At 41.4% G+C, this 144,179-nt stretch overlaps 2 pseudogenes; both read left to right on the plus strand.

The window, feature by feature from the left end:
- The first annotated feature begins 5,934 nt into the window (after positions 1–5,934).
- Positions 5,935–87,026, plus strand: LOC149200508 (transmembrane 9 superfamily member 7 pseudogene; annotated as a pseudogene).
- A 7,621-nt stretch (positions 87,027–94,647) lies between these two features.
- LOC149200509 (transmembrane 9 superfamily member 7 pseudogene) lies at positions 94,648–101,154 on the plus strand (annotated as a pseudogene).
- Positions 101,155–144,179: the final 43,025 nt, after the last annotated feature.

Here is a 144,179-nt window from a genome sequence, read left to right on the forward strand (position 1 = left end):
TGAAACTAAAATTACATCCATGGGTATAAAAGGAAAATAATCCATTGGTAGCACTAGTATATCAAATTGTCACACTAGTACTCCAAATGAAGAAACAAGGATTGAATTATTTAATGTGTGGGTTGTTGATTTTTGGTAGCAACGGATGTGCTCTAGCCATGAAATTTGGTGGATAATTTAAGGCGCATGAGATCTCCAAGACCCAGAAATCATTTGGAGAAATTCCACCCAGATGAAGAGATATTAAAATAATTAATATTTTTAATGGGTTCCTAAGTCTAAACTCAGGAAAATAAAAATATTAATGTGTATTAATATAATATGGGTGAGAAAGTTCTAAGTGACAAGGATCAAGCTAGTTCTAATCTTAGTCGTTGATTAGGGACTTAATCTCGGCCATTGATTCGTCAACAGGAAAAGTATAAGAGGAGGCTTGAGGGTCAGTTGAAGATACACCAAGAGAGATCAGTCAGTTCGAATTTCTGGGGCGAGGTATGTTGAGGAAATCGAGCAAGTGATCAGTTGCAGTGAGGGGAAGTTTGGTAGGAGGCCGAAGAATACATAATAGAGAGGTGGCGCAGTTCCAGGAGAGACAATGCAAGACCTAGAAGGGCTAATGCAGGGGCCGTAGGAGCTGACACAGAGGACACAGAGGGTCGTAGAGGCTGGCGTAGAAGTCGTAGAGGGATTTAGAGGCAATGCTGGGGAGATTCTGTGGGGCAGACTGAGAGTAGATCAGCAGATTCTGAGTTGGGATAGGGTAACACAGCTCCTGGAGGAGTGACGCAGTCCCTGAGCAGTGCTTGGAATAGCTTTCGCTGTCCAGCATAGGGAACAACAGAAGTCGCTGTGGGGTTTGATCATCTAGTTGCTGATTTGCCAGAATATTTGTCGCTGGATAGAGGTACTATTACTGAGGATATTCTCTGTTGGGTGAGCCATTTCTGGCACCCTAGATGTATTCATAAAATCTTCTTAATAATAGAAACCCTCTATATGCTGCTTCGATTTTCTTGAATTAGGTTTTTCCAGGGACGATTATCCAAAAATAACAGTGTCCCTTGTGTTTTTGTCTTAGTTTATTTCAGTGCATGATCTGTATATTTGTGAAAGATGCATTAGTGTTTACTTTGATGTTTATGCAATTAAATAACTTGTTAATTGAAAGAACAAGTAGGAGATTTTAAACTAGTAATTGCAGTAGGGGTTTCTGATGTGTTAGATTCAGGAATTTTCACAAAGGGTAATCTCAAAACATACAAACATCGACACACTTTTTGATAGTGGGTCTCAAGCTAATATGATATCTGATGACTTAGTCAAGAAACTTAATCTTGAAACCATTTTACATCCCAAGCCATATCCATTGAGTTGGATATGCAAGGACACAAATTTACAAGTTGCAAGAAAAGGTATTCTTTGGTTTGCAATCACAACAAACTTCACTGATGAAGTTGAATTAGATGTTGTATCACTTGATATATCAGGGATTGTTTTGGGTAGTCCTTACCTTTATGATAGAAAAACAATATTCTATCGTCATGAAAACAAGTACCACTTGTTCAAGAATGGTGTGGAGTATATTGTGAGAGCTCATCACAAGAAACTAAATCTTTCATTAGTTAATGTAGGGCAAATGAAAATACTAGTGAATTCAAGAAAAAATTTAGTGCTTCTTATGGTCAAACCCAATGTTGATATTGATTATGAAGCGTTTGATGGTTGTAAATCAAAATTGAAAACTGATTTGGTTGATGTAGTTAACCATGATGATGAGGTGTTTCAGAAAGTAAAAGGATTTCCTTCCAAGAGGAGAATCCAACATGATATACCATTGCTACAAAAGTGTCTTCTTCATAACATTGACATGCACAAGATGTTAAGAAGGGAAAGTGCAGAAATAACAAAGCAAACCCAAGGATTGTCGAACAAAAGGATCATCCGACCATCTCCTTTACCATGTGGCACATCTCTTGTTATAAGCGTAGGCGGGGTTGTGGGTTAAATTAACCGTTTTACAAATTTTCCCTCCGCGCAGTGAAATTCTTGCCCAGTTAGCGCTTTTTGGGGTGAAATTGTAGGATCATGTCGGATTTGGTGCAATTTGCGGAGCGAGTAGTGGGAAAACTAGGAGAGGTCGTAACTTCTTCAGTTTTCGACGAAATTGGATGCAGAAAGAGGCTAGGGTACCATTTTTGAACATTCTAGACTAATGGGAGCAGGTTTTAGAAGCATTTGAGCATTGTAAACACATCTTTTTAAACTTTTGAGCATATTAGAGAGGCCCGAGCCATTGGAAGCTGGACCAAGAAGACGTAGCCCAGGAGGGGTAAACTCCTTTATCATGTTCCGATTGTAATGTGTTTTTGATGATGTTCTATACATGTTTATGTTGCTATTCAGTATCTTATTTATGTTAAATTTCTCATAAAAATAACATAAAAACTCATCATTTCACTTGCAAATATTCATGGATCCTTAAGCACAATGAAAGCATTTTGTTTCTAATCTGAGGAGGATCTCAGCACAACAATATAATATTCTAAATCAGATCACCCAACTACAACAATCCTCCTCAAATGGCCCGCCTAATGATCTCCCAGCCTCCCAACAACAAACTCCCTCGGATGGTGTTGCCCCAAAGAGTCTCACTCCAATGACGACACAGTCAAGGAGGAGATGCCGCAGTCCCACGTGTAATGAAATGAGCGCTACATGTATGATGACCCTCTTGTCTATAGCTACCCTCTATACTCCTAAAAATGATGAAGGATGCTCCTGTCTCCCCAACTTCCCTGAGTACCTCACGCTGTGACTACACAATCCTTGCACTGTTGTTGCTCCCCTGCTGCTGGTACTCTACTTACAACTGTTGTAACTCATCTCCCTACTGTTGCTACGAACTGAGATGAATAAGAACTCCCTTCTAGGGCTAGCACTCGAAGTCCACCGAAGCAAGGGTTGAGATCTCCACTCGGAGACACTCGTTTGCCAAACAACACAATAATCCGGCTAAGCAGCTCGAGCAACTAAGATTGAGTTCAATATATCAAAATATGAGATGCTGAAATGAGGAGAGTTTCCTTCCTTATATAGATTTCGTGGAGCACTTTTCCCTCCATCGTGGGTCCCTCACTTAACCATTGATTTCCCCTCCATGCAAATCGAACTAGGGAATGCGCATTCTCCTAGTGTGGGTGGCCCCCGCATACAAATTAACCACATTGTAATAACTTCTACTGAGTCTAGCCTCCTAATAAAATCGAATGAGCCCCATGATATCCAAAATCAGCCCTAAAATGTAGAAATGAATCCTGTTCCAAAATAATTTAGGAAGGGACATTACAGGAATACCAACTTCAATATTTTATTGATGTTGACTTAGTCATTACATTTTTGTTAACTTGGCCATTGAATTTAGTTAGATGAGAATCTTAGTATTTTTGTTTTCCTAGAATATATCGACAAAATCTTGCTTCTTCTAGTAATCAAGCCATTGATAATCTTGTTATCCCTCGAAATGATATCTACATTTGAGCTACTTGTTTGGAAATTCATATCCTTGGAGGTTTTCTTGAGTGCACAGAGAAACATTGAGAAGGAGTAAGAAATACTTTAACATTATGCCAGATGACAAATTAAGTCACCTCTACAGACATATGTGGTTATACATGGTCATAATGCTCCATGAGCCAATGTTGAACCTGGGCTTGGAATGTTGCCTTTTGATTAAGTGTTGATTTTGGGTAGCATCAGATGTGCTCTAGCTCTGAAATTTTGTGGAGGGGCTAGAATACATAAGATCTCCAAGACCCAGAAATCGTTTGGAGAAATTCCACCTGGATTGTGAGTTATTAAAATAATTAATATTTTTAATGGGGTTCCTAAGTCTAAACTTAGGAAAATAAAAATATTAATGGGTATTAATAAAAATATGGGTGAGAAGCTTCTAAGAGACGAGGATCAAGTCTGTTTTAATTTTAGCCATTGATTAGGGACTTGTTGTCACACAGAATGTCTAGGCACCACGACAACGGCTCAGATCGGGGGTTGTCACCCTGATCCCCAATCTCTTTGTTTAAGATGTCTCCCTACAGTAGGCTAAGGGGGGTAGACCCTATAGAAAAATGGAATGAAGAAGAACCAGTTGGGAACCAACCATTTCGGGAGAAACAGTGAAGTGATCAAGTACTTGATTAAGATTTAGCAAGACTTATAGGATTTGATTAGATTTTAGACGATTGATACCAGTGCCTTATGGAGTCAACGATCTTGCTAGGGAAATTAAGACCAAGTAATTGATTAGCAACTGCTGCTTAGATGAATGACTATCTTATATGAAATGCAGATCCTAAAACTAATGTGAGATGCAAGAATCTTGGTTAATTTTAGTTAAATGCCTACTTAAATGTGAATCCTTCGATCCTTTCTGTGTTGACACTGATTTCGTAGTAATTGGCAGAGAGAAGATAAGATGAAGCACACTAAGGTGTGATTAACAATACTTCTCCTGAAAATCTAACATACCCGGTGCCTCCAGCGTTGCAGAGAGTTGTGGCTCTAATGACTGCAAGGTCACTGTTTTAAGTACTATTAAAAGTAGGGTTCTCAAGCAAAGACGGATGTATATCTATTCTCTATCGACCAAGCTTATTCTTGGAAGTAAATTTTATTTATGGAAAACTAACTTATATGCGAATGCACTAGATGACGGGATGAAGTTAGACTAGAGGATCAGAAAACACTCATGTCGCAAAGCCCTCAAGCACCAAAATGTTTGCTTTATTGGATGAAGACTTAAAAGTAAACTCCCAAAAATATTACAATTAAACTGCAAGCTTATTTCAAATCTTTTTGATACATTATAGCTCAAAGAGAACAAAAACTTCTTTGCAATTTAATATCAATGTCAACAGATGTTCACAAATACTCAGCTTAGGAAACAAAGATATGCAATCTATTATAATTCCACGACAGAGCACTTTAACAATTACTTGAAAATATTTGCAATATATCTAACATGTAACACACATCAAATAATTCAAGCAATGATGATCAATTTCAATAGATGCAAGATATTCTAGCAGTTAAATTTCTAGAGATCCAAATACTTTAAACAACCATGAAATTTAAATGCTAATCAATTCCAATCCTAGAATTAAAATGATTTATGCTTAGTGACCCAAATCTAGGAAAATTTATCACTTTCCTATAGTTAATCTTTAGATACAAAAAATTTAAGCACATTTAACTATAGAGAAATGAAAAATATTAATACCACAAAGCTTTCTTTGGATTTTACCCTTAACACACAAAAAGAACACCAAGAAGGAACTAAAGATTGACAAATTTAATTAGTCCTTAGGAAAAACTTTCGATGTGCTAAGTTTTGTGAAGCAAGACTAATGCAGTAAATGATCTATTAAGATCCTTCAAGTAAAACAAATCAAAATGATTTAAAAAAAACAAAAAAAATTAATGGGGAAAATCACTTTTGATTTAAATTTTTTTAGTCACATAAAATGAACCATTTTCAGGTTTTTTGAAATGTTTACAAATTTTTATATTTTAATTTTTTTAGATTTTTTTATATTTTAAATCAAAATCATAAAAACAAAAACAAAAATGTGAAACTAAATGAAATTAAATCAAAAAATAAAAATAAAAAGGAATGCCAAAACAAAAAATTGAAAGATAAAAAATTGAATCTAAGGTTTTATTTAACAAAATCACATTTCTTTTTAAATAAAAAATGATGGAGTTAAAACCTAATGTAAAGACTAAAAAAAAATATAAACTAACAAAACCTAAGATTAAAAAAGGAATGTATTTTGCGTTTGATATTTCTGCAGGTTCGATGGGAGAGAAAAGATTGACAGCGGCGGGAAGGAGTGAGGTAGACAGAGCAAGACAATACGTTGCAGGTATCGGATGATGGCAGGGATGGAGCAATTCGATGGCATGAGAATGAGATCTGGGAGAGAGCACATAGACGGATGGAGGAGAGACGACTACGAGGGTAGTGGACAGGAATGGAATGCGATGGCAGAGGGACGTGAGGCTGCGGGCTTGCGGGTTGATGAACGTTTGGAGGAGGGTTGTGAGAAGAGGTTGTGTGCACGAAAAATGAGATGGGAATGAGGGACAGGTTAAGCAACAACGATAAGGGCGAGGAGATGCAGGTTGGAACTGCGATGAAGATAGCGGGCAGCAAGGGATCAAACCTGAAGCGCAACAAGGAGAAAAAAAATCGAAGGGTTTTTCAAAACACAGGCAAACATAGGAAATAAGAGACTTTCCCAAAAAAATCGAAATTTCTGCAACAAAACTACAAAACAAAAACCCGAGACAACAAACAAAATGGAAAATGGTGGCCAAATAAAACCCATAAATTTCTGATTAAGATGGTATGTTCTGCTTCAAATTTATGAAACCCCTGTAAAATAGTCTCCATATTTAAAAATAAAAAATAAAACCCTTGGACTGCAAAATAATGACCCTGCAAAAGCTGGTTTTGAGGCCAGATCTTACCCTCCAGGGCCTAGATCTGGCTTCAAATCAAACTTCACCTTCAGATCTACAACCTATACCTGAAAACAAAAAACACCCAGAACCCAGATATACAAAAAATAAATAAAACCCCAGAAACTCAAGTCAGAAAAACCAAAAAATTTACAAATCTATGCACAGGAATAGCAGATCTACCAAATCTGGCGAATGCGAGTCCAACTCCGCTCCCAGATCTGATAATCTAAGGCTCTTAACAACATTATTTATCAATTTAGCACAAAAAAAAACAATTTTTTTTTAAATTTAAAAGGAGGTGCTTAGCCCAAAACCCTTCATGGATCACCAATAAAAATCTTATGATAAGCCCGGGATCAAATCAAGCTGGGCTCTTTAGAAAATACAGATTGTGAGTTGGCTGGTCCAACCGAAAACTTCCCCTAACACCCGAGGATCTGAAAGTCAAGACTTTCTTGCAAATCACAATTCAGCCATCAAAATAGAGCGAGAAAACTATAATAAAATTCAGATAAATAGAGATACTTGCTATTATTTCAAAACTTAAATTATCATTTAAACCCGTACTCAAATCACTCTTCAGAAGCTATTATCAATGGCTAAAAAGAAATTTATGCATGAAAATGACACATCTTACAGTATTTCCATGAAAAGTAACACCGACGAAAAATTAACCCCAAAGTCTTCCTTTATTATCAAAAAAGATTACATGAGAGCTTTTAGCTTAGCACACAACTCAGAGATCGGATGGATCAACTGAAAAATGACCTCCTATTTAAAGATAAATCTTCCAACGGCTAGTTTGAGTGATCCTTGTCAAAGAAATCTCGACCATTGATGAGGATTAAAATTTCTTTTAATCTCATCCGTCGAAATATTAAATTCTTGAGGAAATTCGAATTTTTCAATTAAATGCATTTTAATTAACTCAAAAATAAAAATTTTGAGTTAATTTCTTAAAAAATTTGACTTTGACTTAAACCCCAAGGACCAAAGGTTTAAAATTTAGCAAAATAATTAATTTACCTTAGTCTTAGGACCTTTTAAAATTTGAATTTTAAGGACCGACGAATTTTGCCTTTGGAAAATTTAAATTTACTTAGGACCTAGAATTAATTAAATTTCTGGCTTAGGATTTTAATTAATTTTTGGCCAGAAAATTTAATTAATTAACCTATGAGGGGATAAATTATTTTTCCAACCCTCAAGACACTTTACATCATAATTTTCATATTTTTTACATCATAAGGGGGAAAACCCATCTGTAATAAACCCTCCTAGACTACCCATTTCTGTGATACAAATATAATCCAGCAGACCAAGCAATTTGTAATAAAATAACCTAACCAAATAGTAAGGATTATTCCCAAATCACTTTTACATAGACTCGATCTATAACACTAGGATTCACCTAAGATCCCAGTGACAAAATACATTCCGTCTTTGGGGTGAGATTGAAGGAAAACTCTACGACCATCCGAGAATGAATCGGCAAGAGAAACACTCTCGATGCTGAAGCTCTCTTTGTCGCTAACAAGTTCTCCCTCTGTTGACCTCTGCGCTGCTGCAACAACTCCCTACATATCGCACCGCTGTAAACCTCTCTGTGCCATCCTGCACGTGTGCAACAGTCCCATGCCTCTTGCACTGTTGCAACCTACTAGCCTCGTGCTGTTCGGGGACTCCTGCATTGTAGCACTGTCTGCCGCTCCATCTGCATTTGTCTCTAACCACATCTCCCAATCCTTGCTACTCTCTCCTTGGGGCTCCCGTAGCAAGGTATAATCCAAGAGGTTGGGTACCTCAAGGATCCTGCCCGTCATCACTTGTACTCCTCCTGATTACAGCTTGATGTCTCCCCACTTCTTCTCAAGTGGCACATGAGCACTCATGGCACAATCGTCATCCTCTTCGACTTCTTTCTCCGCCTTCGCAGGTGCTGCCTCCAAGTCAGAAGCTTCTCCCTTACTCTTCTTCCTCGGACACTGGTTCGCAAAATGACCCAATTCCCTATAATGGAAGCACTTGACCTTGGAGAGGTCCTTCTTCTTCCTCTTCTCTGGCTTTCCCGCAGATGCTAGAGCCGCATCCTCTTCCTCCTCCTTTTTGATCCTGACCCATTTGTTGCTACTCCTTGCCTTAGTCAGCCGTCTGATCTCTTCTTGTCGAAGTGTTGCCCACAGTTCTTCCCAATTTGGAAGAATCATCCTGCCCAGTATGCTCTGGACAAATACCTCCCAATCCTCGGAGACTCCGTTAAGTGCAGTCCTCACCATCAATTCCTCATCCAGCGTGGCCCCTATGGAATTTAGTTGGTCACGGATCTCCTTCAATCGACTAAGGAAGACATCTATCTGCTCTCCCTTCTGCATCTGGCATGCCCTTAGCTGATTCTTCAGGAGCATCTTCCTCTGCATAGAAGTATGCTGGTACAATGTCTTCAAACTTCAAAGTGTCCCACATCTCCTTTGTTGTTTCCTTCTCGACAATATGTGGTACCACATGATCCTTGACCCCATCAAGGATGATGCACTTTGCCTTTTCTATTGCCTCCTCGTACTTATCATTTGCTATCGGGTCAACTGAGATAGCCATCAATCTCAAGGCGAAGCCCTTGATGCGTTGTCTGTCTAGAAGTGACAAGATCCTGGCCTTCCAAACCACAAAGTTGGAAGCTCAGTCCAACCTATCCTGATCCCTCAACCCATTCATGGCCATCTCTCTGCTCTTCTTTCGACTCCTTCGAGTCTCTGTACTTCCCTCTTGGAAGTCCTCTGTTAGACTCCTGCTGAGTCTCCCTACTTCCTGTCTGGAAGTTCTCTTCTGGACTCCCTCTGAGTCTTGATTTCCCTCCTGGAAATCCTTCTGCCAACGTCAAGTTTCCCACTCCGAGTGTCTATGCAAGTGCAACACTAATCTGGATTCCTTGACTAGAAATCCGCCTCGGCGGCAACTCCCTCCACCTTGGTCTTGCCCTATTAGGTACTATTTTGACCACAGTACCCCAACATCTTTGCTCTGCAAACTACCCACAACCTCCTATGCCCCAGCAACAGAAGGATTAAGCCTCTTGGGTTTGCACAATCCCGGCACTGGCAAAACAACTCCCTCAGCCAACTGTGTGAGCCCACCTGGCCTCTGCGTGAGCCTGTTTCTGTCCTCCTCAGCCTCTGCGTTGGCTCTCTCTGGCCCATACTGATGACACAGTCCCTCTGCGTCACTCCTTCCTCTGTCGCTTTCTGCAAGGATCAACTCTCTCACTGGGGACAGCTGAATCTGTGACAAATTCTCTACTAAGATGATGCCTTCAGTTTTCCTGTGATCTGCAACCACGTTCTGATACAATGTTGAATTTTCTAAGTCTATCTGTTAGAAAATTAATTTGTATTATGCTGGGTTATTTCTTCTAATTGTTTAATTTGAACAAGTTATTTAATACATTTAAATATCGAAATAAACATAGTACAGTCACAACATCTACAGATCATCAAATGAAAGAAAATAAGCACACACGTGACACCGTTATTTTTGGACCAATGTCCCCGGAAAAACCCAATGCGGGAAAACCGGTGCAACTATTCAGAGGGTTATATTATTATGCAGTTTATCTGAGTACATCTGGGTACCTAACCGGCTCACCAACAGAGAAAAATACATGGCAGCAATACCTCTATCTCCGGAAATAGGTATTCAGAAAACCTGTTCCACGAAACCCTCTCTGGCACAAATGAAGCTTAGCACTGGCCTTTTTGGCCTTTGCATCAGCCTCTTGCTGACCCGCATCAACCCCAAGACCCTCTGCGTCAGCCCTTTGAGGCACTGCGCAGCCTCTAGGAGCCTCTACATCACTCCCTCTACCCTCTGCATGGATGACACAGTCTCTCTGGGCTCTACGCTACCTTTGCTGGGCTCTGTGTAGCCTGGACTGGCTGCTGCTCTCGCTCTCTCTGGCAACCCCGCTCTAGCAAAATGAATGACCGATCACTCTGGTGTGTTCTCCAACTGACCCTCAAGCCTCTTCTTATAATTTCTCATTGGTCCTTCAACGGCTGACATTAAATCTCTAATCAACGACTAAGATTAGATTTGGCTTGATCCATGACTTTTGACACCTTCTAACTCAGTTTTATATTAATACCCTTTAATATTTTACTTTTCCTAAGTTTAGACTTACGAACTCCATTAAAAATATTAATTATTTTAATATCTCCCAAACCGGGTACAATCTGTCCAAATCATTTCTGGGTCTTGGAGATCTCATGTGCTTTAGCCTCTCCACCAATTTTCATGGCTAGAGCACATCCAATGCTAACCCAAATCAACATGATTTTGAGTAGCATCGGATGTGCTCTAGCTCCAAAATTTTGTGGAGGGGCTAGAATACATAAGATCTCCAAGACCCAAAAATCGTTTGGAGAAATTCCACCGGGATTGTGAGTTATTAAAATAATTAATATTTTTAATGTGGTTCCTAAGTCTAAACTTATGAAAATAAAAATATTATTGGGTATTAATAAAAATATGGGTGAGAAACTTCTAAGAGACGAGGATCAAGTCTGTTTTAATCTTAACCATTGATTAGGAACTTTATCTCAGTAGTTGATTCATCAACAGGAAAAATATAAGAGGAGGCTTGAGGGTCAGTTGGAGACACACCAAGTGATCAGTCAGTTCGATTTTTTTGGAGCGAGATTTGCTGAGAAAATCGAACAAGTGATATGAGTTGCAGTGAGAGGGGTAGAAGCAGAGATTTGGATCGAAAAGGAGTTCCGTGCCAAAGAATACGTGGCAGAGAGGCAACAGTGGCATCAGAGAAGCAGCGCAAAGGCCTACGCAACCCAGGAAGGGGCTCATGCAGTGCTAACTCATGCCAGGAGGGTCTCTTGCAGTGGAAGTGCAGAGTATTCATCAAAAGTCCGAGATTTTGCCAGAGAAGCGAGGTTCTGAGCTGGGAGGGCTGAACAACAGTCTTCCTCCAGCAAAAGGGGTGACACAGTCTCCTAGAGGCAAGATGCTAGCCCAAGCAATGATTGCGCTAGGATTTCGCAATGTTTGCCGGAGTTAGGCCACTCAGTGGATTAGTTGTGACTTGGAGAACAAGATAAACCCTCATATGTATTTCTTGTTTCCTTGATTTCTTTGAAAGGTTAGCCGGTGTGAGAGGCAATTTGTTGTACTCAGATTCTACTTGCTTAATAATACAAACCCTCCATCTGCTGCATCGGTTTTCCCGCGTTGGGTTTTTCCGGGGATGTGTTGTCCAAAAATAACAGTGTCCCTTGTGTGTTTGTCTCATATATTGTCTCAGTTTATGATCTGTATGCCAGTGTAGTTTGCAGTAGTGTTTTTCATCACTGTTTATAAATTAAATAACTTGTTAAATAAAATAACAAGTAGGAGATGCTAAACTAGTAAATGCAGTAGGATTTCTGTGTCTAGATTCAGAAATTTTCACATTAAGGACGCCTTCAGAACAGCATAACTTGTCTAATATACATATGGCAGCAGTCTTGGCTATATTGAGAATGCAAGAGGCAAGGCTTGGCTCCATTTCAGTTGGATATGTGAACATGTATTGCACTCACTGTGGGGACATGGTTAAATGAGTGGCAAGCAGTATCAAGAGAAAGTGGGGCTGAGAAATAAAGGGGGTCATTCTTACAGATATAAAAGGTGCAAACATCTTGACAACAAAAGATGGCTTGTGTCAGACCTGATCAGCAGGGGTGCTGTCTTCTGGTCCAACTCCTCAGAATTTAGTACTAAGAAGAAACGCCTTTGCTGAAAATTAATGTTTGATACTCTTGCCACATTTAGCATGAAGTAGGGACGAATGTGAAGGTGAATGCCCTTAGAATTCTCTAACTTGTTATTGATTCAAGATCTAATTAAACACTAATTGAAGAGTTTGAAGGAATAAAATCAGATTTTCAATCGATACAGATGTACTATTACAGCATTTGCAGGTCATCAAAATGCTGGTAAGATATGATAATGATCACATTTGTTGCTTGTCATGAACATGGTGATGTTTAACCCATGTTACACAATCTTAAGGTGTTGTACAACCAGGTTTTCCAAAGTATATGATTGCAGGAGCACGTTGGCATATTCATCTAGCAGTGTAAAGAGGATCCGCTCCAAGGATTTGGACTGTGAAGATAGTAAATGAAAGACCTGTGTATTGATATATAAGTTGTGGAAACCAGCTTCCAGCCTTGCAAATCCAAATAGGTGTAAATTTGAGTATTTCTCATTGAAGCAGCCTGTGAAAAAAAAAAGTTTGGAGACCTATAGCAGCAACTTTGTGAAACAACACTGGACACCGATTTGAAAACCATAAAATAAAACGTATAATATCTCATTTAGAAATTGCTCCATTTAGAGGATGCATCAAATAAGGAATGATGAAAGACTTGGTCAAAGGGAAGAGTGGTTATAACCACCGTTTTCCTTGTTTACAAACTTAAATCCACATTTGTGGAGAGTTGCTGTTATTATTGGAAGAGCGTTTCCTCTTTAGAAGTATTAAAAGGGCTTAAGACATCGTCAAAGGAGGCCCCACTTGTAGAGCGCTCTAGCTATTTTTTGCATCTATTCGGGAAGAGCATCCAGCATAAAAGGAGGATGGTTAGAGCCAAGAACATGTTCCAAGACCAACAACCACATTTGTAGGAGTGTTCCATGGTTTAGAGGAGAAGGTTACTTCTTGTTATAATTAAAGACAAAATCATGTTGGAAGAGGAAACCATCCCATCATTACCCCTCACACCTTATTCCATTAGATCCACTTTTCATGGAAGTTTGCTCAGCTTAGATTGAGGAGTTAGTTGATTATATTGAAGGATGAGCCAAAGATAAGGGCATCCAACATTGATGGCACATTGATATGGGCAAAGGGTGTTTCACCATGTTTGCCACATTAGATAAGGAGGTCATTCCATTATTTCATGGGATGGTTGAGTATTGTTATGGTTTTGCACATGGTTTGGTGTTGTCGCTATCACCTTGGAAGGTAAGCCTATTGCATTGGAAGAGGGGTTCATCCCATTACTTCATGGGATTGGTTGAGCATTTATGGTTTTGCACATAGTTTGTTGTTCTTGTTGGCACATTGAAGGGTAAGTGCACTTGTCCACCTTGGAAGACACTTGGAAGTTGGATATGCATATTTTGTGGAGCAAAAACACCCTTGGACAACCTTTGGAGGTTGAACATGGCATCTTAGAGCCTTTACTTGCTATCAGTTGTGGACACGTCCTTCTTTTGGGGTTGATTTATTGTATATGTGGCTTGAACAACCCATTATTTATGTATTTTGGATTAATTAGTGGTAGAGAAGTATGTCTTATTTCTCCATAGACTAGATCAGAGGATTCCATTTGACGCATTAATATTTTATTGTAAAAGAGTTGAACATATCTATATATATAGTTATGCACTTTCTCATTATCACTCATGGTTGGATTTGGGAAGAAATCCCTTACCAAATTCTGAAATTTCAATTGGAAACTTTTATGTTTTTCTTGTGCTATGGATGGCAAGCTAGAGCACTCTCATGAAGGTGTTATTTGTGGATGCTTATCAATAAATAGACTTTCAAAGAACGAACGGCTTTGTGCGTGATGTGACAATGAGAAGTCCCTTTATTTCCTTGTGGTATTTATTCTTGAATGGCTGTAAATGTGATGTACTTCTTTAGTTGATAGATCCCTTCTCAAAGAGATTGGAAGAATTCTAGTGGAGATTGTTCTCATTGACCTTATTGAAGTTTTTGAAACAAATAGGGTTTGGGTATGTAGTGGACTTCTCTAATCTTCATTTTGGTTCCATATGTGATTTCCAACTGACAAGCCTTAGTTGAGACTATATGCCCAATGAAAAGGAACTAGTTTCTAGTCCTTCCATCTATTGAAGAATGTAACTAGTGTTTGTCTTCATAATTGTATTTTTCAAAAGAAAGAAAAAAAAATATTGTTAAAAGAAATTGACTTACTAAAGCATGGGTTTCATGCTTGGGTCAATAGTCAATAGGTCAATCCTCCATTGTAGGCTTCTAGTATTATGTCTTGAGTCATTGTCATCATTATTTTATTCTAGATCCTTCTTGGGATTTTTGTGTCAAGAAAGAAAAATAACTTTTTATGCATATTCTCCTCCTCCACCAAGTTGGCTTCCTAATCCTTCAAGTTGACCTCAAAAGCAGTTGACAAGTTGGCCTAAATATGGAAATTCAAGCTACTATATATAAGAATGTATTCGACCTATTGAAGCACAGAGACAAGGCATTCGATCTGTAGTGGACAAGAAGTGCAAGATACTAGAAGGAGAAGTTTATCTTATGTGAAGAAAAAAGGAAGCCTAGAGAAAGTATAAATTGTGTTTCTCTATCACTCGTGTCAACTTATTGAAGTATTACAGGACCAAAAATGCAGAACTGAGTTAGGAGACCAAAATTGCAAAAGTAAGAAGAAAGGGATCGAAACCCTAATTGGAATGATATTGTTTGACTTGATACCTGGCAGTTTGAATTATTTATGGAAGTCCGACTTGGTGGAGTGATGTCATATTCCTACTTAGGAAATATAGTGATAAACAAAGAAAAAATGCACATGCAACACATAAAATCCAACATGCAGTAAGTGACCCACAAATTTAGCCAAGAAATGTGCAGAACTAAGCCATTTTATTATATATGCAAGTGGAAAGTACAAATCTGAATGGAGTGTGTGCACATGGGCTTGCTAAAGCAAGTTTGACAACCCCAGGTGAGAAATTATGTTGCCCAACTGCTAAGAAGTAATTCCCCCTTTTATTTCTGTGCTGGTCCTAGAAATCTGCTATTGCTGGCTGGAAAAAAGATGTTGTTTGGCCCCTATAGAGTGCTCAGAAAATTATGAGAAATTAACCCTGGCCTCTCCTTAAGAAACTCACAAAAACCCAAAAACATTTGGGCCTGGTTCCAACCCCCAGGAAATTCACCCCAATTTCAGCTTACTCCTCAATCCACTGGGTAATTCGAACCCCCGGGAAATTTTGCTTCCTAAGTCCACCAAAAATGTTGAGCAACCTTCTCCCAAATTCTCCTTATGCCTCCAAGCCAATCCAACTCCAAAATTCTAGAGTTAAACCCCACAACAAGAAACCACACCAAAGGACTGTGCAGGCCCAATCCAGCCACTTTTGCGCTAGCCCATATGAAGAAAACTCGACCTGTAGTGTAGCCCCACAAACCATCAAGCAAGCCTCTACAAAATTGTTGCTAAACCACAAGGGAATTTTCTCCTAAATTTCCAAAACTGATACTACTCTCCCCAGGAATGCATAGTCCCTATCTGTGCCCAAAGTGCTCCAGAATGCCATGAAATACCTTGTCACAATATCTTTGAAACAACTCCACAATGCTCCAATGGCTCCCCTTGGGTGGTACTCGAAGTCCATCAAAGAAAGAGTTGAGACTTCCCCTTGGATATCTCGTGTGCTGAACAACACTTGCAGACTTGGTTCAACGACTCAAGCATGTTAGGTAAGTTCGATTGTCAAAGGTTCAAAATTCCCCAAATTATGCAAGCTTCTCCTATTTATCCTTGAGCTTCCTTTCTCCATGTGGGTCCCATGCATCGACCCCCTCTTTCCTTTCTCCCTCCAAGAGTGTGAATTGTCCAAGGGGTGCGTATTTCCATTTGGGGGTGGCCCCCACCATCCACTAAGAAATCTATTTGCCCCTTTTTCCCTATGTTTGAGCCTGCCTTAGCCAAAAATTGCAAGTGGGGCACTACAACCCACTTTTCCTAAGTTGAAAACCAAAAATGTAAAAAATGGAGCAAAATTGTATTTTCACTTAGCAATATTTGCTATGTAGTAATGTCATAGTCCTCCCCGCCAAAATGTTGCTTTCCCTCAAGAAACTTTAGTGATGGGTGTTGAAGCATCTGCTCACCCACCTCCCCAACCTCAAAATGTCTCTCAACCCGATGTTTGTCTACATACATCTTCTACTAGTTTAGGGTTGTCTGCAAATGATCTTTGAGAGCCTTAAAGATGTTTTGGCTCTCATGTATCGAATCTTTGGCCATTGGAACCCGATTGTCTCCAAAAACAAGGTCATCAAAAGATAAAGTGTTGATTTGGGGTAGCATCGGATGTGTTCTAGCCACGAAAATTGGTGGAGAGGCTAAGGTGCATGAGATCTCCAATTCCCAGAAAGGGTTTGGGAAGATTCTAAACAGTTTGGAAGATATTAAAATAATTAATATTTTTAATGGAGTCCCTAAGTCTAAACTTAGGGAAAATTAAAATATTAATATGAATTAATATAAAACTATGTTAGAATGGTCCAAAAGTCATGGATCAAGCCAGATCTAACCTTATCCATTGATTAGGGACTTAATCTCGGCCGTTGATATGTCAATAGGAAAAGTATAAGAGGAGGCTTGAGGGTCACTTGGAGAACACACCAGATGATTAGTAATTCTATTCTCTAGAGCGGTGTTTGTTAACAGAGATAGAATCAGTGATCGGGAGAGCAGCTGAGGGGCATTGAGTACAAAGAAATAGAGAAGGCATAGATTGTGCCAGGACAGCAGTGCAGTAGCCAAGGAGGGTGATGCAGAGCCTGCAAGGGCTCACGCAGGGCCACGCAGAGGCAGCCAATTGTTGCGCAGAGAACCAGAGGGGCCAGCGTAGCTGACGCAGAGGCTCCTGGGGCTAAAGTAGGGCCTCCTGGGGCTGAAGCAGGGCCAACATGAGATAGAGAGGGGCTAATGCAGTCCAGATTGGGCAGACGTTGGTGTTGCAGGAGCAGTTTTGTGTTGAGCTGCCGGAAGGGTTTTCCAGGGTTTTAGCCAGGAGATTTCTCTCAAAATGTGAGGTATAGCTGCTAAGGAAATTTTTTGTTGGGTAGGCCAATTACGACACCCATATTGTACTCTAATATTGCTTAATAAGAAAACCCTCAGATAACTGCACCGATTTTCCCGCATTGGGATTTTTCGAGGACAATGGTCCAAAAATAATGGTGCCATGTGGTGTGTTTGTTCTTGTTTCTGTTAGTTGCCGATCTGTAATATGTTGAGTATGCACTGGTGTTTATTTTCAGTATTTACTTTGTAAATAACTTGTTAAAGAAAAATTAACAAGTAGGTAGGAATAAATCAGGAAAAGTGCATGAAGGGTTCCAAATTAAGTAAACTTAGAAACTTCAACATAAATCATCCTATCCATATAAGGCTCAGAAAGGTGACATACCAATAGACATGTGATATGCAGTATTGTAGCAATACTCCCCCAAGTGTAGCCATCTCGCCCAAGCTTGCTACTGCCCTGTGACATAGTTCTGAAAATACCCCTCCAACCACTTGTTAACTATCTCGGTCTGCTCATTTGTCTGGGGGTGGTAGTTGGTACTAGGGGTAAGCTCTACGCCCACTAGCCTAAAGAGCTTCTGCCAAAAAGCCCCCATGAATTGGTTGTCCCTGTCATTGACTATGGTCTAGGGAAGACCATGTAACAAGAAAATCTCCCTAAAGAATAGCTCCACAACTTTCGAAGTAGTGTACCTGGCGGGAATAGCGAAGAAGTGGGCATGCTTCGTGAACTAATCCACCACCACATATATACAGTCATGACCTTGCACCATAGGGAGTCATGTGACGAAGTCCATCGAGATGCTCTCCCACTTCCCCTCCGGAATGGGAAACGACTGCAGTAACCCAGCGAGATGAGTCAACTCCCCCTTGTTCCTCTGGCAAACCTCACACTCTTGCATATGCCTCAACACCTGCCCCTTGAGGCCCCTCCAAGTGAAACACGCCCTAACTGTCCTGTAAGTCTTTAGGAACCCCTGGTGTCCTGACAATGGCGAATCATGGGTTTCATGGAGAACCTTCTCCCTCAACTGTGAACCAGGTACAAGATATATGTGCCCCTAGTAGTAAATGACATCGGCCATCCCAGTGGCACTCATCCCCATGAGTACCATCCAAGATCTCACACGCCTATCAATCCTTGGAGTACTCCACAATTTGTGCCTTCCAATCATGGCAAATGTTCATGAGTGAAAGTGTCGAGGGCCTCCTGGATAAGGCATCTACCACTATGTTATGCTTGCCTTTGACATACTCTATGTCAAAGTCGTAGGCCTGAATCATGTTGACCCCCTTTTGCTACCTCTCATTGAGGCCCTTATGCTCCAAAAAGTGGCGAAGGTTGTTATGATCAATCTTCACTCTAAATTTGTTGCCCACCAAGTACTGTCAGAATTTGCCCAATGCATGCATGATGGCCAACATCTCATTTTCATAGATTGTAATATTCCTAACCCAGAATATTCCTCAAACCCCAGCAAAAACTCCAACCAAATATGTGCAAATGATATAGTAACCCAGAAGTGATAAAATAACAGTGGAACAACACATAATTATATAAACCGGAAATATAAGCAAATACACAAGAAATGCAGCAGGAAATGCTAAGCCATTTTATTAAACTGAGCAATAAAATGAGTACAAGAGGTGAATAGACATATGGCACCTTGACTTGCATGAGGCAAGTGAAGAAATACTCTCAGAATGACAAGAATGGCTTCTCTGCATGAATGTTGTTGCTGCTGCTAGAAAACAAGTGATGATTTGGGGCTGCTCCCCTCCTCGGGAAAAGCTGAAACTCTAGATTCGGGCTCTATTCAAGAAACCCAGAAAACCCAGAAAGCTTTCCTGGAATGGCCGACCCCCGAAAACACCCTCTTGGGGTTCTGCGCAGTTCCTCAATGCCCTGCGCTACCATTGAAGAAAACCCCTCTAAACTCTGCCTAAAACACTGCCTGAAACCCTGCCAAAAATCCTCCAATGAGACAAGAGCTGGACCCCTGCTCAATCTCCCAGCATAACTCCACCTGCAAAACCCCAATCCAGCACTACAACCAAAAAGAACTGCGTCCCTCTCCAAGTGCTGCGCAGTCCTCCAAAATGCTGATGAAACTACTGCTGAAATGTTGATAAAACTATTGCTGAAATACCGATGGAAATACCTTGCCCGAGCAGGCACTTGAAGTCCCCCAGGGCTAAGGGTGAGATCTCCGAATGGAGACACTCAATGCACTAAACAGTGATGTGGACCAGATAAACAGCCAGTGTGCTCAGAAGTCGAAACGACTAGCTCAAAATGCACATAACTCAATGATCCCAAAATGAGGGGGCTCCTCTCTATTTTATAGTCTTTGCCTCTCACAATCCCTAGGCTCACCTCCTCCTGCATGATTCCCCTCTTGCCATGTGTTCTTCCCTCCTGCGCAGTCTCTCCATGTGTCTACATGGGCTCCATTTCTGCATCCCCCTTTGGGCCCTTGGCTCCCCTTTAAGTCACAACGTTGTGCTACCTAGGAAGTGACTTTTTATTCTAAAGTGAGTTATGTCCCCCTTCCTCACTTTTTATTCACAAATTACTATAGAAGGCAAAAATTGAACAAAATCAAATATTCCAATTAGCCATAGCTAATTAGGAATATTACAGTCTCCCCTGGCAAAATGTTGCTTGTCCTCAAGCAACTGAAGTGATGGATGTTGTAAGATCTTCTCACTCTCCCAAGTGGCATCCTCATCCGGCAAATTCTTCCACCTCACTAAGAATTCCCGGACCGTCCTACTCCGCAGCTGCCTCTCCCTGGTATCAATGATAGCCTCCAACTACAATACCAAATGCCCCTCGTCATCCATGGGTGGTAGCTCACCTGTCACTGTCACCTGCTACCCCAATGCCTTTTCTAGGCATGATACATGGAAAACGTTATGAATCTTGCTGCCTTGGGGCAGCTCCAACTCATATGCAACCTGTCCAACCATGCGCATCACCCTGTACGGCCCATAAAAGTAGGGCTTAAGCTTCTCAGCCCCCTTCTGTTTTAGTGATGACTGTTGGTATGGCTGTAACCGTAGGTAGACCATGTCCCCTACCTCGAATTGTCTCTCCACCCGACCCTTGTCGGCATATAGCTTATGCTGGTTCTGTGCTATAGCCATGTTATCCTTGAGAGCTCGGAGAATATCTTGACTCTCTTGGATCCATATCTTGGCTCTGGGAGCCTTGCTATCACCAAACATCATGTCAGCAAAAGATAAAGGATGATACCCATATAAAGCATAGAATGGTGACATACCAATGGACATGTGATGTGAAGTATTGTAGCAGTACTCCCCTAGATGTAGCCACCTCAACCATGCTCACTGTTGCCCACTGACATAGTTACGCAAGTAGCCCTCTAGCCACTTGTTAACTATCTCTGTCTGCCCATTCGTCTGTGGGTGATAACTGGTACTCGGTGTCAACTCCGTCCCCACCAACCGGAAAAGCTCCTGCCAAAACCCACCCATGAAACGACTGTCCCTATCACTGACGATGGTATTAGGAAAACCATGTAGCCTGAAGATCTCTCTAAAGAACAGCTCAGCCACCTGTGCTGTTGTATAGTGTGTGGATATGGCAAAAAAGTGTGTGTACTTTGTTAGTCAGTCAACGACGACAAAGATGCAATCCTTGCCCTGTACCATGGGCAACCCTGTGATGAAGTCCATCGAAATACTCTCCCATTTCCCCTCCGGAATGGGAAGAGGCTGCAATAATCCCACGGGATGGCTCATCTCTCCCTTGTTCCTCTGGCAAACATCACACTCCCGGATGTGACGGAGTACATCCTCCTTGAGGCCCTTCCATGAGAACCTCTCCCTAATGGCCCTGTAGGTTTTGGTAAACCCCTGATGTCCTGCCAACGGTGAATCATGTGATGCTTGGAGTATCTTCTTCTTGAGCTCAGACCCCTCAGTCAAGAAGATCCTGTCCCTGTAATAGATGATCTCATCGACCACCCTGTACCTGTCATCTGCCACCTACCCATCTAGAACCTCACATGCAAACCTGTCCTTGGAGTACTCTACTAAGAGTCGATCCCTCCAGTCTGTATCCAAGATCATAAGAGACAACGTGGCTGGGCTACGTGAAAGGGCATCTGCTACCACGTTGTTCTTACCCTTGACATACTCAAAGTCAAAGTCATATGCTTGGATCTTGCTGATCCACTTCTGCTGCCTCTCCTGTAGCTGCTTCTATTCCAAAAAGAACTTGAGGCTATTGTGATCAGTCCTCACCCTGAATCTGTTACCCACCAGATACTGTCGGTACTTAGCCAATGCATGCATGATGGCCAGCATCTCCTTGTCGTATATAGAATACAACCTCTCGTGCGGAAGGAGTTTCCAGCTCTTGAAGGCTATAGGGTGACCTCCCTGCATCAATATTGCGCCAATCCCCTCTCCCGATGCATCACACTCCAAAACAAAAGGATGCGTAAAATCTGGCAACGCAAGCACTGGGCAGCTGCTCAGAACCTCCTTGAGCTTGTCAAAGGCTTGCTGTGCTGTATTTGACCAACTGAATGCCCCCTTCCTCGTCAAATCTATCAAGGGTGCAGCAAGCTGCGAGAAACCTTTGACGAACTTCCAGTAGTAAGTACAAATGCCAATGAATCCTCGGAGTTCCGTCACATTTCTCGGCTCCGGCCATTCTCTGATGGCCTTGATCTTCTCCTCATGGACCCTCACTCCATCCACCCCTATGATGTGTCCCAGATACAACATCTTTGTCAACCCAAACTCACACTTGGAGAGTTTGGCATAGAACTGCTGCTCTTGTAAGATACGTAATACTGTCTCAATGTGCTGGAGATGCTCCTCCCAAGTCTTGCTGTAAATGAGAATGTCATCAAAGAATACCAACACAAACTTCCTCAAGTGACTACGGAAGATGTGATTCATGCAAGACTGAAAAGTAGTTGGGGCGTTGGTCAGCCCAAATGGCATCACCAAGAACTCAAAGTGCCCATAGTGACACTTGAAGGCGGTTTTGGGAATGTCTTGCTCCCTCACATGAATCTGATGGTACCCAGATCTCAAATCAATCTTTGAGAAGAAATGTGCCCCTCTCAACTCGTCCATCAACTCAGCAATCCTGAGTATGGGGTACCTGTTCTTCAGGGTCTTCTTGTTCAGGGCCCTGTAGTCAATGCACATCCTTAATGTACCGTCCTTCTTCTTCACCAACACCACAGAAGAAGCAAAAGGACTCGTGCTCGGTCGAATGTGCCCAAGAGCCAGCAACTCCTGGATAGCCCACTCAATCTCATCCCGATAGGCCTTGGGGTGCCTATAGGGGTGGTGATCACTGCTTGGATGCCCTACTCAAGCTTGATAGTGTGCTCAAACCCCCAATCCCGTGGCTGTCTTGGTGGAATCTCTCCAAACACTATGGCATAACAATCAAGGATGGACTGGATCTCTGGATGTACCTTGCCCTGTAGTCCCTGCCTCTGATGCATGCAGCTCCACTGCCCACTCTATGTCTCCCTTCCGGAAGACTGCCTCCATCCGATGAGCTGACACAGTCTGAGGCGGATATGTGTGTTGTCCCCGTATCTTCTCATGCCTCCCTATCTTCTCATCATCCCACTCCATCTCTAGGGTATTCCAATTCGTCGTGACCTTCCCTAGAGTAATAAGCCACTGAACACCCAGTATCATGTTGGTGTCCGGAATATCGACCACGAAAAAGTGGTCAGTCAATGTGTAGGTTCCCATCGTCACTGAAAGCTCTGGGACATAACGAACACATGTCATGGTCTAATCTCCTAGGACCAATACTGAAAACCCATCGAAGCTCTTTGTCTGAATACCTCTTCGCTCAACCATCTGTGCATCGATGAAGTTGTGGGTTGCCCCGCTGTCAACCAAATTTGATACGCACTGGCCACGTACTGTCCCTCGTACGCGTAGCGTCAGATACTTAGGAACTCCTCGCAATGCTGCAAGGGCCCCTCTAGTGGGTGCAAAAGATGCACCACCTGCTGTTGGTGGTGGAGGTGGCAAAGGTCCTTGTCCATCATGGCTATCTCCTGCCTCCACACCATCCTCATCATCCTCTTCTCCACTGCTCTCAGAGAAAACCTCAATGAAATGTGCCTTGCTAGTAGCACATCTATGTCCTAGTGCCCATGGCTCTTGACATGTGAAGCACAACCGCTTCTTCTTCAGCTCCCTCTTGACATCATCATCAATCTACACTCGTCCTGGATTCCACTTTGGAGGTGGAATCCTCACATCCTTCCCCTTAGATTGGAAAGTCTGTCTCTGGGCGTAAGGTGTCCGGGTCCTGGGTAAGACATCCTGTAGGTCCCGGATCCTGTTGATAGCATTCTGAAGGGTGGTCGGTCTAGCGGATCTGACTAGACCCCAAAGTGGCTCTGCTAACCCCTCAACATACATATAGATCCTCCGTGTCGTGGATAGGTCTGGCACCATCACAGAGACCCTCAAGAAATTTGCAATGTAGGTCTTTGGGCTCCCTGTCTGTTTGAGCCTCGTCAGCTCAACGAAATGTTGCTCTGGATCTCTCCAATCAAATCGCTCCATTAGTCTCGTGGTAAACTTAGCATATGTCGTCACTGTGTAGTGCCCCAGTGTAACCATCCCATGAAACCACCAATCCTGGGCCTCGCCATAAATGCAATGTTGCCACCTTAATGGGCTCTGCCTCTGACATCTGGTTAAGCTGGAAATAAATGTCCAGCTTCTCCGCCCAAGACTTTTCTGAACTGTTTGATGAGCCATCAAATGTAGGAAATTGGAATCTACTCACTGCACGGTGGGTGTCGCCATCATGGTAATGCCAGTACCCTCTGTGATGGTCGCGGGGTCTGCTATCCCGCTGGAGCTGAACAAAATCTCTGAATGAGAGGGCTTCCCTGAACTCCTGCCCATAGGCCTGGTACTCTGCAAAATAATCGCCCATATGTCCGGGATCTGCCTCCTGCTAGGCTACGACCCCCGTGTCTGCTCTTAAGAAAGTGGGCATGGTAGAGTGTGTAGGGGCATGTGAGGCCACCTGCTGTGCAGTATCACATTGCTCTGGAAAGTGATGGGATGCACCTGATCCCTCACCAATCTGAAAACTCGTGGGATCTCACGCTGTCTGGCCTCTACTGCCGTGAATCTCTGCCCCATCACCTCAATCTGCCTCGACAGATCCTGCACTGATTTGAGGAGCATATTCGCAAATCTCTTCCCATCCTCGTCGGCCATGTGTTCTGCGTCCACTACTGGCTCTCTCTGTTCTGCGTCTACCACAGGCTCCACCTATTCTGCGTCCACCACAAGAACACAGTCTCCCTCCCCATAGGTATTCTCCAACCTACGTCCAGTGTCCCTGTACCTCCTACCTCTGTAACAAATGTAGGGTTTTTCCCCTGGTGTCATAGATTGCTAGCTCCACAGGCTGAGCCAGATCTACGCTCTGATACCACTGTAATATTCCTAACCCAAAGTATTCTTCAAACACCAACAAAAACTCCAACCAAATATGTGCAAATGATATAATAACCCAGAAGTGATAAAATAAAAGTGGAACAACACATAATTATATAAATTGGAAATATAAGCAAATACACAAGAAATGCAGCGGGAAATGCTAAGCCATTTTATTATACAGAGCAATAAAATGAGTACAAGAGGTGAATAGACAGATGGAACCTCGACTTGCACAAGGCAAGTGAAGAAATACTCTCAGAATGACAAGAATGGCCTCTCTGCGTGAATGCTGTTGTTATGCTGCTGCTGCTGCTAGAAAACAAGTGATGATTGGGGCTGCTCCCCTCCTCGGAAAAAGCTGAAACTATGGATTCGGGCTCTATTCAAGAAACCCAGAAAAACCCAGAAAGCTTTCCTGGAATGGCCGACCCCCGAAAAACACCCTCTTGGGGTTTTGTGCAGTTCCTCAATGCCCTGCGCTGCCACTGAAGAAAACCCCTCTAAACTCTGCCTGAAACACTGCCTAAAACCCTGCCAAAAATCCTCCAATGAGACAAGAGTTGGACCCCTGCTCAATCTCCCAGCATAACTCCACCTGCAAAACCCCAATCCAGCACTACAACAAAAAAGAACTGCGTCCCTCTCCAAGTGCTGCGCAGTCCTCCAAAATGCTGATGAAACTGCTGCTGAAATGCTGATAAAACTACTGCTGAAATACCGATGGAAATACCTTGCCCGAGCAGGCACTCAAAGTCCCCCGGGGCTAAGGGTGAGATCTCCGAACGGAGACACTCAATGCACTAAACAGTGCTGCAGACCAGCTAAACAGCCAGCGTGCTCAGAAGTTGAAACGACTAGCTCAAAATGCACATAACTCAATGATCCCAAAATGAGGGGGCTCCTCTCTATTTTATAGTCTCTGCCTCTCACAATCCCTAGGCTCACCTCCTCCTGCGTGATTCCCCTCTTGCCATGTGTTCTTCCCTCCTGCACAGTCTCTCCATGTGTCTGCGTGGGCTCCATTTCTACATCCTCCTTTGGCCCCCTTGGCTTCCCTTTAAGTCACAACGTTGTGCTACCTAGGAAGTGACTTTTTATTCTAAAGTGAGTTATGTCTCCCTTCCTCACTTTTTATTCACAAATAACTATAGAAGGCAAAATTGAACAAAATCAAATATTCCAATTAGCCATAGCTAATTAGGAATATTACATAGATGGAATACAACCTCTCATGACTAAGGAGTATCCGACTCTCAAAAGCTATCAGGTGGCCTCACTGTGACAACACTGCACCAATGCCCTCGCCTACTGCATCACACTCCAAGGGGAATGGTTTTGTAAAATTGGGCAAAGCCAACACCGGACAACTATTCATCACCCCTTTGAGCTGCTCAAATGCTGCCTGCGCTCTATATTTCCATGCAAATGACCCATCTTAGTCATATCTGTGAGGGTTGTCGCTAGCTGTGAGAAGCCCTTTACGAACTTCCTGTAGTATGTGCAAATTCCCACAAACCCCCTCAACTTAGTCACATTTCGGGGAACTGGCCAGTCCAGGATGGCTCTAATCTTCTCCTCATGCACCCACACTCCATCCTCTCCAATAATGTGCCCCAAATAGAGCATCTTAGTCAACATGTTGTAGCGGCTGCAACACCCTCCAAAATTTTGGCTTGCATCCAAATTTCAAAGTCTTCCTTGGTTTTTCCTTTGATGGCTGCAAATACTCGAGCTCACCCCATGAGCTCTTGTGAAGTCTTTTCACCCTTTTGCTTGTTTGACTGGCAGTCGTCTTTTGGCATATTGATTGGTTTGTCATGCATGCAATCTTGTTCTAGTGAATTTGAAGGTTTGTCTTTGTGTGCTTGGGTTGTCTTCGCTACTAAACATCCATCGTACTCACACACGAAGTTGTAAGCACTATCACGCAAGTGTTGTCACGATCGTCCAAAGGTCTATCTCAAGTGTCACGCTTGTCACTCTCAGCTCTAAGACAGTCTCACTGAGGGCATGTTTTGTCTTGTTGTCCTGGTGGTCTATGTTGTCTCGTCGTCAAAGTATGCTAAGTGTGTGATCACAATGTCAAGTCTGCACAAGTTCACTTGCTTTCAACACTTAGCCATTTTCTTGAAAATATGTTCGACTAGACAACCCTCTTCCACTAGACCCCGACTGAGCTGCACTATGCAGTATCAGCCCTTAGTGACCCTGCTCTGCTGCCCAGAACTGCGCAGTGCTTGAGGTTGTCCTCCAGGTCAGTTGCACTGTGCAATCCCGAAGTTGAGCAACCTGTCTACCTCCTAGAACTGTAGATAAACTGCCTCCATGTCCAAACCGAACTGCGCATTTCTCAAGCATAGTCATCAAGCCTCCTTCTGGTCTGTCGAAACACTGCACTGCACTGATCTCCAAAACTGCGTAGACATGCCCAGCTAGTCCTCTACTTCCTTGCTCTGCACTTCTTCAAAAACTGCGTAGACATGTCTAGCAGGCCCCCTGCTGCCCTTCACTATTCTCTAAAACTGCGCAGTCATGCTCAACAGGTCCCTTGCAGCCTTGTCATGCCTTGCTCTTGAAAAATATGCAGGACTGTCCAACAAATCTCTTGCAACCCTATCCTATACTGTTCTACAAAACTGCGTCGTCATGCTCAGTAGGTTCCCTTGAGCCCTATATTGCCTTCCCTCCAAGAACTGCGCAGAAATGCCCCTCATGGTCCCACATTGAAGCTTCCACTAGTGTCCTTCACTGCACAATTTTGTCTCCCAGTGGTCACTGCGCAGTTTTTCCCGACAGTGCAGGTTTCCTCCCAGAGTTCCTCATTCCAGCCTGAGCTGCGCTTTGCGCTGTCTCAGTGAGTTGTCCTCTCTCCCTGTCACCCAGAACACGAGAATAATGCATCATTTTAGACTAGGAGGTTTTGGATTTGATGTCGTCCCATCATGAGTGAATTGCAGGAACAGGTACACTGATAGATCGTGGCGAGATAACGAACGGGATCAAGAAGAAGCACACATGCTAGAAGATTGGCTTGCAGTTGGACGGACGTAGCAAGCACATCAAGCAACAAGAAAAAGGAACATATGCAATGACCCATCATGGAAGACCAAGACCATCGAAGACCCCGTAGCACTAAGCCATGCAGAGGAGAAGACAAATCACAACAAGAGTACATCCATCACTCAACAGCACAACATCTTGACATAGACACCACAGTGAGATAGTACATGTCAGCAATGTCATGTCGAGTTGTGTCATGAGTTGTCTTGGCCAGATCACCACTATGGGCCATATCCATTGTAACTGAATTTAATGTAAAGTGAAGTCCAATGGACGCACACAAGAAGTTGAAGAGTCATGTCAGTTGAAAAGTCATGAGAAGTTGAACAGTCACAAGGGTAGTCCAAGTGTCACAAGGGTCAAGCATCACCCTTGGCTATATATTCCTCTCCCATTGTATGAGCAATGACTTTTCACCTTGGCTCCTCGCACATAGCCTTGAGAGTCTGTAGTTTGTTCTTTGAGGAGCGAGGGATGGCTCCAATGTCCCACTACTAGGACTAGTGATGTATGGTGTACAGATCTGTCTTGGGACTTTTGCTTAGTTCATAAGCCTGTTAAGGCCAGCATGTTTTCACGAATGTTTTGAAGGTGCTTGCAAGACTACTCTTTAAACCTTTGTAATGCATGTTTGCTTAACCTGTACTAAGATAGTTGAACTACTTTGGTTGTTTTAGTATTTACATTGTTCAAGATGTGTTGTATTGTTTGTCACTGATGTCTCGTCCTTGTGGACAACTCCGCAGGACATTAGACATACATGTCTTGTTTACTGGTTATAACGACCATCACATCCATGTGGAATACTCTACTAGATGGTGTACGTGTTTTCCCTTGTACTTCAATTTTAATGACTGTCGCATCCACTGTGGACTATTCTGTTGGATGTTGGACAAACCCTTCCTGGTTCACATGTGTCTCTTCCTGGGTGGTACTACTACCTCTCATTTAGAGGTTCACCTTACTCTCCCCCTTTGCAGTAACAGAACCTTGACACAGTTACACTACGCACTCACTAGGAACACGTACCTTGTTGTTTGAAGATACCAGCATAACACTTTCATGTGCTGACAGCTAGAGCAGAGGAAGAGCTCTAAGTATATGGAAATCGAGCCTTCGTACCAGATGGGACTCCTACACCAAACGGTGTGAGTTCTAGTTGGGATTTCATACCAGGGAGATCCCCTTGGTTGACGGATTTCCAGCACCGTCAACAAAATGGCACTAGAAGGAGGGCTATATGAGAAGCTGAGCCCATTGCATCTGGTTTGAATCTCTTATCTAAAATGGCTCATACACAAATCGTGCTCCCGGGGTGTTTCTCCAATTTTTCCCTTTATCAATTTTCACTCCCCGATGAGCTTCTTGATCACTTGTCCCAGTTAAAGTTTGATGGTGAGGATGGAACATCCATAACCAAGCACATTTCTGATTTTCTTCAATTTTGCGAACCTTATGAAATCGATAATGAAGAGTCTGCTTGTGTGCTTTTCTTCCTCACCCTTGAAGGTCGTGCTAATCGGTGGTGTCATACCTTGCCACCTGCTTCCATCCATTCCCTTTATCCTTTCCTCAGGGAGCTCCATCAAGCCTTCGGTAAGTATAACTACCGAGATGTTTGTGGAAGGATCAACCTATTAAGAATGAATCCTAACGAATCAGTTGAGAAATTTTCTGATCTAGTCCTTCACCTTTGCTGTGAAATTTCGGAAAAAGATTTGAACTGGGATTTCCTAAAACAAGAGTTTGAGTGCTTGGTTCGTGTCTCCTCATACAATGAACCTGAACCACCCGATCTTTCTGTTCCCCCAACTCTTGTGGATCATGAGACACCTCAAATTGTAGAGGAGGAGCCCAACACCCCGTTTGTTCCTTGTCCTACTCGTTTCCTTGTCTCGATGTGTGTGCTCCCTTGAGGTGATTACGAAGCTGAGAAATCTATGCAGCATGTCCCCAACCCATCTTCTCATTTGTCTCCTGCTTCTATGGAGGAAGTTCCAGAATGGCTTAGGAAGCTTATAGCGAAGACTCACTCCTCCATTCCGCAAGAGAATGTCACTGTTCATAACTCAAGTCTTAAATCTGTTCTACATCTCTGCCATCCTCCATCATCTACAAGCCATGACTCCTTGTACCATGACTCGCTTGATCAATTCATTCCACCAGCCAGTTGTTCGCATTCTCTTGATTCTCAAGCTATTGCCTCAAATTGCGATCAAGCGCAAGGCAGTCACATTACATAGGCAAAGGAGAAGAAAGGCAAGGACACTATCAATATTCCCTCTTTGTTTCAAAATTGTGCGCATCAAAACAATGAGCTTCCATTCTTGAATGATTCTCAATCTGCTCATCTTGGTGGAACATCTTGTACAATTAATGCTTTCAATCAACCCCCATGCTTCCATATGTTGTGACGAACGCCCAAGCACATCATATGATCTTTCATTTTCTCATGAAGACTCTAACTCAGATCTAGAATGTGCTTCGGTCAAAGAAGATGTTCATATCAAAAATTCCTCTTCACCTTACTTGCCCGTGTGTCCTACCACTCACAACGCATTTGTTGATTTGGGGTAGCATCGAATGTGCTCTAGTCACGAAATTTGGTGGAGAGGTTGGGGCACATGAGATCTCCAATACTCAGAAAGGGTTTGGGCAGATTCTAAACTGTTCATGAGATATTAAAATAATTAATATTTTTAATGGAGTCCTTAAGTCTAAACTTAGGGAAAATAAAATATTAATGTGTATTAATATGAAACTATGTTAGAACTTAGAATGGTCCAAAAGACATGGATCAAGCTAGATCTAATATTAGCCGTTGATTAGGGACTTAATCTCGGTCGTTGATATGTCAACAGGAAAAATATAAGAAGAGGCTTGAGGTTCACTTGGAGAACACACCAGAGTGATCAATCATTCTATTCTCTAGAGCGGGGTTTGCTAAGAGAGATAGAATTAGTGATTGAGAGTTGCAGATGAGGGGCATTGAGTACAAAGAGATAGAGAGGCAGAGATAGTGCTGGGAGAGCAACACAGTAGCCAGGGAGAGTGACGCAGTAGCAGCCAAAGCTCACGCAGGGCCTAGTAGAGGTAGCCGGGAGCTGCGTAGAGCCTCAGAGAGGCCAGCGTTGCTGATGCAGAGGTATTACTGCCAAGGAAATTCTTTGTTGGGTAGGCCAGTTTCGGCACCGAGATTGTACTTTGATATTTCTTAATAAGAATACCCTCAGATAGCTGCATCGGTTTTCCCACATTGGGTTTTTCCGGGGACATTGGTCCAAAAATAATGGTGTCATATGGTGTGATTGTTTCTGTTTCCTTCAGTTGTTGATGTGTAATATGTTGAGCATGCACTAGTTTATTTTCAGTATTTTACATTGTAAATAACTTGTTAAGTAATGTAACAAGTAGGTAGGAATAAATCAGATAAAGTGCATGCAGGGTTTCTAACTAAGTAAACTTAGAAACTTCAACAACATCCTGGATCCACATGCATCGAAGATACTCCACGTTCTCTTGTTTCTTCATCCGACGAGTTATCTCCTCAATTGACACAAGGAAGTGAGTTTTTCCATGATGAAGTTGAAAACAGTTTAATCACAAAGTGTTCTTCCCTTTCCTTGCCATCTCTTCTTTTGCATGAAGACAACTCTTCAAATTAGTTTGCTGAAGCTGAAAAATCTAGTGAAACCTATGACAAAGATGGCTGCCATCAAGAGAGAAGTTTTGAAATTAGCAACAACAACCACCCTCAAGCCATGCATGATCTAGTTCAAGTTTCAAAATGTGATTCTGCAATTCTGGAAAGTTTTGGAATGTACCAAGGAGTCAAAGCACTTCAACGTCCGTCGATGGTTATGTCAGGACTTCGCAACTCTGGTAACCCCCGGAACCAAATCAATTTTGTTTTCTCATGCACAATCTGTCTATCTGCATAGTTTCATTTGGTTTGTGTTCCAGCGTAAAAAATGCTTGGTATTCCGGGTGTGATCTCTCAAATTTTCAAAATTTCACTTATGACCGAATTCACGAATCTGTTACAGCGCAACCATCTTCATACACATCTCTTACATCAAAATCAGGTTGGGAGTGTCTGTCCCTCATGAAATCATGGAATTCTAAAGTTGATCATCTCAAAGACTATATTTGCCCGTGTTGACCACTACCGGTCAACTACCCATGCAGTACACCCCCTTTTCTTTGCAAAAATGGGTAGCACTTGATCGACATGTCCGTGCCATTCTGCAGTCATCAGCAGCTTGATCATTTTAATTGTAAACCCAGTATGCATGTATGAATTGTAAATAATCTTAGCAGATATGAGTCGTGTATGTAAATTGCCTAGGTGGACCTAACTTTCTAATGGTAATCTACGTCCCGGAAGGTTTTTCGTCTCACCGATCCATGGTCGGCAGAGTTTTCCTTCAGCCTGACCCCAAAGCCGGGATGGATTTTGTCATTAGAATTTTAGGAGAATCCTAGTGTGTTAATCTGCTAGATTATAGTTGTGTCGCAGAATTGGGTGGTTTATGAGGGTCTATGATAAAGGGGTTTTCCCCCTTAAGATGTAAATTGTAAAAGTCATGATGTAAAGTGTCTTGAGGGTTGGAAAATGTTTTAAATCTCCTCATGAGTCCAAAGTCCTAGGTCCTAGGAGATTTTTTCAAAGGCTAAGTTCGAGGATCCATTTAAAAATGAATTAAAAAAAAAAAATTATAAATAAATAAATAACTAAAAAATAAAATATAAAATTAAAAAATATAAAAATTAAAAAATAAAGCAAAAACCCTAAAATAATAAAATAATAATATTTTGAGTGAATGCATGTAAAATATCATTTTTTAATAAATCGACAGATGAGATTAAGAGATGTCTTGATTCTCATTAACGGTCGAGATCATTTCGACATGGATCACTCGAACTAGCCATTGGGATCTTTTCCTTTAAATAGGGTGCTAGGGGTCAGTTGAGATGAAGATAGGATCTGTGAGTCTTGTGCTGAAGAAGCTCTCTTGTAGTTCATTTTTTGTGCAATAAAGAAGACTTTGGGGTTAAAAATCTTGCTGGTGTTACTCTTCTGAAAACGCTGTAAGATTGTTCTATTTGTTCTGCATAATTTTATTTTCAGCCATTAATGATAGCTTAATGAAGATTGATCTAGGCACAGGTATCTTGTCTGATCTTTGAGGTTTGAATGATAGTTTAGATCCTGAAATATAGTGGCAAGTATCTCCATTTGATCGGGGTTTCACTATTGTTTTCTCCTCCTATGTTGATGGTTGATTTTAAGCTGTGCAGGAAATCCTTTTTCAGATTACCGGGCATTAGGGGAAGTTCTCGGCTGAACCAGCCAACTCCCGGGTTGTGTTTTCTGAAAGAGCCCAGCCAGTTCTTGATCCCGGGCTTATCATTCGAAATATTTTTTATGAATGTATGCAGGGTTTTCTGAAGCGTTTTACATTCAAATTAAATTTTAGATAATATTTCTGTTCTTATTGCTAAATCTGGCTGTTAAGGGGCCAAAATCTGTAAAATATTCAACTGATCTGGGGTTCCAAATTTTGCTTTATACAGTTTTCATTAGGGTTTTGTTTCTTTGCAATTTTAGGAACAGGGTTTCTCCAGGGGTTTCTGAACGAGAAAGACAGAAAAGTTTTGTGACCCGGCCACATAAAATCTCTTTATCCTGCAACGTATTGCCTGGCTCCTCATAGAGGCTTCCTTTTCTTTTTTTTTTTATTTTGTTGCATGAGCCATTCTGCTCGATCCCTTCAAGCAGTGATTCTCTACGTTCTGAAAAACATCATGCAGTCCTGTCTGGGGTGTAATGCATACAGTGAATAATCCTTGGCGATATTTTTGGCTGCAAAGAAAAAACCGACCTAAACACGCCGCCGTCGAGGGTATCCGCAGACAGGTAAAGAGAAGCGTAGGTGGAGAACCTTTCACGTGAGTTATTTCTCTCCATCAAGCGCCAACTTTCTGTGCTAAAGCCGTCAACAGAGGGAGGTTCTCTCTGCGTCCCGGTTTTCATTTCTGCTGGGGACGTGATTGTATATGAACGACAGCGTTTTGGTTTTCGAAGGAAAGGCACATTTTTGAAATGTTGGCTCCTGTTCCGCTCCAACCGCACCTGCACACAGCGAAATCCACCGTTATAAACCCGCTAACGTTCTATACGGGCCAGGGAAAACGCTATGGTGATACTACTGAGCTGTTTGTGAGTAAACCTCTTCTCCGTCTGCATAAATCGTTTTCTATCTCAGCGTGAATGCATTTTAAATTTTGGTCTCGTCACATTCTGGCTTCTTCCTTGTTTAGGTTTTAGTTTTTTTACGATTTGCATAGTTTAAATTTATTAATTTTTAGATTTAGGTTTATTTAATCTTTAGATTTAATTTAAAATTCATAAACTTTTCGTAGTTTTTTTTAGTTTTTCCTTTTAGTTAGAATTTAGCTTTTATTTTTTATTTTAATAGTTATGTTATAGTTTAGGAGTTAAATTTTTATTTTAGCTTAGTTTAATAATTTAAATTTTAGTTTATTTTGAATAGTTTCATTTTTTTTTTTTTTTGATTTTATTAATTTAAAAATAATAATAATAATAATAATAATAATAATAAAATAAAAATTTTGAAAAAGGTATAAACAATATTGTGGAAATTTTCTTTTTGCCAAATCTAGTTGTTCTCGGGAAATTATCATGTTGAGATTCAAAATTACTCATGTGGAATAAATGTTTATCATTTTAGACAAGTCTGCACATGAATGATCATCTTAAAGATTAGCTGCATATGGTATCTGGTTAATGATTCATGATTTTGCGTGGTTGTTTAAAAGCATTCATCTCTTCAAAATTTTCAATTACTAGATATCGTTATTGAGCTTTGGTCATTATAAGAACTTTGTGGTTTTAACAGATATCTTGCGCTGTTCTAAATTATTTGATGACAAATGATTGTTGTTCGCGATTTATATTTCTATATCATCTAACAAGTAATCATTTTAAAACCAAATCTCTTAAGGCACTGGTCTGCTAAATTAATTAAATCTTTTTAGTGCTCATCATATCGTGTCTCCCAACCAACTGGTCAACAGTTGGTCTTCGTCATTTCATAGGGTCTACCCCCCTTAGCCGCGGGAGACAGGCTTAAACGGAGAGATCGGGGATCAAAGTGACAGCCCCCGGTCTGAGCGTTGTCGTGTCAATTTGCGCGACAACATTTTTTGGCGCTGTTGCCGGGGACATTTTATTCTCGGCGTTTCAACGACAATCATCCTTCTCATTTCTTATCTTTTCATCTGGCTCGGCAACGCCAACATTTTTTGGCGCCGTTGCCGGGGACAGAGTTTTTCTGTTCTTGGCGTTTCATCGACATTCATCTTCTCATCTTTCTCATCTCTCATTTGAGCTGGAAGATTCAATCTTTTGGGTTATCATTTGGATCTTTCATCACCTTATCTTTCGTCATATCAGAAACATCTCTTCGGTTTGTTTCTTGTTTGGGTGGCGACTCCATTTTTTTCATTTTTCCCAGATAAGAAGCCTTCCTCATATCTGTTTGTGTTCTCTTTTTGGATCTTAGAATCAGACTCATTGTTCAAGTGGCGACTCCACTTCTTTCATCTATTATTTTTCTTGAGCAGAGATCTCGTTCTATCATCCATTTGATCCCTTATTAGTCATCATGGATTATTCATTTAAACCATGTCATTTTACTGACCGTCTCCATGATTTTTCGGAGGAGGCCATTTCTAAATTACCTGTGTTCTCCGGTGGTGATTCAATCGCTGTTAGAAGGCATCTAGGCTTGTTTACTCGCATAATGATCATATATTGTAGACCCCCTCAGTTTAATCATGAAGATATCAAGATGCGTCTTTTTGTCTTTTCTTTAGAGGGTGATGCTTTGAATTGGTTTAAAAATTTTCCTAAGGATTCTTTCACTTCTTTAGAAGACATTGTCAATGCTTTTAAAGATAGATATGGTAATCCAAACAGCTTGCCTTCTACCCCTAAAATTGTGCAACAGAACAAAAGTAATTTGATAAAAGGTCCAGCTGTCGGTGAAAGATTCCAAGACGATTCTTCATATCAGAATGTGTCGTCCACCTGTACTATTGCAGATCAAATTCATGACAATGGAAAAGCAGGGATAAGTGACAACGAAAAGGAAGATCAAAAGCAAATTATACAAGAACTAATGCGGCTGGTAAAAAATATGGAGATTAATCAAACTAATTACGTCAATGATGTGAGAACTTTATGCACCCACCTGGAAAAACGTAATAGGGAGATGGAGATTATGCAAAATCAGCATGCTAAAGAAATTGAGGCCATGAAGACTAATCATGACACAGAAATTAGATTTATGCAAAGCAAGTTATCAGGCTTAGAGGAAAATATGATGACCATGAAAGCTGATCATGATAGGAAAATTAATTCTATGCAAAACAAGTTATTAACTATGGATGAAGAAATGACTATCATGACGTTCGATCATAATAATCAGTTGGCCACCATGCAAGCAAATCATAAAGAAGAAATAAACTCCATGCAGCATTGCTTGATGAATATAAAGGAAAAGAACGATAAAGTAATAAAAGATATGGAAGAAGACCATGTCAGGCAAATCAGTGCTATAAAGGTTGAACACTCTAGTCAGATGGATGCCATTAAAATACAGGTTCAAAAGTTTCAACAATGGTCAGAGGATGAGAGAAACCAAGGGACATCAACAGATCAGGGGTCTTCTCATTTGTTGCAACAAGTTCCATCTTATTATGAGGAGGTCATTGGTTCGATTGAAAGATGGTTAATTGAAGGTGATCCAGATAGACTTAAAAATGATAAAGATCAGATGCAGGATAAAGAAAGACATGTCACGCATATCTTACATACTTCATCTGATAGCTTTGAAACAGAAAGTTCCATGTCATCAGTGATACAACCTGCCACAAAGAAAAAGTGCAAGAGAAAGAAAATGAGAAGAATATTTGATGCATCAGACGGCCGCGAGCAGCTTGATTTTCGGATAGGAAAAAGTCCTACCATATGTAGAATTGGACATGGCACATCCGACAAGCAGCCGACAGATTTGCCTGAAAGCAGGCAAATGCTCAGTATACACTATATTGAACACATCTGATGCCATGGGGCATCCTTTGTATTGTATTTCTAACCCTACTCCTTGTCATTTCAGTATTTTCATTTCTGTTTTAGGATTAAATTTGCTTTTCTAGATTAGTTAATAAATGAAGAGCTTCTATGTGCTTAAATTTTATATGATGATTTTTGAATGGATGCTACTTATTTCTGTTGTGTGTTGCGTGGATGCAGATTCTGGATTCTCACATTCCTACAGTGCAGCAACGTGTCCCCAAGTAGAGCCAGATGTTGACCACTACCGGTCAACTACCCATGCAGTACAACCCCTTTTCTTTGCAAAAAGGGGTAGCACTTGATCGACATGTCCGTGCATCCTGCAGTCATCAGCAGCTTGATCATTTTAATTGTAAACCCAGTCTGCATGTATGAACTGTAAATAATCTTAGCATATATGAGTCGTGTATGTAAATTGCCTAGGTAGACCTAACTTTCTAATGGTAATCTACGTCCCGGAAGGTTTTTCGTCTCACCGATCCATGGTCGGCAGAGTTTTCCTTCAGCCTGACCCCAAAGCCGGGATGGATTTTGTCATTAGAATTTTAGGAGAATCCTAGTGTGTTAATCTACTAGATTATAGTTGTGTCGCAGAACTGGGTGGTTTATGAGGGTCTATGATAAAGGGGTTTTCCCCCTTAAGATGTAAATTGTAAAAGTCATGATGTAAAGTGTCTTGAGGGTTGGAAAATGTTTTAAATCCCCTCATGAGTCCTAAGTCCTAGGTCCTAGGAGATTTTTTCAAAGGCTAAGTTCGAGGATCCATTTAAAAATGAATTAAAAAATAAAAATAAAAATAAAAATAAATAACTAAATAACTAAAAATTAAAATATAAAATTAAAAAATAAAGCAAAAACCCTAAAATAATAAAATAATAATATTTTGAGTGAATGCATGTAAAATATCATTTTTTAATAAATCGACGGATGAGATTAAGAGATGTCTTGATTCTCATCAACGGTCGAGATCATTTCGACATGGATCACTCGAACTAGCCATTGGCATCTTTTCCTTTAAATAGGGTGCTAGGGGTCAGTTGAGATGAAGATAGGATCTGTGATTCTTGTGCTGAAGAAGCTCTCTTGTAGTTCATTTTTTGTGCAATAAAGAAGACTTTGGGGTTAAAAATCTTGCTGGTGTTACTCTTCTGAAAACGCTGTAAGATTGTTCTATTTGTTCTGCATAATTTTATTTTCAGTCATTAATGATAGCTTAATGAAGATTGATCTAGGCACAGGTATCTTGTCTGATCTTTGAGGTTTGAATGATAGTTTAGATCCTGAAATATAGTGGCAGGTATCTCCATTTGATCGGGGTTTCACTATTGTTTTCTCCTTCTATGTTGATGGTTGATTTTAAGCTGTGCAGGAAATCCTTTTTCAGATTACCGGGCGTTAGGGGAAGTTCTCGGCTGAACCAGCCAACTCTCGGGTTGTGTTTTCTGAAAGAGCCTAGCCAGTTCTTGATCCCGGGCTTATCATTCGAAATATTTTTTTATGAATGCATGCAGGGTTTTCTGAAGCGTTTTACATTCAAATTAAATTTTAGATAATATTTCTGTTCTTATTGCTAAATCTGGTTGTTAAGGGGCCAAAATCTGTAAAATATTCAGCTGATCTGGGGTTCCAAATTTTGCTTTATACAATTTTCATTAGGGTTTTGTTTCTTTGCAATTGCAGGAACAAGGTTTCTCCAGGGGTTTCTGAACGAGAAAGACAGAAAAGTTTTGTGACCTGGCCACATAAAATCTCTTTATCCTGCAACGTATTACCTGGCTCCTCATAGAGGCTGCCTTTTCTTTTTTATTTTTATTTTGTTGCATGAGCCATTCTGCTCGATCCCTTCAAGCAGTGATTCTCTACGTTCTGAAAAACATCATGCAGTCCTGTCTGGGGTGTAACATATACAGTGAATAATCCTTGGCGATATTTTTGGCTGCAAAGAAAAAACCGACCTAAACACGCCGCCGTCGAGGGTATCCGCAGACAGGTAAAGAGAAGCGTAGGTGGAGAACCTTTCACGTGAGTTATTTCTCTCCATAAAGCGCCAGCTTTCTGTGCTAAAGCCGTCAACAGAGGGAGGTTCTCTCTGCGTCCCGGTTTTCATTTCTGCTGGGGACGTGATTGTATATGAACGACAGTGTTTTGGTTTTCGAAGGAAAGGCACATTTTTGAAACGCTGGCTCCTGTTCCGCTCCAATCGCACCTGCACACAGCAAAATCCACCGTTATAAACCCGCTAACGTTCTATACGGGCCAGGGAAAACGCTTTGGTGATACTACGGCTGAGCTGTTTGTGAGTAAACCTCTTCTCCGTCTGCGTGGGAATAAATCGTTTTCTATCTCAGCGTGAATGCATTTTAATTTTGGTCTCGTCACATTTTTTTTTTTTGTAAGCTGGGGTGGGACTCTCCGATTTACATGTCCATTATGTACCCCTCTACAGGGGAAGGGTAGCCCAAGATTTGAACCCAAGACTTCCGGTTCGGTGAGACTTCATTTCCACGGCCCTTGCCGCTTGAGCTACCCCATGTGGACGGTCTCGTCACATTTAGATCCTATACGTATTTCATTTTTTTTATTTGATTCTGGCTTCTTCCTTGTTTAGGTTTTAGTTTTTTTACGATTTGCATAGTTTAAATTTATTAATTTTTAGATTTAGGTTTATTTAATCTTTAGATTTAATTTAAAATTCATAAACTTTTTGTAGTTTTTTTTAGTTTTTCCTTTTAGTTAGATTTTAGCTTTTATTTTTTTATTTTAATAGTTATGTTATAGTTTAGGAGTTAAATTTTTATTTTAGCTTAGTTTAATAATTTAAATTTTAGTTTATTTTGAATAGTTTCATTTTTTTTTTAGATTTTATTAATTTAAAAAAAAAAATTAAAATTTTGAAAAAGGTATAAAAAATATTGTGGAAATTTTCTTTTTGCCAGATCCAGTTGTTCTCGGGAAATTATCATGTTGAGATTCAAAATTACTGATGTGGAATAAATGTTTATCATTTTAGACAAGTCTGCACATGAATGATCATCTTAAAGATTAGCTGCATATGGTATCTGGTTAATGATTCATGATTTTACGTGGTTGTTTAAAAGCATTCATCTCTTCAAAATTTTTAATTACTGGATATCGTTATTGAGCTTTGGTCATTATAAGAACTTTGTGGTTTTAACAGATATCTTGCGCTGTTCTAAATTATTTGATGACAAATGATTGTTGTTCGCGGTTTATATTTCTATATCATCTAACAAGTAATCATTTTAAAACCAAATCTCTTAAGGCACTGGTCTGCTAAATTAATTAAATCTTTTTAGTGCTCATCATATCGTGTCTCCCAACCAACTGGTCAACAGTTGGTCTTCGTCATTTCATAGGGTCTACCCCCCTTAGCCGCGGGAGACAGGCTTAAACGGAGAGATCGGGGATCAGAGTGACAGCCCCCGGTCTGAGCGTTGTCGTGTCAATCTGCACGACAACAGCCCGCAATCATACTTATTGAATTTTCCCTCTCATGATCAGCTCCTCGGTCTTCTTGCGAACCTTGTACTGCAAAACTACCTGCTCATCACACCAGAAACCTCCCTGGGTGATGATGAACGCACAAGCTATCATACGAATCAAGTTCTTATTCATTCACCATGCCCCAACTGGTGTCACACATTCACAATGCTAGCATCCTTTTTAAATTCTCGTGATGACCATGATGCCTGCACAATTTTTCACCAGTTGCAGGAAGGTGGTCTGTCATGTCTACCTTACGGTGAACTTGGTTCCATTGTTCAGAGTGTTCGAAAGATTGTTCAAATGAATTTTTCTTTGTTCATTTCAAACTAGGAATCTGACGTCTCAACCAGTTCATCTGATCATTCCTCTATCTTGGGTAGTTGTCACTCTGCTTATCATTTTCCCATCAGCACGCCTGATGACATTTGCTTCGCACACTCTAATCTTCATTATTTAGCATCTTTCTCCAGAGATTTCTGTCAAGTAAGTGAGTTTGCGCTAATGGCAGGTCCTCACTGTCTTGGCATCACTGTTCAGAATGATCAGATTTATTTTCCCTTACGAGATTCCCATCGTGATCTCGTTTGTCAAATAGAAATTCACCCTTTAACAAATCATGAGGCTATCCAAACAACCATTATGAATTTTATGATCTAATCATTGAATCACTGGAACAATCTTATTTGGCGAGCCATGTCGTAGGCAATAAGTTTCAATCCTTCCTTGCGCTTGCTAAGGTGCTCGGTGTAGAAAAGGATACATTCGCAAGAAGATTTTGAGATTTGTTGGAAAGTGGTATCCACCAAAGAGGTAAGCATGTGTATTGGGTGGTTGTGACATGTCTTTCTACCCACAGGAAATACCTTCCTTCCCATGTGCAAGTTTTTCAAGTTTTTGTATTTTCCATTGCACACTACTTTTTATCTGTTTTAATCGTTTGTATCTTTGTGGATGCAGGTCAGGAGCGACTACAGTGGCTTCACTGGAAATTTCATTTCACGTAAACTCAACCGTTTCACTGTTAAGATAGGAGTAGGATTAGCTGCATCTCAGTTTTCCCTTCCTTGCACTCATCTTGCACTCGTAGTCCATCGTGGTTTTCTTATTCTGGTTTTACATTACGTTTGCCTTAGTCATTTTGCTTTCTTGTCTTCTAATTTGGTTTCCTTGTTGTGTGCTTCTTTCCTCTCGTCTTGTTTTCTCTTTCGTGTTGATTTCTCTTTTGCTTTCACTACGCGAATAAATTTTGTGCCTGGACCTGTGTCCTGGCTTTCGAATGTGTATTTGGCCCATGTTCAAAGAGTCTTGTGACACTGCAGCCCTTGGCTAGTTTTGTGTCCATCTTCTTTGTGTTTGGTTGTAACTTTTGGCCAATGAAGTTTTGATTGAAAATACAATCCGTCTGTAAGGAATGTTTTGGTCGAACCATGAACTCGTGTCTAGTCTGGGAAACCTCATGCCTATACTCAAAATTCTACTCTGTGTGTTCAAGCTTATCCAACCAGTAGAAACGAAGAAAGGAAAAATCTAAACAAGCAAACCTAAATCAGAGGTATTTACATGCTTCTCTGAAGGAACAACCTCTTTTTCTCTCAATAAGTCGAGATCCCTCTTCCGCCCCAAAAATAAATAAGTGCCTATGCACAGTCCTCTTTCAAAAATAACAAAGGCAAAAGAAGAGAAAGGCTTCCTACACAAAGAGGTGAAGCAAGCAACTCCATCGGGGTACTGTCCAAGCTCGATGATAGTGGAGCAATGTTTGTGTTCCTGCGTGACTCTGGCAGCGGAGCAACACTAGAGATGAAAAACTATAATCTGAGGATCTTAAGCTCGCGAGCCAAATTACCCTTCTCGATTTGAAACACTGTGATTTGGCAAAATCTTGTGTTGTGTTCAACTGAGTTGGTACAACGTGAACCATGTCTGTCCATGGGGCAAGTGGGGAATCTGAAGTGATCTACACAATGAATCAATACTCCCTGAAAGGCCAAGGCCCTGAACTGAAAATGAACCAAAACAGAGAACCTGGTATTCAACCAATGTGTCGCCAAGTGTTGTAGCAGCTACAACACCCTCCAAAATTTTGGCTTGCATCCAAATTTCGGAGCCTTCCTTGGTTTTTCCTTTCACAGTTGCAAACACTCGAGCTCACCCCATGAGCTCTTGTGAAGTATTTTCAACCTTTTGCTTGTTTGACCAACAGTCGTCTTTTGGCATATTGATTGCTTTGTCATGCATGCGATCTCGTTCTGGTGAATTTGAAGGTTTGTCTTTGTGTGCTTGGTTGTCTTCGCTATGTAAACATCCATTGTACCCACACACAAAGTTGTAAGCACTATCACGCAAGGGTCGTCACGGTTGTCCGAAGGTCTATCTCAAGTGTCGTGCTTGTCAGTCTTAGCTCTAAGACAGTCTCATTGAGGGAATGTTTTGTCTTGTTGTCCTGGTGGTCTATGTTGTCTCGTCGTCGAAGTATGTTAAGTGTGTGATCACAATGTCAAGTCTGCACAAGTTCACCTGCTTTGAACACTTAGCCATTTTCCTGAAAATATGTCTGACCGGACAAACCTCTTCCACCAAACCCTGATTAAGTTGCACTGTGTAGTCTCAGCCCTCAATGACCCTGCTGTTGAATTTTCTAAGTCTATCTGTTAGAAAATTAATTTGTATTCTGTTGGTTTATTTCTTCTACTTGTAAATTTTGAACAAGTTATTTAAAACATTTAAATACCGAAATAAACACAATACACTCACAATATTTACAGATCAATAGCTGAAAGAAAACAAACACACAAGTGACACTGTTATTTTTGGAAAAATGTCACCGGAAAAACCCAATGCGGGAAAATTGGTGCAGCTATTCTGAGGGTATATTATTATGCAGTATTTCCTTGAGTACAACTGCGTGCCAAACTGTCTCACCCGATAAAGAAAACTAATTGGCAGTAATACCTCTCTATTCTAAAACAGGTATTCAAAAAACCTATCCCAAGAAACCCTCTCCAGCGACTCTGAAGCTCTGTGCTGGCCCTTCTGGCCTCTGCGTCAACCCTCTCAGGCATTGTGTAGCCTTTGGGACCCTTTGTGTCACTCCAATTGCTCTATGTGTGGATGACGCAGTCCCTCTGGCCTCTGAGCTGTCTCTGCTGGGCTCTGCATGGCCTGCTCTGCCTGCTGCTTCTCGCTCTCTGCCTCTGTGTTGCTCTCTCGACACTGTCTCCGCCTCTTTGTCCAACACTCACTGCCCCTCGTTGCTGATCACTGATTCGACTTTGCTTAGGAACCCCGCTCTAGCAAATCGAATGACTGATCACTTCGATGTATCTTCCAATTGACCCTCAAGCCTCCTCTTATACTTTTCCTGTTGGTCCTTCAACGACCGAGATTAAATCTCTAATCAACGACTAAGATTAGATTTGGCTTGATCCATGACTTTTGGAACCTTCTAACCCTGTTTTATATTAATACCCATTAATATTTTATTTTTCCTAAGTTTAGACTTAGGAACTCCATTAAAATATTAATTATTTTAATATCTCCCAAACTAGTTAGAATCTGCCCAAAACATTTTCGAGTCTTGGAGATCTCATGTGCATTAGCCTCTCCACCAATTTTCATGGCTAGAGCACATCCGACGCTAGCCCAAATCAACACTCCCTCTTTGCGAGGACTATGCTCTAGTAATACTCCTCACTGAGCATCACACTGATTATCCGACATTGGTACCTATGCTGATGCTAGGCCTCCCTGCCCAACATCCTCTAAATGGCTGCATTGTACTGTTTCTCATGGCTCTGCCACTACCACTACTACATCCGTACAACAGCTCCCTTTGCATCCGTGTTGCTGCTGGTCCATCCTCCCAACACTGCATCTGCACTGCATCCTCCTCTCATCATGCTGCTGCATACTGCTACTGCACTAGAACTTAGTTACTGAGAAGTAAGTAACTGACCCACCCAAATTCTGACATCCCTGTCAGGCTAGAAACTCTCCCGATGCTGAAGCTCCCTCTGCTACTAGCAAGTGCTCCCTCTACTAACCTCTGCACTGATGCAACAACTCCCTGCATCTCGCACCCGTGCACATCTCTCTGTGCCATCATGCATTGGTGCAACACTTTCTGTGCCTCTCTCACTGTTGCAGCTTGCTAGCCTCGCACTGCCTGGGGACTCCTGCACTGTAGCACTCTCTGTCGCTTCATCTGCATCCGTCTCTACTGACATCCGCCAGTCCTGCTACTCTCTCTTTGGGGCTCCCATAGCAAGGTATAATCCAAGAGGTTGGGTACCTCAAGGATCCTACCCCTCATCGCCTATAGTCCTACTAACTACAACTCGATGTATCCCCACTTCTTCTCTAGTGGCACATGAGCACTCATGGCACAATCATCATCCTCCTCGACTTCTTTCTCCGCCTTCAATGAAGCTACCTTAGAGTCAGACACCTCTCCCTTGTTCTTCTTCCTTGGACAATGGTTTGCATAATGACCCAGTTCCCCACAGTGGAATCATTTGACCTTGGAGAGGCCCTTCTTCCTCTTCTCCTGCTTTCCCGTAGATGCTAGAGCTGCATCCTCTTCCTTCTTGATCCAGACTCCTTTGCTGCTACTTCCCGTCTTGCTCAGCCATTTGATCTCTTCTTGGCAAAGAGCCACCTACAATTCTTCCCAAACTGGAAGATTCGCCTTGACCAATATGCTCTAGACAAATGTCTCCCACTCCTCGGAGACTGCATTTAGTGCGGTCCTCACCATCAACTCCTGATCCGCCGTGGTCCCTATGGAATTCAGTTGGTCCCGAATCTCCTTCAACCGACCAAGGAAGATATCTATCTGCTCTCCCTTCTGCATCTGGTATGACCGTAGTTGATTCTCAAGTAGCATCTTCCTCTGCACGGAAGTATGCTGGTACAACATCTTCAAGGTATCCCACATTTCTTTTGCCATCTTCTTCTCGGCAATATGTTGGACCACATGATCCTTGACCCCATCAAGGATGATGCATTTTGCCTTGGCCATTGCCTCCTCGTACCTCTCATTAACTGTCAAGTCAAATGGGATAGCCATTACTCTCAATGCGAAGCCCTTAATGCGATGTCTATCTAGAATGGACAAGATCCTGGCCTTCCATCCACAAAGTTTGACGCCCCGTCCAACCTGTCTTGATCTCTTAGTCCATTCACGACCATCTCTCTGCTCTTCTATCAACACCTCCGAGTCTCTCTACTTCCCTCTAGAAGTTCTCTCTTCGACTCCGGCTGAGTCTCTCTACTTCCCGCCTAGAAGTTCTCTGCTAGACTCCCTCTCAGTCCTGATTTCCCCTTTGGAAATCCTTCTACTAATCGTCAAGTTGCCCCTCTCCGATCGTCTGTGCAACTGCAACGCTGATCCAGATTCCTTGGCTAGAAATCCGCCTCGGCAGCAACTCCCTATACCTTGGTTTTGCCCTGTTAGGTAGTGTTCTAACCACAGTACCCCACCAGCTTCGCTCCCGCAAACTACCCACAGCTTCCTATATCCAGCAACTGAAGGACAGAGCCTCTAGGCTCTTCGCAATCCCGGCACTTGCAAAAAAAACTCCCTCAGCCACTACGTCAACCCTCCTGGTCTTTGCGTGGTTCTGAGTGAGCCTCTCTCTACCCTCCTCACCCTCTGCGCTGGCCTCTCTCTGGCCCGGACTGATGACGCAATCCCTTTGTGTGAACCCTTCCTCTGTCGCTTCTGCAAGGATCAACTTCTGCTACTCGGAACCACTGATTTTGTTGCAAATTCTCTGCTTAGTTGATGCCTTCAGCTCTCCTGTGATCTGCAACCATGCTCTGATACCATGTTGAATTGTCTAAGTTTATCCATTAGAAAATTAATCTGTATTCTACTGGTTTATTTCTTCTACTTGTAAATTTTGAACAAGTTGTTTAAAACATTTAAATACTGAAATAAACACAATACAGTCACAACATCTACAGATCAACAGTGGAAAGAAAACAAACACAGAAGTGACACCATTATTTTTGGACAAATGTCCCTGGAAAAACCCAATGCGGGAAAACTAGGTGCAACTATTTTGAGGGTATATTATTATGCAGTATTTCCTTGAGTACAACTGGGTGCCAAACTGTCTCACCCGACAGAGAGAACTAACTAGCAGCAATACCTCTCTATTCAGAAACAAGTATTCAAAAAACCTGTCCCAAGAAACCCTCTCCAGCGACTCTAAAGCTCTGCGCTGGCCCTTCTGGCCTCTGCATCAGCCCTCTGAGGCATTGTGCAGCCTCTGGGACCCTTTGTGTCACTCCAGTTGCTCGATGTGTGGATGACGCAGTCTCTCTGGCCTCTGCGCTGTCTCTGCTGGGCTCTGCATGGCCTGCTCTGGCTGCTGCTTCTCGCTCTCTGCCTCTGTGATGGTCTCTCGACACTGTCTCCGCCTCTTTGTCCAATACTCATTGCCCTTCATTGTTGATCACTGATTCGACTTTGCTTAGCAACCCCGCTCTAGCAAATCGAATGACTGATCACTCCGGTGTATCTTCTAATTGACCCTCAAGCCTCCTCTTATACTTTTCCCGTTGGTCCTTCAACGACCAAGATTAAATCTCTAATCAACGACTAAGATTAGATTTGGCTTGATCCATGAATTTTGGAACCTTATAACCCAGTTTTATATTAATACCCATTAATATTTTATTTTTCCTAAGTTTAGACTTAGGAACTCCATTAAAATATTAATTATTTTAATATCTCCCAAACCATTTCTGGATTTTGGATATCTCATGTGTTTTAGCCTCTCCACCAATTTTCATGCCTAGAGCACATCCGATGCTACCCCAAATCAACACCTGCTGCGCTGCCACGAACTTTGCAGTGCTTGAGGTTGTCCTCCAGGTTAGTTGTAGTACGCAATTTCGGAGGTGAGGAGTTTGTCTGCCTCCCAAAACTTGACAGAAACTGCCTCCATGTCCAAACCAAACTGTGCATTTCTGAAGCACAGTCATCAAGCCTCCTTCTTGTCTATCGGAACCCTGCACTCACCAAGACCTGGGTCCGCACTGATCTCCAAAACTACGCAGACATGCCCAAATGGTCCTCCGTTGCCTTGCTCTACATTCCTTCAGAAACTACGCAGACATGTCTAGAAGGCCCTTTGCTTCCTGTCCTGCACTGTTCTCTAAAATTGCGTAGTCATGCTTAGCAGGTCCCTTGCAACCTGTTGACCTCTACCGGTCAACTACCCATGCAGTACACCCCATTTTTCTTTGCAAGAAAGGGGCAGCACCTGATCAGCGTGTCCGTGCCATCCAGCAGTCATCAGCAGCTTGATCAATCTAATTGTAAACCCAGTCTGCATGTATTAATTGTAAATAATCTTAGCAGATATGAGTCATGTATGTGAATTGCCTAGGTGGACCTAACTTTCTAGTGGTAATCTATGTCCCGGAAGGTTTTTCGTCTCACCGATCCATGGATCGGCAGAGTTTTCCTTCAAACCTGACCCCAAAGCCGGGACGGATTTTGTCGTTGGAATTTTAGGAGAATCCTAGTGTGTTGATCTGCTAGATTATAGTTGTGTCGCAGAACTGGGTGATTTGTGAGGGTCTATGTTAAAGGGGTTTTCTCCCTTAAGATGTAAATTGTAAAAGTCATGATGTAATGTGTCCTGAGGGTCGAAAAATGTTTTAAATCCCCTCATGAGTCCTAAGTCCTAGGTCCTAGGTGATGTTTCCGAAGGCTTAGTTCGATGATCCATTTTAAAATGAATTAAGAAATTAAAAAAATGAATAAAAATAATAAAATAAATAAAAATTAAAAATTGAAATAAAAAAAAAATAATAACAAATTAAAAAATAAAACAAAAACCCTAACTAATAAAATAATAATATTTTAAGTGAATAAATCGACGGATGAGATCAAGAGATGTCTTGATCCTCATCAACGGTCGAGATCATTTCTACATGGATCACTCGAACTAGCCGTTAGGATCATTTCCTTTAAATAGGGTGCTAGGGGTCATTTTCAGATCATTCGATCGGTGAGTCAGTAACTGAAAAAGCTCTCTTGTAATCTGATTTCTGGTTAATAAAAGAAGACTTTGGGGTCCAAAATCTTGCTGGTGTTACTCTTTGGAATTGCTGTGAGATGTTTATTTTTCTGCATATTTCAGTTTTCAGCGATTAATAATAGCTTGTTTTCAGAGTATTGTGAGCACAGGTATCTTGTTCACTTGCTAGGGTTTGAGTGTTGTTAGGGTTTCTAAGATAATGGCAGGTATCTCCATTATTTCCTGAAATCTAGCAGCATTCTTGCTTTCTTTACTGATGGTTGCTTGAGATGTGCAGGAAATATTTAGGTGAAGGATATTGGTGGGTGTTTGGGGAAGTTCTAGGCTGAACCAGCCGACTCCCACAGGCTTTTCTTTGCAGAGCCCATCTGATTTCGCCCTGGGTTTATCATTTAAAATTTCTTTTCTGGTTTACATGAGAGATTTCTGAACCTTATCTGATATTCTAAAGTATTTCGGTTCTTATTTGCTGAATCTGGCTGAAGAAAGGCCAAGATTTGTAAATTAATTAGCTTTTTTTGGGGTTTTGCTTATATATAGGTTTAATTAGGGTTTTCAGTGATCTTGTCTTTTTCAGGCTGCCAATGACATGAACCTGTGAGAACCTGTGGACCCGCATGCCTTTCAAAACCACACAGTCACCTACGCATTATTATCATGAAGATCAGATTTGTTTTATGTTAATGGAATTGATCCATGAGGCTGTATCTATCACTGCATAATCTCTCCAACAAAAATATGATGAAAACGACACCCATTCAAAACGAAAATCAATTGAGCCTTTGAGATTGAGCGAGGATCAATTTTCCCGGCACTTTCAGTTTCCATTCGATAGGTGCAACGTCAGGAATATCCACGCGTTTTATTGATCACCGCTGGAGAAACGTGAATGCAAAGGCGTTTTTTGCTGCTATCTGGTGTTAGAAACCCCCTTCAATTCCTTCAGATCACCAAAATACTCTGCAGCGGCAGCAATAATACAGTTAATCTGCTGTTTGAGAATTAAAGCACTCAGCATATTCATAAATCTGGTATAGAGTTAAGATCCTTGGTCACCGTCAACTGTGCTTAAGCCTGGACATTCGCGTCCTCCAGAAATTCTCTGTTCCCCCATCGCCATTCATCAATCGTTCTGTGCGTGACTGTCTGGGCGGACTAGCCGGTCTTCGATCCCATTCAGCAACGGTTTCTCATCACAGCAATCTGCTTTCACATCGATGCCCAGTTCTACGATTCACGTTTCCGTTCCGGGCCAGGTTTGTCACATTTAAGGTAGATCGAGCTTCACGCATACGTACTGCGGTTTGGGTTTTAGGTATGATTTTAATTTCATTTTTATTTCTTAGATTTTAGTTTCGATTTTAGTTTTTTTTTAGATTTAAAATTTTATTAGTTTTGTTTTATATTTAATAGATTTTAATTAGTCTTAGATTTACGTTTTGCTAGATTTAATTTTTAGATAAATCGTTTTCCTTTTTTTTTTAGAATTTTTCTAATATAAAAATTTAATTAAAAAAAAAAAAAAAAACTCAAAAGAGTTATTTTGGCTTGGTCAAGTTCTAGATTAATTTTTAATTCTTAGGCTTTTGTTAGATTAGTTCTAATTTTAGATTTTAATATTTTAGATCTTAGTTAGAATTAGATCTTAAAATTATAGTTTTATCGTTTTAGCTAAGTCTCATTTTAGATTCATTTTCTTTTAAATTTATTTAAAAAAAAAGAAAAAAGAAAAAAATTGAAAAAAGTATAAATATCTTTTGGAAAATTGTTTTGCCAGTTTCAGTGGTTTTTTCATGTTGAGATCTGATTTTTTTTTTTTCGAGATGCGAAATAGATATCTGGTTAATGATTCTTAATTTCGCTGTTGTTTAAAGCATTGATCAAAGTTGCTGGATATCGTTATTTGATGAACTTTGCGGTTTACTGGATATTTAAAGCATTGTTCTGAATATTTGATGATAGATGATTGCCTTTATTGGTTCATGTTCTTATATCATCTAGCAAGTAATCATTTAAGCACCAATCTTTTAAGGCACTGGTCTGCTCAGTTAATCAAATCATTTTAGTCCTTATCTTAATCGTGTCTCGTGTCTCCCAACCAACTGGTCGACAGCTGGTCTCATCATCTCACAGGGTCTACCCCCCTTAGCCGCGGGAGACAGGCTTAAACGGAGGGATCGGGGATCAAAGTGACAGCCCCCGGTCTGAGGGTTGTCGTGTCAATCCACGCGACAACATTTTTTGGCGTCGTTGTCGGGGATAGAGTTTTTTTGTCCTTGGTTCTTACATTTCAAGCTTTTCTGTGTTTAACTTCTTGTTCAAGTGGCGACTCCACTTCCTATATTATCTGCAAGAGTGTACACTAGAAGACATCCAAGCAGTCTGTGCAACCCCACTCCTGATCCTGAAAAGGTTTACAGGGTGCGATCACACAAACTTGCTTCTCGTACACTCCTTGCAAATCTTGGACAAGAAGCCATTTCCGATATTCATTTGCTCTTTAAAGGTCAAGTTAGGCGCAGCACCATGAGTCTGTATGCCCCTTGTGATTTTTCTAACATTCCTGGATCACCCAATGCTATTCCATCTGTTGGGATAGACAAATTGCCTAATTTTCAAGGAGATAATGCCATTACTGTTAATTCCCATTTGCGAGATTTCAATATATGGATGGCTAAGTATGCTAGATCTACTGATTTTGATCATGAAGATGTCAGGATGACTCTTTTTATCTTGACTCTAGCAGGTGATGCTTATGACTGGTTTACAGAAAAACCTCCAAATTCATTTAACTCTTTACAATCAATCATTAATTCATTTAGAGGAAAATATGGAGATAAGAGAGAGGGAAGACATCTTGTAAGAGCTCTTACTCTGATGAAAAAGAGAGAGGATGAAATTGTTGAAGAATTTAATAGAAGGTTTAATGGTATTATTAGAGAATTACCTCAAGACTATAAACCTACAGATAAAACTCTCCAAGATTTTTACATTGATGCCTTTGGTCCTGAACCATCTTATGAGTTAAGGCGTGCTAAACTTACTGATTATTGAGATTGCCAAGCCTTAGCTGTAGAACTTGAAAAGGACAAGGCAGCTTCTGGGAAGTCTGAAATCCCAGGTTTTGATAGGGCTGCTACGAAACTAAAGGAACCTAAGGGAAAAGCAGTCCAAGAGCCAGAAAGTGAGCTTGTTCTTAAATTGCTTCAAAAAATTGAAACTATGGAAATTAATCATAATAAGGAGATAAACACTAGATTGATTCAAATGGAAAGAACGCAATCACAAAATTTTCAACCTCGAAATAATAATAACATAAATAATAATTGGCAAAGAAGGGGTCAATCTAGTGAGCAGAGACCCCCTAATCCGCTTACTAATCTGGTAGATAATGCTCCTCCTTATTGTCGTGCTTGCGATGCTTTTCACGAAGAGTCCTCTTGTCCCATTATCAAAAGACTCTTGGATAATGGAACGTTTGGGACAGGTGAGCAAATAAACGTAGTAGGGAGCAAGTTTCCTTTGCCCATGAATGATTGGATAGAGGTTAAGGAAAGGAGCTATGATGTTACGAATCCTTCATCTGCTTTTAGTATAAATAACCTTGAAAATGAAGATGACATTTTAGCTAGGTTATATGGTGAGAAACCCTCTCCTGAGAAAATTTTAGAAATTGCTAGAGGTAAGGGTTTGACATACCAAAGAAGGGATAAAGATCAGAGCGGGAATCAAATTCCCCCTCGAACTTTAAATCATGGTATAAACTCTGGAATAGATGTCGGTTTGGGAAGTTGGTTTAATAATGCTAAAATCTGGGTTCCTGTATCTGAGATCGCTAAGATCCCTTCCCAAAGAGACAAGTTACTAAAAGCAATCCAGGGTCCTCAAGTCAACGCTTCTCAACAGAAGATTCGTGAGGTTGACTATCATGATGCTCCTATTTATCTGCAAAGCGTAGATGCTGATAACAAAGATCATCAACCCTTCTTTATCACCTTATTAGTCAATGGGTATAAATTGAATAACTGCATGTTGGATTCAGGTGCATCTGCTTGTGTTATGACTAAAAGGGTTATGGAACAGCTTAACTTAAGAGTTTCCAGACCCTACTATAATATATGTGCCATGGATTCTAAGAAAATCGAAGTACATGGTTTAATCAAGGATTTGCAAGTTCATCTTTCGGTTTACCCAGACATCATGGTTGTTATGGATATTGTTGTCGTTGATGTACCTGATGCTTGGGGTATGCTGTTATCTAGAAAGTGGGCCTCTGATCTAGGAGGAAGCATTCAGATGAATTGGTCATATGCTATGATTCCTTCTCCTAGCGGTGATGGTTTTGTTAGACTAAATAGAGAGCCCGAGAGGAAATTTCATGTTGAAGATCTTAAGAAGCCTCATAATGAAATAATTAGAGAGCAATCTGACATCGAGAACTATTCTATCATGTCTAATTTCATAATTCCTCCCGATGATAAGGTAAAAAATCTTAAAGATGAAGTCTAGTATATGTACTTCGATGGTGCGTTCTCTAGTCATGGTAAGGGTGCAGGAGTAGTGCTTAAATCTCCCCTTGGTCACATTTTCAAGTTTGCCTATCGTTTAGAATTTGAAGCAACCAACAATGTCGCTGAGTACGAAGCTATATTGTTGGGACTTGAATTGGCCAAGGCTTTAAGGGTTAAATTGCTTAGCATCAAGGGGGATTCCGATCTGGTTATCATGCAGCTTAAGAACAAATTCACATGTAGAAATCAAAGATTAAGAAATTATCGAAACGCTGTGTGGGATACTATGGAGCATTTCGATGCCCTTAACCTTGAAGCAATCCCTCGAGAACAAAATAGTTTGGCAGATGAACTTGCTGTAGCTGCCACAACTTTCCAGTTATCTGATGAGTTAATTAACGATAAAATCAAAATGGAAGTAATATTTAGACCATCTGTCCCAGATAACTCGGAGCATTGGCAAGTTTTTAATGATGAAAAACAAGTCGTTCGTTTTCTCAACAGTTTGGATGAGTTTGAAGATTTTCGGATAATTTCTCAGGAAGATGGATCTTTAAATCATGAACATATCATAAATCCTACTCCTAGAAATGTGGTTGCCTTAGAGCAACATTTTGATCGACATGATGCCACAAAGCTTAGAGAAGAAAACAAGATGGACACAGGCAAGTACCTCGAAATCAACATTGGTACTTCTGAAAATCCGAAAATAGTTAAAATTGGTAAAGGTACTAGTTTGGAGGAAAGGAAAAAGTTAACTGATTTACTTCATGAATATAGAGATGTTTTAGCTTTTTCCTATGATGAATTAAAAGGCTATAGGGAAGATGTTATGGAGCATACTATTCCCTTAAAGGACGAAAATGCTAAACCCTTTCGGCAGAAACTTAGGCAAATTAATCCGAAATTAGCCCCCTTGGTCCAGAAAGAACTTGCAAAGATGCTTTCAGCAGGAATCATCGCTCAAACTAGGCATTCGACATGGTGTTCGAATTTGGTGATTGTTAGGAAAAAGAACGGTACAATAAGAGTTTGTGTCGATTTTAGAAACCTTAATCTAGCATGCAAAAAGGATAATTACCCTTTGCCAAACATGGAAACTTTGTTGCAAAGGGTAACTGGGTCTGGAATGATGTCATTGCTAGATGGCTTTTCTGGGTACAATCAAGTTTGGGTTAAAAAGGAAGATCGACACAAGACCACATTCACAATGCCATGGGGCACTTTTGAATACATTAGAATGCCATTTGGGTCAAAAAACGCTGGGGCTACTTTCCAAAGGGCCATGGATTATGCCTTCAAAGGGTTGATCGGGAAAATTATCGAAATTTACCAAGACGATCTTACCGTTTTCTCTAAAGATGGTATCAGTCATATAGATCATCTTAGGAAAGTTTTCGATAGATGTAGAGAATATGGAATTTCTTTGAATTCGGCTAAATCTATTTTTGGGGTAACAGAAGGGAAATTACTCAGTCATATCATTTCTAAGGAAGGAATCAAGATCGATCCCGAACGAGTTGAAGCGATTCAAAAGATTCCTCTCCCGCATAATCTTAAATCCCTTCAGTCTTTCCTTGGAAAGATAAATTTTATTAGAAGATTCATCCCAAATTATGCAGAAATAGCTAAGCCCATTCAAAGTCTTCTGAAGAAAGATGCAAAATTTGTCTGGCAAGAAGAGGGCAAAAAGGCTTTCCAAGAAATCAAGTCCGCTATTGCAAAAGCTCGTGTCCTGGTTAGTCCTAATTACTCCAAGGATTTCATGATTTTTTCTTTCGCTTCTGAAGATACCATTGCCAGTGTCTTGCTTCAAAAGAATCGAGATGGTCACGAGCAACCTATTGCTTTCATGAGTAGAGCACTTCAAAACTCCGAATTGAAGTACAATACCATGGAAAAGCAGGCTTATGCCCTGGTCAAGTCTCTTAAGCATTTTAAAACTTATGTGGGTTATTCTAAGATCATTGCTTTCGTCCCACATTCTGCTGTTAAAGACATATTAACTCAAACCGATTGCTTAGGGACTCGTGCTAGGTGGGTTACTAAGATACAGGAGTATGATTTGGAAATCAGACCCACCAAGCTAATCAAAGGCCAAGGATTAGCTCAAATGTTAACTGAAAGTAATGAAAAGACTCTTGGTTTGTTCTGCCTTAACGATCTATCTTCGCCAGAATTGAAAAGATTAGCAGAGCATGAATGGTATAAGGACATAGTTTACTACTTAACCAATCTTGCATGTCCTAACCATTTAGTCACTCATAAGAGAAGGGCTCTTAGACTAAAAGCCACTAAGTACTGCCTTATGAAGGATGGCCTTGGATGGAGAAATCCTGAGGGCATAGTGCTTAGGTGTGTTGACGATGTTGAGTCCAAAAGATTAATCTCCGAATTTCATTCAGGATTTTGTGGTGGTCATTATGCCGCTAGAACTACCGCCCACAAAATCCTGAGAGCTAGCTATTATTGGCCTTCGATTTTTTTCTGATGTGCACAAGTATGTTAGAACGTGTCAAGCCTGTCAGTCGTTCACTAGGAAGCAGAAGCTTGCTGCCCTTCCTCTACAACCTGTTATTATGGAGGCACCTTTTCAACATTGGGGTCTGGACTTCATAGGGAAGTTCCATGAAAATTCTAGCAATGGCTACTCATGGATTTTGACTGCTACAAATTATTTCACTAAATGGGTCGAAGCCATTCCTGCTAAGAATGCCACTGAAAAGGTTATTATGGATTTCATTGAAAATAACATCATTACTAGATTTGGTGTCCCCGCTAAGATCACTACGGACAATGCCAAGGCTTTTAGTTCTTCAGAGTTTACATCTTTTTGTTTCAAGTATGGCATTGTCTTATCTCATTCGTCGAATTACTATCCTCAGGGTAATGGTTTGGCTGAATCAAGTAATAAAAATCTCATAACCATTATCAAGAAGATAGTAGGAGATAACAAGAAGTCTTGGGACAGCAAAATCAAGTATGCTTTGTGGGCAGATAGAATTACTAAGAAGAAGTCTACTGGTAAATCACCCTTTGAATTAGTTTATGGCTTGGATGTTACCTTACCTGTGCACCTAAAATTGCCAGCTTATCAGCTTCTCCAAAATTTTTCCACTAATAAAGATGTTGTTCAGAATAGTATAGATCAGATTGTGGAATTAGATGAGACTCGTCGGACAACTTTTGAGGCTATATGTAAAAATCAATATAATATTAAGAAAAGCTTTGATAAATGCTCTCGATCTAGATCTTTGCAGGTTGGAGATATGCTTTTACTTTGGGATTGCAAAAATGAAAAGCTGGGAAAACATAAGAAGTTTGATAGTTTGTGGATGGGACCATAAATCATTAGAGATATAGCCGGGCTGAACTCATTCTACTTGAGCAGATTGGATGGCGAACCACTTGATCTACTAGTGAACGGCCAAATGCTCAAGCTGTTCTTCAGAGATGATATCTGATGCCATTGGGGCATCTTCTGTATTGTATTTCTATCCCTACACCTTGTCTTTTCAGCATTTCATTTCTGTTTTTAGGATTAGATTTACTTTTCATGTTGTTAGTTAGTCAATAAATGAAGAGCTTTTATCTTTCCTGTGCTTAATGTATATGATGATTTTGGAATGGACGCTACTTATTTTTATCTGTGTGTTGTATGGGTGCAGATTCTGGATTCTCACATTCCTGCAAGCAGCAACGTGTCCCCAAGTAGAGCCAGATGTTGACCTCTACTGGTCAACTACCCATGCAGTACACCCCCTTTTTCTTTGCAAGAAAGGGGCAGCACCTGATCAGCGTGTCCGTGCCATCCAGCAGTCATCAGCAGCTTGATCAATCTAATTGTAAACCCAGTCTGCATGTATTAATTGTAAATAATCTTAGCAGATATGAGTCGTGTATGTGAATTGCCTAGGTGGACCTAACTTTCTAGTGGTAATCTACGTCCCGGAAGGTTTTTCGTCTCACCGATCCATGGATCGGCAGAGTTTTCCTTCAAACCTGACCCCAAAGCCGGGATGGATTTTGTCATTGGAATTTTAGGAGAATCCTAGTGTGTTGATCTGCTAGATTATAGTTGTGTCGCAGAACTGGGTGATTTGTGAGGGTCTATGTTAAAGGGGTTTTCTCCCTTAAGATGTAAATTGTAAAAGTCATGATGTAATGTGTCCTGAGGGTCGAAAAATGTTTTAAATCCCCTCATGAGTCCTAAGTCCTAGGTCTTAGGTGATGTTTCCGAAGGCTTAGTTCGATGATCCATTTTAAAATGAATTAAGAAATTAAAAAAATGAATAAAAATAATAAAATAAATAAAAATTAAAAAATGAAATAAAAAAAAAATAATAACAAATTAAAAAATAAAACAAAAACCCTAACTAATAAAATAATAATATTTTAAGTGAATAAATCGACGGATGAGATCAAGAGATGTCTTGATCCTCATCAACGGTCGAGATCATTTCTACATGGATCACTTGAACTAGCCGTTGGGATCATTTCCTTTAAATAGGGTGCTAGGGGTCATTTTCAGATCATTCGATCGGTGAGTCAGTAACTGAAAAAGCTCTCTTGTAATCTGATTTCTGGTTAATAAAAGAAGACTTTGGGGTCCAAAATCTTGCTGGTGTTACTCTCTGGAATTGCTATGAGATGTTTATTTTTCTGCATATTTCAGTTTTCAGCCATTAATAATAGCTTGTTTTCAGAGTATTGTGAGCACAGGTATCTTGTTCACTTGCTAGGGTTTGAGTGTTGTTAGGGTTTCTGAGATAATGGCAGGTATCTCCATTATTTCCTGAAATCTAGCAGTATTCTTGCTCTCTTTACTGATGGTTGCTTGAGATGTGCAGGAAATCTTTAGGTGAAGGATATTGGTGGGCGTTTGGGGAAGTTCTAGGCTGAACCAGCCGACTCCCACAGGCTTTTCTTTGCAGAGCCCAGCTGATTTTGCCCTGGGTTTATCATTTAAAATTTCTTTTCTGGTTTACATGAGAGATTTCTGAAGCTTATCTGATATTCTAAAGTATTCTGGTTCTTATTTGCTGAATCTGGATGAAGAAAGGCCAAGATTTGTAAATTAATTAGCTTTTTTTTTGGGGTTTTGCTTATATATAGGTTTAATTATGGTTTCCAGTGATCTTGTCTTTTTCAGGCTGCCAATGACATGAACCTGTGAGAACCTGTGGACCCGCATGCCTTTCAAAACCACACAGTCACCTACGCATTATTATCATGAAGATCAGATTTGTTTTATGTTAATGGAATTGATCCATGAGGCTGTATCTATCACTGCATAATCTCTCCAACAAAAATATGATGAAAACGGCACCCATTCAAAACGAAAATCGATTGAGCCTTTGAGATTGAGCAAGGATCAATTTTCCCGGCACTTTCAGTTTCCATTCGATAGGTGCAACGTCAGGAATATCCACGCGTTTTATTGATCACCGTTGGAGAAACGTGAATGCAAAGGCATTTTTTGCTGCTATCTGGTGTTAGAAACCCCCTTCAATTCCTTCAGATCACCAAAATACTCTGCAGCGGCAGCAATAATACAGTTAATCTGCTGTTTGAGAATTAAAGCACTCAGCATATTCGTAAATTTGGTATAGAGTTAAGATCCTTGGTCGCCGTCAACTGTGCTCAAGGCTGGACATTCGCGTCCTCCAGAAATTCTCTGTTCCCCCATCGCCATTCATCAATCGTTCTGTGCGTGACTGTCTGGGCGGACTAGCCGGTCTTCGATCCCATCCACCAACGGTTTCTCATCACAGCAATCTGCTTTCACATCGATGCCCAGTTCTACGATTCACGTTTTCGTTCCGGGCCAGGTTTGTCAGATTTAAGGTAGATCGAGCTTCACGCATACGTACTGCGGTTTGGGTTTTAGGTATGATTTTAATTTCATTTTTATTTCTTAGATTTTAGTTTCGATTTTAGTTTTTTTTTTTAGATTTAAAATTTTATTAGTTTTGTTTTATATTTAATAGATTTTAATTAGTCTTAGATTTACGTTTTGCTAGATTTAATTTTTAGATAAATCGTTTTCCTTTTTTTTTTAGAATTTTTCTAATATAAAAATTTAATGAAAAAAAAAATAAAAAAATCAAAAGAGTTATTTTGGCTTGGTTAAGTTCTAGATTAATTTTTAATTCTTAGGCTTTTGTTAGATTAGTTCTAATTTTAGATTTTAATATTTTAGATCTTAGTTAGAATTAGATCTTAAAATTTTAGTTTTATCTTTTTAGCTAAGTCTCATTTTAGATTCATTTTCTTTTAAATTTATTAAAAAAAAAAAAGAAAAAAATAATAATAATAATTTTGAAAAAAGTATAAATATCTTTTGGAAAATTGTTTTGCCAGTTTCAGTGGTTTTTTCATGCTGAGATCTGATTTTTTTTTATTTTTTTTTTCGAGATGCGAAATAGATATCTGGTTAATGATTCTTAATTTCGCTGTTGTTTAAAGCATTGATCAAAGTTGCTGGATATCGTTATTTGATGAACTTTGCGGTTTACTGGATATTTAAAGCATTGTTCTGATTATTTGATGATAGATGATTGCCTTTATTGGTTCATGTTCTTATATCATCTAGCAAGTAATCATTTAAGCACCAATCTTTTAAGGCACTGGTCTGCTCAGTTAATCAAATCATTTTAGTCCTTATCTTAATTGTGTCTCGTGTCTCCCAACCAACTGGTCGACAGTTGGTCTCATCATCTCACAGGGTCTACCCCCCTTAGCCGCAGGAGACAGGCTTAAACGGAGGGATCGGGGATCAGAGTGACAGCCCCCGGTCTGAGGGTTGTCGTGTCAATCCGCGCGACAACACAACCTTATCATGCCTTGCTCTTGAAAACTGCGCAGGACTGTCTGATAGGTCTCTTGCAACCCTGTCCTGCACTGTTCTCCAAAACTGGGTAGTCATGCTCAACAGGTCCCTCCAGCCCTGTCTTGCCTTCCCTCCAGGAACTACGCAGAAATTCCCCTTAGGGTCCCACCTTGCAGCTTCCACTGGTGTCCTTCACTTCACAATTCTATCTCCCAGTGGTCACTACGCAGTTTTTCTCAATAGTGCAGGTTGTTCTTCCAAAGTTCCTCATTCAATCCTGAGCTGCGCTCTGCACTGTCTCAGTGACTTGCACTCCCTACTTGTCACCCAGAACACGAGAACAATACATCATGCTAGACTAGGAGGTTTTGGATTTCATGTCGTCCCGTCATGAGTAAATTGCAGGAATAGGTACACTGATAGATCATGGCAAGACGACGAATGGGATGAAGGAGCACACATGCTAGAAGATTGGCTTGTAGCTGAACGGATGTACCAAGCACTTCAAGCAACAAGAAAAATGAGCATATGCATTGAACCATCATGCAAGACAAAGACCATCAAAGACCCCGCAACACTAAGCCATGCGTAGGAGAAGACGAAGCACACCAAGAGTACATCCATCACTCAGCAGCGCAACATCTTGACATATACACCACAGTCAGCTAGCACATGTTAGCAGTGTCATGTCGAGTTGTGTCATGAGTTGTCTTGGCCACATCACCACTATGGGCCATATCCGTTGTAACTGAATGTAATGTAATGTGAAGTCCATGGATGCACACAAAAAGTCGAAGAGTCATGTTAATTGAAATGTCATGAGAAGTTGAACAATCACGAGAGTAGTCCAAGAGTCACAAGGGTCAAGCATCACCCTTGGCTATATATTCCCCTCCCATTGTATGAGCAAGGACTTTTCACCTTGGCTCCTTCCACATAGCCTTGAGATTCTGTAGTCTGTTCTTTGTGGAGCGAAAAGTGGCTCCAATGTCCCACTACTGGGACTAGTGATGTATGGTGTACAGATCTGTCTTGGGAATTTTTCTTAATTCAGAAGCCTGTTAAGGCCAACGCGTTTTCATGCATGTTTTGTAGATGTTTGTAAGAATACTCTTTAAACATTTGTAATGCATGTTTTCTTAACCTGTACTAAGATAGTTGAACTACTTTGGTTGTTTTAGTACTTACATTATTGAAGATGTGATGTATTGTTTCTTATTGTTGTCTCGTCCTTCGCAACACATTAGACAAACTTGTCTTGTTTATTGGCTATAACGACTATCACATCTGTGTGGACTACTCTGTTGGATGGTGTACGTGTTTTCCCTTGTACTTAGGTTTTAACGACTGCCGCGTACGCTGTGGACTATTCCACTAGATGCTAGACAAACCCTTGTTGGTTCGCATTTGTCTCTTCCTGGGTGGTACTACTACCTCTCATTTAGAGGCTCCCTTTACTCTACCCCTTTGCAGTAAGAGAACCTTGACACAGTTACATTACTCACTCACTAGGCACATGTACCTTTCTATTTGAAGATACCAATGTTACACTCTCATGTGCTGACAGTTGGAGCCAAGGCAGATCTCTAAGTATATGGCAACCAGGCCTTTGTACCAGATGGGACTTCTTGTCGCACAAAGTGTCTAGGCACCGTGACAACGCTCAAAGTAAGGGTTGTCACTCTTGATCCTTACTCTGTTTAGACTCTCTCCTAGGCAAGTCAAGGGGGGTAGTCCCTAAGATAAATGGATGAGAAAGCCTGTGGATCACGGGCTCTAGGAGATTTTAATGATGGACAACCTGATGAATCTAAATGAATCTCGATTAATTCAGATGAATAGATTAAATGCTAATGTAACCAAGACACGACCACAAGATAGAAACAATTATAGACCAGTGCCTTTATGATCAATTAACCGTAGATTAAGTAAAACAAGTTATTCAGAACACTTTACAAATATATGACGAATAATGACAATCATGAATAATCGATATAAATGCCCAAAACTGTATCACGCAAGATATTCTAGATTTAAAATGATTTTCATCAACTACCCAGATCTAAGATTAATTAACTTTTTCCAATAGTCTATAAGATACGTTGCACCTTGACCATAGAAGAATCATAAAATTTAAGATTTAGCATTTAACATCAGAAACAACAAAGGACTTTAATTTAGGCAATAAACATTAATGAAGTAAAACAAATCAACGGGTTAAAAAATCAAAATTTTTAATGGGCCATAGGCCACATTAAAAATTTTAATGTTTAAGCGAAAAACCCCTTAATTTATTTCATTTTAAATCCTTAGTCACAAATTTAAAATTTAAAAAAAAAATTAAGGATTTTAAATTTTTTTTTTTAATATATTAAATTTCTTTTAAGTTTTAGAATTTTAAATCAAAATTAAAAGAAGGGTAAAAAATCGAATGTCAAAAGAATTTATATATATATATATATATATATTTTGAAATATTTTAGGATTTTTTTTTTAAAGATATTTTTAGAGATTTTTTATATTTATCAAAGTCAAAATAAAACAAAAAATAAGATCTAAATGAAAACAAAAATCGAATTTTGAATTCTTTATTTTTTAAATGAAAAATTAAAATAACTACGTGAAACAAAATAAAAATAAAATAAAAACTAAATTGAAATATGTTAAAGTCCTAAGTTAAAACTTTAATGAAACTAAAAGAAATATATACACCCTAGCCCTAATCATACTAACCAACAAAAGGAACGCATGTATTCACAATGAATATAAAAATGAACTAACACCTAGACTAATGGAAATCAAACTACGTTAATGGACCTATCTAAACCCTAGCCCGAAAAAGAACTAACACATAGCATACAAAAATAAAAAAAAATCGAATGTTTTTGTTTGTTTTGTGCAGCTCTAGAGAGGCTCGACGAAAAGCAGAGGTTGAAGAAGGTGAGCGAGGATGAGGAGGCTCGGACCAGGTTTGCAATGGATAGCGCAAAGAGGAGAGAAAGGGCTGTAGGCTTACTATGGCAGCGTATGTTTTGCAGCTGCAGGCTTTGACGACGGAAGGAGGAGGCTATGATGGGAGATTGGACTGGCAGCGAGAGGAGGAAAACGGATAAGGGATGAGATGATGGTAGACGGATGTGGCCAGTTGAAGATCAGAAGGATGGATGTGTGAGGGTTATGAGCAATGGGTACGCAGAGAGGTGGGCATGCAGGATGCGGAGGTGATGGCTTGTGGCAGCACGCAGGTGAGGGTTTGCTTGGCGAGGAAGCAATGTTGAGGAGTTGGACGCAGAGGGAAAGGCAGTCTTTTGCAGGCAGCATATGGGTGGCCAGAGGAAGAGCTAGAGGCAGGGCAACATATGGATAAGTATGGAGCGATGCTCTGGCAGTGGATGCAAGTCGAAAATGTGGGTAGAGGGCTGCAAAATCGAGCAGCAAAGAGGAGGGTTTGAGATATTTGAAATTTTCAGAAGACCCCAGGATATAGACAGCCTCAAGATTTACTGCTAGAAAAATCGACCTCAGTCAGTAGAGAAATTGAAAACCCAGGTAACAGACAGATGGCCCAAAAACCCTTTAAAAAATTTCCAAACAACAAAAATAATTTCGAAAATTTCTAGAAAATGATAGTGAAAACAAATTCGAAATTTTCTGCTTAAGAAACCCCAGGCAGCAAAGGAATTGTAGCCCAAGAATCGAAGATAAATTTACTAGATTAAGATTCTATACATCTACTTAAGATTTACCAGTAAACCCTTCAAAATTTTCAGATTCGAATTTAAATTTGAACCCTAGAATGCAAAATGTCTGAATAATATCTCTGGAAAACGATTGTAATGACCCCAGAGATCCAGATCTTACCCTCCAGGGCCTAGATCTGGACTCTGCACAGCTTTCAGCTTCAGATCTGCAGCTGCAGGACCACAAGAAACACCCAAACGATATATATAATGACCCAAAAAGGCCCTTACATCTCTATATCTTACCTATCCCAACAAGCAAGAGTTGGCTGGTCGACACCAATTGACTTATTTTCTCAGCTCTATATATATAAAACCCAAGCCAGAAAACTAAAGAAAATTACAAATCTATGTACATAAATGGCAGATCTATCAGATCTAGGGAGTGTGAATCTGACTCCGCTCTCAGATCTGATTACCTAAGGCTCTCAACAGCCAAATCTATCGATTTAGCACCAAAAAAAAATAAAAATTTAGAGGTACTGAGTTCAAAACCCTTCATGCATCATCCATAAAAATTATCTTACGATAAGCCCGGGATCAAATTTAAGTTGGGCTCTTCAGAAAACACGGATCGGGAGTTGGTTGGTTCAACCAAGAACTTCCCTGAACGCTCGATGATCTAAAAATCAAGACTTTCCTGCAAAACTCAATTCAGCCATCAACATATAGCGAGAAAACGATAATAAAATTCAAATTTAATATAGATACCTGCTATTATATTCAAAACTTAAATTATCATTCAAACTCCAACGACTGAGCAAGATACTTGTACTCAAATCACTCTTCAGAAAGCTATCATCAATGGCTGAAAAGAAATCTATGCATAAAAATGACACATCTTACAGTGTTTCCACAAAGAGTAACACCAACAAAAATGAACTCCAAAGTCTTTCTTTATTGCTCATAAAAAAATTACAAGAGAGATTTTCTCTTAGTACATGATCGAAAGATCGGATGAACTGACTGACAAATGACCTCCTATTTAAATATAAATCCTCCAACGGGTAGTTCGAGTGATCGTCGTCAAAGCAATCTCGACTGTTGATGATGATTAAAATTTCTTTTAATCTCATCCGTCGAAATTTTAAAATATTGAAGAAATTCAAAATTTTCAATTAAATGCATTTTAATTAATTCAAAAATTAAATTTTTGAATTAATTTCCTCAAAATTTTGACTTTGACTTAACCCCAGGGACCAAAGTCTTAAAATTTAGCAAAATAATTAATTTACCTTAGTCCCTGGACCTCTTAAACTTTAATTTTTTAAGGACCAACGAATTTTGCCTTTGGAGAATTTAAATTTACCTAGGACCTAGAATTAATCAAATTTCTGGCTTAGGATTTTAATTAATTTTGGCCAGAAAATTTAATTAATTAACCTATGAGAGGATAAATTATTTTTCTAACCTTCAAGACACTTTACATCATGATTTTTACATTTTTTACATCTCAAGGAGGAAAACCCATTTGTAAAAAACCTTCAAAGACTACCCAGTTCTGCGACACAAATATAACCTAGCAGATCAAGCAATTTGTAATAAAATAACCTAACCAAATAGTTAGGATTATTCCCAAATCACTTTTGCATAGACTTGATCTAGAACACTAGGACTCCCCTAAGATTCCAGTGACAAACCAGTCCGGCTTTAGGGTAAGGCTAAAGGAAAACTCTGCCGACCATCCGAGAATGGATCGTTGAAACAAAAAAACCTCCGAGAATGTAGATCGTCACCAGTAAAGTAGGTTTACCTAGGTGATTACATACATGACACGGATCTGTTGAGATTATTTACATTATACACATGCAGACTGGGTTTACATTATAAGATGATGATCAAGCTGATGATGATAGCTGGACGGTACGAACACATCGATCGGGCACTATCCCTTTTGCGAAAAAAGGGGGTGTATTGCTATGGGTCGTTGACATGTAGTGGTCAACAGGATTCCTACACCAAATAGTGTGAAGTCTAGTTGGGACTTCATACCGGGGAGATCCCCTTGGTTGATAGATTTCCAGCACTGTCAACACAACCCAAACTCGCACTTGGACAGCTTCGCATAGAACTGTTGCCCCTCCAAGATAAAAAAAAGCACTTCCTCTATGTGTTGTAGGTGCTCCGCCCCCATCTTGCTGTAAATCAGTATGTCATCAAAGAACACCAGCATGAATCTATGTAGTAGTTTGTGGAACACATGGTTCATGCAGGACTGGAATGTAGCAGGTGTGCTGGTCAGCCCAAAGGGCATAACTAGGAACTCAAAATGACCATAGTGACACCTGAAAGTTGTCTTAGGGATATCCTGATCCATCACCCAAATCTGGTGGTACCCGAATGTAAGTCTATCTTAGAGAAGTATTTAGCTCCTCTAAGCTCATCCATATGGTCATCTATGCAGGGAATGGGTACCGATTCTTTAGGGTCTTCTTATTAAGGGCCTGGTAGTCAATGCACATCCGTAATGTACTGTCCTTCTTCACCAGAACAACTGATGAAGTGAAGCAGCTAGAGATGGGCCTAATGTGCCCCAATGCTAGCAACTCTTGGATAGCTCGCTCTATCTCATCCCAATAGGACTTGGGATTCCTGTATGGATTCGTGATGACTGCCTATACCCCTATCAGGTGGTCGCCTTGATGGGGTGTCTCCAAATACTGTTGGATCATTTTCTAGAATGGCTTGGACATTCAGGTGTGGTGGCTTGGGCCTGCCCCATGCATCAGATATCTTGAGCTCTACAACCCACTCTATATCCCTATGTCTCAGGTCTGCCTCCATCCTGCGCGCTGACATTGTCTGTGGGAGATATGAGTGCATGCCTCTCAACAAAATTGGCTTCCCATCTAGCCATGTAAAGTCCATCTCCGATTTCTGCCAATCAGTGGTAATAGGCCCCAAAGAGTAGAGCCATTGAACACCAAGCACCAAATTGTTGTTTGGAACGTCAACCAAAAAGAAGTGGTTTGTCATTGAATAGTTCCCCATCACCACTGTCATCCTCAAAACATATTTGGTACATTGCATGGTACGATATCCCAACACCAAAACGGAGAAGCCCTCAAATAACTCTGTGCATATGCCTCTCATCTCTACCATCTGGGCATCTACGAAATTGTGGGCTGCCCCACTATCTATTAACAATGAAACACGCTGCCCTTGTACCTTGCCCCTGATCCTCAGTGTAAGGTACTTTGGCACTCCTCGAAGTGAAGCAATAACTTCTGCTTCTAGCAAGAAAGGAGCTCCCCTTAGAGGGGTTGGTGGGTCTCCACCTCCTCCTCCCCTTGTCGCTTGTGGCTCCTCATCACCATTGCGTATCTCCTGCTCTACCCCATCCTCTGGCTCACTGTCATAAAACACCTCTATGTAGTGGGCCTTGCCCTTAGTGCACCTATACCCTAGTGCCCAAGGCTCTTGGCAAGTGAAGCACGACTTCCTCCTACAGAGGTCTCTACGGGTCTCATAGTCCAACTTCCCACGCCCCTGAATATCTTGTTGTGGTGGAAGCCTAGTGTCACAACCCCTTTGTGGGAAGGGATCTCGTGGTGGAGCTTGTGCCCTATGTTGAAATTTCTAAGTTTGACACGTTAGAAATCCCTACTGCATTATATGGTTTATTTCAACTACTTGTTTATTCCATTAACACGTTATTTATACATATAAATACTGAAAATAAACACAAATACAACCTTAACTCATTTACAGATCAGCAACTGAAATACTAGACAAACACACAAGAGACACCGTTATTTTTGGACAATCGTCCCCAGAAAAACCAAATGCGGGAAAACCGGTGCAACAGTTCTAAGAGTTTTATTATTATGCAAATTTCTTGAGTATAACTAGGGTGCCATACTGGCTCACCCAATAGAGATTTTTACACGGCAGTAATACCTCTTCTCAGAGACAGATATTCAACAAGTCTGCCCCACGAAAATCCTTCCAGCGCTTCTCCAAGGCTCTGCGTTAGCCCTGCTAGCCTCAACGTAGCTCTATAACCCTCTGTGTCAACCTTCTGCTTCTTTGCGTCAGCTCTCTGGCCTTCTACGTCACCCACGCAAGCCCCTCAGCCTCTGCGTAGCCTCTAGCTGCCTTTGCGCGGCTTCTGTTGCATCTGCGTAGCTCTGGCTGCCTCTGCGTCAGCCTTTCTGGTCATTGCGCTGACCCTCAAGCACTATCTATGCCTCTCTACTATGTACTCACTGCTTCTCGCTGCAACAGATCACTTGTTCGAATTTTCTCAACAAACCTCGCTCCAGAAAATCGAACTGACTGATTAATCTTGGTGTATCTCCAACTGACCCTCAAGCCTCCTCTTATACTTTTCCTGTTGAGTTTTCAACGACCAAGATTAAGTCTCTAATCAACGGCTAAGATTAGATTTGGCTTGATCCATGTCATTTAGAACATTCTCACCCAGTTTTGTATTAATACCCATAATATTTTAATTTTCCTAAGTTTAGACTTAGGAACACCATTAAAAATATTAATTATTTTAATATCTCTCTAACCGGGTGGAATTTCCCCAAACCATTTCTAGGTCTTGGAGATCTCATGTTCTTTATCCTCTCCACCAATTTTCATGGCTAGAACACATCCGATGCTATCACAAATCAACACTCCCTCTTAGTGAGGAATGTTCTCTAGTAATGTTCGACCATTGAACATCACAATGATCCTCCCGCACCGGTACCTGTGCTGATGCTAGGCTTGCTGCCCTACATCCACTGCACTGCTACCTCCTATATTGCTGCCCATGGCTCTTCCACTGCCACTGCTACATCTATACTGCAGCTCCCTCTCAACATGTTGCCAATGTTGCCCATAGCACTGCCACTGCTAACTGTTGCACTCCAACTCAGTTACCGAGGAGTAACTGATCTACCTAACTACTGACATCCTTGTTAGTCCGGAAGACTCCTGATGTTGAAGCTACCTCTGCTACTATCCTGTGCTCCCTCTGCAGCCTCTGCGTTGCTGCGAACACCTCTATGCCTCTTGCACTGCTGTAAACACTTTTGTGCCTCTTGCATTGCTACAACTACCTTTGTGCTCCATCGCATCTTGTTTCTATTGACATCCGTCATCCCGCTACTATCATTCGGGGCTCCTGTAGCTGGATATGATCCAAGAGTTTGGGCACCTCAAGGATCTTGCCCCTACATCTTTTGTAGTCCTTGTGACTACAGCTCGATGTCACCCCACCTCTTCTCTAGAGGTGTATGAGCACTCATGGCACAGTCGTGATCAGTCTCGACTTCTTTCTCCGCCTTAGCTGGAGCTTCCTTGGAGTTAAAAGCCTCTCCCTTATTTTTCTTCTTGGGACACTGGGTTGCATAATGACCCATCTCCTCACAATGGAAGCACTTTACCTTGGAGATGTCCTTCTTCCTCTTCCCTTTTTGTCCCATAGATGCCAAAGCCGCATCCTCCTGCTCCTCTTTCTTGATTTGACCCCCTTTGTTGCTACTCCCTGCCTTGGTCAACCGTCTGATCTCTTCTTGGCGAAGAGTTGCCCACATCTCTTCCCATCTTGGAAGATTATCTCTGCCCAAAATGCTTTGGACAAATGTCTCCCAATCCTCGGAGACTGCATTCAGGGCGGTCCTCACCATGAACTCCTAATCCGACATGGCCCCTATGGAAGTAAGTTGGTCCCAAATCTCCTGCAATCTGAGGAGGTATAGATCTATCTGCTCCCCCTTCTACATCTGATACGACCGCAACTGATTCTCTAATAGCATCTTCCGCTGCACGGAAGTGCCCTGATATAATGTCGTCAAAGTATCCCACATCTCCTTTGTCGTGTTCTTTTAGGCAATATTTGGTATGGAATGATCCTTGACCCCATCAAGTATTATGCACTTTTCCCTCGCCATTGCATCCTCATACTTCTCATTATCAGCTGGGTCGATTGAGATAGTCATGGCTCTCAAGGCGAAGCCCTTGATGCAATGTCTATCCAAGATTGACAGGATCCTGGCCTTCCAGATAACAAAGTTGGAAGCCCCGTCCAGCTTGTCTTGAACCCTTAGTCTGTTCACTACCATCTCCGCTCCTCTTCTGGACTCCCTCTAAGATTCGACTTCCCTCATGGAAATCTCCCTCTAAGTCTTGATTTCCCTACTAGAAATCTTCCCACCAACTGTCGATGTAATATTCCTAACCTAGAATATTCCTCAAACCCCAGCAAAAACTCCAACCAAATATATGCAAATGATATAATAACCCAGAAGTGACAAAATAATGGTGGAACAACATATAATAAGGTAAACTGGAAATATAAGCAGATACACAAGAAATGCAGTGAGAAATGCTAAGCCATTTTATTATACTGAGCAATAAAATGAGTACAAGAGGTGATTAGACAGATGGCACCTCGACTTGCACAAGGCAAGTGAAGAAATACTCTCAGAATGACAAGAATGGCCTCTCTACATGGATGCTGCTGCATGCTGCTAGAAAACAAATGATGATTTGGGGCTGCTCCCCTCCTCAGAAAAAGCTGAAACTCTGGATTCAGGCTCTACTCAAGAAACCCAGAAAAACCCAGAAAGCTTTCCTGGAATGGCCGACCCCCGAAAAACACCCTCTTGGGGTTCTGCGTAGTTCCTCAATGCCCTGCGCTGCCACTGAAGAAACCCCTCTAAACTCTGCTTGAAACCCTGCCAAAATCCTCCAATGAGACAAGAGCTAGACCCCTGTTCAATCTCCCTGCATAACTCCTCCTGCAATACCCCAATCCAGCACTACTACCAAAAAGAACTGCGTCCCCTCCAAGTGCTGCGCAGTCCTCCAAAATGTTGATGAAACTGCTGCTGAAATGCTGATAAAACTACTGCTGAAATATTGATAGAAATACCTTGCCCGAGCAAGCACTTGAAGTCCCCCGAGGCTAAGGGTGAGATCTCCGAATGGAGATACTCAATGCACTAAACAGTGCTGCAAACCTGCTAAACAGCCATCGTGCTCAGAAGTCGAAATGACTAACTCAAAATGCACATAACTGAATGATCCAAAATGAGGGGGCTCCTCTCTATCTTATAGCCTCTGCCTCTCACAATCCCTAGGCTCACCTCCTCCTGCGTGCTTCTCCTCTTGCCACGTGTTCTTCCCTCCTGCGCAGTCTCTCCATGTGTCCGCGTGGGCTCCATTTTGGCATCCCCCTTTGGCCCCCTTGGCTCCCCTTTAAGTCACAATGTTGTGCTACCTAGGAAGTGACTTTTTATTCTAAAGTGAGTAATGTCCCCATTCCTCACTTTTTTTTTACATATAACTATATAAGGCAAAAATTGAACAAAATCGAATATTCCAATTAGCCATAGCTAATTAGGAATATCACAGTCTCCCCCAGCAAAATGTTGCTTGTCCTCAAGCAACTGAAGTGATGGATGTTGCAAGATCCTCTCACTCTCCCAAGTGGCATCCTCATTCGGAAAATTCTTCCACCTCGCCAAGAATTCTCGGATCGTCCTGCTCCGCAGCTGCCTCTCCCTGGTATCAATGATAGCCTCCAGCTACAATACAAAATGCCCCTCATCATCCATGGGTGGTAGCTCATCTATCATTGTCACCTGCTGCCCCAATGCCTTTTTCAGGCATGATACATGATAAATGTTATGAATCTTGCTGCCTTTTGGCAACTCCAACTCATATGCAACCTATCCAACCTTGCATATCACCCTGTACGGCCCATAAAAGCGGGGCTTGAGCTTCTCAACCCCCTTCTGCTTTAGTGACGACTGTCGGTATGGCTGTAATCGTAGGTATACCATGTCCCCTACCTCGAACTGTCTCTCCACCCGACCCCTGTTGGCATACAGTTTTTGCTGATTCTGTGCTGTAGCCATGTTATCCTTGAGAGCTTTGAGAATATCCTAAGTCCTGACTCTCTTGGATCCAAAACTTGGCTCTGGGAGCCTTGCTATCACCAAACATCACATCAGCAAAAGATAAAGGATGATACCCATATAAGGCATAGAATGTTGACATACCAATGGACATGTGATGTGAAGTATTGTAGCAGTACTCCCCTACATGTAGCCACCTCAACCATGCTCGTTGCTGCCCACTGACATAGTTACACAAGTAGCCCTCCGGCCACTTGTTAACTATCTCTGTCTGCCCATCCGTCTGTGGGTGATAACTGGTACTCGCTGTCAACTCCGTCCCCACCAACCAGAAAAGCTCCTGCCAAAACCCACCCATGAAACGACTGTCCCTATCACTGACGATGGTCTTAGGAAGACCATGTAGCCTAAAGATCTCTCTGAAGAACAACTCGGCCACCTGTGCTGTTGTATAATGTGCGCATACGACAAAGAAATGTGCGTACTTCGTCAGCTGATCAACGACGACAAAGATACAATCCTTGCCCTGTACCATGGGCAACCCTGTGATGAAGTCCATCGAAATACTCTCCCATTTCCCCTCTGGAATGGGAAGAGGCTGCAATAATCCCGCGGGATGGCTCATCTCCCCCTTGTTCCTCTGGCAAACATCGCACTCCCTGACATGCTGGAGTACATCCTCCTTGAGGCCCTTCCATGAGAACCTCTCTCTGATGGCCCTGTAGGTTTTGGTAAACCCCTGATGGCCTACCAATGGTGAGTCATGTGATGCCTAGAGTATCTTCTTCTTGAGCTGAGATCCCTCAGTCAAGAAGATCTGATCCCTATAATAGATGATCTCATCGATCACCCTGTACCTGTCATCTGCCACCTGTCCGTCCAGAATCTCACATGCAAACCTGTCCTTGGAGTACTCTACTAAGAGTCGAGCCCTCTAGTCTGTATCCAAGCTCATAAGAGACAACGTGGCTGGTCTACGTGAAAGGGCATCTGCTACCACGTTGTTCTTACCCTTGACATACTCAATGTCAAAGTCATATGCTTGGATCTTGCTGATCCACTTCTGTTGCCTCTCCTGTAACTGCTTCTGCTCCAAAAAGAACTTGAGGCTGTTGTGATTAGTCCTCACCTTGAACTTGTTACCCACTAGATACTGTCGGTACTTAGCCAATGCATGCATGATGGCCAGCATCTCCTTGTCGTATATAGAATACAACCTCTCGTGCGGAAGGAGTTTCCAGTTCTCGAAGGCTATAGGGTGGCCTCCCTGCATCAATACTGCGCCAATCCCCTCTCCCGATGCATCACACTCCAAAACAAAAGGCTGCGTACAATTTGGCAATGCAAACACTGGGCAGTTGCTCATAACCTCCTTGAGCCTGTCAAAGGCTCGTTGCACTGTATTTGACCAACTGAATGCTCCCTTACTCGTCAAATCTGTTAGGGGTGCAGCAAGCTGCGAGAAACCTTTGACGAAATTCCAGTAGTAAGTACAAATGCCAATGAATCCTCGAAGTTCCGTCACATTTCTCGGCTCCGGCCATTCTCTGATGGCCCTGATCTTCTCCTCGTGGACCCTCACTCCGTCCACCCCTATGATGTGTCCCAGATACAACATCTCTGTCAACCCAAACTCACACTTGGAGAGTTTAGCATAGAACTGCTACTCCTGTGAGATACACAATACTGTCTCAATGTGCTAGAGATGCTCCTCCTAAGTCCTGCTATAAATGAGAATGTCATCAAAGAATACCAACAGAAACTTCTTCAAGTGACTACGGAAGATGTGATTCATGTAGGACTAAAATGTAGCTAGGGCATTGGTTAGCCCAAAATGCATCACCAAGAACTCAAAGTGCCCATAGTGACACCTGAAGGCGGTCTTGGGAATGTCCTGCTCCCTCACGCAAATCTGATGGTACCCAAATCTCAAATCAATCTTTGAGAAGAAACGTGCCCCTCTCAACTCGTCCGTCAACTCATCGATCCTGGGTATGGGGTACCTTTTCTTCAAGGTCTTCTTGTTCAAGGCCCTGTAGTCAATGCACATCCTCAATGTACCGTCCTTTTTCTTCACCAACACCACAGAAGAAGCAAAAGGATTCGTGCTCGGTCGGATATGCCCAAGAGCTAGCAACTCCTGGATAGCCTGCTCAATCTCATCCCGATAGGCCTTGGGGTACCTATAGGGGGTGGTGATCACGGCCTGTATGCCCTGCTCAAGCTCGATGGTGTGCTCAAACCCCCGATCCGGCGGCTGTCCTCGTGGAATCTCCCCAAACACTATGGCATATCGATCAATGATAGATTGTATCTTTGGATGTATTGTCTGCCCTGTAGTCCCTGCCTCTGATGCACGCAACTCCAGTACCCACTCTATGTCCCCCTTTTGGAAGACTGCCTCCATCCAATGAGGCGAAACAGTCTGAGGCAAATATGTGTGCTGTCCCCGTATCTTCTCATGCCTCCCTGTCTTCTCATCATCATGTTAGGTTCCTATACCAATAGGTTTCATGTTTCATGATTGACTATGGAAGTGCCAAATATGATCATCCTTTCCATGTTGCAAAGGTTCCATATTTTCAAAATTCAAAAATTCAAAAATGTAAAGAGGGTATGCCCTAAAAGAAAAATCAAAGGGCAAGAAGAATGAATTGGTCAACAAAAGAAAAAGAAAATGAACCCCAAAGAAAGACCAGGAAAGTGGCCAGTCAAAATGCCACTATTATCTTATTTGTGCAAAACAAGTTCACAATGTGCAAACACTGTTTTTATCACACTTGATGGATGGCCCAACAGTTCAATCTGGGCCAGTCCATATTTAAATTTCCTGCTGTAGAATAGAGAATGAAGGTCTGTCCAAACAGTTCAAGCTTGGCAAATCACTAGCTAAGTAGAGAAGCAAAGGGTCTCAACTGCTTAATCTAAGCCCTTAGAAGAAATAAGGGTAGATCTAGATAGGAGGGCAGTCAAAAGAAAAGAGAAAAACCAAGGTTTGCTAGTTCAAGTGCACCCAATTAAAATGAAGAAAAAATGTTAGGAATTGTAGAATGGGTAAGTAGATTGAAGTTGCAGAAACAAGTCTATCAGCAGTGTCATCTTTTTCAATATGATCTACTTCATGGATATCTCAAGTGCCATGGCAAAGGTGTGATGACAGATCAGATGTTGCATGTCTAACTTCCCCTCTCCTCCCTCACAACAATTATTCACTAACATCCCTTAAAGAGATTGAGATCTGCTCAAAAACTCTTAACTTCACTCCATTTTCATGAAAACTTAAGTCAAATTGCAAGTTTGCTTAAGAGCTAAAAGCCACATTTCTTGTGTAAAGTTTTATTTCTCCTAACACCCCAAAGCCTAGGTGATTCAATTTCATGCACCTAGCGCTTCCCCTCATATTCATATTAATATTCTAACTTTATTATATAAATCCCGCTTATATTTCCCCTCCCCTATTATGTATAAAAATACACAAAAAACCCAAAAATATTGTAAATAACCCGCCCCGACCTAATATGGCTATATTATATTTCCTCGGGAGTCATTGGTCCATCTGGGACCAATAACAGCCCACCACTTGTTACCCTGGGATTTGTTTCACCTCCGGTTAAACGAATAACCATAGTTTGTCGTGCAAAAACAATGGGATTTAATTAATATTTGATTAATTAAATAACTGCATTCATTAAACCCCTAACCTAAGGTTTAAACCCCCAAACAATATTTAATGGCTAAATGATAGCGCGGGTCCCGTAGCACCGTCACCACCTACGCCTCCCGTCAAATGTTGGATCGCGCCCTCTAGATCCAACGGCTCTCGTTAATATCGGAGCCGCCCCCACGTCCGACCGTTAGCTCCCGATAGAAAGTGGTTTTCCCGCCGTACCCCTGGATGCGTGTCCTCTTTTCATTGCATTGGGCCCGCTCTGACATAAACCGCCCCCGTACCAAAAGCGGTCCGATGGAAACCACAAACCACCTCCCGTTCCCGCTGCTTACATCATACACCACGCCAGCGCCCGCGCTACTGTTCAGTCCGCCATGTCATCCGTCCATGTCAGCCCCCACGTCGTCTGCCACGTCACTTTCCGTACCTCGCTACAGGACAAAGCTACGTCATGATGATGTCATCCTAAAAAAGCGCCAAAAAGCCCGAATTTTGTCAAAAGTCGCGAAAATCATTGTTTTTTGTTTATTTCTGTTTTATCGTGTTGCGAAGACTGTGCATGGGTATTACGTTCAACTCGCCACCAACACTCCAGTTCGCCACCCAAGCAAGTTCAACCTGCAAACCCGACCCCTTCAGCTTACTCTGCAACTGCATTTTGCGCCAAGCGCCTGAAAAACAGGTATTTATTCAATAGTCGCCCATAAACCCTGATTTTATGAATTTCTCTGTTAACAATCACCGGAAGAGCTAAATGCGAGTAAAATGTCCTTTTACCTGTAAACCTGTGCATGTCAAGTCACTGTTCATCGTTGATTGTCAAAGAAAACCTACAAGCCTGTTCTCCTCTGCAAATTGCCCGCTACTTTGTATTTCATGCCCATTTTTGCCAGCTAAATCTCAAAAAATATCCACATCTTAAGTCAAAATTGTCAAAATTCACTCCCAAAGAGGACCATTTCCCCTGTTTCTATCCACCTTCCCGACCAAACTCTGCAAATTCTAGGTCCACTGTGAATTTCATCAAAGGCAACAATTTCTGGGAACATAACTCATTCTCTGATTTCCTAAGGAAAAACAAAACCAGTGTTCTATTGTTTATTGCTCCAGAAACTCTAACTTTAAGTTAAAAGTCATTCAACAAACTGAAAATGGAGGCTCCGGTGGCCCTGAATATTGCACCTTTGAATGCACCACATAAGCAGTTGGAGTGGTTACCTCTTGCTGATAGGGATTTCTAGATTGATGATATGGAGGGTGAAAAGCCTCACCTGCAAGCCTTTTGTGAAATAAGGAATAGATACAGGAATAAAACTGACATATTTAGAATCTGGGAGTCTAATATGCCTATATACTACCTGCCTTCAGTGAATGTCTTCCCTGACCTCATCCATCAATGTTGTGCTAATTGTGAGCCTTCTCAAAGGGAAATGATGGACCCCTCTGGAAATGTCCTCTTTTATATCACCCCTCAGTCTATAAATGAGATGCTGCACTTCGAGCCAGCTCAGCCTTTGGTCCCTCTCTCCATGAAAAATTTGCTGGATCAAGCCTCCAAGTTGTCCTCTGCAGAAGTTGACCGAATTGCCAAGCTGTTTATGCCACCAGATTGCTACTCCAGATACAAAATTCCCTATCACCATGCCTGGTTTGATGAGCCTGGAAAATTACTCATAGACATGATTTCTTACATCCTGGGATTCAGAACAAGTGAAATAGTGGATGAGACTGTCTTTGCTTTGATGTCCATGTTTGCTCCAGGACAGCCCCCTGCTATCAAGTATGATTATGCCACCTTCATAGCTAACAAAATTCACGAGCAATTCATGAATTTAGACAGAGAGAGAGTGTTCAAATACACTGCATATATATACCATTTGCTGCTGTACTATCAACTTGATAGTTTCCCAGTTCCCCTTAAAAAATTGGATGCTAAGGGGGAGCGAAGGTCTGTAATATTTTGGTCCTCAGTATTCCATCATGTTAGTAGCTCCCCATATACATATTGTGAGTTTATTGACCTTTTCATATATCCAGCCACCTGTTTGTTGTCAATAACTCCTCCTGCCAGGCTCTCTACTGAAATGCAGAAAATCTTACACCTCTAGAAGGAATACAGTATTGGTGACTGGTATTTTTACCAAAACCATACAGTGATTGGGATCTATGGCTGTCAATTAGCCCCCTACAAGCTGCCAAAGTATGTCCCTATGAGACTCTTTGCCCTGGAATACTACCGGCAATTTAGTAGTTCAGTTTGACCCATTTCTATGGTGCTAGGAAAAAAGCACAGCTCAAGATAAGGCACCAACTAGGCCCTTTTATTTTTAATAAAAGGGAAGAAGCATGGAAGGAAGCTGACACTATTTTGAGAGACAAACTTAAGCTGAAACAAAGTTTTATTTGGTCACCATATGACCCTGAACATTTCATAAGCTTTAGAAGAGTCAAAAACAAGCTTACAAGATATGTGCACCATAGTATCCCTCAGATTGAACAATATGCTAATCAACAGGAGTGGATAGAAGGCACACTAGTTGAGGAACTTACTGAAGAAGAGAGATTAGAAAAAGAAATGAAAGAGTTTGAAAAGACACTTGACCTGGACTCTGTTGGACAGGTGTTTTTCACATTGCCTCGACACCTTGGAGCGGGCACATCATCTACCACAACTTCACAACAGCCTGCCCAAGGGACTATTCCTCCTACAGGGACATCTAAGGGTAAGGAAGTGCAGCATTCAGAGCAGCAGGAGACAATGGCAGACCGGCCAGATACAACAAAAGAACAAAGTCAAGGGCAAGCCCCTTCAACACAAGCAAAAGCACCTGAAATCCCTGTCTTACAAACTCCTCTCAATGAGGAAAGAGCCAAGAAAAGGGATAGGCAGGAAGAGACACCCACAGGGGCATCCACAGAGCAGTAGGGAGAGAAAAGGCAAAGGTTGAACCCCTACTCTGAGGAAGAATTTACAGAGGAGACAGCAGGCAACCAAAGGGGTGAGGAAACAACCGAACAACGGATTCCTCCAAGTATGGAAACATCAGCTAGCTCCTTTCAGCAGGAGCAAGAGAGGCAACAAGGTGTGGAGGTTACATCCACCAAGCAACAAAGCAAGCAAGGCTCTGACATCAAGAAGGCATTCACTGAAATCAAGGCCAGAAATGAGCCGGTAAGGTTCCAGCTCTATAACCAATTACTAAGAATGGCTCCCACTAATCAACAGAGGCTAATGGCAGCCTATGATATCCAAGAAGGGAAAATGACCCTTAGTCACTTCAGGCCTACAGTACAGCAGCCCCAGTCAGCTGCTGATTATATCAGAACCAATCTAGAAGTCCTTGCTAAAGACATCCACCCAATGGACCAGATTGAGTTACACAAACAAACTGGAGAAATGGTGTACTCCACCTTGGCAGATAAAGCAATATTGGCCCACAGATTGCAAAATTCACTTCATAATACTTCTGCCCAATTAGAATTGGAGAAAGCCTCCTCATTAGCCAAGGACAATAGAATCAAATCTTTGGAGGAAATTATTATGGAGCTGGGACATGATCCCCCAAGGGCATATAGGCTTTAATTAGGAAGAAAAAAGAAGACATAGCAGCCCTCAGAAAACAACTCAGGCTGTCAGCTACAATACATCCTCAAACCACAGAAGTAGCACAACAGAAAGAAGAGGAGGATGTAGTAAGTTTGCTAATGAGGATGAATGAAAGACTGCTAGAAACAGAGAAAGCCTTGGGGGCAGCGTGATGAGCCCCAAAAATGGATGATTATTTGGGTTGATTCAACCTCCTAATTCGACTTAATCCACCATTCTCATTAGTTTATTGCATGTTTTTTATTATATTTATGCTAATAGAGTGAATTGGGTTAGTCATTATGCCAACAAGTCTAATGGGTGCTTTTTGTAGCCTTTTTGGTCAATTTGGAGACAAAATTGAAGGTCTTAATGAGCACTTGCAGCCAAATTCGTGGGAGAACAAGGGAGAGGATTTGTAGGAAGGTGTCCCATTCATTTATGGGCCCTTACCTCGAATTCTCCACCATCAACTCGGAGTTCAAGGGCCACCAAATCAATTAGCACAAGGGCAGCTAAGCAAGTCAAGTAGGACTGCTGTTAACTACAAGTTTTGGGCAGCTGACTCCCTAAAGTTTAGGAGGACTGTTGGGGTCCTCAATTTGTATAAATAAGAAGGCTTAGGGTCTCATTTTGGTTAGCTAGTAGTTAGTCAATTTGTAGCTAGTGGTTAGTCATTTTGTAGCCAATGGTTAGTCATTTTGTAGGCAGAAGTTAGCTAGTTTGTATTTCGATTTTTAGGCAATAGATTAGCTTTGCTTTCAGCTCATTTTCAAGTTCTCCTTGTAGACAGTTTTGATGTAACTCTTCTTTTCTTGCTCAATAAAGATGAATCCAGCTTTGCACTAGCTCTAAATCTCTCTTAGGAGGCTATAGCGCTTGGGGTTGGGCCCATCTCAAGCGCCCAATACCTCCTTTGATTATCTTTATGTGTTTTTGCTGCATTTTTAGAATAAAATCTGCTATTTAGATCTAAATCTTGTTTTGTTATTTAGTTTGTTTTTTTGATGAGTAAAATAACTTTTCATGCTCAGATTTAGTTGATAGGTTGTTAACAGAAAAAGCTTCAAGAAAAGGGCCAACAAACATCTGTGGTTTCACCTCTCCCTCAGTGGGACCAGGAGCTGTGACTAGGATGACTTTGTTGCCCACAAAAACACTGACTTTGCTTTGCCATGCAATCATTAGTGTTTGTTTTTCATTTGCAGAAGTTGGTTACATGTTCAAACCTTTGAATGCTTCATTTCATAGTTAATATACATGGTTTCCTTGCAAATAAAGCTGCTGTCCATTCTTGTTACTGTTAGCTAGATCATATTAGGGTAGCATAACTAGATCTTTGTTTTCTTGCATGTCTTTGTTGGTTCAGTTGGAAACACAAATTGCAGAGCACCTGTACCACTTCTCTGTCTACCCAGACTCCCTCAAACCCATCTTCTCCATCTCCTAACTTGGTTTCTTGCCTCACGTTGCCATACTGCCCTCATAACCCTACCTTTTGTGCAGCATTACTTCAGTCTTCTTGGAACAAGTCCAGCCATCTACACTTTCTCCTCAACTCTATCCATCAGTCCTTGGGTCATTTCAGGCCCCTACCCTGCCTCCCTATCCATTCATGCACCTTACCTCACTCACCCATCCTCCAAAATCCAATTTTTAAACATCCCGTAGAAAAATTACAGAACATCCTGTAGAAATCCTAAACATCCTGTAGAACCCCTGCAGACTTCCTGCAGAAGCTCACGAATGAGGTTTCTTGGCAGCCAAACTTTGTGAAACTCTCTGGAAGGGTGTTAGGGACCCCTTAGACCCTCTCTGAACCTTCCCAACCTTTCCCAAGAATTTCTCCCCTTGATCTACCCCTGCACAGTAAAAAGCTAGTTAGAAGCACATGCATGATAATTCCAACAACTTGAACAAAAATACAAAAAGAATTTTCTTCAGATAGAGGTAGTCTAGACACATGTATTTTACCTTCATAGAAGTAATGGCATCTCTTCAGTAGTTTGCATGCTCTCCTTTGCGTTAGTAGGACTAGCTGGTAGAATTAGGGTTTGCTAGGGTTTGCGTTTCATTTTGGCTTTCAATTTCTTTCCGCAAGTAGATTAGCTTTTTTTGAGTTAGCTTTCATCCATCAGTTAAAAAGCTTCTTCTAAGAGCTCATAGAGGTTGGCTTAAGCCCCTAGCGGACTTGTGCCAGCTGACCAAGTGACAGTTGCGGCAAGAGCTAGTACTTGTGCATACAGCATCGTCTCTTCCAAGTTTGTTACGAACTACCAGGTTGATAAAATTAAAGAAGGGAGTTCCAGGAGTTGTAGCATTATTATACAATACTGGGGCCCACCATCCTTTTTGGCGCCGTTTCCGGGGAAGCGTCAGAGTATTGGTGATTGCCGCTTTTCTTCTATTTTCCACTACAATCTTCTGCTAAGTAGTTTATTTCATTTCCATTATGCAACTTCGTTTCTGCAAAAGTAGATTAGCATTTCCCGCTTTCATAGATTAGCATTTCAATTCCGCAATTTCATTTATGCAAGCATAGATTAGCATTTCAATTCCGCAAGCGTAGACTAGCATTTCATTCCTGCAGTTTCATTTGAGCAAAATAGATTAGTCATTTCCTTCTTTCATTTCAATTCCGCATTTTCATTTCAGCAAGATAGTTAGTTGCAGTTCAATCTATTTTAGTTTTGCAGGTATAAGAAGAAAAATGCAAAAATCAACCAAAAAGATTTCATTTCATGCCTTGTAGGAGTAGAGATAAGTTAGAAAAATGATTGCACAACACCCCCACCACTTCACACAGCCAACCTTCTCTCTTCTTTGATGGCTGTGATTAAAGAACCCTTAGGTGGACAGCAAGACATATTTGAAGAACCTCAAGGGAAGAAGAAGAAGAAACCATTCCTCTAGAGCAAATGGCTACAAGCAGAAATGTTGGGAGCAGTCCCTTGTCCAAAAACGAATTTGAAGATCAGATAGAAGATTTCAAGAGTGATATGAGGCAAATTCTCGCCATGCAATTGGATACCCTGTGGATCCAAAAGAAGCAAGAGGAAGCCAAGAGGGCTTTGGTCATCTTTTGTCCCAGGTGCACTAGAAATCATCCTAGGAACGAATGCCCACTGCACTCCCTAGAAGTGTGTTTCATCTATGAAGAATACCATCCTACAGATCAGTGCCCTTCCTTACCCAGAATCAAAGTTGCATATCAAATAGCCAAAGGAGCCACTGAATCACTCTATTATATGAACCAAAGGAGGCCACATGGACCTAGATCTTACCAGCAGGAACTGCAAGGGACATCCGAGACCTATTATGACCCTTATCAAGCCACTTTCATGCCTTCTTGGGGTCCCCCTGCTCATCCTTCCTGGTTCACACCTCCTCCTTGTTCCTTCACAGATCCATATTATGCCCAACCAGTTGCTCATTCATTTCACTCTTATGCTCAGCCACAGCCTCAGTGGAATGCACCTCATCAGGAGTGGAGGCCCCAATACAACACTCCTCCCGCTTATTTTCCTCCACCACCTGCTCATCCACAACCATCGCCTCTTACTCCACCAAGGCAGTCCCAAATGCCTGCCCAACCACAACCCCATCCACATCCATCTCAAATATACACCCCCACTCAGCTACCCATACCATCATTTCCAAACCCGCACATTGGAATAGCTCAACCTAATTGCAAAGCTGAGGCACAACATGTCCGAACAACTCCTCTTGAGCTCAATGATCTTCACCATAGCTCAGGAAGAGTATTGCAAAAAAGAGACTATATTGAAAGCATTGAAGGACCAAATCAGGCAAAAGAATATTCAGAAGAGGAAATCAAAGAACCATGGGCTTTACTTGATGAAGAGAAGACATCAGAAGTAGAGATAAAGAAAGATCCTTCATGGTTACCATCAAATCTTCCATGTATTCAAGAGAAAGATCAGCAAAAAGAGGAAGATGAGGAAGTCATGTTAGAAGGTGACATGAAACATGATCCAGATCAGCAAAAGAACCAAGGATATCAGAGCTATATTGAGATATGGTTTCAGACGGTCACTAAGTTGCAGCGGTACTCTCTTCCTCAGCTATGTTTGATCCCTTCAAAGTCAGATCATTTGGTCTTTGAAATCTGGATAGCTGTCCAAGCATGCATTTCAAGCCTCCACATCATCTTGTCTCTCATCTCAATGTGCACATGGCTCCATTGGAAGTATTCTTATACTTGAAAATGATTTTGTTTTTCAAGTAGGGTAGGGTAGAAAAAAGAAAAAAAGAAAAAAAATGAAAATAAGAAGAAAAATAAAAATCTAAGGTGAAAACCTCCTCGGAGGCGCCTTAGATTGGCTCATTGATTGAAAACCTCCATGAGGCGGTCAATGGGTTGGGAAAAAAGAGAAAAGAGAATAAGATCTCTGGGTGAAAACCTCCCTTGGAGGCACCCAAGGCAGGCAATTAGGGTGAAAACCTCCATGAGGTGCCCTAGTTGTTTTTCAAAAACAAAAGAGAAAAAAAAAGAAAAATAAATCTAATTTCCATTGAATAATTTCAGGTTGCAGCAATGACATTGCAGGTCAGGAGGATCACTCAAAACAAAGACAAAGGAGTTTTTGTGCCTTCTAGAGGAAGTTCTGTTTCCTGTAGAACCTTCAAGCGAGCCAGATTCGATTTTGGAAGGGGATCTAAAGCTTGGAATCCATTGGTTATGCCTGCAAGCATACATGTTCCCATTCCTCACCCTTTTCCATCATCTTTTCCACCTCATTGTGCTTCTTCATTGTGCTTCTACAGGAAGTTCCTGTAGAAATTGTAAGAAGCTAGAAATGGATTTCAAAAAGGTGGTTTGGCGAACATTGTAGCTTCCTTAAGGGTTCAGAAGTCCTCCTGCACTTTTCAAACTCCTCCATCATCTCCATGCCTGCATCACAACCCAAGCTCAGTTTTTCTTACCATGCAACAAAACTGCAAAATGCCTTGAAGCAAAAATACCTAGAACATAATTTGTTTCTTCCATAACTTGAAAACCATGCATCCATTTGAAAAACCATTTTACGGGGGATTGTACAGGGGTGATGGCAACATGCCTGAGCAATTTCAGCCAATTCTGGTGCACGGTTTCCAAGAAATCAGCCTCCATCACCATCAGCCATTTTTGCATTTTCTCCATATCCGTGCATCCGTTTTAAAACCTGTTTCATGGGGAGATGCACATGGGTGATAGTAGCCTACCCAAGCAGTTTCAGCCAATTCTGATGCACGGTTTCTGAGAAATTGATCTCTGAAATCTTCAGCCATTTTCCATTTTTCTCGAAATATGTGCATCCATTGATCACGATTTTGCTATGGGAGGTGCATTACGATGATAGGAACATGCTCGAAAATGTTCAGATCGATCCGGTTTACCGTTTGGGAGCAATGGCGAAAACAAGTTCTGGTCCTGTGAAAATTCAGCAGCAGCAGCTTGAAGGTGCAGATCTGAACGTGGAAATGAACTCCTGCAGCTGGGATCCGGCCAGAGGACACCTGCACAAGGAAAAAACAACCATAAATCATCAGCCAAGCCCTCATGCAACCAAAGAAACCAGTGCATGCAGCAATGACTAGCCTCAGCACCTCACAGCAGCCATTTGACTTCAGGTACGTGACTGAAACTCGTTCTTCTATTGCACAAATCTAATTTAAAAACTACATGAATGAATGGAATGGTGGAATTGAGCCACGGATATAGTAGGATTGAGCCGATAGTTCCTTGTCCAATTCTCTATCAATTAGCCAAGAATCATGCAACGTATGTGTTAGACAACTCACGTGAAATTTGAAAAAACACAGACAATTGTGGATATTTTAAACTCCAGTGCAACTAAGGGTAAGGGATTACAGGCAGATGGCATTGCAGGGGACCAACAGTTTGCATGAGCAGCGCAGGGGACCAACAGTTTGCATTGATCACGATTTTGCTATGGGAGGTGCATCATGATGATAGGAACATGCTCGGAAATTTTCAGATCGATCCGGTTTACCGTTTGGGAGCAATGGCGAAAACAAGTTCTGGTCCTGTGAAAATTCAGCAGCAACAGCTTGAAGGTGCAGATCTGAACATGGAAATGAACTCCTGCAGCTGGGATCCGGCCAGAGGACACCTGCACAAGGAGAAAACAACCATAAATCATCAGCCAAGCCCTCATGCAACCAAAGAAACCAGTGCATGCAACAATGACTAGCCTCAGCACCTCACAGCAGCCATTTGACTTTAGGTACGTGACTGAAACTCGTTCTTCTATTGCACAAATCTAATTTAAAAACTACATGAATGAATGGAATGGTGGAATTGAGCCACGAATATAGTAGGATTGAGCCGATAGTTCCTTGTCCAATTCTCTATCAATTAGCCAGGAATCATGCAACGTATGTGTTAGACAACTCACGTGAAATTTGAAAAAACACAGACAATTGTGGATATTTTAAACTCCAATGCAACTAAGGGTAAGGGATTACAGGCAGATGGCACTGCAGGGGACCAACAGTTTGCATGAGCAGCGCACGTCTCTGCCACCTCACCACAAATCACGCAGTAATTAAAGGAATGCTCGGCTGAAGACTCACGTTAACTGCTGATTCATTTACACTTGCAAACCTCTTCGGCTGAATCCTTTGCCTCTGAATTTTGTTAAACTGACATCCTTCGCCAAGTTTTTCGGCTTGTTCAAAATTCTCCCGCATACCAAGATCGTTCAAAGGCGCAGAGACATCCTACAGAAGCCGGGCACTCTACAGGCGTTTCTACAGGAAGCTGCGCCACAGGAAACCCAGCATACGAAGAAGCTTGGACTGTTCACGTCGAGGGTGGAAATTCTCAGTGAGTGTAAAGCATGAGTATGAACAACCATGGGATAATGTCAAAACCCATTTGACAACTTGTGATCCAAATACCAAGCATACAGTGTCAAATTCTGAGATTCCCCAAGAAGTTGTAGAAGACAAAGAAGTTATATTCACTTGTGATGTTACTTTCCGGGAGAGCCCTATGAAATGGGCATCACGTTGGGATACTTACCTTCTTATGACAGATGATCAGATCCATTGGTTCTCTATCATCAACTCATTGATGATTGTTTTATTTCTCTCCGGAATGGTTGCAGTGATCATGATGCAAACATTGTACCGGGATATCTCAAAATACAACCAATTAGAAACACAGGATGAGGCTCAAGAGGAAACAGGATGGAAGTCGGTCCATGGAGATGTGGTTAGGGCCCCAACCAATGCAAGCTTACTTTGTGTCTATGTGGGAACTGGAGTTCAGTTTTTTGCCATGACACCAGTGACAATGATATTTGCAGTCCTTGGTTTCCTTTCTCCTTCGAACCGTGGAGGTTTAATGACAGCTATGCTACTATAATGGGTGTTTATGGGTTTGTTTGCAGGGTATGCATTGTCACGTCTATATAAGATGTTCAAGGGCACAGAATGGAGGAGGAACACGCTGAAGACAGCATTCTTGTTTCCAGGCATTGCCTTTTGCATTGTATTTATTCTCAATGCACTGCTATGGGGAAAAAATCATCTGGTGCAGTTCCTTTCGGGACTATGTTTGCCTTGGTCCTTTTATGGTTTGGAATTTCTGTGCCATTGGTCTTTGTGGGCAGTTACTTTGGCTACAAGAAACCTGCAATTGAAGATCCAGTGAAGACTAATAAAATCCCCAGGCAGATTCCAGAGCAAGCTTGGTATATGCAGCCCATTTTCTCAATACCAATTGGAGGCATGTTGCCTTTTGGAGCTGTATTCATTGAACTGTTCTTCATATTAACTTCAATATGGCTGCATCAGTTCTACTATATATTTGGGTTCCTGTTCAGTGTCTTTGTGATCCTCATTGTTACATGTGCAGAGATCACCATTGTCCTGTGCTACTTCGAATTGTGCAGTGAAGATTACAACTGGTGGTGGAGATCTTATTTGACTGTAGGCTCCTTAGAATTTTACTTGTTTCTCTATGCCACATTCTATTTCTTCACCAAGCTGGAGATGACAAAGCTTGTTTCTGGAGTTTTATATTTTGGCTACATGACCATCATGTCATACTCATTTTGTGTTCTGACTGGTACAACAGGTTTCTATGCATGCCTTTGGTTTGTACGGACAATATACTCATCAGTGAAGATTGACTGAGGCTCTGCATGCAGCTACCATTTTTCAAAGGGGCCGTTTAAGTTTTGGTTTAGGGGAATGGTGCTTGCTCCTTTTCTGTTGTTTTAAAAGTTTTTGGGAAACATTACAGGAGACACCAATGTCAATGTGCTGCTGTGGGAGTTAACGCTAAAGATGTTGCAGGAAAAATGCCGAAAGGGGGCCTCCCAACACAAGCAAAAGGGTCCCTACCAAGTTACCAGGCATCCTCACATCCACTCCCTCCATGAACACTCATTTTTTCAGGGTTCGGACACAATCTGGTCATGGTTCAACCTTCTACAGGAAGCTATAGGACTTTCTACAGGAAGTTCTGTATTTTTACCAGAAACATCCTGTAGAAGCCTTGGGCAGGCCAGAATCAATTATGAAGAGGAATTTGAAGCTTGAAGTCTGTTGAGGAGGCATGCAACCACTCTTTTCTTCCACCCTCCACTGGTTTCATCTCCTTTCATATGATTGAATATACTTGCACAATCATACCAAGGCTAAGAATTCTCTAGGAAAAGGAGCAGACAGTGGGAAGAAGCAGAGAGAAAAGCATGGTTTCATGACCGAGAAGAGGAAATCACTTCAGAAGCTTGGGATGATAGGGAGGCCACCTGGGCCATCAAAGATGAGGAGATAGATTGGTTGCTGAGAGGATGAGCAACACTTTCAGTAGGGGGGTGATGATGAGCCCCAAAAATGGATGATTATTTGGGCTCATTCAACCTCCTAATTCGACTTAATCCACCATTCTCATTAGTTTATTGCATGTTTTTTATTATATTTATGCTAATAGAGTGAATTGGGTTAGTCATGATGCCAACAAGTCTAATGGGTGCTTTGTGTAGCCTTTTTGGTCAATTTGGACACAAAATTGAAGGTCTTAATGAACACTTGGCATCCAAATTCGTGGGAGAACAATGGAGAGGATTTGTAGGAAGGTGTCCCCTTCATTTATGGGCCCTTACCTCGAATTATCCACCATCATCTCGGAGTTCAAGGGCCACCAAATCAATTAGCACAAGGGTAGCTAAGCAAGTCAAGTAGGACTACTGTTAACTACAAGTTTTGGGCAGCTGATTCCATAAAGTTTATGAGGACTGTTGGGGTCCTCAATTTGTATAAATAAGAAGGCTTAGGGCCTCATTTTGGTTAGCTAGTAGTTAGTCAATTTGTAGCTAGTGGTTAGTCATTTTGTAGCCAATGGTTAGTCATTTTGTAGGCAGAAGTTAGCTAGTTTGTATTTCGATTTTTAGGCAATAGATTAGCTTTGCTTTCAGCTCCTTTTCAAGTTCTCCTTGTGGACAGTTTTGATGTAACTCTTCTTTTCTTGCTCAATAAAGATGAATCCAGCTTTGCACCAGCTCTAAATCTCTCTTAGGAGGCTATAGCTCTTGGGGTTGGGCCCATCTCAAGCGCCCAATACCTCCTTTGATTATCTTTATGTGTTTTTGCTGCATTTTTGGAATAAAATCTGCTATTTAGATCTAAATCTTGTTTTGTTATTTAGTTTGTTTTTTTGATGAGTAAAATAGCTTTTCATGCTCAGATTTAGTTGATAGGTTGTTAACAGAAAAAGCTTCAAGAAAAGGGCCAACAAACATCTGTGGTTTCACGTCTCCCTCAGTGGGATCAGGAGCTATGACTAGGATGACTTTGTTGCCCACAAAAACACTGACTGCTTTGCCATGCAATCATTAGTGTTTGGTTTTCATTTGCAGAAGTTGGTTACATGTTCAGATCTTTGAATGCTTCATTGCATAGTTAATATACATGGTTTCCTTGCAAATAAAGCTGTTGTCCATTCTTGTTACTGTTAGCTAGATCATATTAGGGTAGCATAACTAGATCTTTGTTTTCTTGCATGTCTTTGTTGGTTCAGTTGGAAACACAAGTTGCATAGCACCTGTACCACTTCTCTGTCTACCCAGACTCCCTCAAACCCATCTTCTCCATCTCCTAACTTGGTTTCTTGCCTCACGTTGCCATATTGCCCTCATAACCCTACCTTTTGTGCAGCATTACTTCAGTCTTCTTGGAACAAGTCCAGCCATCTACACTTTCTCCTCAACACTATCCATCAGTCCTTGGGTCATTTCAGGCCCCTACCCTGCCTCCCTATCCATTCATGCACCTTACCTCACTCACCCATCCTCCAAAATCCAATTTTTAAACATCCTGCAGAAAAATTATAGAACATCCTGTAGAAATCCTAAACATCCTGTAGAACCCCTGTAGACTTCCTGCAGAAGCTCACGAATGAGGTTTCTTGGCAGCCAAACTTTGTGAAACTCTTTGGAAGGGTGTTAGGGACCCCTTAGACCCTCTCTGAACCTTCCCAACCTTTCCCAAGAATTTCTCCCCTTGATCTACCCCTGCACAGTAAAAAGCTAGTTAGAAGCACATGCATGATAATTCCAACAACTTGAACAAAAATACAAAAAGAATTTTCTTCAGATAGAGGTAGTCTAGACACATGTATTTTACCTTCATAGAAGTAATGGCATCTCTTCAGTAGTTTGCATGCTCTCCTTTGCGTTAGTAGGACTAGCTGGTAGAATTAGGGTTTGCGTTTCATTTTGGCTTTCAATTTCTTTCCGCAAGTAGATTAGCTTTTTTTAAGTTAGCTTTCATCCATCAGTTAAAAAGCTTCTTCTAAGAGCTCATAGAGGTTGGCTTAAGCCCTTAGCGGACTTGTGCCAGCTGACCAAGTGACAGTTGCGGCAAGAGCTAGTACTTGTGCATACAGCACCGTCTCTTCCAAGTTTGTTACGAACTACCAGGTTGATAAAATTAAAGAAGGGAGTTCCAGGAGTTGTAGCATTATTATACAATACTGGGGCCCACCATCCTTTTTGGCGCCGTTTCCGGGGAAGCGTCAGAGTATTGGTGATTGCCGCTTTTCTTCTATTTTCCACTACAATCTTCTGCTAAGTAGTTTATTTCATTTCCATTATGCAACTTCGTTTCTGCAAAAGTAGATTAGCATTTCCCGCTTTCATAGATTAGCATTTCAATTCCGCAATTTCATTTATGCAAGCATAGATTAGCATTTCAATTCCGCAAGCGTAGACTAGCATTTCATTCCTGCAGTTTCATTTGAGCAAAATAGATTAGTCATTTCCTTCTTTCATTTCAATTCCGCATTTTCATTTCAGCAAGATAGTTAGTTGCAGTTCAATCTATTTTAGTTTTGCAGGTATAAGAAGAAAAATGCAAAAATCAACCAAAAAGATTTCATTTCATGCCTTGTAGGAGTAGAGATAAGTTAGAAAAATGATTGCACAACACCCCCACCACTTCACACAGCCAACCTTCTCTCTTCTTTGATGGCTGTGATTAAAGAACCCTTAGGTGGACAGCAAGACATATTTGAAGAACCTCAAGGGAAGAAGAAGAAGAAACCATTCCTCTGGAGCAAATGGCTACAAGCAGAAATGTTGGGAGCAGTCCCTTGTCCAAAAACGAATTTGAAGATCAGATAGAAGATTTCAAGAGGGATATGAGGCAGTTTCTCGCCATGCAATTGGATACCCTGTGGATCCAAAAGAAGCAAGAGGAAGCCAAGAGGGCTTTGGTCATCTTTTGTCCCAGGTGCACTAGAAAGCATCCTAGGAACGAATGTCCAATGCACTCCCTAGAAGTGTGTTTCATCTGTGAAGAATACCATCCTACAGATCAGTGCCCTTCCTTACCAAGAATCAAAGCTGCATATCAAATAGCCAAAGGAGCCACTGAATCACTCTATTATATGAACCAAAGGAGGCCACATGGACCTAGATCTTACCAGCAGGAATTGCAAGGGACATCCGAGACCTATTATGACCCTTATCAAGCCACTTTCATGCCTTCTTGGGGTCCCCCTGCTCATCCTTCCTGGTTCACACCTCCTCCTTGTTCCTTCACAGATCCATATTATGCCCAACCAGTTGCTCATTCATTTCACTCTTATGCTCAGCCACAGCCTCAGTGGAATGCACCTCATCAGGAGTGGAGGCCCCAATACAACACTCCTCCCGCTTATTTTCCTCCACCACCTGCTCATCCACAACCATCGCCTCCTACTCCACTAAGGCAGCCCCAAATGCCTGCCCAACCACAACCCCATCCACATCCATCTCAAATATACACCCCCACTCAGCTACCCATACCACCATTTCCAAACCCGCACATTGGAATAGCTCAACCTAATTGCAAAGCTGAGGCACAACATGTCCGAACAACTCCTCTTGAGCTCAATGATCTTCACCATAGCTCAGGAAGAATATTGCAAAAAAGAGACTATATTGAAAGCATTGAAGGACCACATCAGGCAAAAGAAGATTCAGAAGAGGAAATCAAAGAACCATGGGCTTTACTTGACGAAGAGAAGACATGAGAAGCAGAGATAAAAAAAGATCCTTCATGGTTACCATCAAATCTTCCATGTATTCAAGAGAAAGATCAGCAAAAAGAGGAATATGAGGAAGTCATGTTAGAAGGTGACATGAAACATGATCCAGATCAGCAAAAGAACCAAGGATATCAGAGCTATATTGAGATATGGTTTCAGACGGTCACTAAGTTGCAGCGGTACTCTCTTCCTCAGCTATGTTTGATCCCTTCAAAGTTAGATCATTAGGTCTTTGAAATCTGGATAGCTGTCCAAGCATGCATTTCAAGCCTCCACATCATCTTGTCTCTCATCTCAATGTGCACATGGCTCCATTGGAAGTATTCTTACACTTGAAAATGATTTTGTTTTTCAAGTAGGGTAGGGTAGAAAAAAGAAAAAAAGAAAAAAAATGAAAATAAGAAGAAAAATAAAAATCTAAGGTGAAAACCTCCTCGGAGGCGCCTTAGATTGGCTCATTGATTGAAAACCTCCATGAGGCGGTCAATGGGTTGGGAAAAAAGAGAAAAGAGAATAATATCTCTGGTTGAAAACCTCCCTTGGAGGCACCCAGGGCAGGCAATTAGGGTGAAAACCTCCATGAGGCGCCCTAGTTGTTTTTCAAAAAAAAAAAAAGAGAAAAAAAAAAGAAAAATAAATCTAATTTCCATTGAATAATTTCAGGTTGCAGCAATGACATTGCAGGTCAGGAGGATCACTCAAAACAAAGACAAAGGAGTTTTTGTGCCTTCTAGAGGAAGTTCTATATTTCTACAGGAAACATCCTGTAGAACCTTCAAGCGAGCCAGATTCGATTTTGGAAGGGGATCTAAAGCTTGGAATCCATTGGTTATGCCTGCAAGCATCCATGTTCCCATTCCTCACCCTTTTCCATCATCTTTTCCACCTCATTGTGCTTCTACAGGAAGTTCCTGTAGAAATTGTAAGAAGCTAGAAATGGATTTCAAAAAGGTGGTTTGGCGAGCATTGTAGCTTCCTCAAGGGTTCAGAAGTCCTCCTGCACTTTTCAAACTCCTCCTCCATCATCTCCATGCCTGCATCACAACCCAAGCTCAGTTTTTCTTACCATGCAACAAAACTGCAAAATGCCTTGAAGCAAAAATACCTAGAACATAATTTGTTTCTTCCATAACTTGAAAACCATGCATCCATTTGAAGAACCATTTTACGGGGGATTGTATAGGGGTGATGGCAACATGCCTGAGCAATTTCAGCCAATTCTGGTGCACGATTTTCAAGAAATCATCCTCCATCACCATCAGCTATTTTTACATTTTTCTCCATATCCGCGCATCCGTTTTAAAACCTGTTTCATGGGGAGATGCACATGGGTGATAGTAGCCTACCCAAGCAGTTTCAGCCAATTCCGATGCACGGCTTCTGAGAAATTGATCTCTGAAGTCTTCAGCCATTTTCCATTTTTCTCGAAATCTGTGCATCCATTGATCACGGTTTTGCTATGGGAGGTGCATCATGATGATAGGAACATGCTCGGAAATTTTCAGATCGATCCGGTTTACTGTTTGGGAGCAATGGCGAAAACAAGTTCTGGTCCTGTGAAAATTCAGCAGCAGCATCTTGAAGGTGCAGATCTGAACGTGGAAATGAACTCTTACAGCTGGGATCCGGCCAGAGGACACCTACACAAGGAGAAAACAACCATAAATCATCAGCCAAGCCCTCATGCAACCAAAGAAACCAGTGCATGTAGCAATGACTAGCCTCAGCACCTCACAGTAGCCATTTGACTTCAGGTACGTGACTGAAACTCGTTCTTCTATTGCACAAATCTAATTTAAAAACTGCATGAATGAATGGAATGGTGGAATTGAGCCACGAATATAGTAGGATTGAGCCGATAGTTCCTTGTCCAATTCTCTATCAATCAGCCAGGAATCATGCAACGTATGTGTTAGACAACTCACGTGAAATTTGAAAAAACACAGACAGTTGTGGATATTTTAAACTCCAGTGCAACTAAGGGTAAGGGATTACAGGCAGATGGCACTGCAGGGGACCAACAGTTTGCATGAGCAGCGCATGTCTCTGTTGACACCTAATCCGAAACGGATGGGTGAACTGGACAGTCATCTAGAAGATGAACTAATCCGTTGTATTCATGTATATAAATATGAGTTAGCTAATGAATAAATATATCAGTTTTCTCTCCCGCTCATCCTGGAGTTACCCTGGCCTGACATGGTATCAGAGCTCAGGTCCCAGTCCCTAAAATAGCTGTAACTCCTGCCTCTGCGCCCTCTGTCCTGACACTGCGCTCTCTGCCCTGCTGAATGTGCGTTTTTGGTGCCTCCGCCCAGGAATACCTGATACTGTCCCTCTCTGCGCATGAATATTTGAATGTATCGTTGCCCCTCTCCGCGCAGGAATACCTGACATACCGCCAGCAAGGAATACCTGACGCTGCCCCTCTCTGCGCATGAATATTTGAATGTATCGGTTATACATTGACTCTCGTCGCTTTTCATCTCTCGCCCAAACTGCAAGTTCACCCATCCAACGCTCCTTAGGGACGTTTTTGCCAGGCCGAAAGCTTACCCTTAATGCACTGCTGATTGATGGTTCTCTCATCCATATTCTTCTGAGAATTTGAGCTTAACATGCTCTGAGGACCTGAGAGAGAAACTTGGGCGTTTGCCAGTTCTCCCAAACCCGACAAACCGCAGTCCGTTGCTCATCCGGAGGCCTATCTCGTCTCCCTCTTCGAGGACTCAAATCTCTGCACCATTTGCGTCGCTGCTCATCACTGATTCAATTGGCGTTACAACTGCAATCTTTACTCTCCAGGAACAGCCAGCGCATGGAGGCATGTGGCCCATCTGGAGAAGATATGAAGCCTGAAGCGTTGATGCGTTGAAGATATGAAGCCTGAAGCGTTGATGCGCTAATGGAAAGAAGATAACGGTGTTCCACGGCATACGCAGTCCGGCCATCACCATAGCCAAGTACCTGGAGCGGATTTACAAGTACACCAGCTGTAGTCCTTCCTGCCTCGTCGTAGGCTACGTCTACATCGATCGCCTTGTTCACAAGCAACCGGATTTCCCAGTCATTTCCCTCAATATCCATCGACTGCTTCTCGATTAAATGCGCACTGTCCTGGTTATGAGCTGCTTGAATATTTTTTTGAATACGTTGTTTTTTTTCTGAGGCCTGACATGGTATATTGCTGTTGCAAGTATAAAGCTTTTTGTTATTGATGGGATGGTGTCGACAGCAAGGTATGCGCTGTTTTGATGGTAAAAACTGCATTCATGGTATAGAAAGTAGTGAGTTCAAATAACCGCGCGACAGGAGGATATGTTTTTTATAAGGCTGTATTGCGCAGTTTATTTATGCATACAACCATATGAATTTAAACCTGATTCATCTCAAAAAAAGTTTGAGAATGACAAGAAAGATGAGTTTAATGGCGGTATAATGTTGTGCTGCTGATATGTATTTATGATAGCAGTTTTAAGTATTGTGTTGTAAGCAGTTTTCAAAAGGGTTATATAAGCAGTTTTCAAAAGCATTCAAAGTCATATCAGTCAGAACATTTTGTATATCAAAGCATTTGTGGAGGTGATATAGTGATATTGCACAATTTTTTATTGTTGGTAATGCTGTATTGAAGCATAAAGTGATGAAATTCTGATGCCTTCTGTCACACATTAGAGGGATTTGTAGAATTTTTTTTATCAAGCAGAAGTATTTTTTTTACAGAATGCATTCAATCATCTCTATGGTCGGAATAGTTCTCACTAGAAAGGAGAACTATTATGAATGGTCTCGGATGGTAAAACACACCCTCATCTACAATGAGCTGTGGAAAGGAGTGTGTGTCGGAGAAGAAGACAAAGACCCTGTGCAGCCTACATTAGATAAATAACTTGTCATTTGGGAAAACAAGAACAGCAAAGCCTATGCATTGATCGCAGCATCTGTAAATGAAGAAGTAAGTCGTCATATTTCATCCTATTCCACTTCCTTTGAAGCTTTACAAAAGCTAAAAGAACTCTATGATTCACATTCTGCACTTGAAGTTGTTCAGCTCATGATTAAACTCTTCACTCTTGAACTGAAAAATAATGATCCCCTTGCTCTTGCATCTGAAATAAAGTCTATAATGCATGATATTAAATCCACTAAGGTTGAGCTGGATATCTCTCTTATTTCCTTTCTCAAAGCACTCTATCCTACCTACTCCAATTATCTTGAGTCCTTACAAGCAAATGGAAATCTTAAAGACATAACCTTTGAGTCTTTTGTGAAAAAGTTTGCTGAAAGAGAGAAAGCCTTTGGAAAGAAAACAGTCCCTGAATCTTCTGAAGAGACTGTTTGCCTTGCTCATAAAGAAAAGCATCCTGCTCAAGATTCTACAAGAGGAAGAGGTGGACAAAGAGGAAGAGGAAGATACTTCAGAGGCAGGGGGGGCAGACATTCTCAAGCAGAAAAGGCAGATCTCCACTGCATTCGCTGCAAACGAAATGGATCACATGATGCTTCTACATGCAAGCTACCATGGGACAAGATTGAGCAGAGAAGAAATCAGAAGAAAGGTAAAACTGATGACACAGACAAAGGTAAAGCACCTGAATCCGCTCACTATATTGAGGCACAATGTAACATTGGAGTAAATGAAGACTTGTTTAATGCTTCACTTGCTTCTTCGAAAAATGACTGGTTGCTTGATTCAGGAGCAACCTGTCATATGACTCATAGGAAAGATTTTTTTGAAGATTTCACTGACAATGTTGATGGAGCAGTATACTTTGCAGATCAGTCAAAAATCAAGCCATCAGGGCTTGGCACAATCAGGCTTAAACTGCCTGGTCTTCCAGACTTTCTTATGGATCATGTTCTATATCTCCCACAGCTCAAAAGAAACTTGTTGTCCCTGGTCCACATCCGCCAGCAAGGTCACTCCATTCATATGTTTGATGGCAAGCTTGAGGTAAGAAAGGCATTTGACCACTCACTTGTCATGAGGGGTATAGAAGAAGAAAGACTTCTTAAACTGCAAGGAACCTCTGCTCATGCACAACATTTTTCATATATTTCTCATCATGAAGAAGGTACACTTCCATCAAGTTTATTATGGCATGCTAGATTTGGACATTTAAACTATGATAGTCTCCGCTTGTTGAAGAAAAATGGTGTTGCTGGTTTGCGTACAATTCCTAGAAAACATAAACAATGTGATGCTTGCATTCTAGGAAAGCATAGCAAATAGTCTTTTCATGATTCACATTCAAGAGCACATAGGAAGCTTGAACTTATTCATTCAGATTTATGTGGTCCAATGCTTGTTCCTTCTGCAAATGGAAATAAATATATCATGACATTTATTGATGATTACACCAGAATGTGTTGGGTTTACTTATTGAAGAACAAATCTGATGCTTTTCAAACATTCAAGAATTTTCATAAGTGGATTGAAAATGATGCACAATCTCATATTGGGTCTATTCGCACTGATAATGGAAAAGAATATACATCAAATGAATTTGAACACTATCTTCGCCAACATGGGATTAAACATCAAACAACTGTGCCTTATAATCCTCAACAGAATGGTGTCGCTGAAAGAATGAACAGAACAATTTTGAATATGGTACGATCCATGCTTTTCTTCAAAAATGTAAAGACAATGTTTTGGGCTGATGCTGTTCTATGTGCTGCATATATAAAGAATAGATGTCCATCTAGTGCTATAAGAAACAAGACTCCTTATGAATTGTGGTATGGACATGTTCCTTCGGTAAAACATCTCAGGATATTTGGTTCCACCTGTTATGCTTTAATACCAAAGGTACATAGAAACAAACTTGGTGCTAGAAGTCGTAAGTGTATCTTCCTGGGGTATTCAAACACATCTAAAGCATACCGCCTCTATGATGAAGTAAATAAAAAGTTTGTTTTATCTAGAGATGTCATTTTTCTTGAATCATCCAAATCTGACAGTGTTGTTGATCGGCAACTTGATCACTTGGATAGATTCACAAAACCGAAATCATTCCAAGAGTTTGATAATCAGATTCCACATCTTGAAGGGGGGATTCCTATACTAGATCAACATGTGGAATCTCCTTCTGAAGAACAATCTCCCCTGCATGACACTCCAACAACCGATGATGCTTTAAGTGATGTAATTGATAGAATTGGGAGACTCATTCTTGATTCAGACCCAACTCAATCAACAGAGCAGCCTGGACCATCTCAGAAAGGTCCCCTAAAGTGGCTGACAAAGACACTTGAAAGCGTTCATCCTGATGAAATTGGAAAAACAGGAACCAGAAATACAAACCGACAAGATGGAGGTGATGTAGATAACTCTAATTCACCTGTTGATATGGATGTTACTTATGATTGTGAATTGAACTTGTCTACAGATTTTGAACCAACTTCCTTCAAAGAAGCTGCTTCTCATGATGAATGGAAAGAAGCGATGCAGAAGGAGTATGATGCCCTCATAAAGAATGGCACTTGGAAGCTGGTTGATCCTCCATTTGGAACCAAACCAATTGGCTGCAAGTGGGTCTACAAGAACAAGTACAAAGATGATGGCTCACTTGACAAGCACAAAGCTAGGCTTGTGGCAAAAGGTTTTCCACAGAAGGAAGGGGTCGATTATGAGGAAACTTTTGCCCCCACAGCAAAATGGGCAACCATCCGGACACTCTTTGCACTAGCTGCTTAGAACGGTTGGAAAGTCCATCAAATGGATGTAAAAACTGCATTCTTGAATGGAGATCTAAAAAAGAATGTTTTTATGTCCCAGCCTGAAGGATTTGTTGTGAAAGGACATGAACACAAAGTATGCAAACTTGTGAATTCCTTGTATGGCCTCAAACAAGCACCACGAGCCTGGTATGAAAAACTAACTGAGCATCTTCTAAAACTCAACTTCAATCATTTTGATCTTGATGATGCAACTTTATTTGTCAAGAAAGTTGGCAAAACAGTTGTATATCTTGTGGTATATGTAGATGATATTTTAATGACAGGGAACAATGAAAGCTATATTGCATCCATAAAGAAAGAATTAGGAAATTTTTTTGAAATGACTGATTTGGGCTATGTTCATTACTATCTTGGCATTGAAGTAACCCAACATCCAAAGTCCATATTTCTTTCTCAAAAGAAATACATTGGAGATTTGTTAAACAGATTTGGCATGACAGAGTGCAATCCCCTTTGTACTCCAATGGAACAAAACTTGAAGCTCACATCTATTGAAGGAAAGGAATTTGAGGATGCAACAAAGTATAGACAGCTTGTAGGAAGTCTCATCTACCTCACTACTACCAGACCAGACATTTCATTTGTTGTTGGAATCCTCTCCAGGTTTATGCAAAAGCCTTGTGAGGGACATTGGTCTGCTGCAAAAAGAGTTCTAAGGTACTTGAAGGGAACTCAGGACCTTGGAATCAAGTATACACAGGTGGACGACTTCAACTTGATTGGATACTCTGATTCAGACTTCGATGGAGACAAAGAAACTTGGGTATCTACTTCAGGATATGCTATGAGTATTGGATCAGGAGCTGTCTCCTGGAGATCACGCAAACAATCAGTACCAGCAGATTCCACAACAGAAGCAGAATATGTGGCAGCAGCTGAAGCAACGAAAGAAATTGTGTGGCTCAGGAAAATTCTTGAAGATTTGCAGGTAAAACAAATACAATCAACTCCACTCATGATTGATAACACATCTGCAATAAAGTTGGCCAAGAACCCAAAGTTCCATGATCGTACTAAGCACATCAATACTAAATATCATCTGATCCGACATCATGTTGAGGCCAAAACAATTCATCTCCTTCATTGTTCCACAAACGAGCAAATTGCAGACATCTTCACCAAAGCGCTTGGAAGAGAAAAGATTAAAAGATTCAGAACGATGCTTGGACTCACCAACATCCCTTCAGATTAAGGGGGGGAATGTTGACACCTAATCCAAAACAGATGGGTGAACTGGACAGTCATCTAGAAGATGAACTGATCCGTTGTATTCATGTATATAAATATGAGTTAGCTAATGAATAAATATATCAGTTTTCTCTCCCGCTCATCCTGGAGTTACCCTGGCCTGACAGTCTCTGCCACCTCACCACAAATCACGCAGTAATTAAAGGAATGCTCGGCTGAAGACTCACGTTAACTGCTGATTCATTTACACTTGCAAACCTCTTCGACTGAATCCTCTGCCTTTGAATTCTGTTAAACTGACATCCTTCGCCAAGTTTTTCGGCTTGTTCAAAATTCTCCCGCATACCAAGATCGTTCAAAGGCGCAGAGACATCCTACAGAAGCCGGGCACTCTACAGGCGTTTCTACAGGAAGCTGCGCCACAGGAAACCTAGCATACGAAGAAGCTTGGACTATTCATGTCGAGGGTGGAAATTCTTAGTGAGAGTAAAGCATGAGTATGAACAACCATGGGATAATGTCAAAACCCATTTGACAACTTGTGATCCAAATACCAAGCATACAGTGTCAAATTCTGAGATTCCCCAAGAAGTTGTAGAAGACAAAGAAGTTATATTCACTTGTGATGTTACTTTCCGGGAGAGCCCTATGAAATGGGCATCACGTTGGGATACTTACCTTCTTATGACAGATGATCAGATCCATTGGTTCTCTATCATCAACTCATTGATGATTGTTTTATTTCTCTCCGGAATGGTTGCAATGATCATGATGCGAACATTGTACCGGGATATCTCAAAATACAACCAATTAGAAACACAGGATGAGGCTCAAGAGGAAACAGGATGGAAGTCGGTCCATGGAGATGTGGTTAGGGCCCCAACCAATGCAAGCTTACTTTGTGTCTATGTGGGAACTGGAGTTCAGTTTTTTGCCATGACACCAGTGACAATGATATTTGCAGTCCTTGGTTTCCTTTCTCCTTCAAACCGTGGAGGTTTAATGACATCTATGCTGCTATTATGGGTGTTTATGGGTTTGTGTTGCAAGGTATGCATTGTCACGTCTATATAAGATGTTCAAGGGCACAGAATGGAGGAGGAACACGCTGAAGACAACATTCTTGTTTCCAGGCATTGCCTTTTGCATTGTCTTTATTCTCAATGCACTGCTATGGGGAAAAAATCATCTGGTGCAGTTCCTTTCGGGACTATGTTTGCCTTGGTCCTTTTATGGTTTGGAATTTCTGTGCCGTTGGTCTTTGTGGGCAATTACTTTGGCTACAAGAAACCTGCAATTGAAGATCCAGTGAAGACCAATAAAATCCCCAGGCAGATTCCAGAGCAAGCTTGGTATATGCAGCCCATTTTCTCAATACCAATTGGAGGCATGTTGCCTTTTGGAGCTGTATTCATTGAACTGTTCTTCATATTAACTTCAATATGGCTGCATCAGTTCTACTATATATTTGGGTTCCTGTTCAGTGTCTTTGTGATCCTCATTGTTACATGTGCAGAGATCACCATTGTCTTGTGCTACTTCGAATTGTGCAGTGAAGATTACAACTGGTGGTGGAGACCTTATTTGACTGCAGGCTCCTTAGCATTTTACTTATTTCTCTATGCCACATTCTATTTCTTCACCAAGCTGGAGATGACAAAGCTTGTTTCTGGAGTTTTATATTTTGGCTACATGACCATCATGTCATACTCATTTTTTGTTCTGACCGGTACAATAGGTTTCTATGCATGCCTTTGGTTTGTACGGACAATATACTCATCAGTGAAGATCGACTGAGGCTCTGCATGCAGCTACCATTTTTCAGAGGGGCATTTAAGTTTTGGTTTAGGGGAATGGTGCTTGCTCCTTTTCTGTTGTTTTAAAAGTTTTTGGGCAACATTACAGGAGACACCAATGTCAATGTGCTGCTGTGGGAGTTAACGCTAAAGATGTTGCAGGAACAATGCCGAAAGGGGGCCTCCCAACACAAGCATAAGGGTCCCTACCAAGTTACCAGGCATCCTCACATCCACTCCCTCCATGAACACTCATTTTTTCAGGGTTCGGACACAATCTGGTCATGGTTCAACCTTCTACAGGAAGCTACAGGACTTTCTACAGGAAGTTCTGTATTTTAACCAGAAACATCCTGTAGAAGCCTTAGGGCAGGCCAGAATCAATTATGAAGAGGGATTTGAAGCTTGAAGTCTGTTGAGGAGGCATGCAACCACTCTTTTCTTCCATCCTCCACTGGTTTCATCTCCTTTCATATGATTGAATATACTTGCACAATCATACCAAGGCTGAGAATTCTCTAGGAAAAGGAGCAGGCAGTGGGAAGAAGCAGAGAGAAAAGCATGGTTTCATGACCGAGAAGAGGAAATCACTTCAGAAGCTTGGGATGACAGGGAGGCCACCAGGGCCATCAAAGATGAGGAGATAGATTGGTTGCTCAGAGGATGAGCAACACTTTCAGTAGGGGGGTGATGATGAGCCCCAAAAATGGATGATTATTTGGGCTCATTCAACCTCCTAATTCGACTTAATCCACCATTCTCATTAGTTTATTGCATTTTTTTTATTATATTTATGCTAATAGAGTGAATTGGGTTAGTCATTATGCCAACAAGTCTAATGGGTGCTTTGTGTAGCCTTTTTGGTCAATTTGGAGACAAAATTGAAGGTCTTAATGAGCACTTGGCAGCCAAATTCGTGGGAGAACAAGGGAGAGGATTTGTAGGAAGGTGTCCCCTTCATTTATGGGCCCTTACCTCGAATTCTCCACCATCAGCTCGGAGTTCAAGGGCCACCAAATCAATTAGCACAAGGGCAGTTAAGCAAGTCAAGTAGGACTGCTGTTAACTACAAGTTTTGGGCAGCTGAGTCCCTAAAGTTTAGGAGGACTGTTGGGGTCCTCAATTTGTATAAATAAGAAGGCTTAGGGCCTCATTTTGGTTAGCTAGTAGTTAGTCAATTTGTAGCTAGTGGTTAGTCATTTTGTAGCCAATGGTTAGTCATTTTGTAGGCAGAAGTTAGCTAGTTTGTATTTCGATTTTTAGGCAATAGATTAGCTTTGCTTTCAGCTCATTTTCAAGTTCTCCTTGTGGACAGTTTTGATGTAACTCTTCTTTTCTTGCTCAATAAAGATGAATCAAGCTTTGCACCAGCTCTAAATCTCTCTTAGGAGGCTATAGCTCTTGGGGTTAGGCCCATCTCAAGCGCCCAATACCTCCTTTGATTATCTTTATGTGTTTTTGCTGCATTTTTGGAATAAAATCTGCTATTTAGATCTAAATCTTGTTTTGTTATTTAGTTTGTTTTTTTGATGAGTAAAATAACTTTTCATGCTCAAATTTAGTTGATAGGTTGTTAACAGAAAAAGCTTCAAGAAAAGGGCCAACAAACATCTGTGGTTTCACGTCTCCCTCAGTGGGATCAGGAGCTGTGACTAGGATGACTTTGTTGCCCATAAAAACACTGACTTTGCTTTGCCATGCAATCATTAGTGTTTGGTTTTCATTTCCAGAAGTTGGTTACATGTTCAGATCTTTGAATGCTTCATTGCATAGTTAATATACATGGTTTCCTTGCAAATAAAGTTGTTGTCCATTCTTGTTACTGTTAGCTAGATCATATTAGGGTAGCATAACTAGATCTTTGTTTTCTTGCATGTCTTTGTTGGTTCAGTTGGAAACACAAATTGCAGAGCACCTGTACCACTTCTCTGTCTACCCAGACTCCCTCAAACCCATCTTCTCCATCTACTAACTTGGTTTCTTGCCTCACGTTGCCATACTGCCCTCATAACCCTACCTTTTGTGCAGCATTACTTCAGTCTTCTTGGAACAAGTCCAGCCATCTACACTTTCTCCTCAACTCTATCCATCAGTGCTTGGGTCATTTCAGGCCCCTACCCTGCCTCCCTATCCATTCATGCACCTTACCTCACTCACCCATCCTCCAAAATCCAATTTTTAAACATCCTGTAGAAAAATTACAGAACATCCTGTAGAAATCCTAAACATCCTGTAGAACCCCTGCAGACTTCCTGCAGAAGCTCATGAATGAGGTTTCTTGGCAGCCAAACTTTGTGAAACTCTCTGGAAGGGTGTTAGGGACCCCTTAGACCCTCTCTGAAGCTTCCCAACCTTTCCCAAGAATTTCTCCCCTTGATCTACCCCTGCACAGTAAAAAGCCAGTTAGAAGCACATGCATGATAATTCCAACACCTTGAACAAAAATACAAAAAGATTTTTCTTTAGATAGAGGTAGTCTAGACACATGTATTTTACCTTCATAGAAGTAATGGCATCTCTTCAGTAGTTTGCATGCTCTCCTTTGCGTCAGTAGGACTAGCTGGTAGAATTAGGGTTTGCGTTTCTTTTTGGCTTTCAGTTTCTTTCCGCAAGTAGATTAGTTTCATTTGAGTTAGCTTTCATCCATCAGTTAAAAAGCTTCTTCTAAGAGCTCATAGAGGTTGGCTTAAGCCCCTAGCGGACTTGTGCTAGCTGACCAAGTGACAGTTGCGGCAAGAGCTAGTACTTGTGCATACAACACCATCGCTTCCAAGTTTGTTACGAACTACCGGGTTGATAAAATTAAAGAAGGGAGTTCCAAGAGTTGTAGCATTATTACTACAATACTGGGGCCCACCACAGCGCTTCAAGAAAAACAGGGAGAGTTGGCCTCTCCGCCAGCTCAAACAACTATAATTCTTGAAACTGCTCCTCCTATAGTCACCACAACAGTCCCTCCTACTGATCCGGCATCAACAACAGGTACCTCAGCTCCAACCTCAACTTCAGCAACAGTTACAGCAACAACTACAGTAGTAGCAGGACAAGATGCCAGCCTGAGTATGGAGGAAATGATGAAACAAAGCTCTGGAACTGCAAATGGCAGAATTAAAAGAAGCCAAAGAAAAATTAGCCAAGATTGAGGTAAATTATGACAAATCAAAAATGGCAGTGGCTGAGAAGACAAGGGAAGTAAAGGCCCTGGAAAATAAGATAAAAGCCTTGGAAAAGGACCTTACTCTTCACAAGACTAACAGAAATCAAAATCACAATTTTGTGGAGTAAAATTGGCCAGTCCATCATTGATCAATGGACATCAATCCAGACTATTCATGACCAGATTGAGTTGATAGGGATAGCTCAATTTGAGACTCAAAGGGCTAGAACATTATTTGCAAACAAGCCTGAAGAGGCCAACAAAATGATCCATTTTTTGAATACTCATACTAGAGAACAGTTAGCAGCTCTGGATATCAGGAACAGAATAGACACAATCTTGTTAGTGAAGAAGGTACTGACTATGAGGAATTTTGTGCAGACTTTGGAAAGAAAGTGCCAAGAAATGCAAGCAGAAATAAATACCTTCAGACAAAAGTTTGCAGTGTTGCAGAGCAAGGGGTTTCCCAGCTTATTGACCAGCAATGGAAGACTGTTAACACATGAACAGTATGCTTAAAGGGTAAATACCTATATCACCAATCAAATCACAGTGTCATCAAGCAGCACAGAAGAGACAGTACCTCCCTCTGGACAGGTTTTGTATGACAAATTGGAAAATTTGTTTTGTATTGAAGATGAAATAAATCATCTTTTTGAGGTCCAACCAAATTACTACACATACACTGAAGCTAATGAAACATTGATTAAGCTACAGAGACACCAGTTGCCTACAGATCAATGGTGGGAGGGCATGCTTGAGGTTTTGCCAAGGTAATTTTATTGCTTTTTTGGTCAGCTACACATTAGCAAATTCAAATATACGGGCCACGTACCAGAAAATCAAATTGACAAAGGATGGAATTCACGCTAAAAGGCGTTAAGACAAACTCAGGCACAGGTGGCAAGTGACAGCACATCAGGAACGCAAATCAGAGAAGCATCCGTCAACCGACTAGTTGAACCAAAAAGTCAACAAAAGCGGAACACCTAAGGCGGCTAGTACAACATAGTTACTCCTTCATTCATTTCTGCGTGGTTTTTCCACAATCAGTTATTGCCTTTGCCAAAGTAGATGGATGAATTCATTACTTGATACTTTCCTATGGGATATTTTGTAAACTCTTCTATAAATACTTCCCCAAGATATGTATTGTTGTTGGCTGGTGAATATCATTCTAGACCTGTGCTGTATGTTTTGAGAACTCTTCTGAAATAAAGATTGTTGGAATGTTTTGCTGGTGAATTTGCTGGTTATGGAATCAATGGCAGAAGGATATATTGCAGAATTCTCGTGTTAATGCATGGATCAATAAGTCTTCTTTACTCTTGTGTTATTGTACTTGTGTTTTATTTACCATCTAAATTTCATGCTCTAAGTTACAGGAAAGAAGGATAACACTGAATTTACTTTGCTGTACTCTGTGTTCAATTCCTGTAATTTCTTATGTTTTCTACAGGACTAGCATAGGCAAGAATTCTTGACTGCTCTTGTCTCCCTGGTTCTTTCACTCTAAATATCATCAAGGAATCCTTAACTGCTCCCTGATAATGTTTATACAATTTCCCTCTGTTAGCATAATGAAAGATTCTTGATTTCCTTTCATTCCCTAACTTCATTTCATCTTATTCCAGCTTGAAAATTGTTTCTGCTTTTAATTATCTTGCTCTGTAGTTTTCCTATTGCCAAAAACACCATACCCAAAGATTTACTTGCATTAGACTCCATCATCCCAATGGTCTGAAGTTCTCTTGCATTACAACCCTGCTCTATTGAATGTCATCTTCCAAACATCAAACAAAACTTATGCTTCATAACTAGCCTAAAACATAACAAAACAAATCTAAATTATAAAGAGAGAGCCCTCTCTGGTTGCAGATTGGCTAGAATCTGCAGCTAAAAGACTGGTTAGTGGTTACCTCAATCGTATTCCCTTCTGGAGGCAGGGAACAACCTGAGTGATAACATCATTGGCGACTCCGTTGGGGACTGAATGACTGTTTGTAACTGCTGTCTATTTTCTAAAGCTACAGATGGAGCCTGAAGTTAGCCAGGTAGCCTTTGAAATTGTTCTTGCTGTAAATTTACAGGAGTAAATAAACGCTGCTTCAATCAATCTCCAGTATAGCTTTAGGATTTAAACAACTGTCCCAAAGATTTGATTAGTCTCCCTGTTCCAACATATTCAAAGGAAAGCCCAAAGCCTCCTATATTCCAAAAGAGCTTCCTGCAAAATATTGTCAAAAATTGTGATCTTTAACATTTCTAGAAAATACCAAAAACAAATTTAGAAGCTGGCTCCAAAGAAGAAAGTCTGGTACACTAGGTCAAATCCTGATCCCGACTCTCCAACTGTTTTTGAAAATCCCAACTTGATCTCTAAGACCCTTAGAAGACAAGAAAATCTAGAAAGATCTGCTGATTTAGACCTTGATATAGTTCAACAAAGTCCTACAAAATCTGATCTTACTCCTGGAAGAGTAGCAATCCTTTTTACAGCCTCTCCTAGTTCTTCATCCACACCTCAAAGCATTCTCTCCACTCCCCCATCCACCGCACATATTTCCACTGCTGTCCCTGCTGTTCCAGCTGTCTTATTTCTTCCTGCCGTCCCATTTATCCCTGTAAATATGGCAAACCATTATGCTCCTCTACAGTTACCTGGAAATCCAGGGGCTATGCCTCAGGATTATCAGAGCAAAATCACATTTTTATGGTACTGGCTCCTATACAGCCCAACAACACACTAAGAAAATGATGGACTACTTTGAGAACTATGAAATTGATGACAATGATGTCAGAATGAAAATTTTTGTTCAAAGTTTAACCGGTGAAGTAAGGACCTGGTTTAGGGCACTTGGTGCAAACACAATTGCTGATTTAGATGCCCTTTACCAAACCTTTCTCAACAGATGGGAAAAGAAGAAAGATCCATTGCACATCCTATCAGAGTATGACAGTTTAAAAAGAGGCCCGCAAGAAACTGTCCAAGACTATTGTGCTAGATTTAACAATGTGTACAATGCTATCCCTCAAAACCTTAGACCTCCACCTGACTTAGCCCTAATCAAATTCCCTGATGGATTTGACTCTGACATGGCATATCAGCTAAGAGAAAGAGCTCCTGCTAGCTTAGAAGACATGCAAAGCATAGCTGTTAGTGTAGAGGCAAATTTGATCTCTAAAAGAGCCCGAGCTAGAGCTGAAAGAAGGACTACTTTCAAAGAAGAGCCTTCAGCATTTGAACAAAAACTTGATGCAATCATCAAAGGCATGGACAAGCTGGGTGATAGGGTGGAAACCATTGAAAGAAAATCTTCTTGGGAGGGTCAACCAAGTAACACCACTAGGAATCCGAACTTTAGAAAAAATTCAAATCCTAACACCGGGAAGGCTGGCCCTGATCAGAATATCAGACCCCCATTTCAAGAGAACTATGTCGAAGCCTCAACCTCTAGTGAGCCTATAGAGGACACCCAAATCAACTTAATGGGGTTAAACAGTGAGCAACAAATTTTTCTAACACAAGATGACCAAGAGGCCCATAATTTCAATCAATTTCAAACCAACTCGAGAGAGTCATTTGATTTCAGAGAAGGGTATGATGCAGCGGTCTATGAGGTGCATAAACAATACAAATTAAGAAGTAGAACCATAGATGTGTCTGAACCTGCCAAACTGAAAGATACCAAGCAGCCAAAGCAAACAAAAGATAAAGCTGCCCTGACAAAACTCCCTGCTAGAACAGATCCCAACCCAACGAAACCCACTGTGCAGGACATATTAGATTTACAGCCCTCAAAAAATTAGCCATCCACATCCCTTCCCTCAAAAGAAGATCTAAACTGTCCTCCTGAAAATAATTTTAAAACAGATGTACTTCAAAACAGTGCTCATAATGAACAGAAGGTTACTGAAAATACAGCAGAAAAGGAAAAGCTTGTTTTCCACAACACAAGAATTCAAATGGAAAAACCTTTTAACTTAGAAACAGAAATAGGCAAACTGAAAATAGCCATTCCTCTGTCTAAATTGGCTAAACATGAAGTTTATAGGGAACAAATCAATAGGCCACTTCAAATATCAGAGAATAGGGATGCAGTCAATGTTTTAGATGACCAACCAGAACAGATTTTTGGTCCTGAAGTTAATGGTAATACCATAGACGGAGGAGTTCCTCCATTCTATGTGAGCTTGAACATTCATGACAAAGTGTTGCACAACGCAATGTTTGATTCAGGAGCTTCCCATAACCTAATGCCTAAGTCTGTGATGGAAAGACTGGACCTAGATATCACAAGGCCAGACAAAGACCTATTCTCATTTGATTCCAGCCAGGTCAGGTGTCTAGGCCTAATTAAAGACCTTTGTGTATCGTTAGTCCAATATCTAGCCAAAAAAACCTTGATGGATGTGGTGGTAGCTGATATCCCACCTAAATATGGTATGCTTTTGTCCAGATCTTGGGGTGCAAAACTCCAAGGGTCTTTGCAACTAGACATGTCCTATGCCACTATTTCAGTCTTTGGCCACCCAAAGAGATTGTATCGGGAAACACTAATGAAATATGTGGTTAGCAGTCAAGAGAAACCCCAAAACTTCCCCATCTATTCTATGCATTCCGATATGGATTCCTGTATCTTATACAATGCTGAGATGTGTCCCAAAACTGATGTCAAACTCTTGGGAATAGCACAAACAAAAAACATGAATGAACAATCTAGTGCTCAAGATCAAAAAATTGTTAATATGATTGATGCAACAAATGAATGAGACATAGCACATGAGTTACAAAAATCAAATCTACCCACTGAGCAAGTTTCCAAAACGCCTAAGACTAGTCACAATCAAGAAATCCTATGGTACTTAGAGTTTGACGGGTCAGTGAACAAATTAGGAGCAGGGGCAGGGGTTTGGATACACAACATGCAAAATGACCATGCTCAAGGTCATGCATATAGGTTAAATTTCAGATGTACAAACAATATGGCCGAGTATGAAGCCCTTTTGTTAGGACTCAAACTGATTAGAAGTCTAGGGGCAACCAAGATTTCAATTCTAGGGGACTCAGATTTGATTATACAACAGATGAAGGGAAGCTTTGTTACAAATGATCTTAGGCTAAGAGCTTACAGAGGTGCAGCCATTGAAATACTTAACACCTTCTCAGAATCTCAGCTCACTAAAATTCCAAGAAAGCACAATTTACATGCACATAGTTTGGTCACTTTCGCTAGCACTTGCAAGCTTCCATTTGAGCCTAATCACCACTTCACTGCTGAAATTAAACACAGGCCTGCTGTTCTAGATAATGTAAAAAATTGGCAAGTATTTGAAAATGATACACATATCAATAATTTCCTCACTTTGAAAGGGGAATTCTCAAGTATAAACATTGATACAAGCACCATTGATGATCAACAACAAATAGACAAAATTGAGCAAAACATATCAGCTGAAACAACAAATCTGATTTTGCATCCAACAACCTTTGACTGTAAAAATTTACAAGAACTGAAGCAAATGGACCTTGATGAGATGGCTGAGGGAGAATCCGAAGTAATTGAACTAAAGGATAATTTTCTGCCCACAGGATTAACTCCTTTAGAGGATATATTTGATTCAAATGATATTCCTAGAAAGCCAAAAATGCAACCACTGAATGCAGAAATTGAGGACTGCAATATTGGAACCATAGAAAATCCCAAAATGGTAAAACTGTCCAAAACATTGCCTCCTGATCAAAAGCTGAAATACATTGAGTTGTTTAAAGAGTTCCAAGATGTCTTTGCATGGAGCTATGAGGACCTCAAGTCCTATGATACTTCGGTCATCCAACACACAATACCTTTGAAAGAAAATCAAAAACCTTTTAAACAAAAGCTTAGAAGGGTGAATCCTGTCCTCCTGCCCCTGATTGAAAAGGAAGTTAAAAGAATGTATGAAGCTGGAATAATTGCACCTATCAGGTTTTCAGAATGGATTTCAAATCTAGTGCCCACTAGGAAGAAAACTGGAGAGATAAGACTCTGTGTTGACCTAAGAAATTTGAATAAAGTCTCTCTCAAAGACCACTACCCCTTACCAAAAATGGATCATATCCTACAAAGGGTAGTAGGAGCTTCTAGGATCTCACTGTTAGGTGGCTTCTCAAGATTTAATCAAATCTTGGTTCATCCGGATGATCAAGACAAAACTGCCTTTACAACACCATGGGGAACCTTTAAATATGTAAAGATGCCTTTCGGACTCAAAAATGCAGGGGCCACATTTCAAAGAGCAATGGACATAGCCTTTGCCAAGGAGATCCATGACTTCTTATTCATATACCTTGATGATCTCACTACTTTTTCAAAATCAGACCAAGAGCATTTAGAGCATTTGAGACAAGTGTTCCTAATTTGCAGAAAATATGGCATATCATTGAACCCTAAGAAATCATTGTTTGGCCTAGAAGAAGGCAAACTCCTAGGGTCACATAATTTCAAAAGACGGTATAAGAATTGACCCGGACAGAATACAAGCTATCCTCCAAGTCCCTCACCCAAGAAACATTAAGGAACTAAAAGCCTTTCTGGGGAAAATCAATTTCCTAAGAAGATTCATTCCCAATTTGGCCGAACTGATAAGACTGTTAAATAATATGCTAAAGAAAGATTCTAAAGTCAAATGGACCATAGAAGCTAAACAAGCCTTTGAAGAAATCAGATAGCTTTGACCAAAACACCTGTTCTCACAAGCCCTAAGTTTGATAGCGATTTCATAATTTCTTCCTTTGCATTTCAACATACTATTGTTGTTGTCCTACTACAAAAGGATGACCAAGGATGTGAGAAGCCCATTGCTTTCTTCAGCAGAGCACTTAGAGGTGCTCCACTCAAATATCAAATCATGGAGAAACAAGCCTATGCCCTTGTAAAGGCCATCAAGGATTTCAGAGTTTATATCTTGTATTCTCAAGTAATAGCCTATGTTCCAAATGCTGTGGTCAAGGACATTCTGACTCAAGAAGGAATTGAGAGTAAAAGGGGCAAATGAATTGTAGAAATTTTGAATAATTTAACACATATTCAACAGAGATTATCCTGATCATGTACTATTGCGGAATACATACACAATACATAAACTCCTCTACGTTGATCATCAATATAGCAGCATCAATAACAATAAAACATCAAGAGCATTCACACATTAACACAGTATGTAACCCGGGGAAAGCATCTCGCTAAAAACCCCAACTATCTGTATATTAATGATTGAGACCATGTAACATTACAAAGTACAATGCTTATCACAAGCAATCCAGTACCAGCTCCACCTGTTACACACAATACAGCTAAGATCTGATCTCCAAATCTATTCTACTGCTTGCCTGCCTCCACTGCTCAATACCTGCTCAAGAATTGAATGAGAATGGTTTACCAAACTCGTATTTCACCTCCAAAGAATCACTCACACTGTGTTAGATGTGAGCAGAGGCTATAACACTGGGAAAATACATGAGCAAACTCATTGGCATACTCAATCCCTTGATTGTGAAAATCCTCATGCACAACTATAGTCACAACTGATAGCAATCTGATTCTCTAACACCTGTCCCTGTTGAACTGAACATGCACTGACATGCAACTGAGTTAACTGATGTATTCTATAGTTGTATTATGATTTAATAATTAGTTTAACAACTCATCATTAGTCTATTTGCAGTTAGACTAACTACAATTAGTTTAACCAAGTCAAACTGAACACAACTCCATCAACTCCACAATCAACTCCACCAAACTCAACTGATTGAGTTCTAACTGAAGTCATGCATGCAACAACTCAATTGACTCATAAGAAAAGTGTACTTCCTTCTGACCGCTGCATGGGCCACATCTGTAGCTCAAACTGAAGTGCTCCAAGAGAATAAGATCAAGTTTATAGTCCAAATATTATTATGAGACAATAATATTTGACTTTTCTATTTTGGACAGCCAGTCTAAAAATAGACTTTGATCATTCCTGCTGTGATCACTCCTGCTGTGGTCACTCCTACTGTGATCACTCCTGCTGTGGTCACTCATGCTGTGATCATCCCTGCTGTGGTCACTCCTGCTGTGATCATCCCTGCTAGGATCCAAAAATAGAACTTGCGCCATAATTTGCCTGCGAGCCCACTTAGTGAAGGAGACTCTTTTCACTAAGCTCCATCATCTTGTTGCAATCTCAACACTCCCTTTCGACAAGATATGGATTATCAGCAACCCCTATCCTGCCTCGGTGGTACTCGAATTTGCTCCTGGTGAGAGCCTTCGTCAGAATGTCAACATCCTGATCCTCCATTGGAATGTATGAAAGCAACATGATCCTCTGATACACACAATCTCTGATATGATGGTACCTAATGTCAATATGCTTAGATCTATCATGAAATACAGGATTAGCCGAGAGTTTAATGCAACTCTGGTTATCACAGTAAATCACAGTAGGATCCAAATGAGAACCGAACAAACCAACCAGGATCTTCCTCATCCATATAGCCTCGCATGCAGCCAAACTTGCTGCCATATACTCGGCCTCCGCTGAACTGAGTGCCACAGATCTTTGCTTCCTGTTGTACCAAGAAACTGCTGTCGATCCAATACTGAAAACCCCTCCTGATGTGCTCTTTCTGTCCATTGGGCTCCCTGCCCAATCTGCATCTGTGAAGCCACATAGCTTCACCTCATCCTCCTATCTGTACCAAGATCCATATCCCGATGTTCCTCTCAAGTAGCACAATACATGCTTGCCTGCCTTCCAGAAGAGATTGGTAGGCTTAACCATAGCTTGTGAAATCTGGTTAACTGCATAGCATATATCGGGTCGTGTATTGACCAAATACATCAGCGACCCCACCAACTGTCTATAAACAGTGGCATCCACTTCTTCTCCCGAAGTGGCATCCTCCTTCCTCCAACCTCCAGGAAGAGGAGTATCAACAGGCTTGCAGCCATGCATGTTGAACTTCTCCAGTATCTCCCAAGCATACTTGCCCTGAGAAACAAACAGTCCACCACTGCGCTGCCATATTTCCAATCCTAGGAAATAGTGAAGGAGGCCCAAGTCCTTCATCTCAAACTCTGTAGCAAGATCCTTCTTGCATGACAGTATCAACAGCTCATCACCCGTTAGAATCAAATCATCAACATACAGTACAATGATAAGCAACTTACCCTCCACCACAATCTGGTATAGGTTAGGATCCGCCTCGCTCTTGGAGAATCCAAGTCCTGTGAAATAGCTGTCTATCCGTGTGTACCAAGCACGTGGTGCTTGCTTCAACCCATACAACGCTCTCTTGAGCCTGCACACATGCGACTCGCTGCTGAAGACCTCAAAGCCTTCGGGTTTCTCAATGTACACCTCCTCCTTAATGACTCTGTTGAGGAACGCAGTCTTCACATCCATCTGATGAATGTGCCATCCCATCTGCGCTGAGAGAGCAAGAATCGTTTGTATGGAAGAATACCTTGCGACAGGTGCAAAGGTCTCCTCATAATCGATCCCCTCTATCTGTGAAAAGCCTTGGGCAACAAATCTTGCCTTGTACTTCTCTACACTCCCGTCAGCTGCCTGCTTAACTTTGTAGATCCATCTCGAACCCACCACTAATTTCCCTTCCGGTCTAGGAACAATCTCCCATGCACTGTTTCTGACAATAGAATCATACTCTTCCACCATGGCGTCTACCCATGCGGGATCCTCCACAGCTTCCTCGAAAGAGGATGGCTCAGTCACAACACATTTGCTCATAAGAGCCATGTATCCAGTGTACCAATTAGGTGACTGTCTCTGCCTGCGTTGGGCTGTAGGTGGTCCTACAACTTTCTCTGCATCTTGAGCCAGTCGCTCAGCTTTTGTCAAGCGCTTTCGCCCTCTGATGGTTGGCACTGCATGAGTGGTCTCTTCCACTCCATGAACCTCGTCCTGTGGCTGATCCACATCCTGAATCTCATCCCTAGGAACTAATAGCTCCTCATCTGCATGCAAGTGTAGCTCCCTCTCAAGCGAACACTTCATGGCTTTCTCCTCCTGAAATTTTATATCCCGTCGCACGACAGTTTTACCACTGTCTGGCAAATACACACGATAGTTGTGGGGCGTATCAGTGTACCCCACAAATATCCCAACCTCTGCGGTCGGCTCCAACTTCTTCCTGGCATCCTTCGTCACATGCATGTAAACGTTAGCACCAAAAATCCTCAAATGAGAAAGATCAGGCTTCTTACCAGAATAAGCCTCCTCGGGTGTACTCATGCCAAGTATCCTATGAGGACAACGGTTCTGCACATAAACTGTTGTATTGCATGCTTCTGCCTACAAGTGAAGGGGTAGGCCCTGATCATGCAACATTGCCCGTGCAACACCCACAATCGTTCTGTTCTTCCGCTCAAATACCCCATTCTGCTGTGGGTTATGGGGAGCTATGAGCTCTCTTCGAATCCCTTCTGCCTTGCAGAAATCCTTGAACTCGTCCGAGATGTATTCACCACCATTATCGCTCCTAAGAGCCTTCACCTTCTTCCCCGACTCCTTCTCGACCTGTGCTTTGAATTCACAGAACTTTGAATATGTCTCGCTCTTCTTCTGCATGAAGAAGATCCAGCACTTACGAGAGAAATCATCAACAAAAATCACATAATACCTGTGTTTTGTTGTCGAAGCAACTGAGAAATGTCCATACACGTCTGTGTGAATTCTATCAAGGATCGTCGTGGCGCGACTATCCTTCTCGTGAAAGGTGGCTTTCACAAACTTCCCCAAAGTACACCCCTTGCATTGATCTGACTGTGCAAGTGTGCCTTTAGGAAGCCCTGTAGTGATCTGCTGCAGTATCTTCAAGGCTCCATGGTGAAGGTGACCCAATCTCCTGTGCCACAACTCGCCATCATCCCGGCTCACCAATCCTTCTGCCTTGCCTGCCATTGTTGCGCATCCATCTACATGCAACTGATAAAGGTTCCTCACTCGAACCCCTATCTTCCGGGTCTCACCAGTTGTCTTGCTGCACAGGAAAGCCTTTCCCTCTCTGAAAACAACATCATACCCCTTGTCTTCTAACATCGCCACTGAGATAAGATTCTTCTTCAATCTTGGAACATGCATGACTTCCTTCAATATGAAGGGTTTACCAAACTCCCTCTCAAAGGAAATGGTGCCAATACCGGTTGCACTGTATCTACCATCATTGCCCATCTCGATGTGCACCCCAAGATCTTTGTCCTCCAGATCAGAGAACAAATCTCTATCTCCCATCATGTGAAAAGACGCACCACTGTCCAAGAACCACACCGATCCCATCACACTTGAAACCAAGCATGCGATCAATGAAAAATCAAGTTGAAACTGCGAGGCTAGAGCCTCTCCTGCTGACGATCTAGCAGCCTGCTTATTCTTCTTCTTCTGTGGACAATTAGTGGCATAGTGTCTGTGCTGGTGACAGTGAAAACACTTCACCTTGGACATGTCCTACTTCTTGCCTTTCGCACCGGAATGAGAAGCTTTCTTGTTCTTCCCCTTCTTTGCTTTGGCATCCAAAGCACAATTCTCTTCATCAGATACCTTTGACGAAGATCCATTCTCACCTTTATTGTTTCTGAGTTTATCATTGAGCGCCAGGTCGCTCTTGCTTTGGAATAACATTTGCAATCCGTTGAAAGACATTTCAATAACACTGCTGCAAATTCGATTTCCACCAGCTCCAAACTCAACTGCCTCGGATCTAAGATTTGTGAGAACACAATATTTCTCGTACAGAGATTGACTGTATGGGCATTCACCAGATATCTCATCTTCCAAAGGAAGGATGAATCCAGAGGCTACCTGGCCCGATTACAGACTCTGCCTGAAGAAATAGAATGTAAACACTTCCTGAATAGTAGATCTAATGATCAACAGCTCTGATACCATGTAGAAATTTTGAATAATTTAACACATATTCAACGGAGATTATCCTGATCATGTACTAATGCGGAATACATACACAATACATAAGCTCCTCTACGTTGATCATCAATATAGTAGCATCAATAACAATAAAACATCAAGAGCATTCACACATTAACACAGTATGTAACCCGGGGAAAGCATCTCGCTAAAAACCCCAACTATCTGTATATTAATGATTGAGACCATGTAACATTACAAAGTACAATTCTTATCACAAGCAATCCAGTACCAGCTCCACCTATTACACACAATACAGCTAAGATCTGATCTCCAAATCTATTCCACTGCTTGCCTGCCTCCACTGCTCAATACCTGCTCAAGAATTGAATGAGAATGGTTTACCAAATTCGTATTTCACCTCTAAAGAATCACTCACATTGTGTTAGACGTGACCAGAGGCTATAATACTGGGCAAATACATGAGCAAACTCATTGGCATACTCAATCCCTTGATTGTGCAAATCCTCATGCACAACTATAGTCACAACTGATAGCAATCTGATTCTCTAATACCTGTCCCTGTTGAACTGAACATGCATTGACATGCAACTGAGTTAACTGATGTTTTCTATAGTTGTATTATGAGTTAATAATTAGTTTAACAACTCATCATTAGTCTATTTGCAGTTAGACTAACTACAACTAGTTTAACCAAGTCAAACTGAACACAACTCCATTGACTCCACAATCAACTTCACCAAACTCAACTGATTGAGTTTTAACTAAAGTTATACATGCAACAACTCAATTGACTCATAAGAAAAGCGTACTTCCTTCTGACAGCTGCATGGGCCACATCTGTAGCTCAAACTGAAGTGCTCCAACAGAATAAGATCAAGTTTATAGTCCAAATATTATTATGAGACAATAATATTTGACTTTTCTATTTTGGACAGCCAGTCTAAAATAGACTTTGATCACTCCTGTTGTGATCACTCCTGCTGTGGTCACTTCTGATATGGTCACTCCTGCTGTGATCATCCCTATTGTGGTCACTCCTGCTGTGATCATCTCTGTTGGGATCCAAAAATAGAACTTGCGCCATAATTTGGCCTGTGGGCCCACTTAGTGAAGGCGACTCTTTTCACTAAGCTCCATCATCTTGTTGTAATCTCAACATGGATAGCTAACATTTTAGAGTATGACATTGAAATCAAGCCTACAAAACTCATAAAAAGACAAGGGTTAGCTAAATTAATGACTGAAACCAATTTCCAAGCCCTTGACATAAATGAACTGGATAACGAACAGGAGATGGCGACTCCACAGATCAATCAAGCCTTTTTACAATCACCTTGGTATGCTGATATATGTTTCGTATTGTTAAACCCGCAAGCTCCTCCAGGGTTATCCAGGACTAAAAAAAAGATTCTTGAAAATGAAGGCATCAAAGTTTTTTATTATAGACAATGTTTTATTTTGGAAAAATCATGAAGATATTTTGCTAAATTGACTAATACAGGATGAAACTAACAAAATACTCAAGGAATTTCATGCAGGGGACTGCAAAGGACACTTGTATTCAAAGTCAACAGCTGATAAAATTTTAAGAGCTGGTTTTTATGGGCCTCCCTGTTTGTTGATGTGAAAAAATTTGTAGTTTCATGCCACAAATGCCAGATCTTTGAAGGCAAGAGAAAGTTGTTACCTTTACCCCTCAGGCCCATTTCAACTGAAAGACCATTTCAACAATGGGGTTTAGACTTCATTGGGGAAATCCACCCTTCCTCTTCTGGCCAACACAAGTGGATTTTGACTGCCACAGACTATTTTACCAAATGGATAGAAGCCATCCCTTGTAGGCAAGCCAATGACTCAATCATCATGCAATTCTTAGAAACCAATATTTTGTCTAGATTTGGTTGTCCGGAGAAAATTATCACAGACAATGCTGCTGCCTTTAAATCCAAAAGAATGATCAATTTTTGTCATAAGTACCACATTACCTTGGGCCACTCCACAACTTACTACCCTCAAGGTAATGGCCTAGCCAAATCCTCCAACAAAAGCCTAATCAACATCATCAAAAAAGTCTTGGAGGAGAATAAGAAAAATTGGCATAAAAAACTTGTAAATGCACTATGGGCAGACAGATTGACCACCAAAAGATCTATTGGAACTAGCCCATATGAATTGGTTTATGGCATGGAGGCTGTGTTCCCCTCATCCTTGGGAATCCCTGTAGTCAAATTGCTGCAAGAGTTACAAGCAGAACCCAATGACATTCAAAGGAGAATCAATCAAACTATTCACTTGCAACAAACTAGAGAGGAAGTATATCAGAGAACTCAGGTTCTGCAAGATAGATTCAAGAAGATTTTTGACAAAAGAACAAAAGCTGAAGATTTCTTCATAGGAAACAAAGTGTTGAAGTGGGATTCTAGAAGGGAAGATAAAGGGAAGCAAGGCAAATTTGATTTCCTTTGGAAAGGACCTTATGTCATTCAGGCTGTGCAAGGAAACAACACCTATTTTTTGAAGAGTTTGGATGGCACAGAAGCTGAGGAAGGACCAGTCAATGGGCGAATGCTCAAGCGTTATTTTGATTCTCTTTGATCAACATAACACAACTGTATATTGTACATAAATAGTGTCCATTTTAGCAATTCATTACAACAATTAGATAGGGGATAAGATGCAGCATATTTTGAGGAAAAAATCAAGGAATTATACTACCTTTGTGTATATTTTGAATTTATCAGAGGAAATAAAAAAGAAAGCTTGGAAACCATAAAGATGACTGAACATTTAGACCATCCACCAGAACAGAGTTGTTATTCTATTCACATTAGTTCATGAGAAGTATATACATGTTACAAAGATTCAATTGTGTGTCTACAACAGAAGGAAGTTTCAGATTACAGCAAGAACTGAAATTAAGGCTACCTGACCTGCTGTTCTTGGCTTTTCACCTGGAAAAGCCATCCCCAAGTGGGGCCACTGTTAGGTTCCTATACCAATAGGTTTCATGTTTCATGATTGACTATGGAAGTGCCAAATATGATCATCCTTTCCATGTTGCAAAGGTTCCATATTTTCAAAATTCAAAAATTAAACAATGTAAAGAGGATATTCCCTAAAAGAAAAATCAAAGGGCAAGAAGAATGAATTGGTCAACAAAAGAAAAAGAAAATGAACCCCAAAGAAAGACCAGGAAAGTGGCCAGTCAAAATGCCACTACTATCTTATTGGTGCAAAGCAAGTTCACAATGTGCAAACACTGTTTTTATCACACTTGATGGATGGCCCAACAGTTCAATCTGGGCTAGTCCATATTTAAATTTCCTGCTGTAGAATAGAGAATGAAGTTCTGTCCAAACAGTTCAAGCTTGGAAAATCACTAGCTAAGTAGAGAAGCAAACGGTCTCAACTGCTTAATCTGAGCCCTTAGAAGAAATAAGGGTAGATCTAGATAGGAGGGCAGTCAAAAGAAAAGAGCAAAACCAGGGTTTGCTCGTTCAAGTGCACCCAATTAAAATGAAGAAAAAATGTTAGGAATTGTATAATGGGTAAGTAGATTGAAGTTGTAGAAACAAGTCTATCAGCGGTGTCATCTTTTTCAATATGATCTACTTCATGGATATCTCAAGTGCCATGGCAAAGGTGTGTTGACAGATCAGATGTTGCATGTCTAACTTCCCCTCTCCTCCCTCACAACAATAATTCACTAACATCCCTTAAAGAGATTGAGATCTACTCAAAAGCTCTTAACTTCACTCCATTTTCATGAAAACTTAAGTCAAATTGCAGGTTTGCTTAAGAGCTAAAAGCCACATTTCTTGTGTAAAGTTTTATTTCTCCTAACACCCCAAAGCCTAGGTGATTCAATTTCATGCACCTAGCGCTTCCCCTCATATTCATATTAATATTCTAACTTTATTATATAAATCCCGCTTATATTTCCCCTCCCCTATTATGTATAAAAATACACAAAAAACCCAAAAATATTGTAAATAACCCGCCCCGGCCTAATATGGCTATATTATATTTCCTCGGGAGTCATTGGTCCATCTGGGACCAATAACAGCCCACCACTTGTTACCCTGGGATTTGTTTGACCTCCGGTTAAATGAATAACCATAGTCTGCTGTGCAAAAACAATGGGATTTAATTAATATTTGATTAATTAAATAACCGCATTCATTAAACCCCTAACCAAAGGTTTAAACCCCCAAACAATATTTAATGGCTAAATGATAGCGCGGGTCCCGTAGCATAAACCGTCACCACCTACGCCTCCCGTCAACCGTTGGATCGCGCCCTCCAGATCCAACGGCTCTCGTTAATATCGGAGCCACCCCCACGTCCGACCGTTAGCTCCTGATAGAAAGCGGTTTTCCCGCCGTACCCCTGGACGCGTGTCCTCTTTTCATTGCATCGAGCCCGCTCTGACATAAACCGCCCCCATACCAAAAGCGGTCTGATGGAAACCACAAACCACCTCCTGTTCCCGCTGCTCACGTCATACACACGTCATCCACCACGCCAGTGCCCGCGCTACTGTTCAGTCCGCCATGTCATCCATCCATGTCAGCCCCCACGTCATCTGCCACGTCACCTTCCATACCTCGCTACAGGACAAAGCTACGTCATGATGACGTCATCCTAAAAAAGCGCCAAAAAGCCCGAATTTTGTCAAAAGTCGCGAAAATCATCGTTTTTTGTTTATTTCTATTTTATCGTGTTGCGAAGACTGTGCATGGGTATTACGTTCAACTCGCCACCAACACTCCAGTCCGCCACCCAAGCAAGTTCAACCTGCAAACCCGACCCCTTTAACTTACTTTGCAACTGCATTTTGTGCCAAGCGCCTGAAAAACAGGTATTTATTCAACAGTCGCCCGTAAACCCTGATTTTATGAATTTCTCTGTTAACAATCACCGGAAGAGCTAAATGCGAGTAAAATGTCCTTTTACATGTAAACCTGTGCATGTCAAGTCACTGTTCATCATTGATGTTGGAAATAATACTGAGAGGGGGGGGTGAATCAGTATTATCAAGTTCTTTTAAAAAATCTTCCTTATTTATACTTTGAATTATTTTTGCATGTCAGTACCATAAAATAATGAGCATGAACAAGAAAAAAAGATAGTCACACCAAAGAACACCAGATATAAGGTGGAAACCCAATGTGGGTAAAAACCATCTGCTGCAATATGTCTCTATCTTCTTTCAAATTAGAAACTCCTTTTATAATGGTTTTGTACTGGTGCAGTCCTTTACCAGTACGCAGGCTGCAACCTGCAGAGAGCTACAACTCTCTCTCGTTTTCCAGTCTCTCCTGGAAGGGAGCTACAACCCCCTACTTCTTTTCTTTCAAGGACCACTTTTCATAAATTTTCAAACTGGATCCAAGAATATCAAATAATCATCAAGTACATGCAAATTACCCAAACTCCTTATACAATCAACCAAGAGTCACCCAACTTCTCAGAATGCTGTAAACAAAAAGACAGTACCAGAAATATAAACCCAGAATTCTGCAGCAATAGATAAAAGATAATCAACAAATGTTTTTAAGACAGATCCACAGTTTTTCTTTATCTGGCCTGCGTGGCTCCGCACTTCACCTTCTGCTCCCTTGCGTACACCCGCAGAGAGCCTTCTGCTGCACTGTGTATCTACGCACCTGCACCTTCTGTCGCGCCGCGTACATATACTATAGCTCCACACCTGCGGCTTCTATCGCGCCGCGTACCTGTACTGTAGCTTCGCACTTGCGGCTTCTGTCGCGCCGCGTATCTTTACTGTGCCTCCGCACCTGAACCTTCTATCGCGCTGCGTACCCACGCATTGCGCCTTCTTCTGCTGTGCGTACCCACGCACTGCGCCTTCTTCTGCTGTGCGTACCCTCGCACTTGCACCGTTAATTACCCGCGTACCTCTGATTAGGGCCAAATTGGCAGTCCACTAGTGTGCCACAGATAGTCAGATGCCCAGATCTGATCATGCGCCCGAGAGATCACACTTCATAGATTCACTTTCAACTTCACTTTTATATAGATCAAGCTTTTAAACCGATAACCCAATATTTCAGATCTTAAGATATTCAATTTGCAAAAGATGCCTTAGCCAAGTGATCTCCTTCTCTATTTATAGTCAAGCCCTTATTCACACCATGGGACAAAACCATCAATAACCAATACAAGGGATTCAAACCGGGGCTAAATTAGATCCTATACCACGGGCCAAAACCATAGAATCAAGAACGACGGGCTAAATACCACAGACCAAACATAAGAAACCCCACGTGAGCGCGCTTCTCTGCCTTGAAGTGAGTGAACTGGGGTCCGCACCTCATGAACGGGTAACCTGCGGGTATGTACGCACTTTATCTATGAAATTCCTGCGGGACCGCAGCTTTTGTACGGTGTACCTGCATACCTCTTATTTTCCAACATATTTTGAGAGCCTGAACAGAGCATTGCCACTTAAGAGAGTTGCCATCAAGTAAAACACCTGTAACATAGAGCCATACCAGAATCATAATGCCAACAATCTCCCCCTTTGGAATTGATGGCAACTTCAAGGTCTTCAACGTCATTCTCCCCCTTTGACATCAAGGGCAAAGGGTTATGCTCCCCCTAAGAACATGCTCCCCCTGACTATAAACCAGATCCACAAAACACCATAAATGACCATGAAAGAGATAGAGACATATTGCAGCAATATTCAGACCAGCATCCATGATCTTCTTCTGTACTTCCTCCATAATGCCAACAATGCATTAAATGCTCCCCCTGAACCTGTGACATTCGATCTTCGATCAATCCACAACCTAGCACATGTACGCATATGAGCCTTGCGTACAACCAACCATCAGAAGAGATTCAACAACAAGATGATGCATCAACAACCCCCAGCTTTTGCCTGAGGTATTCAAAGGTCTCCCTGGGCAATGGTTTGGTGAGTATATCAGCAACTTGTTCCTTAGAAGGAACATACTCCAACTTGACCTTTTGTTCAAGTACTTGTTCCCGGAGAAAATGATACTTGATCGGTATGTGCTTGGTCTTTGAATGCATGACTAGGTTCTTTGAAATGTTGATTGCACTTGTATTATCACATAAGATGGAGATGGGTGGTATACAAGTGATTTGAAAATCCTGCAAGGTCTGCATCATCCAAAGGAGTTGAGTGCAGCAAGATGCAGCAGCAACATATTCCACTTCAGCTGTAGACAAGGCAATCGAACTTTGTTTCTTGCTGAACCAAGATACTAATCTGGAACCCATAAAGAATGCACCACCACTTGTGCTCTTCCTGTCATCCACGCTTCCAGCCCAATCTGCATCTGTATAAGCATGAAGTGTGAGATCTGTATCTCTAGGATACCATAAGCCATAATTTTGAGTTCCTTGAAGATATTTGAAGATTCTCTTTACTGCCTGAAGATGAGTTTCCTTTGGATTTGCCTGAAATCTTCCAACTATTCCTACTGCATGCATTATGTCTGGTCGGGTACCTGTCAAATAAAGTAGACTTCCAATCATAGATCTGTAGGTTGGTTGATGCACTGCTGCTGATTCATCATTTGCACTGAGGCTACATCCTGTGACCATGGGTGTACATATTGGTTTTGCATCTTCCATGCCATATTTCTTCAAAATCTGCTTGAGATACTTGGTTTGAGACAAAAAGATCCCTCCTTCTTTTTGTTGGATTTGCAAACCAAGAAAATATGTCAGTTCTCCCAGCAAGGACATTTCGAATTCTTTCTGCATTACCAAGGCAAAGCTTTGACTCACAGCTTCTTCATTGCCGCCAAAAATAATGTCATCTACATACACAACAAGTATTAGCAATTTGTCGTTTTCAACTTTTATATAAAGATTGCTATCTGCTGATCCTTTTGAAAAACCTTGATGATGAAGATATTTGTCCAAACGATAGTACCAAGCCCTTGGAGCTTGTTTGAGACCATAGAGAGCCTTTTTCAATCTGCATACAAGATTTGGATCATTTCCAAGAATGAAACCATCTGGCTGCTCAATGTATACTTCTTCCAAGTCTCCATTCAGAAAGGTTGATTTCACGTCCATTTGAAATACTTTGAAGTTTTGAAAGCTTGAGAGAGCAAGGAACATTCAGATGGCCTCAAGTCTTGCAACAGGAGCAAAAGTTTCTTCAAAATCTATTCTTTCTTGCTGCGCATACCCTTTACAAACAAGTCTGGCCTTGTTTCTAATTACTTCTCCATTTTCATTCAATTTATTTTTGAAGACCCATTTTGTCCCTATAACATTCTTATCCTTTGGTCTAGGAACTAACTCCCAAGTGTTGTTCTTTTCGATTTGCTCAAGTTCTTCATCCATTGCTTTGACCCAACATTCATCTTTGCATGCCTCTGGCGGATCTGAGGCACTTAATTTTGTATCCTGATTCATTTTCAACCAAGGCTTTAAAGGATTTGAATTTTTCGAATGCTTCATCTTTGTGCTTCATAAGTCCTAACCAGACAAACCTGGAGAAATCGTCAATGAATAATATCAAGTATTCTTCTCCTCGAGGTGTCCTTTTCCTGAATGGACCACATACATCTGTATGTACTAGCTCAAGAGGCATGCTAGCTGATCCTTCCTTCTCCGGAAAGTTGGTTCTGGTTTGCTTTCCAAACTGACATGATTTGCATATGGTGTTGTCTGGAATTTTGATATCTGGAAGACCGCGAACTGCCTAATATTTGCATGCTTTCCTTATTTGTGAAAAGCTTAGATTCCCCAACCTCCGGTGCCATAACCAGTGTTCATCATCCTTGCTTAGATAGCATTGTTTTTTTCCTTCTTCAAATATGTATAGATTATTTGGAGTTCTTTCACCTTTGATCACTGTTTTACCTGTATCAAGATCACGAACAAGACATCCATTTGATCTAAATATCACCTCAGTTCCTTGATCACACATCTGGCTGACACTCAGAAGATTATGCTTCAATCCATCAACATACAAAACATTTCCAGCTTTGACCTTTTCTTTTAACTGAGCAGTGCCTTTTCCTTTTATAGCTGCAGGAGTATCATTTCCAAAAGAAACTTTCTTTCCCTTTTCTAAAGCAAAATATGATTCAAGTTTTTTTTTATCACCTGTCATATGCTTCGAACATCCACTGTCAATGTACCATAGATTTTCCTGTCCCTCTGCATAAAATGCTATCCCACATCTTTCTGTTTGTGGTTCCTTTATTCTCCATGTTTTGGTGCTTGAGGCTTGTTCCTTTGTCTGCTGAAACCTGCTCCTGCATTCAGAATCTTCATGACCAAAGTTATTGCAAATAGAACATTCAACTTCATTTTCAAGAGCCGAAAAGTTGTTATAGGTCCTTTTTGTAATCCCGGTCATACTTCTTTGTTTTTGAGCTTCTCTAGTCATGATTGTTTTATATGCAACACATTGAGCTGCTTTGTGACCAAATTTATGGCAAGAGAAACATTGTCCATTGAAGAAACTTCTGCGGTTATCAAATCTACCGGCCAATTGATTGTAATTTCTATTGTTATCCATTCTTGAACCAAATTGAGAAGATTTTACCTGTGGCTGGTTGTAGCTTTTGTTCACCCTTAAGACGGATTGCCCCTGATTTACCTGATAGTCTTTGTTTGTTCTTGATGTAATTCGCCCCTGCTTTACCTGGTGATCTCCAGTGTGCTTTTGCTCATTCCTTCTTGCTGCATCAAGATAACTCTTTGAGGTGGATGCTTGAGAAGTTTCTCCATTATACCCCAGACCTGTCTTGTTTAGTGGAGAACGTTGTACATTGATGATCTCATCCAGAGTTTCAGATCCTTTGACAAAATTAAGATTAATAGCCTTTGTTTTCTCAATCTCTTTTCTAAGACCAACAATTTCACCTTCTAACTTTTCAAGATATTTTTCTTTTTCATCAATTTGAAATTGTAGAGTATCAATGATCATATTCTTTTCTTCTATACATGTCTTGAGTCTAGAAATTTCTTCATGAAAGCTATCCACATCTATAGCATCCATGTAATCATCATCTTCAAATGCCATTAAAAGTTTATAGTCATTACCTCGTTCATCTTCATCACTATTTGATAGACCATCACTATCTTCATGAGTGTAGTAGCTTTTCTTATGTGCATTCTGTTTCTTGTTCCATCTAGCAGGTTCCTTTCCTTTGTCAATCTTATCCTTATGAGGACATTTCGCAGCATAATGACCTACTCTTCCACAAGCAAAGCATTTAAAAGGTAACTTACCTCTGAACCTTCCAGTACCCCATTGAAGATTTCTGACAAAATTTGATTCTTCTTCTTCTTCTGGCACGTGACTTGCTTCATAGTAGTCTCCTTTGCCTGAAGCCTTGAAGGCAGCTTCTCTCCTGTCTGATGGACCTCCCTTTCTCATTTCATAAGCAGTTAGAATTCCATGTAGCTGAGACATAGTAAGAGTTCGTAGATTTTCTTTTTCTTCTATTGCAGACACTTTAGATTCAAACTTGGGGGACAATGATCTTAGATCTTTTTCAACCACAATAGCCTCTTTTATTTCTTCACCTAAGTTTTTCATGCAATTAACAATCTCGTCTACCCGAAGGAAATAGTTAGCCACACTTTCATCATTATACATTTTGAGATTCTCATACTGAATCCTGAGGGTTTGAAGTTTAGCACGCTTTACCTGTTCATCTCCTTCGTAGCTCAAGACAATCTTGTCCCATATTTCTTTTGCGGATTTATATTGCATAACCTTCACGAATTCTGTTTGAGATAAGCATCCCAGCAGAGTATTGACTGCTTTAGCATTTGTTTCATATTTCTTCTTTTTGGCCGTATCTGTAGGAGTAGCTGAAGGAAAAGTGTAGCCTGTATCTATGATATCCCAAACTTCTGTACCAAGAGATTGAAGATAGGCAGTAACTCTTACCTTCCAATAATTGAAGTTTGTCCCATCAAAAATTGGTGGTCTGATTGATGCTTCCCTCTCGTAGTTGCTCATGATGAATGATCTTCCTTCAAGCGATCAAGCTTCTCTGAAGGACCTGCTCTAATACCAATTGTTGGAAATAATATTGAGAGGGGGGGTGAATCAGTATTATCAAGTTCTTTTAATAAATCTTCCTTATTTATACTTTGAATTATTTTTGCATGTCAGTACCATAAAATAATGAGCATGAACAAGAAAAACAGATAGTCACACCAAAGAACACCAGATATAAGGTGGAAACCCAATGTGGGTGAAAACCACCTGCTGCAATATGTCTCTATCTTCTTTCAAATTAGAAACTCCTTTTACAATGGTTTTGTACTGGTGCAGTCCTTTACCAGTACGCAGGCTGCAACCTGCAAAGAGCTACAACTCTCTCTCATTTTCCAGTCTCTCCTGGAAGGGAGCTACAACCCCCTACTTCTTTTCTTTCAAGGACCACTTTTCATAAATTTTCAAACTGGATCCAAGAATATCAAATAATCATCAAGTACATGCAAATTACCCAAACTCCTTATACAATCAACCAAGAGTCACCCAACTTCTCAGAATGCTGTAAACAGAAAGACAGTACCAGAAATATAAACCCAGAATTCTGCAGCAATAGATAAGAGATAATCAACAAATGTTTTTAAGACAGATCCGTAGTTTTTCTTTATCTGGCCTGCGTGGCTCCGCACTTCACCTTCTACTCCCCTGCGTACACCCGCAGAGAGCCTTCTGTTGCATTGCGTATCTACGCACCTGCACCTTCTGTCGCGCCGTGTACATATACTGTAGCTCCGCACCTGCGGCTTCTATCGCGCCGCGTACCTCTACTGTAGCTCCGCACCTGCGGCTTCTATCGCGCCGCGTACCTCTACTGTAGCTCCGCACCTGCGGCTTCTGTCGCGCCGCGTATCTTTACTGTGCCTCCGCACCTGAACCTTCTATCGCGCTGCGTACCCACGCACTGCGCCTTCTTCTGCTGTGCGTACCCACGCACTGCGCCTTCTTCTGCTGTGCGTACCCACGCACTGTGCCTTCTTCTGTTGTGCGTACCCTCGCACTTGCACCGTTAATTACCTGCGTACTTCTGATTAGGGCCAAATTGGCAGTCCACCAGTGTGCCACAGATAGTCAGATGCCCAGATCTGATCATGCGCCCGAGAGATCACACTTCATAGATTCACTTTCAACTTCACTTTTATATAGATCAAGCTTTTAAACCGATAACCCAATATTTCAGATCTTAAGATATTCAATTTGCAAAAGATGCCTTAGCCAAGTGATCTCCTTCTCTATTTATAGTCAAGCCCTTATTCACACCATGGGACAAAACCATCAATAACCAATACAAGGGATTCAAACCGGGGCTAAATTAGATCCTATACCACGGGCCAAAACCATAGAATCAAGAACGGCGGGCTAAATATCACGGGCCAAACATAAGAAACCCCACGTGAGCGCGCTTCTCTGCCTTGAAGTGAGTGAACTGGGGTCCGCACCTCATGAACGGGTAACCTGCGGGTATGTACGCACTTTATCTATGAAATTCTTGCGGGACCGCAGCTTTTGTACGGTGTACCTGCGTACCTCTTATTTTCCAACATATTTTGAGAGCCTGAACAGAGCATTGCCACTTAAGAGAGTTGCCATCAAGTACAACACTTGCAACATAGAGCCATACCAGAATCATAATGCCAACAGTTGATTGTCAAAGAAAACCTACAAGCCTGTTCTCCTCTGCAAATTGCCCGCTACTTTGTATTTCATGCCCATATTTGCCAATTCAATCTCAAAAAATATCCACATCTTAAGTCAAAATTGTCAAAATTCACTCCCAAAGAGGACCATTTCCCCTGTTTCTATCCACCTTCCCGACCAAACTCTGCAAATTCTAGGTCCACTGTGAATTTCATCAAAGGCAGCAATTTCTGGGAACATAACTCACTCTCTGATTTCCTAAGGAAAAACAAAACCAGTGTTCTATTGTTTATTGCTCCAGAAACTCTAACTTTAAGTTAAAAGTCATTCAACAAACTGAAAATGGAGGCTCCAGTGGCCCTGAATATTGCACCCTTGAATGCACCACATAAGCAGTTGGAGTGGTTACCTCTTGCTGATAGGGATTTCCAGATTGATGACATGGAGGGTGAAAAGCCTCACCTGCAAGCTTTTTGTGAAATAAGGAATAGATACAGGAATAAAACTGACATATTTAGAATCTGGGAGTCTAATATGCCTATATACTACCTGCCTTCAGTGAATGTCTTCCCTGACCTCATCCATCAATGTTGTGCTAATTATGAGCCTTCTCAAAGGGCAGTGATGGACCCTTCTGGAAATGTCCTCTTTTATATCACCCCTCAGTCTATAAATGAGATGCTGCACTTTGAGCCAGCTCAGCCTTTGGTCCCTCTCTCCATGAAAAATTTGCTGGATCAAGCCTCCAAGTTGTCCTCTGCAGAAGTTGACCGAATTGCCAAGCTGTTTATGCCACCAGATTGCTACTCCAGATACAAAATTCCCTATCACCATGCCTGGTTTGATGAGCCTGGAAAATTACTCATAGACATGATTTCTTATATCCTGGGATTCAGAATGAGTGAAATAGTGGATGAGGCTGTCTTTGCTTTGATTTCCATGTTTGCTCCAGGACAGCCCCCTGCTGTCAAGTATGATTCTGCCACCTTCATAGCTAACAAAATTCACGAGCAATTCATGAATTTAGATAAAGAGAGAGTGTTCAAATACACTGCATATATATACCATTTGCTGTTGTACTATCAACCTGATAGTTTCCCAATTCCCCTTAAAAAATTGGATGCTAAGGGGGAGCGAAGGTCTGTAATATTTTGGTCCTTAGTATTCCATCATGTTAGTAGCTCCCCATATACATATTGTGAGTTTATTGACCTTTTCATATATCCAGCCACCTGTTTGTTGTCAATAACTCCTCCTGCCAGGCTCTCTGCTGAAATGCAGAAAATCTTACACCTCTCAAAGGAATACAATATTGGTGACTGGTATTTTTACCAAAACCATACAGTGATCAGGATCTATGGCTATCAATTAGCCCCCTACAAGCTGCCAAAGTATGTCCCTATGAGACTCTTTGCCCTGGAATACTACCGGAAATTCAGTAGTTCAGATTTGACCCATTTCTATGGTGCTAGGAAAAAAGCACAACTCAAGATAAGGCACCAACTGGGCCCTTTTATCTTTAATAAAAGGGAAGAAGCATGGAAGGAAGCTGACACTATTATGAGAGACAAACTTAAGCTGAAACAAAGTTTTCTTTGGTCACCATATGACCCTGAACATTTCATAAGCTTTAGAAGAGTCAAAAACAAGCTTACAGGATATGTGCACCATAGTATCCCTCAGATTGAACAATATGCTAATCAACAGGAGTGGATAGAAGGCACACTAGTTGAGGAACTTACTAAGGAAGAGAGATTAGAAAAAGAAATGAAAGAGTTTGAAAAGACACTTGAACTAGACTCTGTTGGACAGGTGTTTTTCACATTGCCTCGACCCCTTGGAGCGGGCACATCATCTACCACAACTTCACAACAGCCTGCCCAAGGGACTATTCCTCGTACAGGGACATCTAAGGGTAAGTAAGTGCAGCATTCAGAGCAGCAGGAGACAATGGCAGACTGGCCAGATGCAGCAAAAGAACAAAGTCAAGGGCAAGCCCCTTCAACACAAGCAAAAGCACCTAAAATCCTTGTCTTACAAACTCCTCTCAATGAGGAAAGAGCCAAGAAAAGGGACAGGCAGGAAGAGACACCCACAGGGGCATCCACAGAACAGCAAGGAGAGAAAAGGCAAAGGTTGAACCCCTACTCTGAGGAAGAATTTATAGAGGAGACAGCAGGCAACCAAAGGGGTGAGGAAACAACCGAACAACGGATTCCTCCAAGTATGGAAACATCAGCTAGCTCCTTTCAGTAGGAGCAAGAGAGGCAACAAGGTGTGGAGGTTACATCCACCAAGCAACAGAGCAAGCAAGGCTCTGACATCAAGAAGGCATTCACTGAAATCAAGGCCAGAAATGAGCCGGTAAGGTTCCAGCTCTATAACCAATTATTAAGAATGGCTCCCACTAATCAACAGAGGCTAATGGCAGCCTGTGATATCCAAGAAGGGAAAATGACCCTTAGTCACTTCAGGCCTACAGTACAACAGCCCCAGTCAGCTGCTGATTATATCAAAACCAATTTGGAAGTCCTTGCTAAAGACATCCACCCAATGAACTAGATTGAGTTACACAAACAAACTGGAGAAATGGTGTACTCCACCTTGGCAGATAAAGCAATATTGGCCCACAGATTACAAAATTCACTTCATAATACTTCTGCCCAATTAGAATTGGAGAAAGCCTCCTCATTAACCAAGGACAATAGAATCAAATCTTTGGAGGAAATTATTATGGAGCTGGGACATGATCCCAACGATCCCAAGGGCATACAGGCTTTAATTAGGAAGAAAAAAGAAGACATAGCAGCCCTCAGAAAACAACTCAGGCTGTCAGCTACAATACATCCTCAAACCATAGAAGTAGCACATCAGAAAGAAGAGGAGGATGTAGTAAGTTTGCTAATGAGGATGAATGAAAGACTGCTCGAAACAGAGGAAGCCTTGGGGTAGCGCTGCAAGAAAAATAGGGAGAGTTGGCCTCTCCGCCAGCTCAAACAGATATAATTCTTGAAACTGCTCCTCCTACAGTCACCACAACAATCCCTCCTACTAATCCGGCATCAACAACAGGTACCTCAGCTACAACCTCAACTTCAGCAACAGTTACAGCAACAACTACAGCAACAGCAGGACAAGATGCCAGCTGAGTATGGAGGAAATGATGAAAGAAATAAAAGCTCTGGAACTGCAAATAGCAGAATTAAAAGAAGCCAAAGAAAAATTAGCCAAGATTGAGGTAAATTATGACAAATCAAAAATGGCTGTGGCTGAGAAGACAAGGGAAGTAAAGGCCCTGGAAAATAAGATAAAAGCCTTGGAAAAGGACCTTACTCTTCACAAGACTTTAACAGAAATCAAAACAATTTTGTGGAGTAAAATTGGCCAGTCCATCACTGATCAATGGACATCAATCCAGATTATTCATGACCAGATTGAGTTGATAGGGATAGCTCAATTTGAGACTCAAAGGGATAGAACATTATTGGCAAACAAGCCCGAAGAGGCCAACAAAATGATCCATTTTTTGAATACTCATACTAGAGAACAGTTAGCAGCTCTAGATATTAAGAACAGAATAGACACAATCTTGTCAGTGAAGAAGGTACTGACCATGAGGAATTTTGTGCAGACTTTGGAAATAAAGTGCCAAGAAATGCAAGCAGAAATAAATACCTTCAGACAAAAGTTTGCAATGTTGCAGAGCAAGGGTTTGCCCTGCTTACTGACCAGTAGTGGAAGATTGTTAACACATGAAAAATATGCTCGAAGAGTAAATACCTATATCACCAATCAAATCACAGCATCATCAAGCAGCATAGAAGAGACAGTACCTCCCTCTGGACAGGTTTTGTATGACAAATTGGAAAATTTGTTTTATATTGAACATGAAATAAATCATCTTTTTGAGGTCCAGCCAAATTACTACACATACACTGAAGCTGATGAAACATTGATTAAGCTACAGAGACACCAGCTGCCTACAGATCAATGGTGGGAGGGCATGCTTGAGGTTTTTCCAAGGTAATTTTATTGCTTTTTTGGTCAGCTACACATTAGCAAATTCAAATATACGGGCCACGTACCAGAAAATCAAATTGACAAAGGATGGAATTCGCGCTAAAAGGCGTTAAGACAAACTCAGGCACAGGTGGCAAGTGGCAGCACATCAGGAACGCAAATCAGAGAAGCAGCCGTCAACCGACTAGTTGAACCGAAAAGTCAACAAAAGCGGAACACCTAAGGCGGCCAGTACAGCATAGTTACTCCTTCATTCATTTCTGCGTGGTTTTTCCACAATCAGTTATTGCCTTTGCCAAAGTAGATGGATGAATTTATTACTTGATATTTTCCTACGGGATATTTTGTAAACTCTTCTATAAATACTTCCCCAAGATATGTATTGTTGTTGGCTGGTGAATATCATTCTGGACCTGTGCTGTATGTTTTGAGAACTCTTCTGAAATAAAGATTGTTGGAATGTTTTGTTGGTGAATTTGTTGGTTATGGAATCAACGACAGAAGGATATATTGCAGAATTCTCGTGTTAATGCATGGATCAATAAGTCTTCTTTACTCTTGTGTTATTGTACTTGTGTTTTATTTACCATCTAAATTTCATGCTCTAAGTTATAGGAAAGAAAGATAATGCTGAATTTACTTTGTTGTACTCTGTGTTCAATTCTTGTAACTTCTTATGTTTTCTACAGGACTAGCATAGGCAAGAATTCTTGACTGCTCTTGTCTCCCTGGTTCTTTCACTCTAAATATCATCAAGGAATCCTTAACTGCTCCCTGATAATGTTTATACAATTTCCCTCTGTTAGCATAATGAAAGATTCTTGATTGCCTTTCATTCCCTGACTTCATTTCATCTTATTCCAGCTTGAAAATTGTTTCTGTGTTTAATTATCTTGCTCTGTAGTTTTCCTATTGCCAAAGACACCATACCCAGAGATTTACTTCCATTAGACTCCATCAACCCAATGGTCTGAACTTCTCTTGCATTACAGCCCTGCTCTACTGAATGTCATCTTCCAAACATCAAACAAAACTTATGCTTCATAACTAGCCTAAAACATAACAAAACAAATCTAAATTATAAAGAGAGAGCCCTCTCTGGTTGCAGATTGGCTAGAATCTGCAGCTAAAAGACTGGTTAGTGGTTACCTCGGTCGTATTCCCTTCTGGAGGCAGGGAACAACCTGAGTGATAACACATCCCACTCCATCTCTAGGGTCTTCCAATCTGTCGTGACCTTCCCTAGAGTGATAAGCCACTGAACACCCAGTATCATGTTGGTGTCCGGAATATTGACCACGAAAAAGTGGTCAGTCAACGTGTAGGTGCCCATCGTCACTAAAAGCTCGGGAACATATCGAGCACACATCATGGTCTGATCTCCTGGGACCAAGACTGAAAACCCATCGAAGCTCTCTATCTATATACCTCTCCGCTCAACCATCTGGGCATCGATGAAGTTGTGGGTCACCCCACTGTCCACCAAAACAGATACTTGTTGGCCACATATTGTCCACCGTATGCGTAGCGTCAGATATTTGAGTAGTCCTTGCAATGATGCAAGGGCCCCTCCGGTAGGTGCAAATGATGCACCTCCTGCTACTGGTGGTGGAGGTGGTAAAGGTCCCTATATGGCATGGCTATCTCCTGCCTCCCCATCATCCTCATCATCCTCTTCTCCACTGCTCTCGGAAAAGACCTCAATAAAATGTGCTTTATCAGCAGCACATCTATGTCCTGGTGCCCACGACTCTTGACATGTGAAGCACAACCGCTTCTTCTTCAGCTCCCTCCCGGCATCATCATCAAGCTGTACTCGTCCTGGATTCCCTTTTGGAGGTGGAACCCTCATGTCCTTCCCCTTAGACTGGAAAGTTTGTCTCTGGGGGTAAGGTGTCCGGGTCCTAGGTAAGACATCCTATAAATCCTGGATCCTGTTGATAGCCTCCTAGAGTGTGGCTGGTCTAGTGGATCAGACTAGACCCCGAAGTGGCTCTGCTAACCCCTCAACATACATATAGACCCTCCGTGCTGTGGATAGGTCTAGCACCATCACAGAGACCCTCAAAAAATCTGCAATGTAGGTCTTTGGGCTCCCTGTCTGTTTGAGCCTCATCAGCTCAATGAAATGTTTCTCTGGATCCCTCCGATCAAATCGCTCTATCAGTCTCCTGGTAAACTTGGCATATGTCATCACTGTGGAGTGACCTAGTGTAACCATCCCATGAAACCACCAATCCTGGGCCTCGCTATCCAAATGCAATGTTGCCACCTTGATGGCCTCTGCCTCCGACATCTGGTTAAGCTGGAAATAAATGTCCAGCTTCTCCACCCAAGACTTTGCCAAACTGTTTGATGAGCCATCAAACGTAGGCAAGTGGAATCTACTTACTGCACGGTGGATGTCGCCATCATGGTAATACCGGTACCCTCTGTGATGGTCACGGGGTCTGCTATCCCGCTGGAGTTGAACAAAATCTCTGAATGAGAGGGCTTCCCTGAACTCCTGCCCATAGGCCTGGTACTCTGCAAAATAATCGCCCATATGTCTGGGCTTTTCCTCCTGCTGGGCTACGGCCCCCGTGTCTGTTCCTAAGAAAGTGGGCATGATAGAGCGTGTAGGGGCATGTGAGGCCACCTGCTGCGCAGTATCACGCTGCTCTGGAAAGTGATGGGATGCACCTGATCCCTCACCAATTTGAAAAACTCGTGGGTTCTCATGCTGTCTGGCCTCAACTACCGTGAATCTCTGCCCCATCACCTCAATCTGCCTCGACAGACCCTGCACTGATTTGAGGAGCATATCCACAAATCTCTTCCCATCCTCGTCGGCCATTTGTTCTGCGTCCACTACTGGCTCTCTCTGTTCTGTGTTTATCACAGGCTCCACCTGTTCTGCGTCCACCATAGGAACACAGTCTCCCTCCCCATAGGTATTCTCCAACCTACGTCCAGTGTCTCTGTACCTCCTACCTCTATAACAAATGTAGGGTTTTTCCCCTGGTGTCATAGATTGCTAGCTCCACAGGCTGAGCCAGATCTATGCTCTGATACCACTGTAATACTCCTAACCCAGAATATTCCTCAAACCCCAGCAAAAACTCCAACCAAATATATGCAAATGATATAATAACTCAGAAGTGACAAAATAACGGTGGAACAATATATAATAAGGTAAATTGGAAATAGAAGCATATACACAAGAAATGCAGCGAGAAATGCTAAGCCATTTTATTATACTGAGCAATAAAATGAGTACAATAGGTGATTAGATAGATGGCACCTCGACTTGCACAAGGCAAGTGAAGAAATACTCTCAGAATGACAAGAATGGCCTCTCTGTGTGGATGTTGCTGCTGTTACTGCTAGAAAACAAATGATGGTTTGGCGCTGCTCCCCTCCTCGGAAAAAGCTGAAACTCTGGATTCGGGCTCTACTCAAGAAACCCAGAAAGCTTTCCTGGAATGGCCGACCCCCAAAAAACACCCTCTTGGGGTTCTGCGCAGTTCCTCAATGCCCTGCGCTGCCACTAAAGAAACCCCTCTAAACTCTGCCTGAAACCCTGCCAAAATCCTCCAATGAGACAAGATTTGGACCCCTGCTCAATCTCCCTGCATAACTCCTCCTGCAAAACCCCAATCCAGCACTACTACCAAAAAGAACTACGTCCCTCTCCAAGTGCTGCGCAGTCCTCCAAAATGCTGATGAAACTGCTGCTGAAATGCTGATAAAACTACTACTGAAATATCGATAGAAATACCTTGCTCGAGCAGGCACTCGAAGTCCCCCGGGGCTAAGGGTGAGATCTCTGAACGGAGACACTCAATGCACTAAACAGTGCTGCAGACCAGCTAAACAGCCAGCGCGCTCAAAAGTCGAAACGACTAGCTCAAAATGCACATAACTGAATGATCCAAAATGAGGGGGCTCCATCTTATAGCCTCTGCCTCTCACAATCCCTAGGCTCACCTCCTCCTGCGTGCTTCTCCTCTTGCCACATGTTCTTCCCTCCTGCGCAGTCTCTCCATGTGTCTGCGTGGGCTCCATTTCTGCGTCCCCCTTTGGCCCCCTTGGCTCCCCTTTAAGTCACAACGTTGTGCTAATTAGGAAGTGACTTTTTATTCTAAAGTGAGTTATGTCCCCCTTCCTCATTTTTTTTTATTTACATATAACTATAGAAGGCAAAAATTGAACAAAACCAAATATTCCAATTAGCCATAGCTAATTAGGAATATCACATTCGAACCGCTCCTCTCCAATCCTCCTTGCAGTTGCAACTCGGATCTCGATTTCTTAGCTAGAAATCCGTCAAGGTAGCAACTCCCTCTACCTTGGTTCTGTACCGTTAGGTACTATTCTGCTCCGATAGAAACAACACCCCACTAGCTCCACAATCTTCCCACAACTCCCTAGGTCCTGACAATTGAAGAAATTGAGCCTTCCAGCTCTGCGCAATCCCAGCAAAGGCTAAATCACTCCTCTGGCCAACTGCGTCAAGCCTCCCTGGCTGAGTAGTGAGCCTCTTCTACCTCTCTTTGCATCTGCGCTAGCCTTCTCTCTAACTCAAAATGATGATGCAGGCCCTCTGCGTCACTCCTTCTTTGTTGCCTTCTGCTTAGGAGCAGCTTTGTGTCTCAGGACAGCTGCTACTACTACAAATTTATGATATTTTTGGCGTCTTCAGTCCTCTTGTGATCTGTAACGCTCTAATACCATGTTGAAATTTCTAAGTCTAACACATTAGAAATCCCTACTGCATTATCTGGCTTACTTCACCTACTTGTTTATTCCATTAACAAGTTATTTATACATATAAATACTGAAAATAAACTCAAATGCAGCCTTAACTCATATACAGATCAACAACTGAAATACTCGACAAACACACAAGGGACCGTTATTTTTGGACAATCGTCCTTGGAAAGCCCCAATGCAAGAAAACTGGTGAAGAAATTTTGAGGGTTTTATTATTTGCAGATTTCTTGAGTACAACTAGGGTGCCAAACTGGCTCAACCAATAGAGATTTTTACACGGCAGTAATACCTCTTCTCGGAGACAGATATTCAACAAGTCTGCTCCACAAAAATCCTTTCGGTGCTTTTCCAAGGCTCTGCGTCAGCCTTGCTAGGCTTAACGTAGCTCTAGAACCCTCTGTGTCAACCTTCTGCTTCTCTGCATTAGCTCTTTTACCTTTTGCATCACCCACGCAGGCCCCTCAGCCTCTATGCAGTCTCTAGCTGCCTCTACATGGCTCCTGCTGGCTCTGTGTAGTTGTAGGTGCCTCTGCGTCAACCTCTCTGGTCACTGCACTGACCCTCAGGCACTATCTCTACCTCTATGCTATGTACTCGCTACCCCTCATTGCAACAGATCACTTGTTCGAATTTTCTTAGCAAACCCCGCTCTAGAAAATCGAACTGACTGATCAATTTTGGTGTATCTCCAACTGACCCTCAAGCCCCCTCTTATACTTTTCCTGTTGAGTCTTCAACGGCCGAGATTAAGTCTCTAATCAACGGCTAAGATTAGATTTGGCTTGATCCATGTCATTTAGAACATTCTCACCCAGTTTTGTATTAATACCCATAATATTTTAATTTTCCTAAGTTTAGAGTTAGGAACTCCATTAAAAATATTAATTATTTTAGTGTCTCTCTAACCGGATGGAATTTCTCCAAACTATTTCTTGGTCTTGGATATCTCATGTGCATTAGCCTCTCCATTAATTTTTAAGGCTAGAGCACATCCGATGCTACCACACAAATCAACACCATAGCCTTGGGAATTGCATTCTGCAAATCCCTGGCACAAGATACTACCTCCTGTAATGTGGTGGGCCTACAAGACACCACTAAACCATGCAGTGGCTCAAACAAACCCCCAACAAAGGTGTAGACCATCCTGGCATCTAAGAAGTCTGGCACCATCACTCATACCCTCAAAAACTCTGATATGTAGTACTCTGGGTTGCCCGTCTATCTAAGTTGCATTAGCTCTCAGAAATGTGCCTTTGGATCTCTCCTATCAAAATGCTCCATCAACCCTCCATGTGGAGTCCTTGTAGGAGGTCACATTGGCATGCCTTAGTGTGCTCAACCCATGGAACCACCAATCATGTGTTTCTCCCTCCAGGTGTAGAGTATCCATCTTAATGGCTTCCACCTCAATCATCTGACTAAGCTGAAAGTATGTTTCCAGCTTCTCAATCCATGCCCTAGCCGTGCACTTGGATGAACTATCAAAAGTTGGAAGATACATTTGTGCGCTGCAACACTGACATCTGTGTGCCTGAGCCCCCTGCGCCTTTGCCCTTTTCATTTTGCTTGAGTTGGCAGAAATCCCAGAAGGATAGTGCAACTCGAAAATCCTCCTCCATACGCTACCACTCCTGAAAGTATTCTCCCATGGGCATGTCACCCTGACTAGCCTGTTGACTTTCTCTTAAGGGCAAGAATGTGGGAAACATAGTCTTGGTTGGCCCACTGAAAGCGTGTGGGTGAGTCAGGGGGGAATGGTGGTCATACTAGTGGGAAGACCCTACAGTTTCCCCAAACAGAAAATCCCAGTGTTAGGTAAAATTGACTCGGGGTTTGAGTCAAGGTTGACCTAGTTAAATAGTAGGGGTTTTGAGCACATCGTATAGTGTACCCATGGTATTATGGTCTGTGGTATTGCATGCAATGGAGCCTATAAAAGGCTAGGAATACTTCATTGTAATGTAGGCTTGGAGGTGAGCGGTGAAAGCTCACTTGGCTAGATTGGCCAGGGTTTTGGCCAATGCTAATGCGATCTCATTGGGTTAGGTTTTTCCCCGGATTTGGGGGTTTCCCTGATAAACTTGTTTGTTTATGATTGTTGTTGGTTATTCTTATATTTGTTCCTCTCAGTAAATATCGTTAAATTTCTGTAATAATTTAGCTTTCTCCAGTAAATTTTAACACAGTGAATGCCCATATCCCGGTTCTTCCTTTTGATCTCCTCCTCCATCTCTTTTTGTCCCTTGGCCAAGTCATTTAAGGCCCTCAAGAGGCTCTCAAACATTGCCTCATCTTTTCTCTTTGGCTCCCCCATGTCTACTTCCTCTGTTGCATGTTCTAGGGTCTCAGTGTTAGGTGTGATTTCCAACTCTCTCTCCCAACTCTTGTACCTCTGCCTTTAGTAGGTAAAGTTATGCTTTTCCTCTATGGTCATAGAAATATCCCCACGGTTGAGTCAATACTGAAGCTCTGATACCACTGTAATATTCCTACTTAGGAAAGACAGTGATAAACAAAGCAAAAATGCACATGCAACACATAAAATCCAACATGCAGTAAGTGACCCACAAATTTAGCCAAGAAATGCGCAACACTGAGCCATTTTATTATATATGCAAGTGGAAAGTACAAATATGAATGGAGTGTGTGCACCTGGGCTTGTTGAAGCAAGCTTAGCAACCCCAGGTGAGAAATTATGTTGCCCAATTGCTAGGAAGTACTTCCCTCTTATATTTTTGCATTGGCCTTGGAAATTTGTTACTGCTAGCTGGAAAGAAGATGTTGTTTGGCCCCTGTAGAGTACTCAGAAAATTATGAGAAATTAACCCTGACCTCTCCTTAAGAAACCCACAAAAACCCATAAAGGGTTGGGCCTAGTTCCAACCTCAAGGAAATTCACCACAATTTTAGCGTACTCCTCAATCCACTAGGTAATTCGAACCCCCAAGAAATTTTGCTTCCCAAGTCCACCAAAAATGTTGAGAAACCTTCTCCCAAAATTCTGAAGTGAACCCCCACAACAAGAAACCACACCAAAGGACTACGCAGGCTCAGTCTAGTCACTTATGCTGTGATATTCCCACTTAGCAACATTGCTAAGGGAAATATCAAATTTTGGCCAGTTTTGAATTAATTCGCAGTAGAACTTTAGGAGGTGTGGGTTTAGAGGCCCCACATTTATTTTTGATCAAATGTGAGCCCAAACATTAGAGGATGGAGGAGAAAAATGAGTCACTAGTGATACGTGGGGGCCACTCATAGAGAATTGTGGCCCACATGGGCAAAACACTCTCATTAGAGCGAAGTAGATGGGGGAAACTCAAGTGGGGCCCACATGGGCATCTTGGAGGCTCTTTGATAAAAAAGCAAGACACACTCACTTTGGTCATTGATTCACCTTTATGTAAATTGTTTTTGACATAGCACGCTTGAGTGGAAGCCAAGTCTGCAAGTGTTGTTTAGTACATCATTGTTTCCAAGCGGAAATCTCAACCCTTGCTTCGGTGGACTTTGAGTTCCAGACCAAGGAGGGAGTTCCATCTATTCTGGTTCGTACCAATAGTAGGGAGTGCGAGTTTCTGGAGAGGATTAGCAGCAACAACGCAAGGATTGCGCAGTTCTTGGAGGAGGCACGCTAGGAGGTTGAGGAATGAAGTGATTTTTGGGGCTGATACTTGAGGTGGAGTATGGGGAGGTATTTTGTTGGATTTTCCAGCGCTCTCTGAAACCAATTGTTGGAAATAATACTAGGGGGGGTGAATCAGTATTATCAAATCAATATAGCTTTTTCATTTCCATATTAAGATTCATATACGCTACTTCAGTTAAGGCAAACCACGTGTATACGCAACTGTGTGTAATGCAACAAGCATATATCCAGTAAACTTATGATTCAGTTAGTTGATCCTTAATGAGTGCATCAGAACATTATTAACCATATGAACAGTAAACAGGAGCAGTAAAACAGAATAGATCATCACACATAAGCAACACACATGAATACCATGATATAAGGTGGAAACCCAATGTGGGTGAAAACCACCTGCTGAAATTCGTCTCTATCTTCTTTAATAAGAAACTTCTTTTTACAAAGGTTTTGTACTGGTGCAGTCATATACCAGTACGCAGGCTTCTACCTGTAGAAGGCTACAACCTTCTCTCATTCTCCAGACTCTCCTAGAAGGGAGCTACAACCCCCTTAGCTCTTGTACTAGCTGATGTACTAGTACGTAGGTGCTAGCCTACAGAAGGCTACAACCTTCTCTTTTCTTCCAAGGACCATGTTTCATAAATTTTCATACTGGATCCATAAATACAAAATAATCACCACTGCAATAAACTCATCAACTTATACCTACATCATTAATCTTTGAAACATCCAATACTGAATCACTGAAACCCTGTCATCAAAATACAGTTACCTGAACACAGACCAGAGCCCAAAACTCTGCAACAACCACTAGAACCAACAGCAACCTGAAACATCAAATCTCATAATGTATACGCTACTTGACTGTGTCAAAACCGCGTGTACACGTGCTTTCACCAGAGAGAACCCGCGTACAGATCTAAAGATAATTACTTATACCTTCGCTGCCATTTCCAACTTGATTCAGATCGAGCCAAGCATCACAAACCCATAACCAGCATACTAGATCTTCACACTTCATCAAACATTCATTACTTGCACTTCCACCCCTTGGCCTAATGATCTTCTCCTTATATAGGTTTAGGCCTCTTTCAATACCATGGTCCAAAACCACTTAGAACCAATACCTTGGACCCAATACTTGGGGTCAACACTTCGGACCAAATACCATGGACCAAAACTTAGTTTTCTGACATGTACACGCCTTTCCTCCTGTGAAGCTACGTGTGTACGTATACGCGCCTTTTGTTCTTCTCACCTGCGTGTATATGCACTTTCATCAAGGTTAACCTGCGTATATCTCTCTCTTGACCTGCTGTACTAAGATCTGTCCTCTGATTGAGTTGCCACCAAGGACAACACCTGTATCATACCTCTGAGTGAGTTGCCATCAAGGACAACACCTGTATCATAATGCCAACAATCTCCCCCTTTGGACTTGATGGCAACCACCACACCAAGTCACTCTCCCCCTTTGACATCAAGGGAAAAGGGCAGACCAAGAAGTTCTCTCCCTCTGCTATCCATACTCCCCCTAAGTACCTGTTGAAATCTCTAATTGAGCTCCCCCTTTGTATATGCCAAGATGTACCAATCCGTTCATGCTCCCCCTGAGCACATGCACGGTCTGCAAAAGCATAACATGACTCTATACATCAATCTCCCAACCAAGTGGGAATACACCATTTTTAGACTCATCCACCCAACCAAGTGGGAATACACCATTTTTAGACTCATCCACCCAACCAAGTGGGGATATACCAAATGTTTATACATGACTCAACAACAAGAACCATTACATCATCCATCCCATGCATAGTGGGGTAACAAAATACATCATATGAACTTACAAGGACCAAGGACCTAAACATGACCATGATAGTTATCAGCAACTATCATACACCATATGATCTACACCATAAGCATCATAACCTGCAATCCATTCTCTTGGTCAATCAACAATCAGTAGCAAGATGTGTCAATAAGCATCATCACCAAGGACTTCTAACCATAATGCCAACAATGCATTATTCAAAGCATATGCTCCCCTGAGCCTGTGCCAACCATCATATACTATGACCGAATCATTTCCTGAGTCTGTTCTGTTGCTTTTCTTCAGAGCTCTATATATGCAACTATGCAGCCTATGATTCGTGTATATACGCGACTTACATTTTCTATATCAGCGTATGCAAGATGGAATACTGAAGGTCTACACTTTCAGTTTCCCCTGTGTTTGTTATGTCAGCTAACTGAGTTATGTCACACCTTTATGTCTCTAATTCAGTCTTCTTCAATAACTGGAATTGTGATGATGTATAATCCTCTTGCTTTGGAGTTTGAATTTTGCTCCTGCATTCACTTGCTTTATGTAAACTTGTTACATGCATAACATCTTACATGTTTCATGTTCCTTCTATTGCAATCAATTGCTTTGTGGCCAGACATATTGCAAGCAAAACAATATCCTTTGAAGTACCTGGAATGTGATGATCTTGTGTGACGGTCTTGAACCATTCTACTTCTGCATCTGGCTGCAACATGTCCAAGATTATCACATACATAACATTCAACATTATTCAATGGAGGAAATAATCGTCTATCACTTCCATGGTTAGGAGTAAAGGATTTTCTTTGAGGAATTTCTTTCCTTGGTTGTTGATGAGGTTGTCCTCTCATCTCTTTGTTGATCATTTCAGAATTCTCATTAGAGTTCCTTGCCTCACCTTGTAAGCTAGATTCACCTTCAACAGATTCATAAAATCCAAGACCAGTTTTGATAGTAGGGGATCTTTGACTACCAAGAATGTCATCCAAAATCTTAGTACTATCTTGAAA

The sequence above is a fragment of the Pinus tabuliformis genome, chromosome 2_1 (assembly GCF_031772625.1).
Source record: "Pinus tabuliformis cultivar Carrire ecotype Pingquan chromosome 2_1, CPIR1, whole genome shotgun sequence".
Lineage (NCBI taxonomy): Eukaryota > Viridiplantae > Streptophyta > Pinopsida > Pinales > Pinaceae > Pinus > Pinus tabuliformis.